We start from the raw sequence: 121,896 nt of genomic DNA, 5'->3' as shown, positions 1-121,896 counted from the left end.
ATGTTATAAAGGTTTAATTATTTACTGAAGTGAAGATTGCAAAATTTTGATTTATAGTTTATACTATTGTTGAAACGACATATATGTCGCCTTGGCATCAAACCCCCAAACGACGTATATGTCGCTTTGGCATTCAACACTAGAACGACATATGTGTCGCTTTGGCATAGAGCGTTAGTAAAATTCATAGGGGGTGAGGCCGGAGGCCGAATCCCCTATGGATTTTATTCACCCTCTATGGTCCGTAGGGGGTCAGTAGTTAACCGTATAACGAATTTATCGCACGCTGGACTTTTTCTGCTGCCTTATGATAAAAATAAACAATGAATCACAACAACATTAATAGATGACTTATGAACCATGAAATTAGGTCAAGGTCAGGCGAATCCTGTATGACGGACATGAAGGCGTTGCAAGGAACCCATTAACCAAATATAATTATCCTACTACTCATAATAAGTAAGAAATTCATTTGATTTAAAAACTGTTATGTCAGTTATTTCAATCAGTGGTTGAACCATGAAAATAAGATCAAGGACAATGAACATACGTAGTACGACAGACGGAAACTTCGAAACATTAGGTTTCTCGCAGCAACAATTAGGTATGATACCTATATTACGCATACTGCGACATTAGTATGCGAGACAATTAAAACAATGCCTGTGAGATAACATGTCTATAACTGCACTTCCAATACCAAGTATCATGACCAATTTACCCTGTTGCCTTTTCTATATGAACTATATTTTTTGTGGGAATAAAATGACGTTTTAAATGCTTTGGCAGTTACTTTTGCTCTTTGTTCTTTCTTTTCTTTTTGATCATTTCCAGAAAAGTTTTTAAAGGTATGGTCTACACTGATGGTCAGAGTAAAAGATCGTTTTATCTGGGTCATGATATAACAGTCCCAGTTGTTATGGCATAAATATTAGAGTAATATTAGAAATCCTATATGAAACAACAATAACAGTTACATCCCTGGTAATCTGAGACTATTATACTAGTCAACAAACTGGAAATGGCATGAATCATCAGACTATTGGTGTCAAACTGTTAAACTGAACATCGACTTCAGTAGATGACTGTAAGTGTTGTACTAATTCAATCATAAAATCGTGTTCTTTCATCATCTGTCTACACTACAATACCATTCAGGATACAAAATCATCACTAATAGGCACTTTTATTTGCCTTGAGTGAACACTTTTTTACAACTTTAATGGACTTTGTTTTACTGTGTCTGACAAATGCTTCCATGAAACTCTATCATATTTATTCATGTCCATGATTAGAATAAAACCTGGGTTACTGTGAAATTGCCTAATCTAGAGGCAATGAGGATACTATATTTTTTTGTAGATTTAATCATGAAAATTTCAAAATTATCATATATATATTATGAATTTTAAAGTCTGGCAATACCATATATATAAAAGATGTGGTTAATTGTCAATGAGACAACTCTCCACCAGAGACCATGACACAAATCTTTTTTGGATACTATCAATGATTTTTTGCACTGAATTCATTGGAAGCTGATTTGTGTAATGATTGTTATCTAAGTCTTAGATACTTGATTTGTTTTAATTGTTATTGGCTTTGAACTAGCTTCCAGTAACTGACAATACTCTAAGATCTTTGTTAGTTATTTTATTTTGTGTGTTGTATCAATCTGATGAGTTATACCCTTTCGACTGAGTTTTATAGTTTGTTCTTATGCAGTGCTGTTACACCACTGTCCCAAGTTAATATGAGGGTTGCCTTCCAACAGACATCTCTATGTGCCTGTACCAAGCCAGGAACCTGCATTTCAGTGGTTCTCGTTTGTTGCTGTATATCATTATTGTTTGGTCATTGCATTTTTTTTTTACATAAATCAGGATGTTAATTCTTGTTTTTGTTTGAGTTGTTTCATAGTTGTCAATTTGGGGTATTTTATAACTTGCTATGTAGTAACTAATATGGGTTTTGCAGATTGTTGAAGACTGTATGGTGGTATATATACAGCTACAGGTTTTGGGGGCAAATATTGTGATATTTTTATTAACAAGAAAAATGGATTATTAATACACAGCATGTTGACAATGTATTATCACATATGTATTACCTGTCCTTTATTTCCAATTGGGTATTTAGTTCGGCGTATGTCTATTAATAACAACCAATAATGTAAGGAATTCCCTACTGGCCACTTTGGAAATCTCGCTCTCAAATTGCTTTGTGAGATGTGGGAAGGAAACCAATCAGAACAAGGTCCTAATTTCAAATTATCCAATAGGCAGAGATGATTAATTAATTATCATTCTTTTGTTTTAATTACTATATTCTTTTGTTTTAATTACTGGATGCCTCATTTAGGCCTTCTAGATAATACAACTGCATGAGGCAGACAAATTGTAATTTGGCATAAATAGCGAATTTAAAATCCTATACTCACCCACCCTATTTTATTTTTTATTGAGATAGCAAGGTTGCTTCATCAACTAATTATAAAAATTTAATTGTTTTAATTTAACTGTATATTTTATGAATGTATAGAGTAGATTATATTACAAGAACTCACAGTTTTGATTTCATATCATAAATGAATGTGTATTCCCTTGAGTGGAATACCACAGATTATTAATTAATTAATTTGTGTATTGTTTTCAAACTGTACTGTTGTTAGACTGTTAGTGTTTTATAAATATGAAATTTAAGCATTAAACTGTAGTTCTTTTCCCAAACTTGTCTTTGTTTTACACTAGTAACCATCTGGAGTCACAGGTTTCATGACTGGATTCCGATCATAGTTAAGACATTGACATGCATCTGATCTGATTCTGGTCTAGATTTAAACAGCATCTATACACATACACAGGGGGAGGGAAATGGGTGGGGTTGTTTCCAAAGTGATGTGGATTAATATAAACAAAGTTCAACCATTTTAATGGGATTTTGTTCTTTTAGAAGTACAATGAATTAATTTCATATACTGCAGAACTCTTACAATTTTCAGAGACAGTGGTTAGGGCAATATGTGCACTTTATTGTGTTTTTTAATAACTGTGAGTGCTCTTCAAATGGTACCCTGAATTATTATGTTTTTGTGTGCTTCAGGCAGATCTAATGAGTCAAGCCTTTTTTAGTTCGTTCTTATTCTATGATGGTACACCACTGTCCAATAAACTGTTGAGGGTTTAAAGCTAACTATATATATATACATGTATATGAGTTTTGATCATTGTTGAAGTCTTGAAGGTTGTGCAGAGTATTATAGTCTGTTCATGTCTATATCCTTTAGTCTAAGGGTGTCATCAGTTGTCTCATTGGCAATCATACTTTACTTTATTTCTCGGTTTAAAATTAGGCCCTCTATAAATCATATAAACTTACAATTTTTTTTTAATCAAAGTCATTTTATTATTATGATTGTTCCAAAACTAACAACTTTGTATATAAATGCATCAATGTAAAAATATATGTACTGTAGACTTTTAATGGTTTTGTTAAGATCTATGCTCGTTTTCCATAAGATGAAGTCACAATAATTTACCATAATTTGTAGTTCAATGGCTTTGATAAAATTTTTAGAACTTGAATAAGTCAGTTTACAGATACTAAGTCACCTTCAATCCTATAACTTGGTGTAAGGATGTATTCTGTGAAGCATGTCAATAGTCATTTAAAAGTAGGCCATACTGACCTAGTTATTACACTTCAATGACTTTTATGAAGATTTATGTCTGTGTTCAAATCTGGAGATAATTGATCTAAATTGATAACACTTTTTTTTTTAGAATAACAGCCTCCCACAAAAATTATCTCCCTTTGACCTGTATTTTCTCCTCCAGTAAGGGGTTCAATTTCACTTTCAAGTTTAGAACTAGATAATAAGTGAACTAATATATATTAAGCATTTTAAGAAAGTTTCTGACAAACATTTGTATCTTGACCCCATAATAAACTGCTTGGTTATTTCACTGGATTTCAATTCCAATAATTTTTTTTGTGAAATTTAACGTCAACATTTATTTACTTGAAATCATTAAAATTAATATTATATCGCAGATACAATTTAAAACATAAACAATGGATAAAAACTCACATAAATGTAAATAACAAATAGACATAATGTAAATTTTGATATTAGATGTACAAATGTAAAAATGTGATAATGAATATACTGGGGAAATAAGTAAAACTTTTGTCTCAAGTAAGCAGTCCTGTTTCAGTCTCATTAACTGTTTATGATATCTAAATGGTAAATGTAGAAAGGTGTAAGTCTAGCAGTTATCTAACTTAATCTAGAGGCTAGCAGTCCTGTTCCAGTCTCATTAACTGTTTATCTAAATGGTAAATGTAAAATGGTGTAAGACTAGAGGTTATCTAACTTTATCTGGAGGCTTAATGTCTCTTGAGAAACATATAGTCTTATTTAGTTTTAATTGGTTGTAAAGAGTTAAGTTACATTTTTTCTCACAAGCAACAAATAAATCTCCTACTGGTTTTCATAATCTATCACTGTATCACAGTAGTCGTTTCAAAGTTTTACTCAAATCATTGCAAAAAGAAAATTTGTTGTTTACTTAAATATAATTTCTAACAGTCATATGAACCAATATAACTTGTCGCTTTTATCTATTAAAGAACTTTATATATTTAAGGTATTTTAAAATTTCTTTCTTTATTTATACCAACTATACTACTTGATAATGATTAGTCTTACTGAGTGATAATGCATCTATACCTAATTTAAATGCTAAATGAAAATATTTAAAAAAACAAACAAGAATGTGTCCATAGTACACAGATGCCCCACTAGCAATATCATTTTCTGCTTTGAAATTGGAGGTCAAAACTCTTGGCATGAAAATTAGAAAGATCATATCACAGGAAACATGCATGTGTACTAAGTTTCAAGTTGATTGGACTTCAACTTCATCAAAAACTACCTTGACCAAAAACTTGAACCTCCTTTCACACTATCATTTTCTATGTTCAGTGGACCATGAAATTGGGGTCAAAACTTCTAATTAGGCATTAAAACTAGAAATATCATAGCATAGGGAACATGTGTGTTTTAAGTTTCAAGTTGATTGGACTTCAACTTCATAAAAAAATTCATTGACCAAAAACTTTAACATGAAGCGGGACAGATGGAAAAATAAATGGACAGATGAACAGACAAACGAAGGGATGAACAGATGCACAAGACTGAATCACATAGTGCACCTAAGTGGGGCATAAAAATGTCGAAAATAATTTTCTTGTCTAACTAGTTTATAATCCTTAGATAGATTAATCATTAGGTATATAAAACATAACACAGATTATATCCTCCTCTACATCATCCCTTGAAACTGAAGTTGTTTGACAATAATTCTTGTACTCTATTACTACAAAGCTATAAACATAAATGAAGTCTAAAAGGGATCACAATGAAATAAAAGCATCACCAAACTATAAAAAATTATGTCACAAATATATCCTTATTTTGGGGTTTTCTTATTAACAATGAGTGTTTGTAATAGCTGGAATCAATTTTACAACATCACAACTTTAAATCCACAGATAATTTTTTTTTTAGTTCCTTCAATTTCTAGCCTAACAGATGCAATAACAACATATCGTTACTCATTCCTTGCTCTTAATTTTGACTAAAATTTTCATAGCTCTAAACAATCGACAACATTTCTTTTTTTCAATCTAAATATTATAGAATGACTATCCTAAAATTTTTTGCAGTTTCTGAGTTCTTCTTTCTTCAAGTTCCTTCTGTCTATCTTCTTCTTCCTTTTGATTTATTTCGATTTCTTTTTGTCTACCTTTTTCTTCTTTTTCCAAATCAAGCTGCAATTCTTTTCTCCACTACAAGCAAATGTATTTGTTATAAAAAAAAATGAATTAGCTTTGCTTGAAATAAAATTAAGCATTCCTAGATAATTGTAAAAGGTTACTGTATACATACAGAACACAATTTTTTATGTTTTTGAAACCTTTTTCCTTATGTGAGAATTAGTTTCTACAGTAAAATCAAGCACAGATAATTATAAATCAACTTTATAAAAATGAAAGTCCACTAAAACAAATATTGGATGGAGAGTTGTCTCATTGGCACTCATACCACATCTTTTTATAAATATATATTGTGCTTAAGACAGTGACCTAAAAAAGTACAAACAATTAAACATCTATACCTGATCTTCCACAATTCTCCTCAAATCAAAGCTAAGTCTAGTATTTACACCAACAGGTGGTTCATATAAAGCTGTGGCTAGCTGTATTTCCTCCCTAAAATATTTAATTAAATATTTATAATCATTCATGCTTAATTATTAAATAAATAAGCTTTTGCAAAGAAATAACTTTTATTATCAAGAATTTTTAGTTTTAATTTGTTATGTTGAGTTGCTGTCTTGGGGCCATTGTCTCACAGGTCTCTCAACATGTACTTGGGGCATTGTCTCACAGGTCTCTCAACATGCACTTTTTCCTATCTCTACATAATGAAATTATAATTAAGTGCAAGAGCATTGAGAAATAATTGACAAATTTTAGATATTTTGAATTATAAAACCAATTTTTGCTTAAATAATATTTCAAAAGATACCGTACATCGGGCTATTTTCGCTGGGGTGTAAAAGTTTGCTTATTATTCGCAGATAGAATAAAATCACGAAAATTAATTCTGCCAATTTAAAAGTGCACATGCAACGTATTGATAAAGTTTTGAATCCACCAAATTAATAGCCGCTAAAATATTTCGTATACCTTTTTCAATGAAAATCCCGAAATTTTATACCCGCGAAAATCACCCACTATACGGTTACTTAAATTCAGGCTTAAAGAAGTTTTCATGGTTAAATGTTTCTTGGATAGTAAGTATTTTCATGATTTCCTGGTTTTAATAGAAACCTAAAAATATTGAGGAAAATTTATGTCCCTTAAAAAATAAATAATGTCATAATTCTATGTGTGTGATGTTATTGGAAAATTTATTTTTGGTATACAGGGTTGAAACAATAATTTGATAATTATTTGACACAGATCTAGAACTTGTTATGAATATTTATTCCCGTAATCTGGCATATCTTAAGACTTAATACTGCGATCAGCTATTTTACTATACAGATAAAGCTAAATGTATAAACGTTTGCTTTATACGTCAATGACCTCAACTAACCTATAAGCCCCGCCTTATACCAGAACTACTGTATTTCATCAACAACGTCACGTCACAACCATGACAACATGTAGTAACAATGGTCAAACTTTTATAAATTTAAACTAATTATGTCTTCAAATTGGTAATTTATATACCTTTTTTAGCTCATCTGGCCCAAAGGGCCAAGTGAGCTTTTCTCATCACTTGGCGTCCAGCGTCCGTCGTCGTTAACTTTAAAAAAATCTTCTCCTCTGAAATTACTAGGCCAAATTTAACGAAACTAGGCCACAATCATCATTGGGGTATCTTGTTTAAAAAATGTGTCAGTTGACTCGGCCAACCAACCAAGATGGCCGCCATGGCTAAAAATAGAACATAGGGGTAAAATGCAGTTTTTGGCTTATAACTCAAAAACCAAAGTATTTAAAGCAAATCTGGCAAGAGATGAAATTGTTTTTCAGGTCAACATCTATATGCCCTGGAATTTTCAGAGGAATCGGATAGCAGTTTTAGGTTGCTGCCCCTGAATTGGTAATTTTAAGGAAATTTTGCCGTTTTTGGTTATTATCTTGAATATTATTATAGATAGAGATAAACTGTAAACAGCAATGATGTACAACAAAGTAAGACCTAAAAATAAGTCAACATGACCAAAATGGTCAATTGACCACCTGAGGAGTTATTGCCCTTTATAGTCAATTTTTAACAATTTTCACTAACATTTTCCACAGAAACTACTGGGCCAAGTTCGTTATAGATAGAGATAATTGGAACCAGCAAGAATGTTTTGTAAAGTAAGATCTACAAACACATCATTATCACCAAAACAAAATTTTGTCATGAATCCATTTGTGTCCTTTGTTTAATATTCACACAGACCAAGGTGAGCGAAACAGGCTCTTTAGAGCCTTTAGTTATTAAATGTTATTTATTAAGTTCATTATCCCTTTCTAATTCCTTAAAATGTCAATGTCTTACTGCCTGGACTACGCTTATAGGAAAAAATTCCAACATGCTACCCCTAGAGGGAAATTCCAAACACTTTTTTTTGTTTAAACAATATTTGTTACATATTTTTATTTTTTTATTTTTTGTTAATGATTTCAGTATAAAGACAATATACGTATAGTGTCTTGAAATATGAAATTTATTTGTATTCTGCACGAAACGGGGAAATGCTCAGTAAAACCTCGCATTTCTCCCGTTTCTAAGCCTCATACAAATAAATTTAATATTTCAAGACACTATATGTATATTGTCTAAATATCAGCTTGATGAAAGCCAAAAGGTCACATCACCCATACAAACATGAAATCAAACTAAGAAAGCAAAAACAAGGGAATATATACTTCAAATTAGTACGATAATAGAAATAGATCACTTTAAAAACATATGAAATTAACTATACATACTTAAGTGTTGTTCTGTTAGGTTTCTTCTGTCTTGGAGATACTTGCTGTACCTTTGGAGGAGGTGAGCTCTTTCTGGCAGAAGGTACGTAAGGATTAACTGCTGGTGGCAGTGGTGGTAGGTAGATGTTAGACAGACCACCAGCTATCATTCCACCAAGTCTACCAGGGTTGCATAATGTTGGCTTGTTTAATAGGCTCTCCAAATCTGTATGTACCTAGAAATTATAATAATGTAGTATGTTACACATCTCTATGTTAAATTTTTAAACATAGATTCCATTGATTTGGTTTAGGAGATAATTGTATTGTATTTTAAGCTCTGACGGCATCAATTGGTGATTTGATAGTCGTCAATTCAGTTAAATGGCCACACATTAGCGATAACTTTGTAACATAAGTCATCTATATACAAAGTATAAAGCATTCAGGTCTTCTAGATTCTAAAATAAGAAGCTTTACAGACGTTAGCTAACACCGCCATATCACTATCTCTATGTCAAGCTTTCTGCGACAAAAGTAGCAGGCTCAACAAAAATCTGACATACGTCGTCTGTGCTTGCCCGTACGTTTTCATACAATCAATTGTAAGTTGATGCCACGAGAATTAGTGACCTTCTCCGATCAAAATGATCATTACAAACAATGTTGCATTAGAATGTTTAATCATCAACATTTGTTTCATCAGACATAACTTCGTTTGAAATTGAGGTTACTGTATAAAATTACATTTATAATATTATGTAAAGCTGTTTTGCAATATCTACACTTTTTTACAAACAAATTTTTTAACTACATAAATTTATTTGAAGTTATTGTTTTTTTATTGATATTTGAAAAGTTAAAGTAAAATCATAGATCAATAAATACATTTGATCTCAATAGTTATTTCTAATTACTTAATAACAACTGTTGGCACTGATGTCAGCTTCACATAAGTTAACTATGCATCTTAATTTGCAAACTTTGCATTTGAAAATAAGATTTAAAATTTACATGCTTCTTAGGTACTTGTATCATTTCAGCTGCACTAATTTAGTAAACATATAAATGTTTTATGTTATCCTTTTACTGACAATGTTCAATGCCAAAAGTCTGTTGCCTTCTTTTAGAGATACTGTAAAGTTATTTCCCATTTACTACTGACCTGTCCAACTTTCAATGCCTCTAAGACTCTGTCATCCTTCTCCATTGAATGTGCCCTAAGTAGACTGTTCCAAGCAGCTGTTCTCATCCCCTCTCTAGCTTTATCACTGGCCAAACTACGGCAAATCTTTACTAAAGATTGTATAGCACCAAACCTTATTCTCCAACTCCAGTCATTAGGACCTAAAACACAAAACCAGAATAAAGAATTATATCAATTCTCAATAAATCTGAACTGAAACCTGGAGCAATGTTGGCATACAAAATATATATGAACCATAAAAAAACAAGAATGTATCCCTAGTACATGGATGCCCCATCCACATTATTATTTTCTATGTTCAGGGGACTGTGAAAATGGAATAAAATCTCTAATTTGGCATTAAAATTAGAAAGATCAAATCATAGTGAACATGTTTACTAAGTTTCAAGTTGATTGGACAATAACTTCATCAAAAACTACCTCGACCAAAACTTTAACCTGAAGCAGGACAGACGAACGGACAAACAGACAGACAAACAAACGAACGGATGGATGCACAGACCAGAAAACATAATGCCCATAAATGGGACTTAATAACAAGTAGATGAACCAAATGAAGAGGTACAATTTGGGTCCGAATCCAACAAATGTTCCCTTTTTCAAGTTGTGTGAATATCCATGTTTTTGAAAGAAGTCAGACTTCAGCTGGGTACATTTATCTGCTCCAGGTAGAGCTACAGTAGCTGCAAACTAGTTTTTAATTTACCATTATTAAAACAGAAAGTTTACAGTTGTCTCCCCTTAAACCAAGTATATCTATTGTCTCCCCTTAAACCAAGTATATCCTTTTTCTCCCATTAAACCAAGTATATCTATTGTCTCCCCTTAAACCAAGTATATCTATTATAATTTGTAAATCATTTAAGATTATTAATCATGTTTCAATTGAAATATTTCAAATACTAATTTTGTCAATCAAATATGTGTGGTGCAAATAAAAAGGAATTGCCTCCATGGCTGTTTGAATAACCCTTTATACTTAAACTGATTTATTAAAGCAAACACAACAATTATATATAAATAATCAATACTGACAATATACCTAAATGCTATTCTTAGTCATCATACACAACTTCAAGCTCTTTACTTGAAGGATGATTATAGCCCAGTTTGGTTGCAATTGCCTGGTAGTTGGTTTTGTTTTGATTTTTGTAAAAGTTAACGGACAACTTAAGATGACTTAAGCCAAGAGATGGAAATAGCTCAGAGTGGCTCATTGAGCCATGTGAGCTAAAAATAAAAGCTTTCAATAAAAAACTTTTCTACCATGCACAATTTTTAAAGAGACAATTTAGAAATTGGTTCAATTAATTTGATCATTTTTGTGTTTAGTAATGTTTTTTGTTTTGAACACTAGCTGTATTCAACATACAAACTAAAGTTTACCTCCATCCCTAACTTCATTGGTGGCATGAAAGAAAGCCAAGTCTAGTAGTCCAGCACTGACTAAAGGTACACTGGAATACCCACGCTTGAATGGTTCTGATACATCTTTATTAATACCCATCAATGCTATCTTTTGTATATTAGCATTACTTCCATAAAGGCAAATCTCTGCTAGAGTGTCAGTAAAAGTAATGGCAACTTCCCAGTGCCAACCATTGATTCCTGGAGTTTCTGATACCTGGCAAATAGAAACAAGTGACATAATTGTGGCAGTCTTTAATGAGACATTGAACATGTTGGTTACTAGGAGCCTATTATCTTAGATGGATAGCTCTTTGATTGGCAATCATATCGCACCTATTTTATTTTGCTATTGTCTCCAAGTAGTCTAATTTTGTATTTTAACACTTTCAAATTCTAACATTGTGTATCAAGTTACTGTATACAAATGAGTTATGTGTAAAGAATGGGTCCATAAAGGCTGAGTTCATCTTTGCTTTAAAATAATAAAGGTCTAGAACATTTCAAATTTTTAAGTGAATGACCCTTCTTAAAAAGTCACTGGTCATGCATTATAAACCATCATTATCAAAAAAAAAAGTTCCCTCTAAGAAAAGACAGGTAATGGACTGTTGATCTATTCTAACTTGAACTCCTTAATAAAGACAAAAGTATATAACCAAGTGTCAATTGTTTCACATCAAATATTTCTTCATGCTAAGTTTTGTACTAGATCTCTTTATTGTTTGCCGTTCCAAAGACTTGTATTAATCATTACCTTAGCCAGTTCAATCTTTTAGCAGAATAAGCATTAAATACTAAACACTTTAAAAAGGATTACATTAAAAATGTGTGTAAACTCACAGGTAAATTAGTGTAAGTAGGAACAGAGCTAGCTTCAGATGCTCTGCCACTTGGTAAATCTGATCCTACTTCAGCCTTCCAAGCAGTACCAGGTAAAGGATCAGAGTGAAAACTAGACCCCCTTTTAGAATCCCGTGTAGATGGATTTGTCCTCAATGAATCTCTAGTATATGTTTTAATTCTGTTTTTGTCAGTCATTTTGTTCTTAGCATTTTCAGCAAATGATACTTCTCTCTCACGACTAGCAGTTGTCCTTTGTGGTTTTTCTTTTTTCAAACTGGACTCAAACTTTTCTAGATTTTCAATACTAAGAGCAGTTTTTTGTTGTTCTGGTGATTTTTCTGGAGAGATGTCCTGTTTTTCTTGATCTGATCTTGTATGTTTAGATTTTCTGGCCGAGTCATGATCTTCCTCGCTACGTTCATAGATATCACTAAGACTTGGCTTAGAACTACCAATACTCCTTGATTCATGAGCTTTTTCAGAGTTGTCACTGGTAACACTGTATACATCTATAAATTGAAAACATTTCTTTAATTTCTTGCTAGACTATAATTTGTGTATCTTTAAAGTTTTCAACAACAAAAATTTAATTTCTAACACTGTAATTTCTTAGGACGAAGTATCATGAACTAGTAAAATAGAAACTAGAGTCACTGAATCACTTAGAAAAGTTATACATTTTACTGTTTTAAGACAGAAGCATAATTTAGATATTTATAATTGTGCTTGCTATTGTATGCTTATAAAAGCACCAGGGGAAAACCAGGATATTCAGATTCAGTTTTCTATATTTTTTATGATCACTGTATTTGTCAATGTGGAAACATTATACATTACATTTATAAATACACATTATTCTGTGTCTTTTCTTTTCTCTTCATTGTAATCATAGATTTAATTGTATTCAAATCATTGTAATCATTTAGTAATCATTTGTACCAAATTTTATTTGGTCCAGTTTACATACACCAATAAATTCCTTTAAAAAGGCGTTTAATCCTTATAATTCTTTCAACTTGGAGATAGGGAATATATTTTTCCACACTCATTACCTTTTTCACACGTAAATTGTATGTTTCTGTCATTGAATAGGCCTGACGCATGAATATATTTGTTGGAAAACCCAAAAATATGTATGCAATGAAATTTGCTATCTGATAAAAAGCAAACACACTTATTACGAATGTTTTTGTGTATTATTTTATTTTACAATTAACATGCAATGAAAATGAATTTTGTTAACGTCGTTATTATTATCGCTGCCATCTTGTTTGCATTGGTTACGAAAAGAAGTTCGGTCATCGTCGTCTATCGGAAAACAACCAACGTCAAGATCAACTACCGGAATTTCCTCTTGACCAATCATATCAACGTATTCCCTAATATGCAAATCATATTAGAATTATTTGTTTATATCTTTACACTTAGCGTTAGCAATGGGTAAAGTGTTAGCTAATATAATGCCTTCCAATGTTAAAATGAGCATAAAGCATGATATAAAAGAATTATTAGAATTCTTATCATAATTCAAACAGTTGTACTTTCAAAATGGACCTATAAGACTGGTACATTCAGAAGGCAGCAACTTTGATTTTAACTAATTTAAAATGAAATAAATAACAAGTCATTGCTATTTCAGGAATATTCATTTCTACTAACTGCTAAGATCCTGCAGACAAATTTCAAAAGAACATAAATTAAACAATACTTGTAAATATTTGATTTAAGGATTTGTTTAATCTTATATCATGTAAATTTGACACACTATTTCCTTTTATTTAAGGAAAGTTTAACTTCATTATACTGAAAATAAAAAGTTCAAACTGGTTCATCCCCACCACAACTGATGCTTTTCTTTGTTTTTAGACCTGGTTTTTTTTTTTGGAATAATGCCGATTGTTTTACACTAGTAATTTTTTTGGGACCTTTATAGCTTGTTGTTCGGTGTGGCAGCCAAGGCTCCGTGTTGAAGACAGTACTTTGACCTATAATGGTTTACTTTTATAAATTGTGACTTGGATGGATAGTTGTCTCATTGGCACTCATACCAAATCTTCTTATACCTTTATATAAATAAGAACGAGTTGAAAATTCAAAGTAGGGATACAAAGATTGATGGAAAAATGGCACTGTGACAACTATATATAAACACCCTGCTCCCTTATTTGGAGTAATAATGTGCATAGTTTGCAAACTAAAGTGCAATGATAACAATAAATATAATATGCATAGATTCAAATTAAGTAGCTCCTATACTTTTATCATATAAAACTTGTGCTTTATGATTCTTGTGCAAAAGGTGTACCGTATTCTTTATATAAAAAATAATGTGCTTCCTGTGTGTTATCTTACCACGACCTGTTTCAACTGAAAACATGACAAGATTTCTATTTATGGCAAATCAGTCTGCAGAAGTAAATCATAAAAACAAAATAAAATAAGCATAGAAAAAAACTCGAAAAGAGGCTCCAAGGATATTGATATGTAGCCAATAACATGTCAAAAAATGTGTAAGGGTTCCACATAACCCAGTGTCTCGCCTACTTTATGAATCTAATAAATGTTTTAAGAACTTTAACTGCAGACTGTATGTAATGTTAACTGGAAGAATAAGTCCATATATAATTAATATACAGAAAAACAGGGAATATATTTTTACTTTTATAAGTGACAAATTTCCTTCTAGATACTAGCTTTTGATTATAAAAGAAGCTTCTGTCCAAGTTTGGTAGAAATCCAGGATACTTTAAGAAAGTCAATAAATTTTTTAAAAAAATAACCACAGAGTGAATGTGAGGTTAACTAGCAGAAAAAGTAAGTCCATTTTTAAGTAAGATACGATAAAAAAAAGGTTTTTTCTTTAAATTTACTTCAAAAACAAGCTTTTGTTAAGATTTTGCAAAAAAACTAAGTCCATTTATAAGTAAAATACGGAAAAACAGGATTTTTGTTTTTAAAGCAATTTACTTTGTGATACTATCTTATGATCATAAACAATCTTCTCTCCAAGTTTGGTAGAAACCACAGAGTGAGTATTTGTGGCAGCTGCTGCCAAAAACAACAACAATGCAAACGACAGAATGTAGGATCGTTATGTCTCGCTTTTTCAACAAAAGGTGAAGGCTAAAATAAAAATGGCAGTAATGAATGAAAAGTGTATAATGGTGATAAGCCTGGGAGAACAAGATTTATTTATAAGTTGTAATTGGCTTTGAGAATAGAGAATCTCACAAAACATTAAAAAAAACAAAAAAACACACATTTTTATACCTGTCCTAAGTCAATAATCTTTGACTTTGATAGTCTTGTATGTTTTTATTTAGTTTGATACATTTATATGTGTGATGAACTATTATACATTACTGATATTGCTAAGGGGACATCTGAAGCCTGCCTCCATGTCAGAGATTTTTTATTGCTGTGTTAAAAACACATTGGTGACCTTTCGTCTGTTTTCTGCTCATTGATCGAGTTGTTGTCTCTTTGACACATTCTACATCTCCATTTTCAATTTTATTTGAACTAGCTTCCAGTGACTATGAATACTCAGATTTTTGTGCTTCATGTCTATTTTTTAAGTTAATTGTTTTTGAGCCTCATATCTTTACTTTGAGAAAGCAAATTGCAACTGATTTTTACAGTTTGTTCTTATGTTGTGCTGTTACACCACTGTCCAATGTTAGTTTTGAGTTAGGATTGAGTGCTGACAAACATGTTTCACCCTGCCAAGTTCTTCATGTGCCAGTCCCAAGTCAAGAGTCTGTAGTTCTGTGGTTGTTATTAGATCATGTGTTTTATATTGTTTTTTCCTAAATTGTTTTGATATAAATTAGACCGTTAGGTTTCTGTTTAAATTATTTCATATTTTTAATGTTGTGACCTTTTATAGTGGACTATCCAGGCTTATTTGAAAAATTTAAATATTTCATTACAGTCAATCAACAATAAAGATTTTTTGAGATGACTTAAAGAGACAATTCCGATATTAGATCATAACCCTTGACCTTTTCTTACCTGAGTCATCTGATCTTGAACTGTCTGGTGGAGATCCTCCTTTCACTTTAGGTCTTGACCCTCGAGCTAGACTATGAAGAATTTTCATGGCTGCTATGTTTGATTTAGCTGCTTCAGCCAATATTTGTAAAGCGATCATGCTGTCAACCCTATAAAGCAATGCATAAAGTGAATATTTTGACATCAAATAAAACTAGAGGCTCTTAAGTGTCGCTCACCTTGGTCTATGTGCTATTAAACAAAAGACACACAAATGGATCAATGACAAAATTGTGTTTTGGTATTGGAGATGTGTTTGTAGATCTTACTTGACTGAACATTCTTGATTCTTACAATTATCTCCATCTTTAATGATCTTGGCCCATTAGTTACAGAGGAAAATATTTTGTTAACATTTACAAAAATGTACAAAATTTATGAAAATTGTTAAAAATTGACTGTAAAGGGCAATAACTCCTTATGGGGTCAACTGACCATTTTGGTCATGTCAACTTACTTGTAGATCTTACTTTGCTGAACATTATTGCTGTTTACAGTTTATCTTTATCTATAATAGTATTCAAGATAATAACCATAAATGGCAAAATTTCCTTAAAAATTACCAATTCAGGGGCGGAACCCAACAATCGGTTGTCCAATTCATCTGCAAATTTCAGGGCAGATAGATCTTGACTTGATAAACAATTTGAACCCATGTCCAGTTGCTTTAAATGCTTTGGTTTCAGAGTTATAAGCCAAAATCTACATTTTACCCCTATGTTATATTTTTAGCCATGGGGGCCATCTTGGATGGTTGGCCAGGTCACCGGACACATTTTTTAAACTAGATACTCCAATGATGATTGTGGCCAAGTTTGGTTAAATTTGGTTTAGTAGTTTCAGAGGAGAAGATCTTTGTAAAAGTTAACAACGACAGACGCCAAGTGATGAGAAAAGCTCACTTGGCCTTTTAGGCCAGGTGAGCTAAAAAGAAAATCCTCATCTTCTTTTACAAGTACTAGGTGAATAACTAAACATCATAACTGATATTTACTCTAACCATGTAACTAATGAAGTAACCTAAGTAACCTAACATTAGGTTATCTAAACCTTTAATATGCATATGCTGACATTGGTCAGTAACTATACTCCAACTCAATGATGTTGACTAGAAATATAACTTAAATTTCATATACTGTGGATTTATTATTATTCCTTGGATACCAATTTTCGTGGGTTTTGCTGATTTTTTCCTAGCATTGAGTAACCCACTTAAGTTAACATGCATATTCTAAAATATGTCTACATACTTCTTACTTAAGAATATATATGTTTAGGTATTTTGAATTATGGGAAAAGTTAAAGAGGGTCTTAGTAGCAGTGTTGGTAGGGTGCCTTGGTCATCCTTTTCTGTATTCTTTATTTTTTTAAATACAAATTTTCACTGTTGCTATATCCTAACATTGTGCATTTACTGAGCACAGCTGTTGTGTGCTGTATTGCCATTAAGCACAGCAGAGGTAGAAAGGTGAACTGGTAAAGTGTGTCAGACCATAGAAACAGAATGAAGCAGGTCACCTTTCAAAACAGACTGCCTATAAAGCTCAACTGTGCCAAGCAATGATCTAAAAACTTGAGTGACAACCTGCTTGACAAGTTTTTCAGCCTAAATAGTAGAAAGATAGAGTTCTATATGGGCTAATGATGTTAGTGTAAACATATTTTATTAATTATATTCAGGTACATACATAGGCATTTACATAATACAAGTCAAATAATTAATAGGATCCAGAAACAAGCTGTTAGCTTATATAAATCCGTTTCCTGTAAGTTTAGTAATTGGCAGATCATATCAATACGAACAAAATAATATACAATTGATCTTCAAAAAAGGTAGGGCGCCCTGAAAACTGGAAAAAGGGCACAGGGCGGCACTTGGGAAAAGGCGGGCGCCGCGCCCTCTTAAAATGGCCTAGCTGGAACACTGTTTCTATGTCGAGCTTTTTGCACCAAAAGTTGCAGGCTCAACAAAAATCACACAAATCTGGTTGAACAATTAAAAATTAAAAAAAGAATGCTTTTTACTTTTGTGTTTTTAAACTTTATCTACAAATAATAGTCATGACAAACATATAAGAATTCCCTTATAATAAAACCATCTACTAAAATAATCATAGATTGAAAAATGTCTGCATGTCACTAACCAGTTTTCATTTGACAATCCCATTCCACATGTAGCCAGAGCTTGCAGGGCTTCAGCCAATCCCCCTCCAAGATGATTGGTACACCTCCATACATCCAAAGCATGCCATAAAGTTGGACTCAGATCATGTACACTACTACTTATTGCCCCACTGTGAGCTGATTGGCTTTGTCTCTCACTATTTTCATGGCGATCATGGGCTGTGCCAGATGTTCCTCTACTGTAAGGCTGAAAATAAAAGATAAGTTTATACTGGGTAAAAAGGTTGCATGTATTTGAGATATTCCTGTATAATACTACTGTGGATTCATTATTACCATCATGGGTATAGATGAACCATGCATGAATTTAACTGTTCAACCAAGTGCAAATTTTCTATCTTCTTTTTTTTTTTTTTTATATTTGATTAAAATGCATATCTATAATAGCCATGACTATCCATATAATATACTGTCTATTTATTATTTAATACTACAATAATGTAAAGCATGTTCCCTAAAGGAATTTTTAAAACAAGGATATAATATGACTGTTTGTTTATTAGTGTCTTTTTTTAATAGACTGCAGACACAAACTTGGAAACAGACTCTGATGGAACTCCAATGGTTTCCCTTAATAAATGAAAATGCCAATGCTGTAAATAAACTAGATGTGTAAAAGCGACACAAATGGCCCAGTCTCAAAAAGTTGAAAAATCTGCGATTTCAATAACACATGTGGACACAAACATGATGGTAGTCTCACATATCAAAAATCAGCTCAAAATCCAGAGGCGTATAGAAAAATGTCCATATAACTGTGATTTTCAACCATTTTCAAAGTTGTAAACTCTTAATTTTGGCAAAAATTAGCAGAGTAGGACGAAACTTAAACTTGATCTGTAACTCATCATGAGTAACTAACATACCAAAAATCAGCCCAATATCTGAAAGCGTTTAGAAAAAAAGTCTGTATATTAAACAGTGGTTTTCAATAACTTATCAAAGTTCATAGCCCGTAATTTTGGCAAAATTTAGCAGAGCAGAACAAAACTTAAATATGATCTGTAACTCATCTTTGTTAACTCACATGCCAGAAATCATCCCAATATCTGAAAGCGTTTAGAAAAAAATTCGTATAACTGTGATTTTCAACAATTTATCAAAATCCTAGCCCATAATTTCGGCAAAAATTAGCTGAGTGGAACAAAACTGAAACTTCATCTGTAACTCATCATGGTTAACTCACATACCAGCCCAATATGATATCTGAAGGCGTTTAGAAAAAAAACTCTGTATAATGGTTTGTTGTGGAATGACGGAATGAGGGAATTTCATAATTCAAAATGATGGAATGACGAACAAGGGTCAAACTATATGACTGTTTCCACAATAAAGAGGATCAATGTGTGACATTAAATAAAAAATTAAAACACACTGCAAATTAATATATTTTTGCATCTCCTGGAGCCTATGATTCTGAATTTTTAAATTATTGGTGAAAAACGATAACATTCTTTACCTGAAAAGCTCTGCAAGCAGTCTTATGTGGGTCAAGTCGATTGTAACATATGTTATGTTGACAAAATAACTACCATTTTATTATCTTATTTCTAATACAGCAGGCATGTTAAGAACAGATATTGCTAGCAACATCCTTAAAGATTCATTATTTTTGACATTGAAGACTACAGAAGCATGATTATCTGCTGTAGAAGAGGTTTTGACATCTGAAATATGCTTTTCAAAAACTCTGAAAATTGTGATTTATCTGGCCAACTGAATTATACATATCAATGACCATTGTTTGTGATTTTATTTCATATATGATAGGATACAGTAATTCTTATGGAAAAAGCCATGTTTATTTATCTTAAAATACTTAAAATCATAAAAACTGTAACCATATGTGATGTTGACATTTCAACATATGTGATGACAACATTTGTGATGATGGACTCAATTAGGACTTCTGAAGCATACATTAGAAAATGAATAAACAGCCATTTAGGCTTCTGTTTAATTCTAGAGCATTTGTTAAACCAAATCAACCCAAATTTTATGTCTGTTATTAAAGAAAAAACAAGGTAATTAAGTCCTTGATCGATATTTCTTTCAGAGGTTACTGACCCTTTGTTCTGATTGATGCAGTTCATTGATGCTTAGTTTTTTAGGAAGTTCCTGTTGGATCAGCTATTTTACATTCATTAACTATCAAAAAATGTGTTGCAATCATGAACACTTGTTTACAGCATCCAATATTGACTGTTAATGCATTGCTGAAAATAATATGACAAAAAAAGAGGTAGAACCAAATCGTATTTTTTAGAAAGACTTGCAGCAAATTGAGTACCGATCAAATGCAGTCTAGGGCTGTTCTCTATTTGTTGTGATACATGAGTTATGCTCATTATAGAAGAATTCACAATAAGTGCAAAATGAAGAACAGCAACCAAAGCGCTGTTCCAATACTATAATGTATATAACAATGTGTAAGGTTTTGTCTCATTTACATTTATTTCCATTTTCCTTTTTGATTGCAATACCAACTCCCTTGTTTCTAAAAATATTCAGATTGTTTAACTGTGGTTTTTTTTGTGCATCTTAAGACCAGCATCTTACTCTGAGACAAATTACCCAGGCATCCAATAAGTGTTTTCAACAAATTCTTCGATATTAAACCAAATCCTATGACCATTTCAACAATTTAGGTCTTTGTAGCAAATATCAAGGCAGTAACAAATTATACTTTTTACACACAGTACATGTGTAATTCCGTTCAAGTGCTCAAGAGCCAATGCTTGCCTGGACGGCCTGAAATTGCATTCATATAAGAAATTAATGGGGGTCAGTAATATCCTTGTCAATGATCACACTGCAACTGAACAGCAATAAAAGTGTTGTTTCGTTACTGAAACTTATTCTTGTGCATGATATGATTAGATATCAAGCTCAAGTCCACCAAATCATACACATAACATCAATTGGCAATATTGTCAACATATTTATTAAGAAAAAATTAACTTGAACTGTCCAGACATCCAGGACCATTGGAAAAATCTTCATCTGCAAATAGAAAATAAGAATGATTCAAATACCAAAGCAGTGTTAATGTTTACGACTTCTGGAAAAGTGATTAAATTATGTTGTAAACTAGTACTGCATCCAGCATATACATTGTAATTACTAAACATGCATAGTGTTTGTTTGTTTGAATATCAAAGCTGAAAAGGAGAAACAAATTTTACTGATCATCTTAAATTAGATCAACCTGAACATCAGGCTAAAATAGATTTAGATAGATATCTACAAAAATACATGTAGTGATAAATGTCAATATCACAATGATCAAATATTATAAAATGTATAATATAAAACAGATATTGAGAGCAATAGAATCAAGTAGCTTAAACTAGGCTATGTAAATTGTAATGAAATTGTAATATACACACCACTAAATGTGTAGTACAGGTTTCTGCCCTCCATGTGTATATCTGGGGCTTCCAGCTTTTTATGGACATCCGAAGAAAGAACAGTATGTTTGGTTTCACCATCAATCCATTTTTTCTTCTTCTTGTACTTGAAATATGTGACCCATGGCCAATTATCCACCTACAAAATAACAAGCAAAAACACATTTAGTTTTCTTTATAAATTTTAACACATTTTTATAAAACCATATTTTTACAACCTTTTGAACTGTTTTGAGTCATGGAGCTCTAAAATTTCTACATATAAATTAATAGTGTATCTCATGGTCAGTTTTTTCATTGAAAAAGTCATTCAAACTTTTGAAACCTCGATATTACATATTTTAACCATTTGACAAAACAAATCAGGCACATGGAACAAATAAACAAAACTATAAAATATAATTTAAAACTGACAATAAAGTGATATCAAACAAGTAAAGCTGATAATTCCTGGTCTTTAAGAAGTTATATTTTCATAATATTTGCACACTGAATTATTGAAAGAAATGAGACTTGTTTCAAGCTTTACTATGTCTACGACTTTCCATAAATAATTGTGAGGTTGTATACATAAGGCATAATGTCAAACAGATAATAACTTGCCTTCTTACTCCTGTACAATTATCTATGAAAATACACATTATAGTAACAAAAACTAATGAAAACTAATCATTTTATACTTACAACTGCAGGATAAAGTTTTTTACCAAGCAGGACAGAAATATATGTTCCTGCTTGATAACTTCTATTAAACAAAGATGATAATTTACGTTAAAATATGTAAAGTCTATAAATGCAAACAATAGTCAAGAACATGTGTCCAGTAAAATCCATTTCTTTGCCAAAAACAACTGAGAATCAAAACTAGATGCCAACTTCTATCTTGACAGTATATAAATAATGCATGGTACTAGTATGGCGTTCATTATCACTAAACTTGTATACATAATTAAAGACCAGTTGGTGACCTTCTGCTACTGTTTTTTCTATGGTCGGGTTGTTGTCTCTTTGACACGTTCCCAATTTCCAATCACAATTTTAAATTTTACTTTTGGTAGTGCATTTGTATTGGTTTATAAATAGTTGAAAGGTGTGATGCCACATTTGGAGCCCAAAATCACTCACCAGAAATCTTTATTGTATCCGTTTTCTTGAAACCAATACTGACAAAACAAAAAACTTTATAAATACAACCTTGCATACCATGTGTTTTCCTTGATTAACCTTCATAGACATGCTTGCAACCAAAACATTGAAAATCAAAAACTAAACAAAGAAATTTAAACTTACTGATCTTCTGTCCCTTTAGTAGCAATATCATCTGTGCTTACAGTTCCTTCCTCTTCAAGCCAATCTAATACATACTGAGGGATGACATCAAATATTGCTTCATCTGATATATTCATGTGGTCCATCTGACCAAACTTTGGCTCAACTATCTGAATTAGGCCCGTCTCATCAACATTTGGTTCCATTATCTGTATTAGGTTCATATCACCAACCTCCGACTCCATCTGACCAACCTCTGGCTCTATCTGACCAACCTCTAACTCCATCTGCCCAACATTTGACTCTATTTGACCAACCTCTAACTCCATCTGCCCAACATCTGACTCCATCTGACCAACCTCTGGCTCCATCTGACCAACCTCCGACTCCATCTCACCAACCTCTGACTCCATCTGACCAACATCTGACTCCATCTGACCAACATCTGACTCCATCTGCCCAACTTCTGGCTTCATCTGACCAACCTCTGACTCCATCTGCCCAACACCTGACTCCATCTGCCCAACTTCTGGCTTCATCTGACCAACCTCTGACTCCATCTGCCCAACATCTGACTCCATCTGCCCAACTTCTGGCTTCATCTGACCAACCTCTGGCTCCATCTGACCAACCTCTGACTCCATCTGACCAACCTCTGACTCCATCTGACCAACATTTGACTCCATCTGCCCAACTTCTGGCTTCATCTGCCCAACATCTGACTCCATCTGCCCAACTTCTTGCTTCATCTGACCAACCTCTGACTCCATCTGACCAACCTCTGACTCCATCTGACCAACATCTGACTCCATCTGCCCAACTTCTGGCTTCATCTGACCAACCTCTGACTCCATCTGCCCAACATTTGACTCCATCTGCCCAACTTCTGGCTTCATCTGACCAACCTCTGACTCCATCTGACCAACCTCTGACTCCATCTGACCAACATCTGACTCCATCTGCCCAACCTCTGGCTCTATCTGACCAACATTTGGCTTCATTTTACCAACCTCTGGCTCCATCTCACCAACCTTCAACTCAATCTGACCAACCTTAGTCTTAGACTCCGTCTCACCAACATTTAAGTCCACAATATCAATTTGGTCGATATCACCCAGGAGGGGCAATAAAGGGACAAAATGGTTTGGTATCCAATGTTGCATAGTTAGATCTTGTCTTGTGGAAGACCACATTATCTTTATCGTGTCTTCATGGTTGATGTTTCGAGGCATTATCAGCCTGTTCAGATCTTTTCTGACAACTGGGCTGCCAAGTTGAGGATACACAGAAATTACTCTGGAATTTAACACAGACGCAATGGCAAATAGTTGCCAAATACCCATAAATGAGTTTATTTTTGTAATGTCTAAGACCTCTTTTCTGAAAACTCTTCTCACTGCAGCTGGTGTCAAAACATCTCCTGGGATATATTCGGATGAATACATTGCAAACTGTTTCGATAGTTGCCTTGTCTTAATATTCAACTCCAACCCGGAGGATAAATAATCATCATTAAGATATAAATCTTCATTGGCAACCAATTCCAAAATTATTCTAACTCTGAATTCTTGATGATCTTCTTCGTTTCCATAAGCCAAAAACAGCTGCTGACCTCGGGAGACAATTCCCGTCTCCCTGTACAACAACTGGCATAAAGTTGCCTTCTGGAATGTCATTGCGAATCATCTGCAATGCATCGGCATCAATAAATACAGGAAGATCAGTTAAGCTTATATTTGGTAAAGGACAGGGTTCCTGAATGGTGCTCATTTCGACTGAATAATGATCAGCAATTACTTTTAATTCCTCAAAGGTCTCAGCTGTTGATAAATCCTGAAGTAAAGCAGCAAAATATTGCTTTCTATTTTCACATGTGTAAGTCCCAAAAACATAATCTTCTGAGTCTAAAACAACTGTGTTCTGTAAATTTGCATGCTCTTCTACAGCAGTATCTTTACATGTTAATTCATTTTTATCTGCTCTTTTTTTGGAAGTTTTATTTTCAAATTTCTTATTTCCTTTATCATTAGGTCTGTTTTTCTCTTCTGAGACTTGTGGTTTCATTTCATCTAAATTCTTGATTGGGTTCTGCCTTTGCCTCCCTGTTCTAAGGTCTACTTGTGTCCAAGTACCTGTGTATTGGTAGTTTTCACAATCTTCTTCACCATTTAAGCAGGACGCACAAAAACAAGACAACTGTCTTGTTAGTATTTGCTTTGGAATATTACCAGACTTCACAGCATGAACTTTTCTAGTACCTTGAACCGTTTTGGCTGACATTTCTATTTTGCGGTCAATGTCTGTTATTAAAATGAATGTCCTTAAGTTGTGTATGCAGCTTTCATCTGTAGAACAATCTTTAGTTAGATTTTCAGTGCAGAACTTATACATTTCTTCAGGACATGTAACAAGTGCCTGCCTAGCCTTTACTGCTCTAGTTACTGCGGATTTTACTACCCCTGTACAGGCATCTGACGGTCCTTTGCCATGTCTACTACCGAAAAAGTTCCTTTCTACTGTACACTCAAACTCACTCCCAAGGTCTGCAATCCCTTCAAATGCATTTTTACTTTTGTACTGGCCAGCGCATCCATCAGAAAATTGGATATGATGGTCAATTGTTAAACCTCTCTTTTGAATTAAATGTTCATTTGCCTTTCTTATAAATGTGCTTACAGCATAAAAGTCGTGCTTTAGGTCTCCAGATAACATTACTATGTCTTCTTTGACTGTTTCACTGCATGTTTTGCATTTGTAGTAACAAATACTTGGGTGAACGGTCACTTGTTCTGCCGACCAATGAGCTGATTGGGCTTCGTCCTGATAGAAACATGTATAATTCTGTCCAAAATCAAGAACCATAACAACCATTTGAGGTTGTAAATTTGATGTTATATGGCTAAATTGTCTGTGCTGCCATGTTGCAACAAAGAGGTGTATTGAGAGTTCTGTCAATTCTTTCTTCAACTCTGCAATCAATTCAGATCCACTTCCAGTTAAACATTTTAGTCCTTTCTTACTTGTTATCTTAGTGCCAACCTTTCTTGTTATAGTATCCCATTTGTACCAGGTCAATGTACATTTTTCATCACATACCTGTTTTACCAATTCATTTAACATGCTTACACCGCAGCCAGAGCAAGCCCTATAGATGCATTCCCTCTTATGGTACAAGGCACCATTAGGTTTGGGACATAATGTCTTATTAACTGCTTCATACTTCTTTTCTGGAAAACTTTTTATCTTATGCTTCAGAGTTTTTATTTTCAAAGAAACATTGGCACAGTATTCACAGATACATTGTTGTAAAGGTGTATTACTGTATGTCTTTACATTTGATGGTTTTAAGGAGCAAAACTTGCTAAATCCAATATGAGTATCTTGGTTCTGCTCCAAAAAATCTCTATGTGTTTGTTTTAAAGTCTTTTCTAATGTATAAACATTTTTTCCTTTGATTACTTTGCTAATATCAGGTAATACTGTTGATGCCTCCGGTCTCATATAAAAATCTTTGACCTTTTCCAAAACTGTTTCCTCAATTGCATCTTTTCTTGTAATCCACACTTCAGTATTCAGTTTTGAAACTTTTTGCAAATAATTATATCGAATTCCGGTTTCTCTGCTCATTTGCCTTAAATTAACATAAGAATCTTTCAGTATGCCTGGTAAACTGTTTCCCTTCTTTCTTCTGATTTTGTTTCATTCTGTGAGCTATTTGTTTAATTGTATCATTCTGTTTGACACCTTCATATAAATTTGCCAAGGCTGCTTTTTTCTTTGGTGATGCTTTTGTTATAAGTTTACTAACGATGCCTGCATACCTTTTTGGATCTTTAGGAATGTATTTTTTGGCTCTTGAAAAGGCTTTGCGTTCTGCCTCTGGTGTAAAGATACGGACTGATTCATTTTCATCAGTGATTGTCGGGGTTAAATCACCATTAAGGACTTTCTTACTCTCCATCTTTCTTTTTCTGTCATATTCTTTAATACGTCTCTTCTTTGTGCATGTAACCTGCTTCTTGAATCTTGCTTCTTTTTTCGCCAATACTCTCTTTGATTTGCTACCTCTCTTCTGGTCTTTATATTAGCTTTTCTACTTAATGGGACGGTTGACCCATATTTTTCTTTCATTCTGTCTCTATATTGTTTTGCTCTGATCCTTGCCTTTTCTCTGTCTACATCTTTTTGTTCCTCATTTCTGTTTTTTCTGTAGTTCTTAGATCTTTTCTTGTTTTCTTCAAGATATCTGTAATTAGTTAACAAAAAATATTTAAACAATGTGTTGATCCTATTGTAATAAATATTTGAATTATAATACATATTGGACTCAACATATATATATATTTACAATACACATTCATAAAAGTGTAAGGGCTGTTATTAGTGCAAATGAGTTATATTAAGGGTATTAAAATCACAAAAAAATAAAATGCTGCAAATATTGTTGATGACTTTGGCACATATATGACATGTTAGAATGTCAAGAATTTAATATAACAGCTAATTTTTAGTTACAACATGTCAACTGTGGATTTGGCAGCAACCATATCCAACATTGTCCAATGAAAATCTTGTTACATAATAATTGCATGAGAATAATATTTATATTCAAAGAAAACTGATTCAGAAGCCAAAGTGACTTAAATGATTATTCTGTACAACTTTTCCCTGTGTTTTATATTGGAAAAACTTACTTCTTAAATCTGTCTTTGTCAAGTTTTAATGAGTCTCTGTATTCTTTTTGTCGTTCTGCATTTGTTTTCTTTTTTTTCTGGACAGATGGTGGTCTCACTCTCAAATTAAATCTACAATAATAGTTAAAAATTATGTTAATATTCAATACATTAATGTTATCTTTATCAATAGATAAAACATAAATTAATAAATAAATTAGTTGTATTTACTGTCTTCTGATTGGTTGAAAGTATTAGTTTTATTTTCAATGTTGTCAATTTTTATGCCGAATACAAATAAATTTCATATTTCAAGACACTATACCTATATCATGTATATTGTTTTTACACTGTAATCGATAAAAAAAAATATATTTATAGAATAACTAATGGAAGAATTCAAATAGAGAAAAATATTCAACGAATGACCAAAACACATTAAATCACGAATACGTGTAGCGCACGAGTTAATTATCAGTGTTGTTCGGTCACGAGTTGAATATTTTTCGATATTTGAATTCTTTAATTAGTTATTCTTTTTATTACATTGACAAATGGCCTTTTTAACGAAATTAATATAAAACATGTAAGGAACTATATCTTTTTTCTACGCATTCACAATTTGTTTTGATCCGCCGTTATCGACGTCTTGACAACGCCTATTGTTGTATGACGCCAGAGAGTGAAATAACCACGTTTATTTCACATGTGAAATTATAGGTTTTTATTTAACTGCGAAATCAATGTAATTCATTGCAACCATTTTAATAAGTAACAAATATTGTTAAAAAAAGAATTTGAAATTTCCCTCTTGGGGTACCATTTTGGGGTAATTCCCTATGACTGCAGTCCAGGCGGTAAGACATAGACATTTTTATATGTATAGCTTTATCTGTATAGTAAAATAGCTGATTGCAGTATAAAATTAGCTACCATGAGACAAAAACAAGTCATTGACATTTACCGTGAATCCCTATGTATACTTGTACAAATTTTCCAAAAACTATCAGAACTTTTTGTAAAACTGATTAAACTTCATATTACTACAAGTTATACTATTAAATCAGAACTTTAAAGAATTGACAATAACTATGTAAAAATGACATGACAAATATTGCATCTGTTTAACACTAATTATTCTCAAAATAATATATATAAAACATATAAAATGTTGTCATGATTTTTTTTGGTTTTAATTCGAATAAGTGTTGATTATTAGCACAGTTGGTTGTTGGCAAGTTTCAACTGACAAATTAAACAATAACATATGTTATTATGACATGTCAAACATTACACTTGTTTGACACTTATTATTTTATATTTAATCAAAATAAAAACAATGAAAATTATGTCATATATTTTAGTTATTAATCAAATAAGTTCTAATGATCAGATAATCAGCACATTAAAGAATTTACATCACGATTCTTATAATAAGTTTCATCTGACAGTAACATGTGTTATTATGACACGTCAAACATTGCATATGTTTGACACTTATTCTTTTAAATAATCAAAATAAAAACAACAAACAATGTTGTCATGATATTTTTGTTATAAATCAAATAATTTCTTATAATCAGCACTTTAGAGAATTTACAACATGGGTCTTATGACAAGTTTCATCTGACAATAACATATGTTATAATGACATGTCAAACATTGCATCTGTATGACAATTATTGTTACTGCATTTAATCAAAATAAAAACATTTAGAATATTGTCATGATTAATTGGTTTACTGTTTCTTGTTTCACAAGCTTGTATTGACATGTTATCCATCTTATCTAGCAATATTCCATCAAATTATTATAACATATGTTATGATGGACAACTTCTGAAGCTAGTCTTTTTTCAGTCAATCATCACACAAGTTTTTCAGAATCCATTGTTCCCAAAAGTTGGTTAAAAGAAGATCAACCAGTGACTGATTATTTTAACAAATATTAAATGTTTAGATAATGTGTAAAAGAGAATATATTTTTCTATCAATTAACTTTATAATCCTGACTTCACTACATATGTGATGTTTGACATGCTGTTTATGTTATTTGAATCAGGTCAAACATATTGTTTGTTACACTATTCAAAAAAACATTACTTGATTTTCAAATGAAGTACATTTTGCATTTGCAATTTTAGCAATAATGACAATGGATGAAACTACAACATTCCAATACAGCATTTCTTTTTAATTTAAGTCCCAAATTATTTAATTTTGAACATACAACATGATTGACTGTTACTCCGTCATACTTTTAGTCGTCAATCGTTACAAAAGTTATAAATTGTCCGTACGAGGTCAGGACCGGGCAGCTGATTCTTGCAAGCAAATGGGTCGTGTTTTTGGAATCGTTTGCCGCCTCATTGTTAAATCATTATATAAATTATAGTACATCACCTTAAACTCATATTCGGGGAATGGTAACATACGTAATTTTATTCATTTTCGTGACGACAAGCATTATTTATTGACGGAAAAACTTACCTGGGTATAATTCTGCCGTTCTCCATACTTAATCTGCGTTGCGTAGTACGTCATCGGTTTTTGTCTTTTGAATGAATATGTCTAAAGACCGAAAACCTTGATCTGTCGTAAATAATGTAAAACACAACGGTTTTCATAACGTTACGTGATGAAGCTCAAAATTGACGGAATTTCTCAGATAACGATTGAAACCCAAGTTTTAATGAAACAAATGACAGAATTTGTATTTATTCCACTGTTTTAACAAATAACAATATCATTCTTTTAAAAAATATATCTTTTGCATTCATTGACACAAAACCTTCAATTACTAGGATCAGGTTCATTTGACCCTTTCTTTGACGGAATAACATAACGTACGTTAGACATTTTTCAAGTCTTCCTGCTACTCAAATAGGCAATAAAATGATGTGAACACATTATTTTATGAAATTTTATTTATAACACAACATCAATATAATCAATTTCAATGGTTAAATCCTTTAAAAAGTTGTTTTTATTCAATTTCACTATATACATGCAATAATGTCACAATTTTGGTGTGTACAATTAATGGCATCCAGAGATATAAATGGCTAGATTTTTTTTAACGAGTTGTCAATGAATCATATATTGTTTTAAATGTCTCTCTATGATGTCTTCTTTCTAAAAAGCACCTATATGAAAACATCAAGTTTCTCAATAAAATATCATAGGTGTTTCAAATGAACATATGTATTGACCCTCTTTACTGTGGAAACAGTCATATGGCACCGACAACTTCGTTGTGGGGGCCATAAAAATCAGAATTATTCAAATTTAACCTGAAATAATTATTAAAACTGCATATGTTACAACTTTTATCATCTATCAATGAGTGATTAAAGCTGAAATTAAATAATAAAATAGATTTACCATACTTGGTCTACTGAGTGGAGTGGTCTATTCCGTAATAAATAATAAAATAGATTTACCATACTTGGTCTACTGAGTGGAGTGATCTACTCCGTAATAAATAATAAAATAGATTTACCATACTTGGTCTACTGAGTGGAGTGGTCTATTCCGTAATAAATAATAAAATAGATTTACCATACTTGGTCTACTGAGTGGAGTGCGTGGCTTTGATACATTATCTCCTTCCTTTATCTCACCAGGTTCTACTTCAGTGTCAGCCATGATTATTTTACCAACAGTTATTATAAATCTTAGTGATAATAAGGCATTTGGGTAGGGGCTGTAGGCTTCTTGACATTCAGATAAACCTGAGAAAAATAAAAATCAAATGATTAATCATTATTATGTAATTATGTATTTATTCAGAAAATTTCTCTGCAACTTTAACTTTCAATATCATAAATAGACAGTATATTGTATGGATAGTCAAGTGCTATTTTTCTTTTTTCTCCTTGAATTAACTTGTAATTTTGATGTGATAGCAGTTGACCTTTTTAAATTATCGTTCCTCATGCAAAAGCCCCAAAATAGACCTAGATTCCCATTTACCGTTTAAAATCATGTTTCAAACTTTTACAATCAATTAAAGGATAGAGAATGTTTAAATTTGAGGAGGATAATGAGTTAGTATAAAAGCGTAAATTTGATCTTCCAAAAACAATAATCAGTAAAATACAGAATACAAATTAGAAAACTTACAGGTCAGGAGGGCCCTTATTTACACATTTGCGTGAGACACAGAAACAAATGATGTAAACTGATGCAAACATATTATACAATTCATTGGGTATACATTTTGGTCAATTTTGCCAATCCAAAACATTTAAGGATGTAATTATGAAAATATGAAGTTTCGATAATAAAAAAATTCAGATCCAGTTTCATTAGTTTCTTCAAATATTAACTCTCTTCTATTTGCAGATGATCTTCTTTTAATATCTGAAACTAAAGAGGGATTACAAAATAGTTTAAACAATTTAAGTGCTTTTTGTGATCATTGAAAACGGAGTGTAAATGTAAATAAAACTAAAACTCTGATTTTAAAGCAAAACTGTTCCAAAACAGCTAACTCATTTGCAACATACAAAGATATTCCAATATCAGACACAAATGAGTATAATTTTTTAGGAATGTTGATTAAAAATAATGAAAATCTTTCGCACAGTACTATAGATCTAACAAAAAAAGCTAAATAAGTTCTCTTTGCGATGAAGTCATATACCAGTCCATTGAATAATATACCAGTTAAAGTTGCAAATAATCTCTTTGATTCATTAGTTAAACCAATAGCTTTATATAACTCAGAAGTTACATTTTTTAGACTCCTATATAACATATTTTAGAGCCAAAAAAAAGAGCAAATAACTCTGGAAAACAATTGGCCCCTTTTATTTCATTGATAAAACACCTATAGAAAAGTTACACCTACAGTTTTGTAAATATACACTAGCTTGGTATAAGAAAAACTTCATCAAATTTAGGTGCAAGAGCTGATATGGGGAGACTTCCTCTAGAACTTAATATTAAATTTCAATCTATATTGTATCTTATTAGATAATATTCTGATGAAATTAATCGTCTCTTAAAAGAATCCTTTATTTTGTCTCAAAACTTAGACTCGGCAGGAATTTATTCTTGGTTCTCATATGTAAAACATATAGTAGAAGAAACTGGTATGGATTTGGACACTTTGAAAGCATATTCCTCACAAAAGATAACTAAAAATATAAGAGAACAAATTAAATTAAAATTGAAGCATTTTTAGGAAAAACTAGTAAATGATAAACTATCAGATATAAAGGATAACAGCAAACTCACTACTTATAAACATGTAAAAATAAATAATACAGAAGAAAAATATTTAACTTGCTCAAAACTTGAATTCAGAAAACTGATAATTTTTTTTAGATTAAGTGACCATAATTTATTAATAGAAAAGGGAAGATACCTTAAAATACCAAGAGAAGAAAGATTAGGCAAAAACTGTAAACAAATTGAAGATGAAATTCATTTCTTTTTATAATGTAATAGAAACCATAATAATAGAAAAGTTTATTTTGATCTTTTGATAAATGAGAATATCCACTTTATAAATTTAAATGACATAGATAAAATAACATATATACTCAATCCAATTTCACACATTCAGGTAAATAAGCTAGGATCCTTTTTAAAACAGTCTATTGAACTGAGGATAGGGGACTCTTCAAATATTTACTTTTATTGTGTATATTAATGATCTTGTTGTTATTTTTTATTTTCATTTTGTTATGTTGTGTCACATACTATAAATATGTAGTTTTATGGCAATAAAGATTTGAATTGAATTGATAATATCTTAGAACTACAAATTCTTTTATCTTTTTAGAAATAATTTAGAAAATAGAGGTGGATGGATATTTTTTGACACAGGATAACTTTAGAATAAATATCTTCATTATCATTCCTATAAATCAATTTTATTGAAATCCAAGCATTAAGAGACCATTTTAAAAATTAAATAACAAAAACTGATTGGGCAATTTTCCCCAAAGAATAATTTGCACATCCACATTTTATGTACCACTGTTCTGAATTTCATTGGAGTCACACTTATACTAAGAAATACAAGAGTGCACACGCTGAAATGTCTCGCCTTCTTTACTTATCATTGATATTATGTTGATAGTCCTAAACATAAAGCTTTATTACAACTTTCACATAAACTTAACATTAACAAAGAAAACAAAACATTGACCAATGAACCATGCAAAATGAGGTCAAGGTCAGATGAACCATTCCAGGCAGACATGTACTGCTAACAATTCTTCCATACAACACAGAGATGACCTATTGCTTATAGTTTGAAAAACAGATCAAAACACAAAAACTTAACACTGAGCAATAAACTGAAAATGAGATCAAGGTCAAATAAAACCTGCACAACTTATGTTTCCATACACCAAATATAGTTGACCTATTGAATATAGTATTAGAAAAAAAGACCAAACTCAAAAACTTAACTTTGACCACTGAACCATGAAAATGAGGTCAAGGTCAGATGACACCTGCCAGTTAGACATGTACACCTTACAATCATTTCATACACCAAATATAGTAGATATATTGCAAACAGTATAAGAAAAACAGACCAAAACACAAAAACTTAACTTTGACCACTGAAATATGAAAATGAGGTCAAGATCAGATGACATGTGCCAGTTGGACTTGTACACCTTACAGTCCTTCCATACACCGAATATACTAGAACAACTATTGCTTATAGTATCTGAGATATCGACTTGACCACCAAAACTTAACCTTGTTCAATGATCCATGAAATGAGGTCGTGGTCAAGTGAAAACTGTCTGACAGGCATGAGGATTTTGCAAGGTACGTACATACATAATATAGTTATCCTATTACTTATAATAAGAGAGAATTCAACACTTCAAATAATCTTAACTTTTTTTTCAAGTAGTCACTGAACCATGAAAATGAGGTCGAGGACATTAGACATGTGACTGACGGAAACTTCGTAACATGAGGCAATCTGGTCTCCCAGCTTCTAAAAAATAAAGCTTTTTTAAAAGAGGTCAGCTAACGCACCAGCTGCCATAGCCGCAACACTATCCCTATGTCGAGCTTTCTGCGACAAAAGTCGCAGGCTCAACAAAAATCACATTGAAATGTAAAAAAATAATTTATAGTAAAAAGACTTACCATCTAAGTATGTAAAGAGTCTGTTTTTAAACTCGTTTTGTCCTTGGAGTTGTCCTGCCATGTGATGGTAAAACAATCGGGTGAAAGCCAGCTGTCCCATCTGTAATTAAATGATTCAAATAAAGTTATTGTCAAATACTTAAATGCATGGGGTTCCAATTTTCATGGTTTACAGTGTACATGGATGGCTTTATCCATGCATTTAAGTATCTAACGAAATATAACACCTGTTGTACAGTTCCAGACATAGAAACATCCCTATGTAGGTTTGACTACATGCATATATATATTGTAACGAAATGGGGGTCCCTTGAAATGGAACTTGTTAAATGTTAAATGGATTACCTAAGTATAAATACGGTGGAGAAAACGGATAAAACTTCAGTACGACTTTACCCTGGGCAAGTAACACAAGTGAGAAACGTTATCTTTTTACATTGAATTCAATTTACCATTTGCCGATTACCAAGCTTTAGTTCGTAAACTTTCGAGTATTTATATTTCCGCTATCCATTTTCTTTACGATATTCTAATAAAGTAAGGTATTTATTTATTAGACTAGAATACTGTTAAGTTATATACTATTTGTATGCATTGTAGATATTTAGCGCATCTTAAAGATAATACAAGTTGATTTTTATTTAACGAGTCTGTTATTCTTACAAAAACCTTAACAGAACCAAACTAAGATCTACCAGAATACCACTAAGTACCACAAAACCTATACAGAACCAACCTAGACTTATTAAGAAGGGATATAATTACGATACTGTTGTCAAGTCATTAAAGATTGCATATTTTGGCGTTAATATTGAGTCACTGGTAAGGTCTTTGCATCGGAACTAAACACATTTATTCTAAAAACAGTTGTTGGCATGACACGGGTTATATTCTTCTCATATATGTTATGAAGGTATGATACTAAACCCCTAACGGGAAGGATTGTGCCTGATGTTCATATGATGAAATCATAATCTTTCAGTCAGTTTAATTGAAGTCTGGAGCTGGCATGTCAGTTAACTGCTAGTAGTCTGTTGTTATTTATGTATTATTGTCATTTTGTTTATTTTCTTTGGTTACATCTTCTGACATCAGACTCGGATTATTCTTGAACTGAATTTTAATGTGCGTATTGTTATGCGTTTACTTTACTACATTGGTTAGAGGTATAGGGGGAGGGTTGAGATCTCACAAACATGTTTAACCCCGCCGCATTTTTGCGCCTGTCCCAAGTCAGGAGCCTCTGGCCTTTGTTAGTCTTGTATTCTTTTAATTTTAGTTTCTTGTGTACAATTTGGAAATTAGTATGGCGTTCATTATCACTGGACTAGTATATATTTGTTTAGGGGCCAGCTGAAGGACGCCTCCGGGTGCGGGAATTTCTCGCTACATTGAAGACCTGTTGGTGACCCTCTGCTGTTGTTTTTTATTTGGTCGGGTTGTTGTCTCTTTGACATATTCCCCATTTCCATTCTCAATTTTATTAGATCTACCGGAATACCGCAAAGTACCACGATACCAGAGTACCACGCTACCAAAGAAGGGTCGCCAGTTATAACTTCAGTTCATATATACTTATCCATGATATAAAACACATTCTTATAGCAAAACACTAAGGATTACACAATTTTAGTTTAACATCAAAGCCTGACCGCTCGGTTTTCGTTACAATATATATATATATATATATACGATCATATAAGCAAAAGCAGAAAAGTATGAGCTAAATATACATTTTTTTTTGTACAACTTCATACAAGATTTAATCCATTAAATCTTTAAACAAAAGTGCACAAGCTGAAATGTCTAACCTTCTTTACAAATCATTAATATTATGTTACATTGTATTATGACGGAAACTTCATAACATGAGGCATCTATATACAAAGTATGAAGCATCCATGTCTTCCACCTTCTAAAATATAAAGCTTTTAAGAAGTTAGCTAACACCACTGCCTCAGCCGCCTGATCACTATCCCTATGTCAAGCTTTCTGCGACAAAAGTCGCAGGCTCGCCAAAAAACTCAAATGTAGGACTGTTAACCTTTTAATTCTCATGAGAAATGAGTTTTGAACGATGAAGTAAGATTTCTGGTGATGATATGCAATTAAGTTGTTTTTCCATAATTCTCATAGGAAAAAAAATAATTTCTTCTTGAGCTTGCTTTTCATGTAAATAATTAATTTTACAATTCAAAGTACATTTGTGGCATTTTCTTAACTGTAACTGTTTCAGTCACATGACATTTTTCATGGCCCAATTAACACTTGTGATAATTGTTAATCTGTTGATCATTTGATCTCAAGTCAAAAAGTGTCAACTTTTGATTACATATGGATAAAACAACCTCAATATTTACTCTGCATTTTCCTTCAATTGAAAAATATTATGAATTTTGTTAGTAATAAAAAATGAACAAGAGGGTGAAAATGAACACCTTATATTTATCAATGTCCAAAAAATCATTATAAAACAACATTTGATTAATATCACTTATATTTGTTTCTGATGTCTTCAAATTCATCATTCAATTTTTTCTTCAGAAAACTAAACTCCACGAATTTAACTTTTAACTTCTACTGAAGCCACGAAAATTAATACCCATGAATAAAAATATGTTTCCTTCAAATGTTATATAACAAGAGAAAGGAGTAAAGTTTGAATTGTCTTTTTTAAATAAGATGACTGTTATGTCTATAAGGATACCTCCATATATGAAATTGTGTCCACTTAACCCTAGATAAAACACTAAACTTAAGTCAGCTTTAAAAGTAGGAATGTATACAGAATCTGTCAAAAAATCTATTTCTGCATTGCACAATAAAGGTAATTTTATCCCATGATGGAACTTAGAGATCCTATCATATTCTACTTTGTTTACACAGCTAACAATTCTTTGAAACAATTTTCAAAGCAGGAAACAAGGCTTGATTTATGTCATTAATCAACATGATCAATGGAGGAAAAACAACTCAGTAAGCAAAGTCTAGATTGCTAGGACATTAAACTTTGAGCCCCTCACATTTTTTGGAAAATTGGGTAAAGAATTAATTTAAGGTTAATATATATCTAGTAAATAATTATTGACTACATTTTTTTACATTTATAGTTAGTCATAAATCCATGAAGTTTGGGACTTGAAAGTAAATGGAATCTAGGTTTAACAAGTCCAGGGATTTGTCCTTCACTAAAAGGTTGTAGTTTCTGATATTTAATGACACACAGATTTATTATTTTTATTTTGTATTTCATCAGCTGTACTGATTCATTTCTTTAGAATTCATAAATATACATATGAATAAATTATAGATTTTTTACTTTGATTTCGTGAATAATTTGACATCAGATTCTTTTCTTAAAGTATTCAAACAACTAAGGGGTAAAATGCCATGACATGTTACCTTTAAAAGTTTAATTTCTCCAGTCCTAAGATATGGTTGATGAACAGCATCTGTCCTGAGCCAGTATAACATTGTCTCTGCCAGGAAAAACAAAGCTGGGATGTGGAATCTCTCTAGAGGTGACTGGTCAAGTGTGGTTATCAATACATCTAGACATTCTACAATTCAAATATAATATTATGATAAGTGATTTATACTGATGTGGAATCTCTCTAGAGGTGACTGGTCAAGTGTGGTTATCAATACATCTAGACATTCTACAATTCAAATATAATATTATGATAAGTGATTTATACTGATGTGGAATCTCTCTAGAGGTGACTGGTCAAGTGTGGTTATCAATACATCTAGACATTCTACAATTCAAATATAATATTATGATAAGTGATTTATACTGATGTGGAATCTCTCTAGAGGTGACTGGTCAAGTGTGGTTATCAACATCTAGACATTCTACAATTCAAATATAATATTATGATAAGTGATTTATACTGATGTGGAATCTCTCTAGAGGTGACTGGTCAAGTGTGGTTATCAATACATCTAGACATTCTACAATTCAAATATAATATTATGATAAGTGATTTATACTGATGTGGAATCTCTCTAGAGGTGACTGGTCAAGTGTGGTTATCAATACATCTAGACATTCTACAATTCAAATATAATATTATGATAAGTGATTTATACTGATGTGGAATCTCTCTAGAGGTGACTGGTCAAGTGTGGTTATCAATACATCTAGACATTCTACAATTCAAATATAATATTATGATAAGTGATTTATACTGATGTGGAATCTCTCTAGAGGTGACTGGTCAAGTGTGGTTATCAACATCTAGACATTCTACAATTCAAATATAATATTATGATAAGTGATTTATACTGATGTGGAATCTCTCTAGAGGTGACTGGTCAAGTGTGGTTATCAATACATCTAGACATTCTACAATTCAAATATAATATTATGATAAGTGATTAATACTGATGTGGAATCTCTCTAGAGGTGACTGGTCAAGTGTGGTTATCAATACATCTAGACATTCTACAATTCAAATATAATATTATGATAAGTGATTTATACTGATGTGGAATCTCTCTAGAGGTGACTGGTCAAGTGTGGTTATCAACATCTAGACATTCTACAATTCAAATATAATATTATGATAAGTGATTTATACTGATGTGGAATCTCTCTAGAGGTGACTGGTCAAGTGTGGTTATCAATACATCTAGACATTCTACAATTCAAATATAATATTATGATAAGTGATTTATACTGATGTGGAATCTCTCTAGAGGTGACTGGTCAAGTGTGGTTATCAATACATCTAGACATTCTACAATTCAAATATAATATTATGATAAGTGATTTATACTGATGTGGAATCTCTCTAGAGGTGACTGGTCAAGTGTGGTTATCAATACATCTAGACATTCTACAATTCAAATATAATATTATGATAAGTGATTTATACTGATGTGGAATCTCTCTAGAGGTGACTGGTCAAGTGTGGTTTTCAATACATCTAGACATTCTACAATTCAAATATAATATTATGATAAGTGATTTATACTGATGTGGAATCTCTCTAGAGGTGACTGGTCAAGTGTGGTTATCAACATCTAGACATTCTACAATTCAAATATAATATTATGATAAGTGATTTATACTGATGTGGAATCTCTCTAGAGGTGACTGGTCAAGTGTGGTTATCAATACATCTAGACATTCTACAATTCAAATATAATATTATGATAAGTGATTTATACTGATGTGGAATCTCTCTAGAGGTGACTGGTCAAGTGTGGTTATCAACATCTAGACATTCTACAATTCAAATATAATATTATGATAAGTGATTTATACTGATGTGGAATCTCTCTAGAGGTGACTGGTCAAGTGTGGTTATCAATACATCTAGACATTCTACAATTCAAATATAATATTATGATAAGTGATTTATACTGATGTGGAATCTCTCTAGAGGTGACTGGTCAAGTGTGGTTATCAACATCTAGACATTCTACAATTCAAATATAATATTATGATAAGTGATTTATACTGATGTGGAATCTCTCTAGAGGTGACTGGTCAAGTGTGGTTATCAATACATCTAGACATTCTACAATTCAAATATAATATTATGATAAGTGATTTATACTGATGTGGAATCTCTCTAGAGGTGACTGGTCAAGTGTGGTTATCAATACATCTAGACATTCTACAATTCAAATATAATATTATGATAAGTGATTTATACTGATGTGGAATCTCTCTAGAGGTGACTGGTCAAGTGTGGTTATCAATACATCTAGACATTCTACAATTCAAATATAATATTATGATAAGTGATTTATACTGATGTGGAATCTCTCTAGAGGTGACTGGTCAAGTGTGGTTATCAACATCTAGACATTCTACAATTCAAATATAATATTATGATAAGTGATTTATACTGATGTGGAATCTCTCTAGAGGTGACTGGTCAAGTGTGGTTATCAATACATCTAGACATTCTACAATTCAAATATAATATTATGATAAGTGATTTATACTGATGTGGAATCTCTCTAGAGGTGACTGGTCAAGTGTGGTTATCAATACATCTAGACATTCTACAATTCAAATATAATATTATGATAAGTGATTTATACTGATGTGGAATCTCTCTAGAGGTGACTGGTCAAGTGTGGTTATCAATACATCTAGACATTCTACAATTCAAATATAATATTATGATAAGTGATTTATACTGATGTGGAATCTCTCTAGAGGTGACCGGTCAAGTGTGGTTATCAACATCTAGACATTCTACAATTCAAATATAATATTATGATAAGTGATTTATACTGATGTGGAATCTCTCTAGAGGTGACTGGTCAAGTGTGGTTATCAATACATCTAGACATTCTACAATTCAAATATAATATTATGATAAGTGATTTATACTGATGTGGAATCTCTCTAGAGGTGACTGGTCAAGTGTGGTTATCAACATCTAGACATTCTACAATTCAAGTATAATATTATGATAAGTGATTTATACTGATGTGGAATCTCTCTAGAGGTGACTGGTCAAGTGTGGTTATCAATACATCTAGACATTCTACAATTCAAATATAATATTATGATAAGTGATTTATACTGATGTGGAATCTCTCTAGAGGTGACTGGTCAAGTGTGGTTATCAATACATCTAGACATTCTACAATTCAAATATATTATTATGATAAGTGATTTATACTGATGTGGAATCTCTCTAGAGGTGACTGGTCAAGTGTGGTTATCAATACATCTAGACATTCTACAATTCAAATATAATATTATGATAAGTGATTTATACTGATGTGGAATCTCTCTAGAGGTGACTGGTCAAGTGTGGTTATCAATACATCTAGACATTCTAAAATTCAAATATAATATTATGATAAGTGATTTATACTGATGTGGAATCTCTCTAGAGGTGACTGGTCAAGTGTGGTTATCAACATCTAGACATTCTACGATTCAAATATAATATTATGATAAGTGATTTATACTGATGTGGAATCTCTCTAGAGGTGACTGGTCAAGTGTGGTTATCAATACATCTAGACATTCTACAATTCAAATATAATATTATGATAAGTGATTTATACTGATGTGGAATCTCTCTAGAGGTGACTGGTCAAGTGTGGTTATCAATACATCTAGACATTCTACAATTCAAATATAATATTATGATAAGTGATTTATACTGATGTGGAATCTCTTTAGAGGTGACTGGTCAAGTGTGGTTATCAATACATCTAGACATTCTACAATTCAAATATAATATTATGATAAGTGATTTATACTGATGTGGAATCTCTCTAGAGGTGACCGGTCAAGTGTGGTTATCAACATCTAGACATTCTACAATTCAAATATAATATTATGATAAGTGATTTATACTGATGTGGAATCTCTCTAGAGGTGACTGGTCTAGTGTGGTTATCAATACATCTAGACATTCTACAATTTAAATATAATATTATGATAAGTGATTTATACTGATGTGGAATCTCTCTAGAGGTGACTGGTCAAGTGTGGTTATCAATACATCTAGACATTCTACAATTCAAATATAATATTATGATAAGTGATTTATACTGATGTGGAATCTCTCTAGAGGTGACTGGTCAAGTGTGGTTATCAACATCTAGACATTCTACAATTCAAATATAATATTATGATAAGTGATTTATACTGATGTGGAATCTCTCTAGAGGTGACTGGTCAAGTGTGGTTATCAATACATCTAGACATTCTACAATTCAAATATAATATTATGATAAGTGATTTATACTGATGTGGAATCTCTCTAGAGGTGACTGGTCAAGTGTGGTTATCAATACATCTAGACATTCTACAATTCAAATATAATATTATGATAAGTGATTTATACTGATGTGGAATCTCTCTAGAGGTGACTGGTCAAGTGTGGTTATCAACATCTAGACATTCTACAATTCAAATATAATATTATGATAAGTGATTTATACTGATGTGGAATCTCTCTAGAGGTGACCGGTCAAGTGTGGTTATCAATACATCTAGACATTCTACAATTCAAATATAATATTATGATAAGTGATTTATACTGATGTGGAATCTCTCTAGAGGTGACTGGTCAAGTGTGGTTATCAACATCTAGACATTCTACAATTCAAATATAATATTATGATAAGTGATTTATACTGATGTGGAATCTCTCTAGAGGTGACTGGTCAAGTGTGGTTATCAACATCTAGACATTCTACAATTCAAATATAATATTATGATAAGTGATTTATACTGATGTGGAATCTCTCTAGAGGTGACTGGTCTAGTGTGGTTATCAATACATCTAGACATTCTACAATTTAAATATAATATTATGATAAGTGATTTATACTGACACAGAATTTCAGGATAAGCCTTTAACCAGTATACATGTAATAAATAGAGAATAATACATGGCAAAATCGGTATCATATGTCGTATCATCCCGAGACATCAATAACAGCCCAAGGGCCTTTAGGCCCGAGGGATGATATTGGTCGAGGGTGATACGGCATGTGATACGGATTTTGCCATGTATCATATGCTTTATCATATATTTCAACAGAAGAGTATTATATTATATGAACTGTTTTCTGATCCATAGCACTGGGTTACCTTCAGTTCTACTTTTGTCTTGTTTCAAAGGCCTTAAAAGTCCTGCTCAATTACTTATCCGAGGCACATGGGTTATCTTACAATTTGCGTGCTGTTGTTTTAAAAATATTTTGTTTATTATTGTATTTATTTGTGTGTTTTGTATTTTATTTGGTTGCATTTAGTGTGCCAAAAAATATGAAAACTTGACGTTCGTGACGTCACATACAATATGAAAACTTGACGTTCGTGACATCACATACCAAACAATTACGTCATTGAAAAATTGACATATTTTGAGGAAAATTTTTCTTAAGCAAAAAAAAAAAAAAGTAGGGGTGTGATAAAGGGTATGCGATAAAGGGTGCGCATCAAAGTTGCTCGATATTGATTAAACAGCAGGCTATTTATCAAATAAGCAAAACTACTGTATTTACTACTAAACATATGACAAATTACAATACTGGATAAATAATTTCAGGATAAGCCTTTAACCAGTATAATAAATCACAATACTGGATAAATAATTTCAGGATAACCCTTTAACCAGTATAATAAATCACAATACTGGATAAATAATTTCAGGATAAGCCTTTAACCAGTATAAAAATAAATCGCAATACCGGATAAGCCTTTAACCACTTACCAGTATAATAAATCACAATACTGGATAAGCCGTTAACCATTATAATAAATCACAATACTGGATAAGCCTTTAACCATTATAATAAATTACTGGATAAATAGTAATAAATACCACTAACCTGAGGGCATTCAAAATTTAACCACAATTCTAACAGGTACAATATCATCTGATTCAGAGGATTTGTTTATAATTGATAAACAAAAAGAATAATTAAGATGAATATTTTCAACATGTTCTTGTAATAAATAAACTCTTCTGTATAACCAAGATTAAAAATTTGTTATACAGAAGCGCATTAAGTTTGTCTAATATATTTTTTCACTGAAGTAAATATGTATCTTTTCATCTATAAAACTCTCTCTTCAATCTTTAAAATACTGTAGAAACATTAATTTTCATAGGGATTTAATTTCGTGGTTTCCAGCATATGGAATTGACAATATATGAAGGTTAAATTTTTGCGGGGGTTTTAATTTTGTGAAATAAACAAAATTAAATCCTCCACAAAAGTTTCTGCTTTTACAGTAGTCTTTTTCTCATAAATATCATTTTACCTTCTTTTCATATCAACTTTAACTGATTTTTAAGAGTTATTATTTACGAAAAAAAGGTGTAAATAATACTCATATAAGATGTACATCTTTATTGGTTTTATTAAATGGTCTTTTACGTCCTTTTTGTTAGTCCTTGCTGGTTTCTATACAATATATCATTCCTTACAAAACCAAGAATATATATCTTGTAAATGTTTGACCTTGTTTGGTAATGATGGTACATCTGTATTTAATTTATATGCATCTGAGTTCTCTTGATTAAAGTGATGTTAGGAGTGACATATTGTATGGACACCAGCAAGACTTCTTAATAAGATTTTAGAAAATGTCTCTGTGCAAGTTAATGCAAAATAATATGTAATGTCAAATGTTTTAAACCTTCAATACAATAGATGTGTGGTATGACCTTGTGAACTTACCTTCCTGTATTTTGCCCTTACACTGAGCCAACTGAGCTAGCTCAGTCCAGGCCATTGGTAAATTTACATATTGTCCTAATCCATTAAGCCGCAAACCGGATCTTCTCTGAAATTGAATAAGAGTTATGCAAAATATTTTTATTTTTTTTATAACAGTCATTGGTAAATCATTGACTAAGTACTTGTAAACAAAAGGGGAAATATAATAAGTGTCACTTAATGTTGCCTTATAATGTTTAATAAAGGCTATATTGAGAAAAGCATTATAATGGGCCATGTCCGACATGTGCCAAGCAACATGAAAATGACTAAACTTAGAATTTACAATTTTTACACTTCATTTGAGGTCTCATTATAAAATACTTGCATACAAATTTGTTCATCTTTGGTAAAGTGAAGTTAAGCAATTGAGGTTATATCCAATTTGTACACCCTGCTATCACCACTGTCAGATGAAACCTTTTACCTGTACCTTCTCTGAAAGATCAGTGCAGACAAACAATTGCAACATAAACAAAAAAGGAATGTTAATACAAGCACTGACACCGACAGGTCAAAATGAATAAACATGTATTGTATTCTTCTTTGATAAAACAAATGCACTGTCCCAGGTTAGAGGAGGGTTGGGATCCTGCTAACATGTTTAACCCATCCACATTATTTATGTATGTGAATTTCTGCGTCATTTTGGTTTCTTGTGGACAGTTGTCTCATTTGCAATCATACCACATCTTCTTTTTTATATATAATTTTTGTCTGAGATGAAGAAATGCAAAATAAAGATTATAAAAAAAAATCACAAAGTAGTTTTCAGTTTTCATCCAATTAGGATGGTACATGTACTTTTTTCTTGCTTTCCTTTTTTTTATTTATTTTTTTTATAATTCTTTATTTTGTATTTCTTCATCTCTAGCTTTGACAAATTGGGATAATCTATCACTGAACATCTAATGGAACATAACTGATAGAGATTTGCAAGTCGCCTTGAATATTCTTAAGTTAACACGGGGAAAAAACATGTTTTATGTAATTTATGTATTACTGAAAAATTATTACACCAGGGTTTTTCGATATCACAAACTAATCAAAACATTTCCTAAATTTATCATCGGTATAGGAAAATCATTTGTAAATATAACTCAACATGCAGACATCTTATATGTTCAGGTATATCACATCCAATTGTTTATGGTAATATTCTTTACAAAGCACAAATATGTCAGTATTCACTTCATAGGCTAACAAAACCTTTAAATAGACTTATTAAGAAGAGATATAGTTACGATACTGTTGTCAGGTCATTCAAGATTGCATATTTTGGCTTTAATATTGATTCACTTATAGGGTTTTGCATGTTTGCATGACACGGGTTATATGTTCTTCTCATATATTTCATAATGGTATAATACTAAACCCTTAACAGGAGGGATTGTGCCTGGTATTCATATGATGAAGACATAATCTTTCAATCAGTTTAATTGAGTTCTGGAGCTGGCATGTCAGTAACTGTTAGTAGTCTGTTGTTATTTATGTGTTATTGTCATTTTGTTTATTTTCTTTTGTTAGTCTTGTATGATTTTTGGTTTTAGTTTCTTGTGTATAATTCAGAGTTTAGTATGACCTCTATTACCACTGAATATATCTATTTGTTCAGGGGCCAGCTGAAGGATGACTTCCGGATGTGGGACTTTCTCACCCATTGGTGTCCTTTGGCTGTTGTCTGCTCTATGGTCCGGTTGTTGTCTCTTTGACACATTCCCCATTTCCATTCTCAATTGTATCGTAACTTCTCATTTGAAGGTTAAACTGGCTAAAACGTTTCTTCTGAGCATTCAAATAGCAGTGGGTAAATTTAGATGTATAAATAAAAGGTTTTTGTCTGCCAGTAATGAGTCTAAAGAATGAGACAACTATCCCCCAATCACCAAAGGACATCGATGTAAACAAGTGCTCATCAGACTTTAATCATTGCAACAAAGTTTCATTAGATTTTAATCATTTGAATAAAGTTTCATCAGACTTTAATCATTGCAACAAAGTTTCATTAGATTTTAATCATTTGAATAAAGTTTCATCAGACTTTAATCATTTGAATAAAGTTTCATCAGACTTTAATCATTTGAACAAAGTTTTATCAGATTTTACTCATTGGAACATAGTTTCATTAGACTTGAATCATTTGAACAAAGTTTCATCAGACTTTAATCATTGGAACAAAGGCAGTGGCGGATCCAGCCATTTTAAAAAGGGGGGTTCCCAACACAGAGTAAAAGGGGGGTTCCAACTATATGCTCCCATTCAAATGCATTGATCGGCCAAAAAAAAAGGGGTTCCAAACCCCCGGAACCCCCCCCCCCCCCCCCTGGATCCACCACTGAAAGTTTTATTAGATTTTAATCATTTGAACAAAGTTTCATTAGATTTTAATCATTGGATCAAAGTTTCATTAGATTTTAATCATTTGAACAGAGTTTCTTAGATTTTAATTATTTGAACAAAGTTTCATCAGACTTTAATCATTTGAGTATAGTTTCATCAGACTTTAATCATTGGAACAAAGTTTAATCAGACTTTAATCATTGGAACAAAGTTTAATCAGACTTTAATCTTTGGAACAAAGTTTCATTAGATTTTAATCATTTGAACAAAGTTTCATTAAATTTTAATAACTTGAACAAAGTTTTATCAGACTTAAATTATCTGAACAAAGTTTCATGATCAGACTTTAATCATTTGAGTATAGTTTCATCAGACTTTAATCATTGGAACAAAGTTTAATCAGACTTTAATCATTGGAACAAAGTTTTATCAGACTTTAATCATTGGAACAAAGTTTCATTAGATTTTAATCATTTGAACAAAGTTTCATTAAATTTTAATAACTTGAACAAAGTTTTATCAGACTTAAATTATCTGAACAAATTTCATCAGATTTTAATCCTTTGAACAAAGTTTTAGACATTTCTGTAAGCTTCAACAGTATTACCTTAGATCTTTCCAACATTTTGTGAGCTGTAGCCTCGTATTTCTCTCTCTCATCCAATGTTTTAGCATTGTTGTACTGATATACAAATTCCTCTGTAACTTCTAATGGATTACGACTGAAAATGATATCGTTTTATTTTTTAACTCATACATGTACCATTATTCAGAGAAAATAAACTTCACGTGAACTGTGCAGTGAAAGAAAAAAGCAGGATAAAGATTTGAGATGAAGTTTGATTCTACAACAACCATTTTCCATTTTGCAATACTAATGATTTTCTGGTTAAAGTTGACTTTTCAACATATTCATTACTAGCAGCATACGATGGCCCATTTTTTTTTAGTTTTGTTTGTCACATAATGTTAATGCATACTTTATTTCACAGGTCATGTATTATGACAATAAACATTTCATTGTAAAGTTTGTAAACACATTATTTTGAGGTTACAATTTCTGCTGCAATAAACATGACAAGGATAATAACAAAAAGCTTTAAAGAGCCTGTGTCTCTCACCTGGATCCATGTTCATCATTAATAATGACTACTTTACAATATTGCATACTAGAAATCAACAAGAGGCTGTCAGAGCGACATCAAACAGGATTTATTAATATTTATTTTTAAATATCACAAGAACCATAACTGATGCACAGTTAAAGTGAAAATCATCAATATCAAACTTGACCTCCATTTTGTCATCAGTAACAACATATTAAAATTTGAAAGGCTTGATTAAATAGTTCATGAGTAAATGCAACAACATGACTGGTAACACATATTTCAATCTTTCAAGAACCATAACTCCAGAATAGAAAAATGAAAATTGCCATTATTGTACTTGACCTCAATTTTGTCATCAGTAACAACATATTTGAAGTTTAAATGCTTTGGCTGAACGGTTTATGAGTAAATACACGGACACAACTGGAAACACCATTTTTCAATCTTTCAAGAACCATAACTCCTGAATGGTAAAAGTCAAAATCATCAATATTAAACTTGACCTCCATTTTGTCATCAGTAACAACATAATAAAATTTTAAAAGCTTTGATTGAACAGGTCATAAGTTAATGCATGGACAGGACTGGAAGCGTCATTTTTCAATCTTTCTAGGACCAGATAACTCCAGAACCGTAAAAGTCAAAATCATAAATATTGAACTTGACCTCCATTTTGTTGTCAGTAACAGCATATTAAAATTTGAAAAGCTTTGGTTGAACGGTTCATGCGTAAATGCACAGACAACATTTGGCTGCCCCTGTCCGACTGGCCGCCCGGCCATACATCCCCAAATCAATAACCGACACTTTTGTCACAAAAATCTGGTTAATAAAGCTTATATCTTAAATCCCTTTTTTCAGTTGATTGTTTTTGGCTGATGGTGACAAATTAGGTCACGTCACCATCTAAAAATGGATATTTTAAAACAATAGGAAATGATAAATCATCTCTTTTATCATACATTTTGTGTAAATTTGGGTATTAAGTTTCCTGTTAAAGATATAGATATAAAAGATCCAAGAAAGGGCAGTGTTCGTTGTTAGTATTAAATTTATTTAAAGTCAGTTCAATTGGATAAATCTCTTTAGTGTGCTTACTGAAGTCGTCAATATTGAGAGCCAATGTATATATAGTCATGATCATCCAAATGTATCTGAAAGTGATATTAAATTTTTGTATTCGCTATTGTTTGGATTGGTCTTGCTGATTTTGGTCATAAATTATATCTCATAACAATACAGAAACAGGTTTGCAATAGGCGGTACACAGTTAGTTGGAATTCTGATAACTTGATGATATACAATGATTTACGAAATCTCCACATATAGCACACACAAATATTATGGAGTAAAAATTCAAACGCAGTTATAGTATCAAAGCAGGCCCAATTGACATAGTTCTTTTGTTTGTAAATTACAATTTGTTGTAACTAAAAAATTACCTCAAAGAGTTTGTCCATAGATAGCGCATTCTGACATTATAAATGCGCATTCTGACATTATAAATGCGCATTCTGACATTATAAATGCGCATTCTGACATTATAAATGCACATCTAATTAAGTGTGAGAATATGAAGACTGTAGAATGAAATTGTTAATAAAACTACTTAAGCAGTAAGATCACAGGGTTACTTATTATGCACAAATTGTAAAACTTAAAAAAAAAGACAACATATAATAGAATTAATTGCATCAAGATATGATTTAACATGAAATATGGTATCTGAAAGAATAAGTTGGTTTACAGTACTTTCTAACAATAAATATTCTACCTTGTTTGTAAAACTTTTTGACTTTCTACACTCTGCAGGTAAGACTGTTTGAGTAAACGTTCCTGTAACTCTAATCTTTGACTATGTGATATAATACCAAACTTGTGAACAATTGGAATCTTTGTAATCGGCATGGTTTTGATTTACAGTTTCTGGAAAAAATAAGATAACAAACATATTTTTAAATCAATATTCATTTGGTTTTAATCAAATCAAATCAAATATTTTATTGTCGTATAAACTTTACATGCAGTTTGTGACGAACATATATTAACATAATGAACACAATAAACATATACAAATGTATACGTTCATATCAAACATACACAATAAAAACAGATTCAAAATTTATAAATACAAACAAGCTCAGGGATCTCCATGGATGAAAATTGAACGATGGAGGAACTTTCACCATCATAAACCGTATCTACGCTGTACAGCGTAGCGCGATCAACAATGTTTCATCCCTCCATGACTTTATCTAGCAAATCAATGCTATGCAACATGCATCTTTCATGTCGGAATAGAAACCGGAAATGCTGATGTATCAATTTAATTGTAAACTACGAAATGAATTCGGAATTACGATACGATATTTATTTACAGGAAATATTAAAAGTTTTTACTTTTTAACTTTTAAAGTAATTCTATATTATCGTTACAATACAGCAATACTCGAGTTATTTTCGATGAAATAATAATTACTGTTTTACGTTTCATGTTGATATTTCTTTTTACTTAAAAGTTTAGTTCTTCATGTTTTTGGGTGCTTTTACAGTACCAGTTTAACATGTTTAAAGCTATGACCATTTCTTTCAAAAAACTCTGAGACAATACTTTGGATTTAACAATCTAAAGGTTTAAGTGCTTGGTAAAAATTGCAGGATAAAAAAAATATATATGTATAAAATACAAAATGAATTTGTACTTGCTAGGAAACTGCAGAAAAGGCTCAATGAACCTGCCCTGGCTTTTCATCCTGAATTTAAAGTTCATACAAATTGATTTCATATTTTTCTAATACAATGTTTGTTTCATGTCTGTCCTATTTGTTTTTTTACATAAATTGTCTATGTTCATGATGGTAGCAATACACAGTTAGGAGTATATTATTGCATTTTGGTCCCGGTGAATTTTTCAAATAGGAACATTATTGTGTAATAAAATTCATTTTTAGACAGCTGAGTGCTAATTTAGCCTTCAAAGATGGTTTATAAGAGCATCAAGATTATTTTTTATATGATTTAAGGGCTATTTTATTTTTGACAATCTGTATTTTCATAGCAAGACTGGCCATCGGTCCAGAAATTAATGTAATGTTTACAAACACTTTTTTCTACACGAAGTTTTTGACGCAATTTTACAAAAAAAACGAGACGAAAGACCAAGGATTTGTATTTTCATTGGATTTGCTGAATGATATATGTACACAGTTTCAGAATTTTAAGGTATTACTTCTAGCAATTGAAATTCTACTTTTAGCCAAATTTTGGGGAAATATGTGACATCTTTTCCCCCCTTTTTGTAATATTTTATAACACATAAATGCAGATTAGGCCAAATAAAAAAGTATGTGTGGTTCCAGTTACATCTGAAAAAAAGTTAGGGTAGGTAGGTAGGGATTTTTTTTTATTTGATGGTTTTTTTTACATTGAGTCTATGGGAGCAACATTCTGACTTTAACAGTGCTTAATGAAAAATGACAATAAAACCTTTAGGGTAGGCTATTTTTCAGCCGAAAAAGTAGGGACGGTACGTAGGGTTACTGGAACCACACATATATTTTTATTTGGCCTTATTGCCATGGATACACTCAAAAGAAATTATATTTTACCATTTATTATTAATACTTGAGCTTTTTAAGAGATGTTTTTGCGGTAATATTCTACATATCAAGCCACATCATTTGAAATTAATTTATTCAGTAAAATTATCAGCATGATTGATCATTCATCAATATTGCTTTATCAGGTCAGGAATAACCACCAATTGGTGGATTATACCTCAGGCCACAATTAAAAATATTTTGGTTTGCCCAAACCCTACCCAAATGTTGAGACAGTGGGTAGGTAGGTAGGCATTTTCTTTTTTTTTCTTCAAAAAAACAAAATTGAAGTATCGGGTGTTTATTAGTCTTCATGCCTTTCTGATTAAAAAAAAACTTCTTCAAATCAGGACAATAAAAGAATTTGAGTAGGCAGCTTTTTTCTGAGTAGGTAGGGTTTGGGCAAACAAACCTATTCTTTTTTATGGCCTCAATTGATGTATAATCCACCAAATTGGCACCAATTGATGTATAATGCAAGTTTTTTGTAATTAAATGCTAGTGTGAGATAGGAGCATGATTTTGCAACTTGCAACCTATTTCATGACCCTTATCGAGTCCTACGAAAGTTTCAGTTTTGTCTAAGCCTGCTGCATCTCTTGAGAATGCATGTGTACAACAATTCTTTTGTTGAAACATTTGTGCTATTGACCATGATTGACTTTTGATAATGAAAGTTAAAGGGAAATTCCGCGATGTTTTACTTATCATCTAATTATGTTCATTTTAACATAAAAAACACATTTGCAAAGTTTTAAATTTATATTCCTTCTAATAACGGAGAAAATCAAGTATTTGTAACTTTTTTGGTTGAATTCTCGAGTGGGTCGTGACGTACAATGTATTAGCCCGATTTATTGAATTCTGGGAAAAAATAAAATCTGTTTAACTCTTATAGCTTATCGACAATATACGTAATTAAAAGCGCACAGCTGACGAATGGTCAAAGTTATGAACCACAATATAAGAATGAACGAAAATGAATATGCATATACCGTTTTGTATTGATTGAATTAAACTCCTATAAAATTATCTCTAGTAAATGTTTTTGAATAAATTTAATTAATTATTGTTGAGATTTTTTTCATAAAATATTTATTGAACATTTTTACTGATATTGAACTGAAAATATTTCAGTTCTATTTACCGTTATTGTTTTGATAATCATTTCAATGCAACTAATGTGTGAGCAGAGTGTGTATATTATTTTGTAAAGGTCACTGTATATTTCTCGGCTTGAGGTCAATTCGTTTACCTTGTAGCTATTTAGCCGCAGGTGTGAGTTCAAGCGTACACAGGTATAAATGTTGTTATTTGGAAAGGATAAACAGAAAGGATTAGAAAGAGTTTGCTGTCACGATGTTAATACACTAAGATTTAATACACGATGAGAATAAAGATACAATAATTAAATTGTGTAAATTAATTGAAAATAAAATTCAGATTCGTAATTCCGAAAGTGTATAAAAATAAAAGGAAACAATTTTTGATTACTTTCTTAGCGGCAATTGGCGTAAAGATTCAAATATGAAGCAAAAAATAGTAGTTTTAATCTTTTATAAAAACTAAATGCAATATTACCCAATTTGATATACCATTGTACATCTGTTTGATATCATTGACTTTACCTGAATTTCTTAACTTGTATTCAAATCTGGCTGTGTTTAAATGCTAATAAAACTATTGCAATTTTAAAGTTTTTAATTGACAAAAAAATACAACATACAACATGCATGATTTTTTTTTAGTTTCTTTTTAACATTTTATTCTTACATAATTAAATTCATTTGACAATCATTTACACGAACTTTTTGTGAAAAGAATATCAATTATCTAAGCTAAGGCATTATTTCTTTTGAGGATTTTTGAGGATTTTTTTTAAAATTCTATGATAATATTTGTGCAATGTTGAACATGATAGCCGTCATTAATCCAAATAAGTAATACAGTAGTTGTAATAAAAGTTATATTTTAGTCATGCATAACTTATATTGACGAATTTATAATAGTTCGTCCATACATCGTTGTTCTTGAAACAATCATTATTAGTATACATGTAAGTTTCCTGACGTATAAGAGCCATCGAGGATGAGCTCCAGAGAAATCAGACTAGTGGCGTTTCGTTCGTTTGTTTGTTGGGAAAGGAGAGGAAATGCAACCGTTTGTACAGATAAAAGACAGAATTACCATACAAGCATTTATAGTCAACACAATCAGAAAGAGTTCCCATCGTTAGACGGGGAATATGAAGGCTTCCAAGAATGAACAAGTGACATGTCTAACTCTGAACAGTTAGAAAACAGACTATCGACATCGACCGCTTGTTCTTAATATTTGAAACTGTATGCATATATATACGTATATGTTTATGATATATATAGTGATGAGTTCTTGCGTCTGACAAAAACTAAATTCCTTCATGGTTATATCTTGCCATACGTTTATATTGGTTTGTAAGGTGATTACTCACAATAGTTATTTGAAAATCCTGTTTGTGAGCTGTAGATTCATTTCAATACAGAAATTTCGTCTATATATTTCACAAGTGTATAACACGGAGAAGCTCTGAAGGTCCATTACTCCCATTTTGTTTGGGTGTGAACCATTGATGTTTACAGCAATATCACAGAATAAGATGATGATGGTAGAAAGAACTATGGGCGTCATGTGGCAAATATTACATGCATAACGGACAATAAGTTGTCAATCTGTATGAAAAGATTTCCAATACAACCATATTATTGAGAAGGAATGTTTACATGCTATACTCTCGTACTAGTATTACAGGGTTCTTGTGGCGTTCACCTTAGACACACATCTTTTTAACGATGTTTAAAAAAAAGACAGAACCAATTTAATGTCATATTTCCCTATTTTTTAAATATAACTAAAAGTCTTTTATCTGACAAGAATACCCCTATTTAGCGAACAAGTAATTTATTCTTTTTACTGTTATTGAATACCAAGAAAGAAAATAAATCCCGAAATTAATTTGAAACTTTGATACTCAAAAGTTTCCAAGCAAAATATTCACATTCCCTGGGGATAATTAGTGTTCGTCCAGTGGCATATATAACAATTGTGATGACAAATTACTTCCTTTGTTCGAGAACAATCTTATTGAAATATAAATCTGTGATTTTACTAGGTCCACAGCTTCAATGAACCAAAGCAAAAGTTATACATCGACCTGTATTTAAATCAAATTGGTTCTCTTCTTCTTCTGGTATACAATAGTCTATCGACATTCGATGATTACATACTGTTGGCATACGTGGACTAGTCTATTTACAAAACTTTTACCCCTATTTATTCAAAATATATGTATTTTTCTTATGTTCAATGTATACATGTATATATTTTAAATTGCGCTATAGTTCCGTAACTTTCTATCCAGTCGTATAAACGAATCATCGGCAAGTGCGTACATTTTTTTAAATCAATATTTCTGGTCTGTTCCAATCTGTCCTTCACTTTTGACAATGACTATATATTACATTTTCCCAAATTCACCCTTGGAAAAAATATTTAAATAGATTTTAATTTCATCAAATCTTATTTTTTGGGTATTATTTATATGTTTATGAATTATATTCTTTACACCAGAAATGTTATTTATAAACAAGCGTATGAGTTTAGTAATGACAAGTAAGACAGAGTTGTATATTATTCATCTGATAGTTCAAAATGGAAAGTTATAAGTTATAAGTTATCAGCCGTGTACACTGATCAATACCTGCAGAAGTGAAACGATGCATGAACTTGCAAGCCCGACAGGAAATCGCTTGAATACCTGGACGTGTCACCTTACACCCCTCACAATACCTTTGGAAGTAATACCTTTAGCCATGCTGGTGATCAGATGAGGGAAGATCAAAATATATTTGTTTATTACTTTAAAGAATTATGAACAAATTAGATTTTCGAAAACAATTTTCACGGAACACTTATTTATGATTTCAACTTTGACTTTTCACCTAATTCCAATATCAACAGTTTAAAAACAACAGACCATGGTAATTTAAAAAAAAGTAAGAATATTTTTCGTATCAAGTTAGTTAGTCGGATAAAACAACCGTACAATTGACAAGATATCGACACGCAATTACGACTACATCGGTTACTGTAGTTTTATTTCTTTGTGGTTTATAGACATATCGTTTTTATTAATCGGGAAAGAAGACAAAATGGCGGATCGCAGAGAATTGATACTCTAAATTTAAAATCGATGGTGATCGCTTATCTAGCGGAATAAAACTTTAATATCTATGAATTTGAGCATTTTTATACAGAATGAACATAATATCAATTTTTGATTTTTTTGCGAAGTTTCCCTTTAAGTATTTATCAAAGAGCCCCATTCACCTTTTGAGTTGTACTCATGATCACATGACTGCAGACAGTAATGATGTCCTTTGACAGGTGATTACAGGTAAATTTGCCAATCAAGAATTGACAAGATAACAAAAGAAGAAACTTCAAATAAATGCAATATGTTATGTTACAATACTAAACTAGTAATGTTTGACAAGTTTTCATACCATAATATGGTTTTAAGAAAACAATGCTCCATTTTGGTGGAATAATTTGTTTTGAAAAACAAAGAATTATACACCAATTGTTCTATACCATTATATGTCAATTGGTGGATTATACGTCAATTGAGGTATAATCCACCAATTGGTGGTTATTCCTGACCTGTTTATATGCAAGGAACCATTGATTTTGACTTCGCCCAAGTGTAAGGACCTAAGAGCTACGGTTCCGCAGCTAAGATCAGGTCGGCTTCTCATGCTTGTCGACCGTCATCGTTTCAAAAGATTGCCGTTTTTGATAATGTACATCGTTTATTAATAAATCTTCTGTGTTAACTAGATGTTAGGAGTAACTGAAACTCATAAGACCTACAAATAAACGTGATTTTGTATAAAAACTGATCCAGCTTCATACGTTTCCCTCCATGATGTTTGTTTCCATAGAACTACTTCCGGTTTTAATCCTGTACAAGGAAAACTCCAAAGAGATAAAAAAAAAAATCCCTTTGGGAGTCTTCTAGAGTTTTCTTCGAAAAATGTCAATTAGGAGCAAGGTAATGCAGACAAGTCAATGTCAAAAGTTTTGTTTAAAGTAGAATTCACAAATAACCTAAGGTCTCCAAATAGAATTAATACACTACATTTAAGACAAAACAAAGCACATAATAAACTATAGACAATATGTAAGCTTACTTTCCACTGTGCTTTTATTTTAATAAGTTTTATTCCGGGTCTGGCAAGGCTATTTTAATTTCGTCCTAGAAAAAATTAACATTGTAGGAAGGCATCCCAGAAAGTCCCAGAAAAATAAAAAATAGCCTTGCCAATGACGTCATAATTATTTGGACTAGGTAAAACCGTTTTCCCATTAACATCAGAGCAATGACGTATAATTAACATATAACAGGATAGCTATTATTTGAACTTGGAATTATTTTTAATTATGGAATTCGCATAATTTCTTGTGTTTAATTTTTTTTATAAATTCCATGTTTATTTTGTATTATGATCTTTTAAGCGGTTAATAACACTTTCCATGCAATGCATTTTGGTTAGATAGTGTTGTGCGCGGCACAGTACATTCTATTGAAAATATACTATTTTCTTTGTGATAGAAAGTGTTGTACGCAGCACAGAACATTTCAGTACAGAACAATCATGGAATTTATGAAAAATTTCAATAACAAGAAATCAAGCAAATTCCATAGTTAAAAATAATTCCAAGTTCAAATAATAGACTGTTAATTATACATCCTTGATCAGAGCTTTTGCTTAATTTCTTCAAACATTTTGAACAATTGTATATTGGTACATGTTTACCTTTCATTTTTGTTGAGCCTTTGACTTTAGTCGAAAAAGCGAGACATAGTGATAGTGATCCTACATTCTGTTGTTGTCATAGTCATCTGCAATGGCGTCCATAAATATTATAATAATAATAATAAATTCTTTATTTAAAGAGGGTAACTCAATTAGAACTAGTCTAATTTTCATTGAGGCCCTCAAAAAAAAATACATGCATACAGTTAACATTCATACATTAAAATACAATATATATTACAATATATATTACTAGTATACACAATTCAATTATTGAAATATACAAATGGTAATAAATGGCAATATTTGATCAAGTTTTGTTAAAGGAATAAAAATTATTTGATTTGCATATATAATTTTCAAGAAAATTATTATAACAATGTTTCTTGAACATGTTGAATAATTCCACATCACAACATTTTTTTATTTAGAGTGGTAAATTATTTCATACTTTGGTTGCAGAATAGTGAGAAGATTTTTTTTAAAAATTTGTATTTGGTGTTGGAACAAAAAGATCATGATTAAAGACAGATCGAAAGTTGTGGTGTTGCACATCATCAATATTTGGAATTTGCTAAGTAATCAAGTGTTAGTCCATTTACAATTTTATACATTATAATTGATTGTTGGTATTTTATTCTTTTGGTAAAAGATAGCCATTTTAAAGATGAAAACATGAAATTAGATGGAATAGAAATATCGCATTCCAGTATAATTATTGCTACTCTTTTTTGAAGTTTTATCAGTTTATGATTGAATCATTCTATCTGAATCTTTTTGTAATAAATTTCCCTAAACTGAACTACAATAGTCTTTATATGGTAGAATATATATGCATTATAAAATAGTTGCCTTGTGTGTATTGGCAAATATACTTTAATTTTATATAAAAGTGATATTTTAGATGAGATAATCTTACGTATATCCTCTGGGTGCAGGAATTTCTCGTTGCATTGAAGACCTGTTGGTAACTTTCTGCTGTTGTCTGCTCTATGGTCAATGATGGTTGGGTTGTTGTCTCTTTGGCACATTCCCCCTTTCCATTCTCAATTTTATTTTATTTTTTTGATATACGATCAACATGATCTTCCCAGCTTAAATTTTCATCAATGTCAATTCCAAGTAATTTGAAAGAATGGACATTCTCAATACATGTTTTGTTGACAGAAATACCTAATTCTGATTAGTTGTGTAAGTTTTTGTTTTGAACCCAATTTCATACACTTTCATACACTTAGTTTTTTTTGCATTGATTTTCATACTGTTAATGTTACACCATGATTGTATAGCATTTAAATCATTTTGCAATATGTTGTTTATTTTTTCAGTGTTTTTATCATGAAAATGCAATGTTATATATTATTCACTCTCAGTGTGGTTAAAGTTTTTGAAATTTTAATAACTTTCTTAAACTATCCTGGATTTGTACCAAACTTGGACAGAAGAAAATCCACTGATGCTGATTGCATCCCAACTGATGGAAATGATATTTCTGATATTCTGAATTTACCGAAAATCTTAAAAAATGACACCTATAAATTCGAAATCTATAATATACTGATAGCAAGATAAAACAAAAAATTATTATAGGCAACTGAAAAATGAAATGAATAGAAGGAAAATTTCCCAACTATATATAGATTTCTCATATTACGCATCAGGCTTCAATTATTACGAACAAAACGAAAAGTTCATCTAATATTTTTTTTCTAAAACAATATATCTTTGTTCTTTATTTTTTAAAGACACCTTGTTTACCAAGCTTACTTGTATCAGGTTTTAACCATCACTAATCACTCCTAATTATTAAAGATCAAACGACCAAATCAACATTATAATTGGTATTCAAAATAATCATCAGTCATGTCTGACATGTTTCATAAAAACGGTGCATGCCTATGAAAAATGAAATAACTTCTTAAATATTAAATTGATTTTATCAAAACCAAAATTATAAGATGAAGACTTAAATTAACTATCGAATGCATACCGTCACCACTCACTAAAACATATATTTCATGTCCTGAGTGGACTTTGAATGTCCTGAGTGCACTAGTGGCTGCATGTTTTTAAGGGATTTGCCTGAGTTGCCAATCTCTTGTATTACATACATGTATATGTATCTGTCATCATCAATCATGATTATTCGCTAGATCCTGTACGTCTAAACACCGCTCAGGGCCTATATTGTTGATAGTGAAAGTGACAAAGACGTAAACGAGAGACCCACCAACAAAAACAATTGACAATATTTCATACATAGATGGATCTTGTGTCCTCAAAGCAACAAAAAGTCTATAAAAAACACAACATTGAAGTGGGATCGGAGGTCATACATCAACCTGTTAAAATAGAACAATAGATTAGAATCAAAGCTCTTTTTTTTTTCTTTTTCTTTTTTTTTTTTAAGTTTTCCTAAAACTTGGAAATATGCTAATAAATATTTATAGTATAACTAATCGCCGTATTTAAATATATAAAAAATAAGACAACGCGTGACCGAACGACGCATGGTTTAAACGAGTGCGCAGCACGAGTTTAATCCATAGCGGCGTTCGATCACAAGTTTCCGGGGGTGCGCACCCCCCCTTTATTTTTGCCGATCAATGCATTTGTATCGGGACATATGTTTTGCACCCCCCCTTTGCCCTGTTTGCCCTGGGTTAGCACCCCCCCTTTCGAAAATTCCTGCATCCGCCCCTGTTATTCTTTTTATTACATTGGCAAATGTCTTTTTTTTATGAAATTAATGTAGAAAATGTAAGGAACTATATCTTTTTCCTACGCATTGACAATTTGTTTTGATCCGACGTTATCGACGTCTTGACAACGCCTTTTGTTGTATGACGTCAGAGAGTGAAATAACCACGTTTATTTCACATGTGAAATTATCGGTTTTTATTTAACTGGGAAATCAATGTAATTCATTGCAACCAATGTAATAAATAATTTTATGGGGCAATAATACTTCCAAATGTTGTTTCATGAAAATAAGACTTTTGTAAAATTTGATGCAATAATGTGGTTTTTTTTCGAAGTTATCAACAAATGTGACGATTTTTTTCTTTAATAATTGATACCCAAAGCCAGTTGTGCTGGTACTATAAAATTTATAGTTACAATTTGTAGAAGGGTTTGTGATACACTGAAAGTTTAAATGATTAATACAAGTCTTTGGAATGGCAAACAATAAAGAGATCTAGTACAAAACTTAGCATGAAGAAATATTTGATGTGAAACAATTCATACTTGGTTATATAATTATCTTTATTTAGGAGTTCAAGTTAGTATAGATCAACAGTCCATTACCTGTCTTTTCTTAGAGTGAACTTTTGGATTTTGATAATGATGGTTTATGCATGACCAGTGACTTTTTTAAGGAGGGTCATTCACTTCAAAATTTGAATGGTCCTATATATCCAAATTCCCATATATACAAAACAAGAATTGATTAATAAGTCATTTCTGAAATCATGTCTTTCACTGGAAAAGATTATCAATTTTGCACTCCTTAGTGACTTCATTTACCAGATAGAACATGCAGAATGGCATCAGGGGCTGCAATTTTAAAAGTTTCTAGCACTTTCATAATCATCAATTTGTAGGGTAGTATAGAAATAAGTACATAATCTTGATTCACATACGACGGAGGGTGGGTGACCATCTTTAAGATTTTAATTTCCCAAACATTTTGCGCAGTATAAAATCAAACTTTTTCAATTTTTGCTCAACATGTGTTAGAAGTGACAATGCCCACATTTAGGTCAAGTCACATGACAGATTCATCTTAAAACTGTATCCTGGAACTGCCGTATTAAATCACTATACAAAGACTTGATCTAGCCATCTAACCTGTCATACTGTTAATACGATATTTACTTCTACCATGTCTACTTAAGAAATAATATATCTATCACTAACATATAACTAACATCCAAGTTTTCCCCTTTGATTGGGGAGTTTACCATGCCATGTTTTGAATTTTTATCTGAATATTTATGCTGATGTTATTCAAACAAACTTCATGAACTTATTGCATACAGACATGACAGATGACAGATTTTAGTTTAAACAATATTACATTGTACCCCCATACACATTTTGTTGGGGTTGAGAAATGTACAAATACAAATACAAATAGGCTTAGACATGGTATATTAATTACATAATTGATCATACATAATAAGTATTGTAAATAATCATGATAATGTATTATTATAAACAATGACTATGAATTAAAGACATTGACAATTCTATAGAGTTTGTTCAGCTTTACGCAGGTTCAGACTGTCTCAAATCAAAGAGGAAGTCAATTTTAGGATTGTGTATGAATTATAATTTAATAAAAAGATTATATTATTTTCATTTTTTTCAAATTTTGTAGGATCATCGATTATATTTGAAATTTTTTGGTAAAATATGGCCCTTTTAGTTAAGTATTCTTAATGTAAAAGAAAATGTTTTATCATTTTCAATTAGACCAGAATTACATACAGAGCAGTATCTCTCATTTCTGGGAATATTTAGATGTCTCCCTCTTTCAATCATCAGTATATATAAGGGCATTAGTCTTATACAGATCTTACATATTGCAGCTCTGTCTCTTCTGTTTTTTAAGATATCAACATAGGATGGTCTTTGGCCCATTATGTAGACACTCTTGAAAAGTCAAATTTTTTATCCAAGTATATTTGCATTTTGAACTTGCAAACATTGGTCATTAGTTCTTTGTTTAATAGAATTTAAATTACCTTTAACATAATTAAAGTTATTAATGATAGATATAGATTCCACAACTGCAACAAGTGTATTTTCTCCACTCGAGACAGTTAAATTTTAATATTTAAAGCATAAGGCTTGCTGAGCTTTTTAAATAATTAAAATTTAACTGTTGAGAGTGAAGAAATATCGTTATACACGAGTTACAGTGGTGGAATCTGTTTCTCTTCTAATTTTCATAGTTTCTTTTCAAAGATTTGAGGAAAGTTGTGTACTTTTGATGTGACGTCATCAAGCATGGTCGGCTTTTTTCATGAAGTCACAAAAAGAAAATTCAGAAGAAAACAAGAAAATTTGACGTCACAATTATATTTCAACCAGTCATTTGCTGAGAACAAATTTTCACTAGAGATTAGTGAGATTAGAAATATTTTTCTCACACCAGTCAGGAAATGTGAAAATATCATGAAAATTAGAGAAAAGACATTCCAAGTCCATTTAAAAGACTCTTACCGTTATCTTTATGACCCAAGGGTTTGAATCTACAGATCATGCAGATTTAGTGAATATAATCATATGCCAAAGAATTTTCCGCAGAAACTATATGGTTTAGGTAGTTGAATATTGAATATAATATTTTATTTTTCAAGGGAAACCTATTAAGTTTCGGCTTGACAATCCATCATAAGATGCCTTAAAATGAACCCCTAATATATCTTTGATAAATTTAACATGAAGTTTTTCAAATGGATTAGAGTCTATAAAATGTGAGTCCCCCCCTCCCCCAATTTCACTACCATATGTAAAATGTATAAAGATATGTTAAAGAACAAATTTGATCAGCAAGGAATTAGTTTTTATGAATATATTGTAGGTGCTAAATTAAAATTTGCACAAAAAGGGAACTGAATAATTTTTTTTTTTTTATACTGTGATTTTATAGGATTTAAACAAAGATTTTTTGAATTTTTAGCCGTAAGTAAGTTTGGTCATGTCTGTAGCATATATCATGTATATAATATGATCATGTTGATTCAAGTTATTTAAACTTACTAATTTGAAAATCTTATATTGCTACAGGTTTTTTGGCTAGTCCCATATTTAATAATACATGGGCGGTACATTGGTAGTAACAGCAAGTTTAACTGTGCAAGTATTTAAAGATATCAACATGTTTTAGTCAAAACTTAAAGATTCAAAGATTTAATAAATTTTAAATAAAAAATCAAGACTATCATTTTGAAAGATAGATGACTGGCCCCACTGCCACTCTACCCTCACCTACTCGCACTTTCAACATTCTTGCGTCCCTATTTGACTTTATTTTCACCACTGAAAATAGATATTAACTTTAATCTTGGCAGACACAGACCAATCAATTTGCCCTACTGATAATTTTGGTATTTTGGTCCTCAATGCTCTTCAACTTCGTACACTATTTGGCCTTTTTAACTTTTTTGGATTCGAGCGTCACTGATGAGTCTTTTGTAGATGAAACGCGCGTCTGGCGTATATACTAAATTTAGTCCTGGTATCTATGATGAGATTATTTAGGAGTTCCAATGCAGCAAGACCACTGATTATGCATGAGAAATCTTGAACAAGTCTTGGAAATTATCTTTAATTGTTTATTTTATTTTAGGTTCTTTCATCTTTCAAGAAATTACACAAGACAAGGTTAGAGGTGTTTAGAGAAGATGATAGAGCATTAGCAGGTGAAGTAACTTATTTAAATGCCCCACCTGAAATGACTTAAAAAAATTCATGCAAATAAAGTTTTTAGCACTTTTTTTTCATGCTTGAACATATTGTTTTGAATATGTGTTATGCTATTAAACCACGGATCCAAATGATCCACCAACACAAATGCATGTTGTGTATCATTGATAAAATATAGAAATTAAAATTGTTTATCTTCAAACCTGCTCGTCTTCCATAAAACGTTCAAGTGATTTTGCTACCTAAAATGTAGTTTCTCGAGGCTAATATTTCATGCTCATTCAGGAACTTTTGTTTGAAATTAACATGTGACTTTTATTTGAATGGAAGGGTATAGAATGGAATCTGCCAACAGTATGATGTTAAGTTCATATCTACTATTAATTTACAGTTGCAAGAGATAAAATTAACTTAGAATTTAGGAAGAACAAAGATGAAAAAGACACAGAAAAAATAAGTGAGGTTAGTTTCTGTTAAGTTTTTTTTTCACCATTTATATACCAGTTATAAAATATATTACTACTTTAAATATATATATTTGTTTTTGCCTCATGGTTTCAAAAATATGTGTATTAAATCTTGTTCTTAAAGCTTTATGACAAACTTATTCCTTGGTATTTGTTTTTTACAAATAAAGTTGATATTAATTAGTATGTTGTTATATGATTTTATATATAGATAGTGTATTAGTTTTCTCGTTTGAATTGTTTCACAATTTTCATGTCTGGCCTTTTATTTTTTAATTGGTAAAGGCTGTACTGTAGTGACCTTAACTCTGGTGGAGACAGTGTATTAGTTTTCTCGTTTGAATTGTTTCACAATTTTCATGTCTGGCCTTTTATTTTTTAATTGGTAAAGGCTGTACTGTAGTGACCTTAACTCTGGTGGATAGTTGTCTCATTTACAATCATACCACATCTCCTTATTTTTATACGACCGCCAAAATTAAAAAAAAATTGGTCATATATTGGTATCACGTCATCGTAGTCAGCATGATCCGAAGACAGATGGTTTTCCGGATGATAACTTAAGTATAAGTGAATAGAAATCAATAAAATTTTAACACAATGTTTATAACCACAAAAAGAAAGTTGGGGGTTATGGTCCCAAAGATTTAGGAATTAGGGGTAAAAAAAGGGGCCCAAATAAGCATTTTTGTAGTTTCCAGTCAATAACTTGTGTTTAAGTGTATAAATCTTTCTGAAATTATACCACAAGTTTCCATACTACAAAGGGATGGTTATTGCTCAAATCATTTAGCAATTAGTGGCAAATAAGGGGTGAAAACAACATTTTTTTCTGGTTAAAGGACAATGTTGACAATTTTAAAGCAGTGTAAGGGAGGTAATCAAATTCATTTAAAGAATACTGTTCAGTCTAGTAGTAGATTTTTGTGGAAATTTAATCTATGTGGTTCATCTGTCTTTATGCTACTTGTGTTTAATTTCCCTTTTGGTATGTTAACCCACTTTCTTGCAGAAATAGTAAGAAAATTTGACACCTTATTCTAATTAATATTTTAGTTAATACAAATAGCAGAAGATTCTGAAGACATCCTGAGGAGGAATGTAGTACAAGGAATTGTTCGTGAAGAAGACAAAGCTTTAAGTAAATAGTATTAAATTAGATTATACACGTTTTGTGACGTGGAACTCATGATCCTTCTTTATGTTACAAATACACCCATTCACAAGAATTGTATCTGAAATCAGTTAAAATAATGTTTGCTTAACCATATTATTCCTAAGTGAACAGTTAAAATAATGTTTACTTATCATATTATTCCTAAGTGAACAGTTAAAATAATGTTTACTTATCATATTATTCCTAAGTGAACAGTTAAGATAATGTTTACTTAACCATATAATTCCTAAGAAAACAGTTAAAATAATGTTTACTTAACCATATTATTCCTAAGTGAACAGAAAGCACCTGAGATCACCCCTAGTTTTTGGTGGGGTTCGTGTTGTTTATTCTTTAGTTTTCTATGTTGTGTCATGTGTACTATTGTTTTTCTGTTTGTCTTTTTCATTTTTAGCCATGGCGTTGTCAGTTTGTTTTAGATTTATGAGTTTGACTGTTCCTTTGGTATCTTTCGTCCCTCTTTTAAAATGTTCAAAAATATGCCATATTTTTCAGACCTCTTTAATGAGGTTATTTGTTGCCAATTTAAATCTGTCTATACTGAAATATATGGATAAATTTATTTATAAATGATTGGATTTTAAATGAAATGCTAATAATTATATAAGCTATAAAATCTATTCTTTCATAAATAAATCATTTAATTTTTTAAATACAGGCAATATACCAAATATTGAAAACAAAATTACAAGTTACACATTTTGGTTTTAAAAAAAGGTAATCAATATCTTATTAAAAGTAATGGCAATATTGATTAATGATATATTTTTAAGGAGGTCAATACTTATTATATGGACCTGTTTAAATTATATTAACAAAGGACGAAGTCAGAGTTTCAATATAATCTAACTGGTCCATATAAACATATTGACTTAGTAAAAGGCCTTAATTTATATATTACATATGTGAATATTTTATTATGTATTCATGTTCTTTCTGTGTTATTTTTATAATGTATTTTTCAATACATATGTACTTTAATCCATATACCAAGTTCAAAGACTGATTACTCCTTCATAAATCCGGTTAAAATTTCAAGTATGAGTTTCAATTTCACAGGTGAACCATGAATTGTCTTTTCATGTTTTTTATGATGAATAGAATAATATATTTTATGAGGTCTCAATTATTTAAAAAAAAATCTAAAACAAGAAAAGAAAATATATTTGACTGTAAAACTTATGATTTACAAAGGTTTTTCTCATAGATGGCACCATGTATGGGATGTTATCAGGATTGAGGTTTTGCACAAGTTTCAATACCCAGTTTAGCATTATATCTGGTTTATGCCAATATAATTTGTGAAGTTTGGATCAGATGTCAAAGCTTGTTCTTTCCTGGTATTTATCATCTTGTCAAACATCTCAATGATACATCGTTGTCTTTCCTGGTATTTATCATCTTGTCAAACATCTCAATGATACATCGTTGTCTTTCCTGGTATTTATCATCTTGTCAAACATTTCAATGATACATCGTTGTCTTTCCTGGTATTTATCATCTTGTCAAACATCTCAATGATACATCGTTGTCTTTCCTGGTATTTATCATCTTGTCAAACATCTCAATGATACATCGTTGTCTTTCCTGGTATTTATCATCTTGTCAAACATCTCAATGATACATTGTTGTCTTTCCTGGTATTTATCATCTTGTCAAACATTTCAATGATACATCGTTGTCTTTCCTGGTATTTATCATCTTGTCAAACATTTCAATGATACATTGTTGTCCCTGGTATCTATCATCTTGTCAAACATCTCAATGATTCATTGTTGTCTTTCCTGGTATTTATCATCTTGTCAAACATTTCAATGATACATCGTTGTCTTTCCTGGTATTTATCATCTTGTCAAACATTTCAATGATACATTGTTGTCCCTGGTATCTATCATCTTGTCAAACATCTCAATGATACATTGTTGTCTTTCCTGGTATTTATCATCTTGTCAAACATCTCAATGATACATCGTTGTCTTTCCTGGTATTTATCATCTTGTCAAACATTTCAATGATACATCGTTGTCTTTCCTGGTATTTATCATCTTGTCAAACATTTCAATGATACATTGTTGTCCCTGGTATCTATCATCTTGTCAAACATCTCAATGATTCATTGTTGTCCAAAAGTATTTATACTTTTCCTTTCTCAAGCTGGTGACTTGCTTTCATCAGCATGATATAGACAAATAGAAAGGAAATTCTTCTTCAATTTGAATAACAAATCTGTTTTTATTTGTTTCCTCATATGCATTGTAATCATTGATCATTTAAATCAGTTTTGGTTTGTTTTATTGACACCTATTTCATCATTTAATTATTTAACCTCCCAATATAGTATCCAAACCTTAGTAACCATTGAAAAAGTGATACTTTTATGCTTTCATTTGACATAATTTCAGAGATGACCACACTTCTTTGGCTATTATTTTTTTTGCCCACGCTGTATTGGACAAGGCATTAAATTTTACTCTGGTCTGTATGTATGTCTGTAGTCTGTACGCACATTGGGCAACATCTTATCCCATGGACACATTCCCCATTTATTTTATTTTGAAACTATAGCCTCTTTGTATTGCCCAATATTTAACATTTGGTACTAATGTAAACACGGGTTCAAATCATAACACTTTAAAAACAACAAAACTGACTTTGTAAGGATAGTGTATTAAGCTTTGAAACAGGGCAGACTCTTTTATTTCAAATGATTAGATGAGTCTCCAACTTTGAATTACTGAATGAACTGCTCTGGTTGACCTTTGGTATTTTTTGGTGGTAAACATTTCATAGAACATAGTGAAATAAAGATATTTACTTTGTGAAGTCACATTTTCCTTGAGAAAAGCACCAGTTAGAAGATCATAAAATTGAAAAAGGAAATGGGGAATGTGTCAAAGCGACAACAACCTAACCATAGAGCAGACAACAGTCGAAGGCCACCAATGGGTCTTCAATGTAGCAAGAAACTCCCGCACCATGAGGCGTCCTTCAGCTGGCCCCTTAAAAATTATGTATACTAGTTCAGTGATGATGGACATCATACTAAACTCCAAATTATACACAAGAAACTAAAATTAAAATCATACAAGACTAACAAAGGCCAGAGGCTCCTGACTTGCGACAGGCTCAAAATTGCGGCGGGGTTAGTTTAAAACATGTTTATGAGATCTCAACCCTCCCCCTATACCTCTAGCAAATGTAGGAAAGTAAACACATAACAATACACACATTAAAATTCAGTTCAAGAGAAGTCCGAGTCCAATGTCAGAAGATGTAACAAAAGAAAATAAACAAAATGACAATAATACATAAATAACAACAGACTACTAGCAGTTAACTGACATGCCAGCTCCAGACCTCAATTAAACTGATTGAAAGATGATGTCTTCATTATATGAATATCTGCATGTCTGCATGTTCAGTTATATTTAAGAATTATTTCCTTATACAGATGATAAAATTTAGTAAATGTTTTGACTAGTTTGTGATAACGAAAACCCTGGTGTAATAATTTTTCAATAATACATAAATTTCTCTCGCTAAAATCTTATACTTTGTTACATACACGAGCGAATCGTACAAGTTGAGATATATAATCATGGGAACGTGACAAGGGAATGTCACCATCTAAAAATGGATAATTAACGAAACATCACCATCTAAAAATGGATAATTAACGATAAGCAATGAAAAATCATCTCTTTTCTCATAATTTTTTGTATTAAGCTTCCTGTTAATAATATAGTTATCAAGATCGAGGAAAGGGCAGTGGTCATTGTTAGTATAAGCTTTATTTAAAGTAAGTTCAAAAGGATAAATTTCTATTATACATACGGAAATCATGATTATTGAGAGCCAATATATCATCCAATTATCTAAAAGTATTGTTAAATTTTTGTATCAAATGTTGTTTCGATGGGTGTTTGCTAATTTTAGTCATAAATTGTAACTCATAACAATACACAAAAAAAGCAATAAGTGGTACACAGTTAGTATGAGTAATGTGATTCCACAAAAATCATGTCTACCTATGTTAGACTTTGTATTTTTACACTTGGATTACATTTCAGTCTGTCTTATTCAAAGCTGTAGCAGACATGATATAACTATCTTTTATTTCAGGACTGCGGATAAGAAAAGATGTCCTAAGAAGTGATCCCATGTATAGTCTAGATGTCAAATATGAAGTGCCACAAAAGAAACCAAATTCATCTGATAATCCATCATGACAGAAGAACAGGCTTTTAATTGTATTTATATGTTTTTGTGTATTCTCCATTAAATTTATATCATGTGTATTTGGACATTTTATTGATACAAAGATCAGGTGAACTAAATTTCTATCTGTAAACTTGAAAACTCTGAGCTTAGTGCACTTATTCATACCCCTGCTCACCTGTTTAAAATATAGTTAGCAAAGTCTGTGTTTTTCTGTGTAAATTTCCAAAGTTGTTCCAATAAAAAACTAGATTGCTAGGCTGTACTGTAATTTCAGCCATTTCTGTAAAATGAGGCATAAAATTGTGTGTACAGTATAGAGTTGTTGTCATCAGCAACATACAGGTATATTACAAACCTTTTTATTTGTTGTTTTTATTTTTGTCATATCATGGTACATGTAGGGCCAATAAGGTCCTAATTTGGCCCAAAAAATTACTGCAAATTTTAAAGTTATCATACATATTCTTAAATTACTGAAAACTTGACTAAGCTACAAGGTATTCAGAAAAACAAAACAAATTTGACATTGAACAAGTTACCATGGCAACAAATCATGTCTTAAAATTTCAAGACTTTCCTTGTTTTTCATCAGTTTTAAGTATATTTTAGATTGAAAAAGTATGTGAGCACCAAGAAACAATTTTATATTTGGTGAGATTATGTGAATAGTTATAATAAAGCTTCTGTTAAATTATTTTGTTGTTTCTTGGCTGCGCATGATGTTTCCACAACAGATATAAAGATAGAAAACTGCATAAATTCTGTATTTTTCATCGTTTTTTTGTGAAAACAGTACATATTAATATGACGTAATTGTGACGTCATCAGATAAAAATCTTTATGTTTTTCATTTATATTTCTTGACCCTATGCATTTCTAAACATTATGTGCCAATTTGAAATAGTTAGCAAACATTTTATTTTCTTTGGCCAAATTCAGGCCTTAATGCCCCTACTTCTTTCTGCAAATTAAGGATTTATAGACATTATACTTGATTTCTATTTGAAAGGAAATGTTAGAATGTACAACAATTTATAGACAAATTTGGAAAGTATCTAAATATTGATTCTGTAATCAAGTTACTTGTTTCTAGAATTATATTAATGTAAAAAAAATGTGACCCCTGTAAAAATGGTTTAAACAAAATGATGGTTCTTTGAGATCAACTATAATACATTATGGCAAACAATCTTACCTTATATGAGAACTTTCAGCCAGAAGAGATGCATTCACAGGGTGTCATTGTGTTACAATGGTCCAAACAAGAGTGCTCACACTGAAATTTCTAGCCTTCTTTACTAACCATTGATATTATGTTGATATTCCTAAATCTAAAAAAGCTTTTCTACAACTATCACATAAACTTAACATAATCCAAGAAAATGAGGTCAAAGGTGGGATTAACCAAACTGGAAATACATAGATATAGGAAGATGTGGTATGAGTGCCAATGCGACAACTCTCCATCCAAGTAAAAATTTATAAAAGTAAAACATTACAGGTGAAGGTACGGCCTTCAACACAGAGCCTTGGTTCACACCAAACAGCAAGCTATAAAGGGCCCCAAAATTACTAGTGTAAAACCATTCAAACGGGAAAACCAATCATCTTATCTATATAAAATAGAGAAACAAGAAACACTTATGAACCACATAAACAGACGACAACCACTGAACATCAGATTCCTGACTTAGATACCATGAAAATCGGGTCAAGGTCAGATGAACCCTGCCAGACAGACATGTTTACTTTACAATCATGTATGTTTTAAATATAATAGACGACCTTTTCAATATAGTATCTAAGAAACAAACTTAACCAGAAAAACATAATATTGACCAATTAACCATGAAAATGGGGTCATGGTTAGATGATAATTGCCAGACAGCCATATACAACTTACAATCATTACCAAATATAGTTAACTTATTGCTAAATTTATTAGACAAATAGATCAAAAAACAAAATCTTCACATTGAGCAATGAACTGTAAAAATGAGGTCAAGGTCAAAACATGCCAGACTGATAAGTACATCATAAAATATATTCATACACCAAATACAGTTCATTTATTTCATACAGTATAAGAAAAAACTGTTATCACAGAGATATGTCTCGTCTTTAAGTAAATGTTGAATTAAAATAGCAATACTTTATCATGTAAGTTATGCAAATGTTCAAAGTCAATGATCCATGACTGAAGGTACATGGCTGAACAATCTCTATGGAAATGAGATGTGCCTATGTTGATACAACTACATACCAAATAGCATTGACTTATCATAAGTCATTCCCTTAAAACAAACCTAAACCAGATGCTCCGCAGGGCGCAGCTTTATACGACCGCAGAGTTTGAACCCTGAACATTGGGGCAAGTATGGACACAACATTCAAGCTCGATACAGCTCTGAATTTGGATTGTGATTAAATAGTTGAAACAACACAGGTTTCTGACACTTGATGAATGTGGTCTAAGAACTTTTTAAAAACTTAAAAACTTTAAATTTTAAATTGAACATTATCTATTATGGTCCAATATCCAAAATCTAAATACATGGTTAGATTCAGCATATCAAAGAACCCCAAGAATTCAATTTTTGATGAAATCAAATAAAGTTCAATTTTGGACCCTTTAGACATCAATATGGACCAATCTGATAATCAGGCCTAAACATCAAAAATCTAAATACATGGTTAGATTAAGCATATATCAAAGAACCCCATATATACAACTTTTGTTGAAATCAAGCCAAGTTTAATTTTGGACTGCAATTTGGACCAACTTGAAAACTGGGCCTATAATCAAAAATCTAAATACAGGTTTAGATTCAGTATATCAAAGAACCCCAAGGATTCAATTTTTGTCGATATCAAATAAAGTTTACTTTGGGACCACGATTTGGACCAACTTGAAAACTTAAGTTTAATTTTAGACCCTTTGGACCTTAATGTAGACCAATTTGAAAATGGGACCAAAAATTAAGAATCTACATACACAGTTAGATTTGGCATATCAAAGAACCCCAATTATTCAATTTTTGATGACTTCAAACAAAGTTTAATTTTGGACCCTTTGGGCCCCTTATTCCTAAACTGTTGGGACCAAAACTCCCAAAATTAATCCCAACCTTCCTTTTGTGTTCATAAACCTTGTGTTTAAATTTCATTGATTTCTATTTACTTATACTAAAGTTATTGTGCGAAAACCAAGAATAATGCTTTAATCCCAACCTTCCTTTTCTGTTCATAAACCTTGTGTTTAAATTTCATTGATTTCTATTTACTTATACTAAAGTTATTGTGCGAAAACCAAGAATAATGCTTATTTGGGCCCTTTTTTGCCCCTTATTCCTAACTGTTGGGACCAAAACTCCCAAAATCAATCCCAACCTTCCTTTAGTGGTCATAAACCTTGTGTCAAAATTTCATAGATTTCTATTCACTTAAACTAAAGTTATAGTGCGAAAACCAAGAAAATGTTTATTTGGGCCCTTTTTGGCCCCTAATTCCCAAACTGTTAGGACCAAAACTTCCAATATCAATCCCAACCTTCCTTTTATGGTCATTAACCGTGTGTTTAAATTTCATAGATTTCTTTTCACTTATACTAAAGTTATAGTGCGAAAACCAAAAGTCTTTGGACGACGACGCCAACGGGATACCAATATACGACCAAAAAAAATTTAATTTTTGCAGTCGTATAAAAACAAACATTAACTTGTAATCTATGTAAAAAGTTTCAGTCAATGAACCATGATGAGGGGTCCTGGTGCTTTATAATCTCCATGGAAAAACAAGACTTGCAAATGCCAATAAATTTTCATACCAAATATTATTGACTTAATATTAGCAGTTCATCTTAAACTGATGTAATCACAAATTAATACATATAAACTAAGCAAATATTTCTAAGTCTATAGACCATGACTGAGGGGACTGGGCTAAATAATATCCATTGAAATAAGATATGCTAATGCTAGTACAACTGAATACCAATTAACATTAGAACATGACTAAGAGGGTAGAGTCATGGAAATGAGATATGCCAATGCTAATACAGCTGCATACCAAATATAATTGACCTACTACTAGTGGTACCCCATAAACTGACCTAATCACAAACTAATACAGTGTTGACGCCACTGACACCAGAAACAGCATACCTATGTCTCACTTTTTGACAGACCAAAACACAACCAGATTCTCTGCAGGGTGCAGCTTTATACGACTGCAAATGTTGAACACTGAACAGTTGGGGCAAGTATGGACACAACATTCAAGCTTGATACAGCTCTGAATTTGGATTGTGATTAAATAGTTGACACAGCATAGGTTTCTGACACAGAATGAATGTGGTCTAATGAACTTAATTTTTTTTTGCTTTTGTGCAATACACCATGCCTTTTGAATATTAATCCCTCAAAAAAAAACATTTGAAGGAATTTTCTTTTTAATTTCTGAAATCTGAAATGAGAAAAATTGTACCCCAGTGCAAACTGTTATTTACCTACTCATTTAAATAAATCATAAAATATTGAAATATAAAATGACATACAGTCATGGTTAAAATTAATATTGATTAAAAGTAACATCTAAAAATAAAATTAAAGCTAATCATCTCAAGACAATCATCATTTCTTAATACATAATTTTCAAGCAGTGTGAACATATATATATATATGTTACAGGCATTTTCTAAATTTAGGCATTTTGTAAAATGCCTGCAAGATTCAGTCTTATACATAATGACTAATATTTCTAGGCATTTTACAAAATGCCTGAAATTAATTTATAGAATGAAATGTAAAAAAAACAACAATTGAATGCATTGAACACCAGAGCAGTTCAAATTATGAAAATTACTGATATAAAAAGAAGAATTTTGGAGATTAAATTTTACTGAATTATTCCAAATTAACACAAGCACAGATTTCAACAATTATTTCTAATTTCTCAAAATGTTTCGATGACAGAACTGATCACAATATTTGTCTTGATTTTTTGCAAATACAGATTGACGCAAAAATCTTCGACCACCTTTTGAGAAACCTTGATTATCAAATAAAAAAAGAATATGTGGTATGATTGCCAATGAGACAACTCTCCACAAGAGACCAAAATGACATAGAAATTAACAACTGTAGGTCACTGTACGGCCTTCAACAATGAAAAAAGGCCCTTACCACATAGTCAGCTTTAAAAGGCCCTGAAATGACAATGTAAAACAATTCAAACCTGAAAACTCACGGCCTTATTTATGTATCAAAGTACATTATGATGATTAGTTTCACTTGTATCTTTTGGCTAATAGCTTTCAACGGACTGAACTCAGTGAATCAAATCTGCCCATAATGGGGGATGCATCTATAACTGGAGTTTACTTGAGGCAATGAATATGAAGATACTCATATATTGGCATCACAACCATAAACCGCTTTGTATCGCAAAACCCATGTTATAGATTGGCAAGTAGAAGTCGTTATTCATGTCCTTTATCCAGAAAAATCTACTGCAGAAAATAACCATATGAATTAAAACCAAATCATTCTCATCTTAAAAATGCATAAATTATTTGCTACTAAAATGCAAACAATCAGTCATTTATAAGCAAACTTTTTTTTTTCTGTAACATGTTTCACTTCATTGTTTTGACACTGGACTTTTTGAAAAATCGTTTTGTAAGCTCGTTCTATTGAAAGAACAATTTGTCCTCCTGTCATTTTAAACAAATGATCATATCATAAATTAACTTACCTGAAATACAGAGTGAGTACATATACTTAACATACATGTAGTTTCACTAAAAAGAACACATCATATGACTACAAACCTTACCAGTTGGTTTTTGGAAATTAAGTTAATCTACCGAACCATTAGTTATTTTCTTTGCCAGATATTCTTTTTTTCTTCACTTTTGTCATATACATCTCAATGATATATTTCTTCTACAAATTGCCTGAAACTTTTTAAAAATTTCAGTCATTTTACAAAATGACTAGGTATTTTTAGTCACTTTGTATAATGCCTATCAAGGTTAGGCATTTTATAAATTGCCTAAAAATTCAGTCATATTACAAAATGCCTAAATTTAGAAAATGCCTGTAACATATATATATATAACAGTATTCTTTAAACGGAATTTATGTCGGATTACCTCCCTTACACTGCTTTAAGATTGTCTAAATTGTCCTTTAACCAGAGAAACCCTTGTTTTCCACTTTTTGCCCCTAATTGCTAAATTATGTGAGCCATAACCCCCTGTTACCATTCCTTTGTAGTATGGAAACTTGTGGTCTAATTTCAGAGATATTTATCCACTTAAACATAAGTTATTGACTGGAAACAAAAATGCTTATTTGGGCCCCTTTTTGGGCCCTTAATTCCTAAACCTTTTGGACCATAACTCCCCATAATCATTCCAAGCCTTCCCTTTGTGATATGGAACCTTGTGGTACAATGGCAGAGAGATCCATACAGTTACACACAAGTTTTTGTCCTAAAACTAGAAAAATGATTGTTTTGGCCCTTAAATCCTAGACTGTTTGCCCCATAACTCTTAAAATAAATCCAAACCTTCTGCTTATGGTATTAAACATTGTGGTACAATTACAGAGCAATTGAAATACTTATAGGTTGCATTTCTGTAAATATTGACAATGAAATTTCCCATAGGAACTCCTTTTACTGCTAAAACTGTACCACTTTTACTGTGAAGTTTTGAAAAAAATCTTATCCTAGAATTGAAAGTTCATATGCACAATTTTTTTCAAAGGTCAAAATATAGGGCTGTGCGGCATATTTTCAACGTTTATATGCCCAGAACTTCACAGAGTTTAAACTAACACTAATTTTCTTAACTACCCCTACCGAGAATGAAAGGTTACCACAGATTTCAATGTAAACCATTTGCACATGTTTATTTACTGGTAACATTCCCAAGTTATGTCTCTGTGAGATGGAACACAGAGAGCATAACTGGGAAACAGTATGTTAACAAACTTAATTTTCTAGGAATATTCAAGATCTCCCCAAAAGAGGTGTGTTTTGAGAAACAGCTGTATTTACAAAGTGCAACCTATACACAACTTATAGACTGAAAACTACAAAAATGCTTATTTAGGCCCCTTTTTTGGGCCCCTAATTCCGAAACCTTTTGGACCATTACCCCAATAATCATTCCAAGCCTTCCCTTTGTTATATGGAACCTTGTGGTATAATGGCAGAGAGATCCATCCAGTTACACACAAGTTATTGTCCTAAAACTAGAAAAATGCGTTTTTGGTCCCTTAATTTGTAGACGGTTTGCCCCATAACCCTTAAAATAAATCCAAACCTTCTACTAATGGTATTAAACGTTGTGGTACAATTTCAGAGCAATTGAAATACCTATACACAACTTATTATCTTGAAACTAGATAAATGCTTGTTTCATATGATGAAGACATAATCTTTCAATCAGTTTAATTGAGGTCTGGAGCTGGCATGTCAGTTAACTGCTAGTAGTCTGTTGTTATTTATGTATTATTGTCATTTTATTTATTTTCTTTTGTTACATCTTTTGACATCAGACTCGGTCTTCTCTTGAACTGAATTTTAATGTGCGTATTGTTATTCTTTTACTTTTCTACATTGGCTAGAGGTATAGGGGGAGGGTTGAGATCTCATAAACATGTTTAACCCCGCCGCAATTTTGCGCCTGTCCCAAGTCAGGAGCCTCTGGCCTTTGTTAGTCTTGTATGATTTTAAATTTTAGTTTCTTGTGTATAATTCGGAGTTTAGTATGACGTCCATTATCACTGTACTATTATGCATATTTTAGGGGCCAGCTGAAGGACACCTACGGGTGCGGGAATTCTCGCTACATTGAAGACCCATTGGTTGCCTTCGGCTGTTGTTTGCTCTATGGTCGGGTGGTTGTCGCTTTGACATATTCACCATTTCCTTTCTCAATTTTATTTTGACCCCTTTTGGACCCTATTTCCTGAACCTTTGGAACCATAACCCCCAAAATCAATCCAAAGCTTCCTTTTGTGGTTATAAACATTGTGTTAAAATTTTATTGATTTCTATTCACCTATACTAAAGTAAGTATCCGGTAACCATCCGTCCTTGGACAACGCTGACAACGACACGTGATACCAATATATGACCAAAATTTTTTTAATTTTTGCGGTTGTATAAAAACTGCCATAACCACTGAACCATGAAAATGAGATCAAGGTCAGATGACACCTGCCAGTTGGACATGTTCACCTTACAATCATTCCATACACTAAACATAGTAGACCTATTGCATACAGTATTAGAAAAATAGACCAAAACACAAAAACTGAACTCTAATGGATCCATGAAATGAGGTCAAGTGAAAACTATCTGACTTGCATGAGGATCTTGCAAGGTACGCACATACCAAATATAGTTATTCTATTACCCATAAAAAGAGAAAATTAAGAATATTAAAAATCAAAATCTTCCTTTACCAAAAACCTGAAGCAAGACAGACAGACTAACGGATGCACAGCATTTCTGTAAATATAGACTGGAATGCAATTCCTTTAAGGAAGAAACTGTACCACTTTTACTATGAAGTTTTGTTAAAATTTACACCCTAGAATGAAAAGTTCATCTGCACTATTATTTTATTCAAAGGTCAAAACAAAGGGCTGTGAAGCATATTTTCAACATGTGTATGCCCCAAATTTCTAAGAGTTTAAACTTATACTTAAATTCTCGCTTCAATTTTAGTCTTCCTCAGAAGTTATGTCCCTAGGTGGTGAAACAGAGAGATTATATTTGGGAACCAGTACGTAAACAAAACAAATAATCTATCAATATTGTATCTCCCCAACAGAGGTGTGGTTTGTGAAACAGCTGTATTTACAAAGTGCAACCTGTAGGATCATTCAAGTCTCTAGAGCAACAATAGAATACAGGTGTGAACAAGTATCAGAGAGAACCCTACAGTTATTTCACATTTATTGTGTTAAAAACAACATGGTTTACAAATGTTAAAACTTAAATATAAAAATACATTTTATGAATAATTCTCATAAAATTATGTCTTGAAACCTGACCCTTTCTAGATTCAAACAATAGTTCCTCAAACGATAAAAAATTGCTAGTCAGTATATCCATGTTTTCAATGTTTATATTATCATTCTTCACGCAACCATTTCTGATGATGATCTATATTGCTGCTGCTTTATTTATGTCTTTTACATTTTAATGTATGCACTAATATTTCTTTTTCTTAATTATATCTGGTCGCCAATTGATTGGATGGGATTCTTCAGTCTGAAAAATAAGAAATAAGATTTTATCCTTACAATTATATGGAAACAAGGATGAACTGGGTATTATGTTTTCAGCTTTGATAAAAAGAAACTTAAATGTACAATTGTTTGGAAAACAAAAGGTATTGTCGATGAATATTTGCTGTACTTTCATAATCAGAATTGTTAAAAAAACTGAACATGTTTTCAACTAAAATTGAACTCACTGAGATGTGTTTACTGCTTATAACTGATCATAACTGCTATTATTCAATGATACATGTCGTTTGTTGACATTGATTCAGGTCTGTCATATTGGTTTTTAGTACATTGTTTTGTTATAAATTAGGCAGATTGCTTTAACATTTGAATTGTTTCACATTTTTTTTATCAGGGCCTTTTATAGCAAACTATACTATGGGTTTGTAACTCTTGACACTTTGTACAAATAACTTACTGCTGAGTCATCTTCCTTGTATATTTTAACAGTTTTGTCAGCTTCAGCTGTGATAAGACGACTTCCGCTATGGTCATACTGTAAAGCAAAGATTCCAGCTTCTGAATCAATAGATCCTGGCTGTGCTAATGATTGCATTCTCTGGAAATTATAGCCTGTCTTCCAATCCCAAAAGTGCATGGAGCCATTGTCAGCTTTTAAAATACAGAATTTTACAAATAAAACACATGCTTTGCTTTTTCAAAATTTAAAGCTATATATTCATTGCAAAGATTTCTATTCCTTGATAAAATTTGACATGAAACATAGTATTCTCTCTGGAGCTGGCATGTCAGTTAACTGCTAGTAGTCTGTTGTTATTTATGTATTATTGTTATTTTCTTTGGTTACATCTTCTGACATCAGACTCGGACTTCTCTTGAACTGAATTTTAATGTGCGTATTGTTATGCGTTTACTTTTCTACATTGGCTAGAGGTATAGGGGGAGGGTTGAGATCTCACAAACATGTTTAACCCCGCCGCATTTTTGCGCCTGTCCCAAGTCAGGAGCCTCTGGCCTTTGTTAGTCTTGTATTATTTTAATTTTAGTTTCTTGTGTACAATTTGGAAATTAGTATGGCGTTCATTATCACTGAACTAGTATATATTTGTTTAGGGGCCAGTTGAAGGACGCTTCCGGGTGCGGGAATTTCTGGCTACATTGAAGACCTGTTGGTGACCTTCTGCTGTTGTTTTTTTTTCTATGGTCGGGTTGTTGTCTCTTTGGCACATTCCCCATTTCCATTCTCAATTTTATCTCATTGAATTTTTATTTTAAATGAAAATTTATTATTCCATTGTATTTATGCATCGAAGAACTGCAGCTTTTTTAAACATACATAAAAAAATAATAATCTTGGAATAGTCTGAAATGCTCATCTGGCAAAAATATGTCATTCCAGTTTAAACAATATTTATTCAGATATAAAATTATCACAAAATGACACAATACAACTGAAAAAAATATTTTGGATTTAGAAACAAGCAAAGCTTTTACAAATCTGTCTCCTTGATATTTAAGATTTTAATGAAGTATCTTATGTTTTGAGATGTTGAGCTAGTAGTGTTCTCCCCAGGATCTTTTAGCATCATGGTAATGTGATGCTATAATCTTATATGTGATACTATCTGAAGTAGTTTTCTTATAGATTATATTATGGATGTGATGCTATAATTTTTAGAAACAAGAAAGTATTTCAATTTCATCTGTTGACCAGGATGCTAAATGAAATATCTGGGGAGAACACTGGCTACATCTGGATATTAAAAAAAATTAAATATGTGACATTCATAGTTCCAGAGATACAATCAGGGAAAATTTTGTGATATCAGTCTATTAATGTATGGAATGTAATATGCAACATTAAATTTACTTTCTCTAAAATCCATCCGCAAGATACTTTATATCAATGAATTCATTACTATAAACATGTCTTCTTAAATGTTATGAAAACATAGAGGGTCTGACACTGAAATTCGTTTTTGTTTGTTTGTAGTTTTGATGTGAAGTGAATAAAATGCTTCTCTGAGTGCAGCCTGATACGACCACAGAGGTGAAACCCTGAACAGTTGTGGCAAATTTGGACACAATATTCAAGCTTGATTCTGTCTGAATTTGGATTGTGATCAAATTTTTGACATAGTATAGGTTTTTGACACAAAATAAATGTCAAGATCTTACAAATATATTGCACAAAACTGTGCAATTAAAGATTCTTCTTGAACATTTTAACAAAATTTGAAATTAAAAACATTTTGAAAAAAAAATTTGAACCCCTTAAAAAAAATTGGAACCCCCAAACTTTTTGACACCTCCCCCCCCCCCCATCAACTTGGTGCAATTACTCCATCACTCAACAAGAATGTGTCCTCAGTACACGAATGCCCCACTCGCACTATCATTTCCTATGTTCAGTGGACCGTAAATTGGGGTAAAATCTCTAATTTGGCATTAAAATTAGAAAGATCATATCATAGGGAACATGTGTACCAAGTTTGAAGTCGATTGGACTTCAACTTCATCAAAAACTACCTTGACCAAAAACTTTAACCTGAAGCGGGACAGACGGACGAACGAACGAACGAACGGACGGACAAACAGACGCACAGACCAGAAAACATAATGCCCCTCTAGTATCGTAGGTTGGGCATAAAAACCAGCTTTTCTTTGTAGTATGGAAAATTGTAATACAATTTCAGAGAGATCCATACACTTACACACAAGTTTTTGTCCAGAAACCACAAAAATGCTAGCTTTTGGCCCATAATACCTAAACTTTTGGCACCATAACCCTCAAAATGGATCTAAACCTTCTACTTTTGGTATTAAACATTGTGGTACGATTTCAGAGCAATTGAAATACTTATACACAATTTTATATACTTAAAGTAGAAAAATGCTTGTTTTGGACCCCTTTTGGGCCCCAATTCCAAAACAGTTGAGACCATCATTCCCAAAATCAATCCCAACCTGCCTTTTGTGGTATTGAACCTTTTAATTAAATTTTATAGAGATCCATTCATTTAAACTAAAGTTATTGTCCGGACACCAAATGTATTTTTCGGACGACGCAGATGACGACATTATACCATTATACGATCTAAAAAAAAATTATTGCGGTAGCATAAAAAGATTTTTGGGTTGATAGTTGTCTCATTGGCAATCAAACCACAACTCCTTATCATTATATCAAAAGGACAAAATACTTCAAAATCCAGATGTCAGAACATTCATCTAGAACCAATAAAAAAATATAAGCTGTTGACACAGAGATGCATAGGTTCCAAGAAAGGACAATATGGTGGACAGTAATATTGCTAATTAAAGGACAATATGGTGGACAGTAATTTTGCTAATTAAAGGACAGTAATATTGCTAATTAAAGGACAATATGGTGGACAGTAATATTGCTAATTAAAGGACAGTAATATTGCTAATTAAAGGACAATATGGTGGACAGTAATATTACTAATTAAAGGACAGTAATATTGCTAATTAAAGGACAATATGGTGGACAGTAATATTACTAATTAAAGGACAGTAATATTGCTAATTAAAGGACAATATGGTGGACAGTAATATTGCTAATTAAAGGACAGTAATATTGCTAATTAAAGGACAATATGGTGGACAGTAATATTGCTAATAAAGGACAATATGGTGGACAGTAATATTACTAATTAAAGGACAGTAATATTGCTAATTAAAGGACAATATGGTGGACAGTAATATTGCTAATTAAAGGACAGTAATATTGCTAATTAAAGGACAATATGGTGGACAGTAATATTGCTAATTAAAGGACAGTAATATTGCTAATTAAAGGACAATATGGTGGACAGTAATATTGCTAATTAAAGGACAGATATATTGCTAATTAAAGGACAATATGGTGGACAGTAATATTGCTAATTAAAGGACAATATGGTGGACAGTAATATTACTAATTAAAGGACAGTAATATTGCTAATAAAGGACAATATGGTGGACAGTAATATTACTAATTAAAGGACAATATGGTGGACAGTAATATTGCTAATTAAAGGACAGTAATATTGCTAATTAAAGGACAATATGGTGGACAGTAATATTACTAATTAAAGGACAGTAATATTGCTAATAAAGGACAATATGGTGGACAGATATATTGCTAATTAAAGGACAATATGGTGGACAGTAATATTGCTAATAAAGGACAATATGGTGGACAGTAATATTACTAATTAAAGGACAGTAATATTGCTAATAAAGGACAATATGGTGGACAGTAATATTACTAATTAAAGGACAATATGGTGGACAGTAATATTGCTAATTAAAGGACAGTAATATTGCTAATTAAAGGACAATATGGTGGACAGTAATATTGCTAATTAAAGGACAGTAATATTGCTAATTAAAGGACAATATGGTGGACAGTAATATTACTAATTAAAGGACAGTAATATTGCTAATAAAGGACAATATGGTGGACAGTAATATTACTAATTAAAGGACAATATGGTGGACAGTAATATTACTAATTAAAGGACAGTAATATTGCTAATAAAGGACAATATGGTGGACAGTAATATTACTAATTAAAGGACAGTAATATTGCTAATAAAGGACAATATGGTGGACAGTAATATTACTAATTAAAGGACAATATGGTGGACAGTAATATTGCTAATTAAAGGACAATATGGTGGACAGTAATATTACTAATTAAAGGACAATATGGTGGACAGTAATATTGCTTATTTATTAAAAGTTGCTGGACTATCACCTAGGAGGCACTGCCTTGAAATTGTTGACACTGTATAGAAAATATCCTATTGATAGTAAGGCAACATTATAGAAAATATCATTGATCTATCACAAGTAGTTCCTATCAAACTAACTTAAGCAAGAAACTTAACAAATGTTGACTCAGGAAAAGCAACACTTATGTCTACCTTATAGTTATAATAGTAGCAATAAACAAGTGAACATACCTCCAGACACTAGAACTCCATCAGAATTGACTGTTAAAGCATTAATTATTGCATTGTGTCCTGGGAGATTCTGAATAAAGTTCCCATCAGGAAACTTCCACTCTTTAATGTTATCTGCAGAGGCTGAAGCAAATGTGTAACTGGAAAAAATAACAACGTAAACAACAAGGGGATATTTTACTGTTAAAGAGAACATTTTTTACTTATCCACTTATTATGTTCATAATACCATAAAAAACATATTCACCAAGTTTTATCTGGATATGAAAACTAATAAAGAAGAAAATCGGGAATTATTAATTTTATTTATTCGAACTTCCTGACTTCTGTGACGTAGTTAAAGTCTTTTGCATGCCGGGAGTGGATTAATCTCATTTTCAGTCTTGTTCGTTAATCATCTAATAACGCGATTTAAAGCACATTGACGACTTTTGGTGTAGCTATTAACCAACTAATAATTCAAAAAGAAAAGTGATCACCCATGTATTTTTTTAAATTAAAATGTATGGTTTATATTTAAAGGATAATTATAGTAATAAAAGTAAACCATAAAATAGAATGTTTTTATGATATTTTTCCGACGGATATGTCATACAAACATTTTAATGTGCGTATTGTTATGCGTTTACTTTTCTACATTGGTTAGAGGTATAGGGGGAGGGTTGAGATCTCACAAACATGTTTAACCCCGCCGCATTTTTGCGCCTGTCCCAAGTCAGGAGCCTCTGGCCTTTGTTAGTCTTGTATTATTTTAATTTTAGTTTCTTGTGTACATTTGGAAATTAGTATGGCGTTCATTATCACTGGACTATTATATATTTGTTTAGGGGCCAGCTGAAGGACGCCTCCGGGTGTGGGAATTTCTCGCTACATTGAAGACCTGTTGGTGACCTTCTGCTGTTGTTTTTTATTTGGTCGGGTTGTTGTCTCTTTGACACATTCCCCATTTCCATTTTCAATTTTATATATAACTGATGGTGTCATAAAAATGCATGTTTTTATTCTCACCTATTACTTCACTCTTACTATGGGTGCAATCAACAGTTTTTTTCTATGACGTCATATTTTGAGGGACCATGCATAAGTGACCCTTAGTAGTGGACTGATTAATAAAGATACTTGTATAAAACTAGATATCACTGCAATCCGAATGTTCTCTAGTTTATAATGAAATAAAAATAAAGTGTACTTTTAATAGTATAAAAAAGTTTTATCCAGAGAAAATGGGAAAAACATTGCCATGATTGCCTAATCTAAGCTTAAAAAACCTGAAATCAGGTCATGTGCACACCCATGAAGACATGATACATGAACATTTTTCATAATCAAAACTGTATGAATTTCATAGATTTTTACCGGGTCTTTCAAAAAATTCATCCTTCAGGGTACATTCGCCTGCTCTGAAAAAAGCTCTAGTGGCTGCAAATAAGTTTTCAATTTTCACTGCCAAATAAACAGGATGTTTACAGTGTTGTCTCCCCTTAAAACATGTACATTAAATCTAATTTTTTAAATTATTTTAATCATTCAACCTGTTTTAATTGAAGTTAATTAACATATTTTTACAACCAAATACAAAAAACATGATTCTTTTTCACCAATTATGTTGATAAAAAGGGACTTCCCTCCATGTCTATTTTTAGTCGGGGAATAACCCCTAGTTTATTACACAAAACTGTTTAAAGCACCCTATACAAATCTTTGCTTCAGTCTAGTACTGTGTAAATACAATGCATGTGTATTTTACTGACAACACCTGGTAAAGGCGTGGTTAAATTTACGGTAATTAAAAGATCAGCATTATGTAATCTTAATCTTTTGATCTTCACTAGAGTGTTGTTTGGCCTCAAGGCTTCATCGTTGCAGGTATGAAAATTTGAAAAAAAAGATAAAACTGAAGTGTGTTTGAGACAGAATTTTTATTTAAAAATTATTTGGGGAGGAATATGGTGGCAACCTTAATCGCCGTAATATATTTTAAAAATATTTTGCGTTTGCTTAGTTTTTAAATAAATAGGTTAGTATTTTGTTGTAACATTGAAATTCTGAATTACTTTCAATAAAATAATTTTATTAAAAAAATGGCCACGAAAACAAGCGTATAAATCAAACAGTACTATTCTAAATTATCATCGGTAACCTTGAATATTTAAATGTGCAGAGAAAATTATCAGTTACCTTAATATATTTATTTTTCCGTCCAAAGCAATCTACATTTACCTAATCAGGAATGCCCTTATTAAAATATTCTAAATCTCACATGTTAATACTTAAGCTTATTGACCAACAATGCTTAAAAAAATTAACAGAATCAATCTAACGTCAACTTTCCTTTTTTGAATGGAGACAGACCGCCAGAATCAATTTTCAATGTGCTTTATAGCTTATATACCTTTGTAAGACTTATCATTCGTTTATACATCCCCTCTAAACCAGAGACCTAAATAAATAAAGCAGACAAGCAGTATATTCTTTAAATTTCTGTGATTTACTACATAATTACCAAGAAAGATAAAAATCCCCAAGTTAATTTGATACTCAATATTTTTCCTGGAAAATCACATCCTCAGTCGGTTGGACAAAAAGATAAGAATTTGGTATACAGAACATGCAGAAGTGTGAATGTCATAAAAGCTCATTGTTATATCAGATACCTTATAAATGTGAACATGTATACATGTAAGACCTCATGGGACGTCACCTAACCACATTCAGGTATTTTGCAACTGCTACACCCCTTTTTATCAGAGCGTACATGCATGTATTAAAATGACTCTCTGTTAATTGGATTCAGAATGACAATTGTAAGTAAAATCCTACAGTTCATGGTGGGACCTTTTCTACCAGATATACAACTTTTTGTATTTATATTTTCACTTATATTACTCTCATATAATATTTAATTTGCATAAGCACAATATTCCGGGACACACTAATTAAATAAATTAAACAACCCTCTACCTAATCAGACGTTAATACAACTACTATCAGTCTATCCGGAGTGAATATAAAAAAGAAGATGTGGTATGATTGTCAATGACACAACTGTCCACAAGAGACCAAAATGACATAGACATTAACAACTATAGGTCACCATACGGCCTTCAACAATGAGCAAAGCCCATACCGCATAGTCAGCTATAAAAGGCCCTGATATGACAATGAAAAACAATTCAAACAAGAAAACTAATGGCCTTATTTATATAAAAAAAAATGAACGGAAAACAAATATGTAACACATAAACAAACGACAACCACTGCTATTTAAAGTTTCTTTATTTCTTCAAATCGGCTTTTGGGGGATCATTAGTGGACGTCCAGTGGCATATATATTACATGCCTGTCTGAACAGGAAAATTAACATAAGGTATTATTATGTTTCTTCAAATAGAACCATGTTCACATTGTCATACATTATACCCAACAATTGTGATGATGACGAGTTTCTTTAACTGTTCAAAATAATCTTATTGAAATATAACTTCGATGAACCAAGGACAAACCAAAGCAAGTTAGATATCGACCTGTATTTAAATCAGATTGGTTCTGGATGTTTCTCTCATATATTCAGTATATGTGTATATATTCTAAATTGTGACTATGATATCTATAGTTCTGTAACCTTCCCATCTAGGCGTATAAACCAATGATCGACAAGTGTGTACATTTTGTTAAATCAATGTATGTTTCATAATAATTGAAAACGAGTATATTCTTACATTTTTCCCCAATTTACCCTTGGAAGATATGTAAATAGATTTTTATTTCATCAAATCTTTTTTTTTTTTGGGGGGGGGGGGGGGAATTATTTAGATTTTCATAAATATCATTCTTTACACACGAAATATTATTTATAAACAATCGTATGAGTTTAGTAATGACTAGTATATCACTATTGGACACACAAGACAAAGTTGTATATTACACCGGATAGTTTCATTATGGAAAGTTACACCTTATCATCCATGTACACTGATTAATACCCTCAGAAGTGAAGTGATGCATGAACTTGTGTAATTGTGTAATAAGACTTTAAAAACCTGACAGGAAAGCGCTTGAATACCTGGACCTGTTACCTCACAATACCTCTGGGAACAACTCCTTTAGCCATGCTGATCAGATAAGGGGAGGTCCAAATTTATTTAAATTAGTTTATTCCAAAGAAAACAAGTATGAACAAACTAGATTTTCGAAATCAATTTTACACGGAATTTTTATCTATGACTTCGAACTTTGACTTTTTAACTAATTTCCATTTTTTGTTTCAAAATTTTTAAAAAAAAACCCAGTTTCAAACAGACCATAGAAAATGCATAGTACTAGTTTATTTAAAAAAAAATATAATTACATTTTCCATTTCAAGTTAATTAGGAAAGGTTGCACAACCATGTCTATAATAATCTTTTTGTGACCCAGGAAACTGTTTATGCTTCCAATGTCGGATAAAACAACTGTACACTTGACAAGATATAGACACTCAATTACAGCTACATTAGGTTACTGCTTGTTTTGGTCCTTTGTGGTTTATAGCTATATTGTGGTTACTATTCAGGGAGGATGTCAAAATGGCCACATGCTGAGAATTGATACTCTAAATTTTAAATCAATGGTGATCTCTTATCTTGCTGAATAAAACTTGAATATTTATGAATTTGTGCTTTTTTATACATAATGAACAGAATATCAACTTTTCATTTTATTGCGAAGTTACCCTTTTAATAATAATGGAATAACAAACTGTACTCCAAGAATACTGAATCATTTATCTGGTAAAAGTATGCTATACATTTATAAATATTCATGCTAAAATGTTAAAAATGGAATTTTCTGGCCTTTGTTAGTCTTGTATGTTTTTTAATTTTAGTTCATTTATATGCTTTAGAGTTTAGTATGACAATAATTTTCACTGAACTAGTGCACATTTTTATTTATGGACCAGCTGAGGCCCACCTCTTGGTGTGGAATTTTCTAGATTTGTTGAAGATTCATTTGTGGCCTTTGGCTATGATCTTCTCTTTAATCAGGTTTTTGTCTCAAGTGACATATTCCCCATTTCCATTCTCAATTTTCTTTATTTACAAAACTTCCTTAACACAATATTTACTGTTGTTGTCTGTCTTTAGAGGGGTTTAGTTAAGACATGATCGTTTTTTCAGGTATAATGTATAACTTACTGTTTTGGATGAAGTGTGAGAGCTCGAACACTCTTTTTATGATTAGTGAGAGTGACACGTGATTTGCCGGCTGCTAAATCCCACAATCTTATTGTAGAGTCATGGCTTCCTGTTATCACCTGTAAATAAGTAAACTTTTCTTATGTCAATCACTACAACAAAAGTCTCTTAAGATTTTGCTCATAAACCATTTGAAGTTATTCATCCACTATTTGCTAAATATCTATTATTGTGTTCATTTAAGTGAAAATACAATATACAGACATGTTCAATTTTTAGAAAATACTATAAAAATGTGCCATACAAAAATCCAGACAAAAATTCACACAATTTCAGCCATTATTTTATTACTTAAAAGTAAGGCATTTTTTTAACCTGTTAAATTTATACCAGAAATCACAACAGAAACAAACAGGGGTCTAAAAACATGAACTACATTAAATATCCCTGAACAGTTAAAAACAGTTACCCTGATTCATGGTATACAACAGTTTTAGACCAAGTTTTAGTGAAAATGATAAAATATGATTTTCAAATATTTTCACAGTGAACTATGCGCTACAATGCCAACATGCCTGCCATATCTCAATGTTTAATGTGTGTTTTTTGTAATAGTGTCTTCCAATAATCATTCACCCAAGAATCACTAGTTTTTGAGAGATGATTTGTTTTAAAACTTACTTAACTAGCAATGGCTTTCTCCAAATGGAACCAAAAGTGAAAATTTTATATAGGACAATCCATTTTAATAGTGTGTTTAGTAAGAATTGTGAGTAAAAGATAATAAAATGCTCTGCAGGGTGCAGCTTGATACCACCAAAGGTCAAACCCTGAACAGTTGGGGCAAGTATGGACACAACATTCAAGCCTGATGCAGCTTGGAATTTGGATTGTGATTAAATATTTGACACAGCATAGGTTTCTCACACAGAATGAATGTGGTCTAAGAACTTAATCATTTTAAATTTACCTATTATGGTTAAATATCTAAAATCTAAATACATGATTAGATTCAGCATACCAAAGAGCCCCTCATATTCAATTTTTGTTGAAATCAAACAAAGTTTAATTTTGGACACTTTGGACCTTAATGTGGACCAATTTAAAAATGGGGCCCGAAATCCAAAAACTTAATACATGGTTAGATTCAGCATATTAAAGAACCCCAAGAATTCAAGAATAAAACCCCATTGAAATTGGTCATAAAATAAGCAATTTATACCAAGTATTATAAAAGTATTGTTTTTGGCCCCTTATTTCTAAACAGTTAGGGCCACAACCCCCAATATCAATCCCAACCTTCCTATTTTAGTATGGAACCTTTTGGTACAATTTCAGAAAGATCCATATACTTTACACATAAGTTATTGTCTGGAAACTAGAAAAATACTTTTTTGGACCCCCTTTTTAGGCCTTTAATTCCTAAAATGTTAAGCCCGTAACCCCCAAAATCAATCCCAACCTTCCTTTTGTGTTTTCAAACCCTGTTTAAAAATTTTATAGAGATCCATTCACTTTAACTAAAGTCATTGTCCTAAAACTAAGTGTCTTTGAACGAAGTGGATGAAGATGTGATACCATCATGAATATACGACCAAAAATGTTTTTTGTAGTTGTATACAAACAAAAATTTAAGGATTTTCCAGTTAAGAATATGATGAATTTAATGTGATGACTTAAGTTAACATGGCTTTTCAAACAAGGCAACTGACAATATATAGCATGTTTTTGGCTAATAGGAATAATTTGGTGACAATAACATAAACTGAAAATATATTTAGCATGTGTTTTTCTTTGAGAAGAAAAAATGAAAATTATGTCTTTTCTACAAAAATTTAAATATGATTTCACCTGAATATATGTCTGAGTTACCATTAAAATGAAAAATGTTAAAACCAACCTGAGGTTCAGCAGCCTGACATCTGATATCAGCAACAGTATTATTATGTCCTGTTAATGTGTGTATGCATGCTTTTGTTCTCATATCCCAAACTCGGGCTGTACCATCCCGACCACATGTCACTAACACATCTATTGTAGGGTGAAGGTCGATGGCATACACTGCACTCAAGTGGCCATGGTAATGTTTGATAGTCTGTTAAACAAGATAACTAGTACATTATTTTTTCTAAGATAAAAAAGATGTTGACGACCTTCCAGATGAAGAGTTAAACCTACATTAATTAAGCCACAAAGGTCTGGACTTCTAAAACAAAACAACATTAGTTAAAGCAAATTCTAGCTTTTGAAGATCCAGGGGAAAATCTACGAGTGAAAGTATATGGAAGATGACATAAATATATAGGTGTAAATAAATTTACATGTGCAGGTGTATATATTCATAAGATAAATAGCAAGATAAGTAAACAAGTTAACAGTTTAATCAATTTCATCCTTCCATTGGGACTCTTTAGGATAACTGAATTAGCATCATTATGGGCGATGTCTTTAAGGAGGCTTGTGACATTCAGGCATTGTTTGTATTCTTGGGTTTTTGGATCGTTGTTATGAAGTATATTTCCGTCTCCTTTCGATAGGCTTCCTCCAGTCTTCCTAAATTGCTCACAATTTAAATTTTTTGCATAAATCTTTCATCAATGATTAATTTTTGCTTTTCAATATACATTAGTGGCTTAAAAATTCTGTTTAAATGTATTATAAATCTGTCATATTTTTTTCAAAAGACAAAAAAATGCAGTTGACTCATATGTTCCATTTTATCCATAGTGCCTATGTTTGTTGATGAACAAGGAAATAAAATACAAAATTTATACAACATACTAGATACAAGTTTGGCTGAAATTGATTCAGCAGTTTCAAAGCAGAAGATGCTTTAAAGTAAGCAAACTGGATGAACAAATTGTAAAAAATTGTCTTTAAAGGGCCTAATTAAGTGGTCAGTTGACAATTTTGGTCATGTAAAACTTATTTGTAGATCTTACATTGCTGAACATTTTTGCTGTTTATAGTTTATCTTTATCAGTAGTAATATTCAAGATAAAAACATAAAACTGCTAAATTTCCTTAAAATTATCAATTTAGTAGCAGTAATGGGTTATTAGATTCATCTGAAAATTTCAGGGCTGATAGACCCTAAAAATCATTCAACTTAAGTTTGGTAGGAATTGGTTTAGTAGTTTCAGAGGAGAAGATGTTTGAAATAGTTTACACCAGGCGTAACGAGGACGGCGACTGCTACGTCCAGTCTGTGTTTTTATTAAATGTTTTTCTGCTTTGTATCAGTCTGACTAGTTAAGCCCTTTTCAACTGATTTTTCATAGCTGAATAATGGATTGGTTCATAGTTGAAGGTGTTAATTTCTATGACATTTAGTCGTCTCATTCGCAATCATAACACATTGTCTTATATCTATAGAAATAGAACAAAGTATTGTATAAAAGTGTATGTGAGGTATAATTATATCAACCTTATTATATTCCAGATCCCAGCATTTCACTTGTTTATCTTCTCCACAAGAAAACAAATATGGCTGTCGTGGACTAACTACAACACCTCTAACAGCACTGATATGACCAGTTAGGGAAAGTTTTAAAGTTCCTGAGGCCAAATCCCATATCTGCAAATAATTAAGATAGTACAAATAAAGAGTTGACAAAGAGATATGTCTCATCATTATGAAACTTTGATAGTATAATGCATATGTTGAAAGTTAAATGATAATACTTTAATATGTAAACTATATTGGGAACTTGGGATAAACAAGTACCTGGTCATGTCTACTCTGTGTTTATTTGTTAGAGGAATTTCTATACGTATCCATTTGATGAGAAAAGCCTTTTCAACTGTTTTTTAAAGTTTGGTCTTATGTTGTTCTATTACACCGCTATGGAAACAAAATTTGCTAAAGCTAATACAATGTATAACTGGTTTATTTCCATTATGCAACTTTGTTAAATTTGCATTTTAAAATATTGTGAAGAATTAATCTTTGTTCCAATATAAGAAATACTTGACATGAGTAAAAATTTATCCTGTCCAGTACTACAGACCAAATTTAACATAACATTTCATTGCATATAAGATAATAACTATCACTGGATGTTAACTAATTAGTTTCCATTCATTTCTTTCCTGTAAATAAGCGTATACAGTGTAGTAACCATGTAACCTCAAGTTTTCAATTTATTTTATAGAAAAAACAAATAAAACTAGAGGCTCTAAAGAGCCTGTGTCGCTCACCTTGGTCTATGAGAATATTAAACAAAGGACAAAGATGGATTCATGACAAAATTGTGTTTTGGTGTTGGTGATGTGTTTGTAGATCTTACTTTACTGAAAATTCTTGCTGTTACAATTATCTCTATCTAAAATGAACTTGGCCCAGTAGTTACAGTACAAAATTATGAAAAGTGTTAAAAATTAACTATAAAGGGCAAAAACTCCTTAAGGGGTCAATTGACCCTTTTAGATAGATCTTCACCTAATTATATAATGAACAATTTAATCCTGTCAGATTTGGTTTCACAGATATGAGCCAAAAACTGCATTTTACCCTATGTTCTATTTTTAGCCATAGCGCTCATCTTGGTTTGCGGGCGAGGTCATTGGACACAATTTTAAAACTAGATAACCTAATGATGATTGTGGACAAGTTTAGTTAGATTTGTTCAAGTAGTTTCAGAGAAGAACATTTTTGTAAAAGATTACAAAAATTTATGAAAAATTGTTAAAAATTTATTATAAAGGGCAATATCTCCTTAAGGGGTCAACTGACCATTTTGTTCATGTTGACTTATTTGTAGATCTTATACTTTGCTGAACATTATTGCTGTTTACAGTTTATCTCTATCTATAATAATATTCTTGAAAATAACCAAAAATGGCTAGTAATATTTTTAGTGATTTACCAATTCCTGCTCCCTACCAACGGGTTGTTTATCTAAAAATTTAAGGGCAGATAGATCCTGACCTGATAAACAAATTTATCCAATGTCAGATTTGTTCTTAATGCTTTGGTTTCAGAGATATAAGCCAAAATCTACATTTTACCCCAATGTTCTATGTTTAGCCATGGCGGCCATCTCGGTTGCTTGGCTGGGTCACTGGACACATTTTTAAAACTATATACCCCAATGATGATTGTGGCCAAGTCTGGTTAAATTTGGCCCAGTAGTTTCAGAAGAGAAAATTTTTGTAATAGTTATCGATGTAGACAACAGATGCCAAGTGATGAGAAAAGCTCACTAGGCCCGAAGGGTCAGGTGAGCTTATAAGGATGGTGCTTTGAAACACGCAAGATATATGTGTATGACTCAGAAGTTTTTTACTGCAATGAAATGTGGAATTATCAGGTAATTTAAAAGATCACCTTCATGAATGAATATTAACGAATGTCATAAAATGAGGAAAGGAAACCATCTCAAGCAAGTCATTGTAGGTTTGATCAGATTATCTTAATCTTAAAAAGGCCAATTCCATATGGTTAAGCATTATGATTAAGAAGAATTTGCAAAAGTGAAGATGACTGTTAAAAAGACAGACAAGAACTAAATTTACAACTGCGAAAAAGAGGCTACAATGGGAAATTTACTTTAAACCAGCTAAAAAGAGCAGCCAACTTTAAGTTATTACAGAGAAAAACCAAAATTAAAAAGACAACAGAACGTGTTGTAACCTATTCCGATTTATTACCATATATTGTGAAAAAAAAGAATTGATATTGTTATAATTACATAACTGTAACTATATGAAAGAAGTATTCCAGAACCACCTCTTGTAGCTTATCATAGGGATAGAAACTAAGCAGACATAATTGTGCATAGGAAATAAAATCAAATCACTAAAAATATTACTAGCAACAGCAGCAACTGTGCCAACAAAACATGTAAAGAAATATGTAACAGTGTGTGCATTATTGAAAGAATTGAAGAAAAAAACCATACTAGGAGAGAAGACATTCAACTTCTTCAACAAATACATGTATATGAAAAATCTGCCAATTGTAGAAGATATTAGAAAGAAAATTTAGGCGCAGCGGATGAAAAAACAGAATACAATTAGGCCATTTGGGATCAACATTAAAGAAGAATTACTTAAATTCCCCAAATCTTATATACTTTAACTTGCATTCATAAATATATATTATGATGCCATGTTATTGTTAATGATTGTGATAGAAAAAATGTCTTCCACGTAGTTATTAATGAAACAAGAATGTGTCCCCAGTACACCCATGCCCCATCCGCACTGTCATTTTCTATATTTTTAGGGGACCGTAAAAATGGGTGAAAATCCTTACTTTGGCATTAAAATTAGAAGGATCATTTCATAGGGAACATAGTGTACTAAGTTTCAAGTTGATTGAACTTCAACTTCATCAAAAACTACCTCGACCAAAAACTTTAACCTGAAGCGGAACAGATGGACAAACAGACGAATGAACGAACAACAGATGGACGAACGAACAGCCGGACATACCAGAAAACATAATGCCCATAAATAGGGCATAAAAAAATTAAAAGAAACTGAAGAAGGCCAATGGCCGAAATGTCTTTAATAATGGTTTATTACTACAATAATGTAATCCATGTTCCTTATTGAAATTTTTGAAACAAGTGTTTAATATTGTATATCTGAATTGTAAATATCAAAATATCCAATATTAAAAAAAGTGAAAATTCATAACATGGAATTGAGAAATAGACACATGTGTAGAATCTCGATATAAACACATTTATTCTAAAACCAGTTGTTGGCATGATACGGGTTATGTTCTTCTTATATATTTTATGATGATATAATACTAAATCCTAACGGAAGGGATTGTACTTGATATTAATATGATGAAAACATAATCTTTCAATCAGTTCAATTGAGGTCTGGAGCTGGAATGTCAGTAACAGCTAGTAGTCCTTTTTTAATTTGTGTATCATTGTCATTTTGTTTAGTTTCTTTTGTTACCTATTCTGACATCGTACTTGACTTCTTATGAAATATATTTAACAATAGTACGGAAGCACATGTATTTGTTTTGGTAAAACATGTGTTTGTTTACATCAACACCTGTGTTTAGAATACCTGTAATGTTTACAATGTATTCCATTGGATGATATTTGTCGCATTGTGACTTTAAAACAGGTATTCTAGGTATCGTATGATTTTGGCTCGTGTTTCTCGTGCTTGTTGTATGATATAAATCAAATGTAATTTATAATGTTACTATTCAAAGTTCTGCCTTACACTGGTTAGCATACGCCGTACCTACTGCCTTGCTTGTATTATCCTCCCCCCCCCTGTTTTCATGTTGAGAGTAGTGATTTATTTATAATGACTTATTTAACTTGTATTTCTTGTTTTGTAGATTGGTGTATATTTGTATTTATTATGGATGGCTGACTGTGATCGAGCCAGTATGACTATTTTTTAGTGTCTCAGTAATCCATGGTGTAGTGGTTAGTGCATCGGACTACTATCACAAAGGTTCCTGGTTCCATTCCCGTTCGGGATTAAAAATTCAGGAACTCAATTTTCAGCTCTCCCTTGACACCATTTGCGAGTATGGTCTTGAGGAAACAATGATAGTCCGTCGGAAGGGGACGATAAATGGCTGACCGTTCCCCATTTCCATTCTCAATTTTATTATACAGTATATAGAATCTGGATATAAACACAGTATATAGAATTTGTATATTAGATAAATTAATATTTCTCTCCCAAATAAATAAGCAGAGAAGAGACATGAAGACAATATATACTGAATTAATCTTTAAAGTCATATGAAACCTCTACATAAGACTCATCAGTGACGCTCATATCAAAATATGGAATCCAACAATTAAAAAAATTTGGACAAATTTAAGAATTTTCTTCAGAAAAAGGTATATGTAAATAAGTTTTATAATAAATCTAGCCATTTAGTTATAAAAAAACATATGCAACCTTTTTTTTTAATTTGAAGTTTCATATGACTTTAACCCTTTCACCGATTGCTGCCCAGACAGAAGCTACTCTGAGACGATGGCTTCCCTGGCTACTATTACTCAAGTGGGAGATCGTCATAATAAATGTCAATAAAAACTTGTTTGTAGTTATTGTGTATTTATTTCATTCACTAACACCATGTTCACAGTTTTGTTCATGTTTTGATAATTTTTTCTTCATAAAATGTTCAAATTTTCAAATTTTCAGCATTTTTTAGATGAAATTCTCAAAATTCCGCTCTTTGACCCCAAATCGTAATTTTTTAACCCAAAACGGCAAAATTTTGAAAAATTTTATGAGGCTGTACAAATTCCTCACACTGAACGATGTCCATTCCAAGTGTTTTGTACATAAAACGACATTTTATGTCAAAAAAGTATACTAGTTTGGCTTCAATTCTTCCATATTCTTTCAAAAAAATGTTCCCTCATTTCAAATTCTCGTAAATTCCGTAAATTTCCTCTGATTTTGTCACGATTTTCAACAAACGGAAGCGCCATGTTTACACTTTCATCCGGGTATTCATCAAAGAAAGATAACTCATGTTTGCACTGTTTTAAGCAGGAAATATAAAAGAGGTATTCCGATCCCGGTAAACCGGGACTCATCGGCGAAAGGGTTAAGGACAAAAATTCATCTCACAGGGTATGACAGATAGAATGATATTTGTTATCATAATTGCTTTTAAACAACTCATCTGTCAGGTTTTCTGTTTTCTCACCTTAATCATTCTATCATTAGCTCCTGTTGCAAACCACTGGTTACCAGGTTCTACTGCTACACATCTTACCCAACCTAAATGTCCACTTATAACCTAAAATATGCAAAGTCTTCCTTTGAACAACCAATTCAAATATTATAATATAATGCTACTTTTACCTGAAGGATTTTGTTCAAGCGTGAAAGAATATGCTGTATTTGTACTGAACAGAATTGAAAGGTGTGCAGACTTACAAAACTTCATTTCTGAAAAGTTGGGAATGAAAATATCTAGTACATGTTGTTGTTTATTCAAAAGTAAAATGAATTTACAAAAAAATTGTCTCCTAGCCTAAATTCAACATTTTAAAAGATCAGACACACAGGAAAAAGTTGATAACAAAACCTCATCTGATATTTACTATTCAATAAATATGTCTATGTCAGTTACTGCTGCACTATGTATATTTAATATATCTGCATTATGTTTCTGTCAATTATTTTACACCTCACATATATGAGTGAGTGTATAAGCCAAGATAAAAAAGAACACTGAAATTCTTTTGCATTAATAGCAAAGACAGATATTTCATGAATAGCATTTAGTTGTTGACATTTTGTGTGATTGTTCTATGTATTGTGAGTCTTACTCTGTATAATTTCCATGGAGGATGCCACACAGGTTTAGCCATGGTCTGTGCTTTCTTTGGAACCAATGCTTGCTGTTGACCTATTGTCACTAGAGCCTAATAAAGGTGGACAAATATAAAAGTTTTATTAGTTTACAAGAAGACTCAATGATGAACGTTTAAAGCACACATAAGCTGAAATGAAAAACCAATCGCATTTTTCAGGTCTTTTAGTACTACAGGGTAAGAAACATCAATGTTTTCATAGTAATTGTTTTCCCATACAAATCTATTTTACTATATGCTTCTATTAAATAGAATCTATTTACTGCATTTTTACACCTCACATCAGCTTTTGCTGCTAATGGAGTTAATTTGTACAAAGATAAATAAAATAAATTGCTTCAAAAAGTGCAGCTGGATACAACCGCAGAGGTCTAACCCTGTACCGCTCAGACAAAAATGGACACAATATTTGCGCTTGATACAGGTCTGAATTTGGATTGTAATGAAATGTTTGACGCATAATAAGTTTCTGACACAGAATAATTGTAGTCAAATAACATACAATTGATTATATGATTTGAATTTATACCCATTGTTTTGCTCTTGTGCAATACACTATGCGAATTATTTGTTTCCAATTGGCCTAGTAGTTTCAGAGGACAATATTTTGGTAAAAATTGATGACAGATTGTGATGAGATCCTCACTTGACCCTTCAGCTGGTCAGTTGAGATAATAAATTGTCGACATGTTGTTATACAAAATGAATATTACCAAGAAACTGACCTTTGATTGATCTGAACCTCTAATATCTTGTACACTTGATCCTAATTGTGCCTCTATTTGTCTGAAATAAATGTAACATAACTGTGACATAAGATGCAACTGAATTTGATAATATGCAAACAAGTTTAAACCCATCAAGTTATGTGCCTATCAAGTCTGTACTTCAGTGGTTATTGTTGTTTGCAGTTGGTCATTATTGTTTTTTGTATTATTTTCAGTATAAATCATGCCATTTTTTTTCTTGTTTGCATTGTTTTCCATTTTGTCATATCAAGTGCTTTTATAGCTGACTTTTGGGTATAAAATTTGCTAATTGTTGAATGATGACCCTCTGTTTACCTATATTTGCTTACATCCACATCATATGGGGCATAGTGGGTATTTGTTGAAATGGCATCCAGACTCAATCTTAGTTTTTAGATATTTTTTACTGTGTGGGGAGAATGCTAAAATCAAATGTATTCAATTATATTAAAACTTCAAAAAAGAGAAGCAAGGAGATGCATATCCTTTACCTTAATCTATCCTATTTTTGAAAAACTAAGGTGGTCGACAATTGAAGAAAAATAGAAGGAAGCATCACTACATCTAATTCAAAGGTTTAGAATAATATCAGATACTAATCCTTACAAGTTGATAGTTCCAAAGCCCAAAACATCATTTTTTTTATTCTGGACTCTGGAAAAGAGCTAATGGTCCCGGAACACATTTAAAGCCTTTTGATTTCTGTTGTTTACAAATATCTCTACTGACAGTGTATTAGTTGCAAAGTGTTTTCATACCCTTCCAAAGGAGTAGGTCCGGTAAGGGTCGATTTTGGCCTCAAATTTCAGGTTCATCTAACAAACGATTTTGGACACTTTTTAAATACTTTTAACGTGTCTATTTCAATTGATTCAATTAGTTTATGTGAAAGATTTTAACTGATTTAGTCATTAAAAAATGCACCGATTGAAGCTTAAATATGAAAAATCTATAAAATATGCCAAAAATGTCACTTTTAAGATGGTTGTTGTCAAAAACGAAAGTGGCCGCATCCGTGTTCATCCTCTACCTTTATATATGTTATGTATTATTATCAAATACAACTTGCATTTCAATATTATGAATGAACACGAATGCGGCCACTTTCATTTAAGACGGAAACCGTCAAAATTTAACTAAAATGCTCAAATTGTGAAGTTTTCAGTAATTTAGCATGACTTAATGATGCTAATGCCTGATATATGTGCATTGTATTGTCAACCAAGTGCTTCGCAGGGCACAGCTTAATACGACCGCAGAAGACGAACCCTGAACATTTAGGGCAAGTATGGACACATCATTCAAGCTTGATACAGCTCTGAATTTGGATTGTGATTAAAAAGTTGACACAACATAGGTTTCTGACACAGAATGAATGTGGTCTAAGAACTTAAACTTAAAACTTTTAAATTGGACATTTACCTATTATGTTCCAATATCCAAAATCAAAATACATGGTTAGATTCAGCATAAATCAAAAAACCCCAAGAATTCCATTTTTGAAGAAATCTAATAAAGTTCAATTTTGAACCCTTTACACCTTAATGTAATAGACCAATTTGAAAACGGGACCAAATATTAAGATTCTAAATACACCGTTAGATTCAGCATATTAAGGAACCCCAATAATATAATTTTTGATGAAATCAAACAAAGTTTTATTTTGGACCCTTTTGGCCCCTAATTCCTAAACTGTTGGGACCAAAACTCCCAAAATCAATCCCAACCTTCCTTTTATGGTCATAAACCTTGTGTTTAAATGTCATAGATTTCTATTCACTTATAATAAAGTTATTGTGCTAAAACCAAGACCAGATGCTCCGCAGGGCGCAGCTTTATACGACCGCAGAGGTTGAACCCTGAACGGTTGGGGCAAGTATGGACACAACTTTCAAGCTGGATTCAGCTCTTAATTTGGACTGTGATTAAATAGTTGACACAGCATAGGTTTCTGACACAGAATGAATGTGGTCTAATGAACTTAAAATGTTTGTTTTGCCTTTGAGCAATTTACAATGCTGTTGAATATTAATCCTCTCAAAAAATTGAAGAAATAGCAATAACTACTCATTCAAATACATCATAAAATATTAAAATGTAAAACAAGTGCCTGTTATCACTGAATGGTAAAGATTGTTTTAATTTATCAGTTGGTAGTAAAAGTGAATATACATTGTATACTGTATAAAACAATGATTTAAGTTGATTCAACTACTATTCTGGACAAACAAAGATAACTCAAATCAACTGAAAATTTCTTGCTACTGCACAATATTGTGCAATTAGATATTTCTTGCTATTGCACAATACTGTGCAATTGAAAATATTTGCTATTGCACAATACGTTATAAAAACAGCCCATATTTATGTAGCAGAAGCATTCCACTTTCCAGTAAATAGCTAAAAGATTACATTTTCACAATTTTGTAAAGCTGCTATATTTTGGGGCCAAAAAGGGGTCTTACTGAACCTACTCCTTTTTTTCATCATGTTTTATGCCTCAAATACCAAGTATGGGATGAAATTGTACTGTAAAAAAAACTGGTAAAAAGTAGTGATTTGTTCCAGCTCAAAAGGGTAAAAATTAGTATGCCTGAAACTGTCAAAAGAAATCAATACTCAATAACATAGTTCATATTACGAGTTGAATCAGATGTAGTTTTCTATAATTTTGATATAATTTGTCTCAAAAGTTAAAGATTAAACATATTTTTGTAGAGTTCAAAAATGGAAAGGTCAAAATCAATCAAAGTATAACTTTTGGTCACAGTTAAACTGACATATTTTGTTCATACTTAAAGATAACAATTCAATAATGATAAAAGCTTTAATAGTGAAAATCAACTTGACCATTCCTCCATGGATTTTTTTTCTTCACATGCTTGATTCGCATAGGGTTTTTTTTCAATAAAAAAAAATCATCAGGTTTAAAGTATTAATGCATTGTGAAAAGGATTCAAGTCAGATATTCTCATGAATATCCTTTTCATATTGGATACAATTTTTTTAAAGTCAAATGCAGACATTTTGTAGTCAAAGCATTTCAACTGAGGTACTACACAGGCGTCAAAAGGCGTCATTATGGAGTTAAGGGGGTGGCGTCAAAAAGCGTCATTATGGAGGAAAGGGTTAATAGTGAAAATGAACTTGACCTTCATTTAGTCACAGGAAACACAAACATAAATTTCGATGAATTTTGTCAAAGTATTTTCAAATTTTTGCACAGACATGCTCTAAGATCACTTTTGACTACTTAAAGGTCTACCATTCAACAACAATAAATGCTGAAATCATGAAAATCAAAATTGATCTTCATTTACAGGAAGCAACATATCTTAATTTGAAAAGATTTTAGTCAAAGAGTTTTCAAATCAATGAACAGACTCTGGTTAGCAGTCGCCTGTCAAACCATTGTACATCACCAAGTTAATAAATACTATTTTCATTTGGAAATCCTGTTAAAATTGAAGCAGTCATATGACACCAAGTGAAAAATATCAAAATATTAAAATCATTGCTGAAGAAATGACGTAAATTTGTAAATTACATGACTCTTCAACTAAGTGACATGCATTGAAATAAATATTGCACTTACCTATTTTGTTCATACAATGCCATTTCTACACTTGCATTATAACTTGGATCTGTTTGCATTGCTGTTCCATCTGTTAACTGAACACCTTTATTCAAATAATTATATAGGATATAACATGGAAATAGCTTTTAAGGTGGTATGGGTGTCTTTCGCCATCTTGGATTGTAATAACAGAGAATCTAAGGTCCAGATTTCCAATCAAGTTAGCAAAATTTGATGCAGGAATGCAAATAACTAATATGAATTTGCATTCAAAAGCACAAATTTATAAGATTTTACCTTAAAAATATTGTGTAGATTATTTTTGCTTGATTTTCAAATGTTTGCAAAATTGATATTTTAAGGGGAGGTAACTCTGAGAGGATTCTACATGAAATTTTGCAATTTGGTATTTTAGCTGGAAAAAAACACACCCTATCTTTTCTTTTAATATTCTGAAAGCATTTTCCAATAGCTATCATATCGTATTTTATTTTACAATTCTATCATTCAGTTTATAGCTTCTATTCACATAATGATGTTTTTTTCCTGTATAATCTATAAAAAAATGTCATTTTGTCACAACCAGTAGCTTGAGAAAATATACTACGCTTTAGCAAAGTATGAATAAATTCTATCATTTTTAATTTAGACACACATACCACCTTAAATATCATTTATTTCTTCACAGAATAATTCAAAGAAGTTAAACTAGAGGCTCCAAAGACAATGAAAGACCTTGTGTCGCTCACCTTGGTCTAAGTGCATATTAAACAAAGGACACAAATGGATTCATGACAAAATTGTGTTCTGCTTACAATTATCTTTCTATGAATCGAATATAATGAACTTGGCCCAGTGGTAACTGTGGAAAATATTGTGTAAAAATTTACAAAATTTTACAATATTTATGAAAATTGTTAAAAATTGTAGATTTCTTGCTATTGTGCAATACTGTGCAATTGAAAATTTCTTGCTATTGCACAATACTTAATACATTTGTATAATAATTTTGGACCCCGATTTGGACCAACTTGAAAACTGGGCCCATAATCAAAAATCTAAGTATATGTTTAGATTCAGCATATCAAAGAACCCCAAGAATTCATTTTTTGTTAAAATCAAGCTAAGTTTAATTTTGGACCCTTTGGACCTTAATGTAGACCAATTTGAAAACAGGACCGAAAATTAAGAATCTGAATACACGGTTAGATTTGGCATATCAAAGAACCCCAATAATTTATTTTTTGATTAAATCAAACAAAGTTTAATTTTGGCCCCTTTTGGCCCCTAATTCATTGGGACCAAAACTTCCAACATCAATCCAAACCTTCATTTTGTGGTCATAAACCTTGTGTTAAAATTTCATAGATTTCTAATAACTTATACTAAAGTTATTGTGCAAAAACCAAGAAAAATGCTTATTTGGGACCTGTTTTTGGCCCCTAATTCCTAAACTGTTAGGACTAAAACTCCCAAAATCAATCCCAACCTTGCTTTTGTGGTTATTTAAGTTATTGTGCGAAAACCAAATGTCTTCGGACGACGACGCCAACGTGATACCAATATACGACTAAAAAATTTTCAATTTTTGCGGTCGTATAAAACTGCATTGCATGTACTATTTTTAGCCAAGTCGGCCATCTTGGTTCATAGGCGAGGTCATCCCACACATTTTTAAAACTAAATACCCTAATGATGATTGTGGAAAAGTTTGGTTAAATTTGTCTTTGTAGTTTCAGAGAAGAACATTTTTGTAAAAGATTACAAAAATTTATGAAAAATTTACTATAAAGGGCAATAACTCCTTAAGGGGTCGACTGATAGTATTGGTCAAGTTGACTTATTTGTAGATCTTACTTTGCTTAACATTATTGCTGTTTACAGTTTATCTCTATCTGTAATATCGTCCTGAATATGCATGAAATATTTGCCACTGGACGTTAAGCAACCAACAATCAATCAATCTATCTGTAATAATATTCAAGATAATAACCAAAACGGCAAATTTTCCTTGAAATTACCAAGTTAGGGGCAGCAACTCAACAACGAGTTGTCCCAATCATCTGAAAATTTCAGGGCAGATAGATCTTTTCCTAAAAAAACAATTTAATCCGATGTCAGATTTGCTCTAAATGCTTTGGTTTCAGAGATATAAGCCAAAATCTACATTTTACCTCTATGTTCTATTTTTAGCCTTGGCGGCTATCTTGGTTGGTTGAGTCACCACATACATTTTTAACTAGATACTTAAATGATGATTGTGGCCAAGTTTGGTTAAATTTTTTCAGAGAAGATTTTTGTAAAAGTAATCAACAGACGACGGACACCAAGTGATGAGAAAAGCTCACTTGGCGCCTTGGGTCAGGTGAGCTAAAAATGATGTCATTGTCATTTACTTTTATATATAAATCAAGTTTATTTCTGAATAATGAACTGTGGAAATAATAATTAATTTCTTTATTTACAAGTATATAGGATAGGGATTAGAAAACAAGTGACAAACTTACCAGGTCCACCTGGGTATGGGTGGGTACCTTGTATCAAAGTATCTTGGTTCTCTGTAAAAAGAGATAGAAGATAATAAAGGGGCAATCAAAAATATAATTATACAGGGTGTAAATAGATACAAGAAGATGTGGTGTGAGTCCAAATGAGACAACAGTGAACTCTCCATCCAAGTCACAATTTGTAAAATTATAAACCAGAATACAAAATGTAGGTCAAAGTACAGCCTTCAACACAGAGCCTTGGCTCACACCAAACAGCAAGCTATAAAGGTACCAATGGTCTAATCTACTGTGAAAGTACTTTAATTTGTGGGTATCAATTTCGTGGTTTGAGCAAAAGTTACATATTTGTGGGTTTTTAAATTGTGGATTTTAGTTTTCTGAAAGAAAAGAAAAATCAAGTGAAGAATTTTAAAGTCTTTAAAAACGAAAACATTCAACAAATTTGTAATAAAATAACTGCTTTCATCTGTGATTACAAATTGTCCTGATTGAAGGAAATTGCTAAGTAAACATTTAAATTGTTGCACACATATAATATGAAGTGATGACACTAATTAACCTGTGATCGAGTGATCAACAGATTAAAGACCATCAAAGGTGTTAATTGGGTCATAAACAAAACAGTTAATTAAACATATGCTATAAATGTACCTGGAATTGTAAAATTAATTCCGATTAAAAGCAAGCCCGGCATAAAATTATTACTTTCTGTATGAGAAGTATAAGAATAAAAAATGAACACTTTATCATAGCATTTCATCACTGGAAATCTGACTTTCATCAATCAAAGTTAGTTTTATACATTTAAAGATTGAAAGTCGTAGTTTAAAGATTAAATATATATATAATAGAGTTATTCTACCTGCAGTTGTATTTCATAGTGCATTTGGCAATATTCGATTAATTCTCTAGATTTTATGGCATGCCTTATCCATGTAGTCCAACCATGTCTTGATTTGGACAACAGTTATTATATTTCCATGGACACTTAAATTCATGGATAAAGTCATCCACGAAAACCCCGAATATTTGTTCCCCACAAATAAAAGTACTTTCACAGTACGTAGGCATGAACATAGTTCTTTAATTCTGTTTTTAAATTTGTTACCAGTAAATTAAAATCAAACCAAATATTATTTTTATACACATATTGTAACCAGATGCTCCACAGGGCGCAGCTTTATACGACCGCAGAGTTCGAACCCTGAACAGTTGGAGCAAAGTATGGACACAACATTCAAGCTTGATACAGCTCTGAATTTGAATTGTGATTAAATAGTTGACACAACATAGGTTTCTGACACAGAATGAATGTGGTCTAAGAACTCAAACTTAAAAACTTAAAAAAATTTAATTGGACATTTACCTTTTATGGTCCAATATCCAAAATCTAAACACATGGTTAGATTCAGCATATCAAAGAACCCCAAGAATTTATTTTTTATGAAATCAAATAAAGTTCAACGTGGACCCTTAGACCTCAATGTGGACCAATTTGATAACCGGGCCCAAATATCAATAATCTAAAAACATTATTTAGATTCAGCATATATCAAAGAACCCCATATATTCAATTTTTGTTGATATCAAACAAAGTTTAACTTTGGACCACGATTTGGACCAACTTGAAAACTGGCCCAATAAGCAAAAATCTTAAAACATGTTTAGATTCAGCATATCGAAAGAACCCCAAGGATTCAATTTTTGTTTAAATCAAACATAGTTTAATTTTGGACCCGGATTTGGACCAACTTGAAAACTGGGCCCATAATCAAAAATCTAAGTACATTTTTAGATTTAGCATATCAAAGAACCCCAAGAATTCAATTTTTGTTGAAATCAAACAAAGTTTAATTTTGGACCAACTTGAAAACTGGGCCCATAATCAAACATCTAAGTACATATTTGTATTCAGCATATCAAAGAACCCAAAGAATTCAATTTTTGTTAAAATCAAACTAAGTTTTATTTTGGACCCTTTGGACCTTAATGTAGACCAATTTGAAAACGGGAACAAAAATTAAGAATCTACATACACAGTTAGAATAGGCATATCAAAGAACCCCAATTATTCAATTTTTTATAAAATCAAACAAGTTTAATTTTGGTCCCTTTGGGCCCCTAATTCCTAAACTGTTTGAACCGAGATTCTTAAATCAATCCCAACCTTCCTTTTATGGTCATAAACCTTGTCTTCAAATTTCATAGATTTCTATTTACTTATACTAAAGTTATGGTGCGAAAACCAACAACGACGACGACGACGCCAACATCATACCAATATACGACTACAAAATTTTTTTGCGGTCGTATAAAAAGGATAGAAGATAATAATATAAGGGGACAAGAAAACATTATAACTTGACCAAATAACACTTAAATTTGTAATATTAGCACACATTGGTGACTTTTAAACATTGATAATAAAATAAATGTATATATCATCAATGTATTTTATAACTTAAAAATAACTTACAGAAAGCAGATAAGTCCATTAATAACTTTAAATTTAGTGTGTACATCCAACATGGTGACCACTGAAATCACAATGGCCACCATGCTGGATGTACACACTAAATTTAAAATGATCTTTATGAACTTATCTGCCTCTGTAAATCAATTTTAAGTTATAAAATACATCAATAATATATAATTATTTAATAATCAATGTTTAAAAGTCACCAATATGTGCTAATATCAAAATTTCAAGTGTTATTCGGTCATTACAAGTGTTATTAGGATAATAACAGTGTTATTCAGTCATTCATGTTACCCGCTTGGGCCGACATGTGAATATATTTTTTTAAGATTTGTACAATGAATATCGAGAAAAACTGTTAGATGCATGTCTTTTCAATAATTGTCTTACCTTAAAGCAGCATAGAATTAAACATTGTTTCTCTCTGTTAAAGTGGATACATGCTATTTGTTTTGATAAAATTTCGAAGTTACAGAAAACAAAATGGCGACCAAATAGTTTTCAAACGTAGTTGATGTTCGACACTTATTTCGTCCATGCAAATAGTTCAATATGATTTTAACTGTTTATATTGCAATTAAATATGACATGTTATTGTAACTTGTTTGGTTATCAAGGATACAGCTAGATTGTGGAGATACTTACTAAGTCATTGACATGATCAAAGAAAACAAACATGGCGACGTGGCCTAATCACAATGTTTTTACAATATTAGTATTATTTGTACGATTGTTTATGAAATCATTTCATAATAATATTTCATATTAACTAAAGAAAACCTTGAATGGATAGTAACAAAGATGAAATATCTATATATATATTTTTTTTAATCATCACACGGGTAACCAGTACATTTTACATAATCATAATTAAACCAGTCACATGCAGAGTTATTGAACATAATTATGACTGGAATAGTTGCATATGGATTTTTTTCATTGACATGATTAAAAGATACTGGTATATTATAAAGCTTACGTTGCCATTGATTAGTTTCATATGGTTTGATAACACTTTGTTGCTGTTGTTTCCTTTGGCCCTCTTTTGGTAAATCTTTAACCATTTTGTATTCATCAATGGTCTTTACTCTTCTTTTCAGTATTTCACTATAAAATAGACAAAAGTTGACATGAATAATAACTACAGCAAAAGTTCAAGGCTTCAAGGCTAATTGTCTTTCAATTTTAGAACCTTGTAATCTTTAGCTGGTAGAACTCCTTGGTCTGTTATAAACATGTGAACCATGATGACTTACAATGTACCCCTTCAGCTTTTCATCTTTTGCTGGTGGAACTCCTTGATCTGTTAAAAACATGTGAAACATGATGACCTACCCCTTGTCATCTTTAGCTGGTGGTCATGAATTACTTGATCTGTTATAAACATGTGAAACAGAATGACTTACCCCTTGTCATCTTTAGCTGGTGGTCATGAATTACTTGATCTGTTATAAACATGTGAAACATGATGACTTACCCCTTGTCATCTTTAGCTGGTGGTCATGAATTACTTGATCTGTTATAAACATGTGAAACAGAATGACTTACCCCTTGTCATCTTTTGCTGGTGGAACTCCTTAATCTGTTAAAAACATGTGAAACATGATGACTTACCCCTTGTCATCTTTAGCTGGTGGTCATGAATTACTTGATCTGTTATAAACATGTGAAACAGAATGACTTACCCCTTGTCATCTTTTGCTGGTGGAATTCCTTGATCGGTTATGAACATATGAAACATGATGACCTACCCCTTACCATCTTTTGCTGGTAGAATTACTTGATCTGTTATAAACATGTGAAACATAATGACTTACCCCTTGTCATCTTTTGCTGGTGGAATTCCTTGATCGGTTATGAACATGTCATGGGTTCTTTTCAATGATCTAAACACAAGTGTATGGACTGAGTGTTTCTGAACTTCCTAAAAGTACAAAATTAAATATTCTCTTAATAAAAAGATGTTTTAAATACAGTAGAATATAGTTAAGAAAGGGGACACAAGAATAAAATAATATTGTCATTTTAACAATTATACATGTTTGACCTATAATCATGATGATGCTTTACTTTTGAAAATTGTTACTTCTTCTTCTTATGGTATCCAGTTATCCATCAGATTTTTGATGATTACTAACTGCTGCGCATGCGTAGGATAATAATAAATAAATATTTACAAAAGAATAGTGCCAAAAATAAACAAACACTAACATGACATGTGGTTAAAACTATTTACATAACTACTAGGTTTACTGTTCTATATTGTAGAGAACAGTAGGTGTCGACTGTTCTCTAAACATATTTAAGGTTGGAGAAAGTAATACCTTTTGAGGTAGTACATTCCATTGTGTAATAGAAAACGTGAAAAATGAATATTTGTAACAGTCTTTAAATGTAAGTAGGTGTCTGTAAGTTTGTGGATGAAATTGCCGGGTTTTATTGTCTGTTGGTATGAGTAAATCTGATGGTACAGCGGCAATATGGTGAACAATTTTATAGGACATTATAAGTCTAGTTTTAAGTCTGCGTTATTGTAAGGTAGGCCAATTTAAAGTATTGAGCATGTCTGTAACGCTACTGGTGTTGTGATAACGATTGCAGGCATACCTAGCTGTCCGACGTTGAACCATCTGATTCAGCAGTATGAGGGTTCCAAACCGAACAAGTATATTCTAGTTTTGGTCGGACAAGTGCTAGGTATGCCTGAGACTTAATGTTTGTGATTGATGTTTTTTTATTTCTTTTTAGAAATTAAAGCCTAGACTCAATGAGACTTTTATTTGCATTGCCAATGATGTTGTTTGTATGCTGGGTCCATTTTAAGTCAGATTGCAGTGTTATACCAAGTTATTTAGCGGAGGAGACCGATTCTAGGGTATGACTGTGAAGGATGTAGTCGTGTTTAATTGTATTTTTGTTGTTTGAGGCAGTGAGGACTGAACATTTGGATGGAGAGTTGTCTCATTGGCACTCATACCACATCTTCCTATATTTAATACATTGTTTGTACATGTACATAGAATTGAGAATTGAAATGGGAAATGTGTCAAAGAGACACAACTGACCAAAAAGCAGATAACAGCTGAAGGCCACCAATGACTGAAAGAGACTTCAATGCAAAGAGAAAATCCCACCCTTTTCATATAATTTAGATTTCAACAAGAATGTGTCCAAAGTACACGGATGCCCCACTCGCACTATCCTTTTCCATGTTCCATGGACAGTGAAATTGGGTAATAATCTAATTTGGTATTAAAATTAGAAAGATTATACTATAGGGAACATATGTACTAAAAGAGGGCAAAAGATACCAAAGGGACAGTCAAACTCATAAATCTAAAACAAACTGACAACGCCATGGCTAAAAATGAAAAAGACAAACAAACAACAGCACACACGACACAACATAGAAAACTAAAGAATAAACAACACGAACCCCACCAAAAAACTAGGGGTGATCTCAGGTGTTCCGGAAGGGTAAGCAGATCCTGCTCCACATGTGGCACCCGTCGTGTTGCTTATGTGATAACAAATCCGGTAAATAGTCTTATTGGGTAGGTCACATTCATGAAAGGGAAGGGGATTGTAGTTACCATGTAAGGAACATATCCGATATCATTTGTGAAACGGTTATTCCATAACAGTCAACCAACTCGTGATGGCGTCCGTAAAATTTACGAAGGGACGATTTCAACTTCACCATTTGGAACTCTTGGTTTAATACAAATGTAGCTTCCTTGTGAGCAGCAACCCTCTATCAAGAAAATCATGATAGGAAATGCAAGCACGGGAATATCGTATCAACTGGGAGATATATACCCTGTATGCAGGTGCTGCTGGAATGTTGCTACTTAGAAATGAAAAGTTTCAAGTTGATTGGACTTCAATTTTATCAAAAACTACCTTGACCAAAAACTTTAACCTGAAACTCCCACTTTAATTTTCTATGCTTAGTGGACCGTGAAATTGGGGTCAAAAGTCTAATTTGGCTTCAAAATTAAAAAGATTTTATCATAAGCAACAAGTTGATTAAGTTTCAAGTTGATTGGACTTCAGCTTCACCAAAAACTACCTTGACCAAAAACTTTAACATGTTTAACCTGAAACTCCCACTTTCATTTTCTATGTTCAGTGGACCGTGAAATTGGGGTCAAAAGTCTAATTTGGCTTTAAAATTAGAAAGATCATATCATAAGCAACAAGTCTACTAAGTTTCAAGTTGATTGGACTTCAGCTTCATCCAAAACTACCTTGACCAAAAACTTTAACCTGAACGGACGGACGCACAGACGATCAGAGCCACAGACCAGAAAACATAATGCCCCTCTACTATCGTAGGTGGGGCATAAAAATGTATACCTTTTCATATATTGCTTAGGTAAAAATGTTACATACCTGCCAACTGTCACTATTTGCGGGGGATTTCCCCTATGGAAATTTTGAAAGAGCAATTTTGTCCACAAATTTAGACCAAACATTAAATTTTAATGACTATGGGCTTGTAAAAGTATGAAGAAACCAAAAAACAACATTTAAATGTATTTGAAGGCCCCCTTGAAGGATTTGTAGGACTATAAGACCCATCTGTTGTAACATAAAATATTGTCCACCATGAAATATTGTCTGTCGGACAAAATTTAATAGTGTCCTTGTCCATGAAATTTTGTGACCTCCTTCTAGACAATATTTCACTATGAAATACTGGCTTTGAAAATATTTTTTTATCGAATTATTACACAATTAGAAATAGTACACAAGCATGCAGCATGCATATTTTTAGATTTATAACTGAAATTGTTTTGTATAGTAAGGAATTTATATTATTACTAATAGTGAGTTACAAATTTGCATTGATATATTACAAATGGTTAATTAAAGATTAAAGAATTGTCTAATGTATGTTTCATTTTATTACATTATACTGTACAAATATAAGTAATGTACTGACAATTGCTTATTTTGTAAATATATACACAGATTGTGTTGCAGAATTTTTTTTCCCTATATACCTTCTCTATCATGAAGATATGTTGATTAACCTCCCCTTCATGGGACAAAATTCTATGACAATCTGTCTATAAAATATTGTCTCAATACTCACAAAATATAACTTCCCTTTAACAGGACACAATTTCATAGTATTTCTCTGTGAAATATTGTCTCAATTCACACAAAATATAACCTCCCTTTAACAAGACAAAATTCCATAGTATTCATCTGTGAAATATTGACTACGGAAGCAGGACAAATCGCCCCACTGGCAAAACGCCCCACACCAAATCGCCCCACTTTTTCACCAAGTCGCCCCACTTTAAAAAAAAATCGCCCCAAACAGGTTTACCAACTCGCCCCACTTTTTAAAAAATCGCCTCACTTGTGAAAATGGTTAAATCCCGTTAATTCCCCCCCCCCCCCCCCTGTGAACTTGCCCCACTTATTGAAAAAAGGTCAAATCTACTTCAATGTATAATTTTCAGGTCTACCAACTAGGATCAATTAGCCCCACTTAAATGGAAACTTATCTACACAGAACACCAAAAAAAAAATGAAATTTATTTACCCATTATTTTTTAAATTAAATGATGTTTCACATTCTTATAATATAATTGCAAAAATGTGTTTGTATCATTATTGGAGAATAACTTTATACTTGTAAGCTTAGTTATTTGTATAACACTTAAAAGGAAACCTTTTTATCCTTTTTCATAAGTGGGGCGAGTTGGTTAACAAGAGTGGGGCGATTTTTTTAGAAAGTGGGGCAAGTTTGTGAAAAAGTGGGGCGATTTGTCATGGATTCTTTTCTACATACAGACAAAATTTCACTATGAAAATTTGTCATTCTCAGGACATTTTTCCATAGACGAGGACAATATTTCATAATACATAGTTATGAAATATTGTCTTGTGGTACAACATTTCATAGGACAATATTTTGATTTACACTTGCACATAAAACCGGTATCGGGATCGTTCGCCCTAATTACATGTTCGCCCGAGGTTCGTTCGCACTGAGTTTGTTCGCCCTTGGTTCGTTCGCCCTGGGTTCATTCGCCCTGGGTTCGTTCGCCCTATATTCATTCATGATATGTATATGTTAAATTTATTAACGAAATATATATATAATAAAAACTATAACACAAATTCCCATACGTTTCGGCCATTACGGCCTTCTTCATTGGAATAAATTACAACATTCTATATATATATATATTGAAATTTATGTATATCTATTACAATGTAAAAGAAAATAACAGAATATTTGCCAAATTTATATTAATTAAATACTTTTAATTACTGTTGATTGCATTTTGATTGCTGATAAGGTATCATTTGAAATCTTTGATATCACTGATTGTTATTTGAATTGTCTTTGACATGTTTGATGGATTAATAATGAAAATAACATTTTTCTCAAATAAAATAGTCAGCTTGGATGGGTAAAAACACTGATGACAAGTGATCAATGTACAGCAGTGTGACTGTGTTTTTGGTATTTGTTTCACTAATAGTAATTCAAATAAGTGCTTTTAAATATTCGTTTAGGAAATAAAGGTGTGCGAAGTACAGTTCGGAATTGATCTTGTTATAACTGTTATTGAATATTTCCTAGTATAAACGTAATCATGGTAATAACATACAGATACAAACTTACTTCTCAAGGCAATACCTTGAAGTCACAATATCTTGTAGTCCAGAAATATACAGAAACTTATAACCTAGTCCCAGTAGCAGCTAGCTATAAACAACATGATCATCGTAAATATTCGGCCAAATTGTAGACTGACCTCAACACATTCAATTATATACACACAACGCAACACTATACTATAAAAAAAATCAGGGCGAACGGACTCAGGGCGAACAGGTATTAGGGCGAACAGACACTAGGGCGAACCAGAATCAGGGCAGACGGACCCGGATTCCATAAAACCCCCATGGGCATTTTGAAAAGTTGGCAGTTATGATGTTACCTTTCCCATATCAGCATATTGTTTGGGTTTTGTTTTTAGTGTGTAATGTAACAGTGGAATATCAAAGTGCTAAAAGAGAGGATTTTTAAGAACTGGATTTTTTTTTGTACCATTTTTAAAAATGCCATTGTTACCACAATAAGAATTGTCTGAATTACAGACAACACGGTATCTAGATCCTCAAGGTGTGTTCTTTGATTTGTGCTATTAAAATACCAGGTCTAAAGACATTTTTTTTTCTTATTGCCAAAAATTATACTTTTTCAGATATTGTCTCATATGTATTGTTGGCCGTGTATAATTTGTTTATTTAAAAAAAAACCACAATACTGGTACGATACTGGAATACAAAATTTTAATACCAGTATTGCGATCACCAACTACAGGAGATCCTGGTGACGAACACTTATGGTCATTTACTGTATATAATATTTTCTATTTATATTACCTCTACCATGCTGATTTTTCTTAGATAGGTACACTAGAAAATAACCAAAAAAAAACGTTGTTTGCACGGCTTCTGTATAAGGGAGATAACTGTTGATTAATAAATAGTTGCCGGCAGCTGCAAGTCTAGTGGGGTTCATATCGATTAGAACCATGAAAGAATAACATAATATGTTTCCTGAAAAATAAACATACATAACAACGCACCCTAAATTATAAACAAACTGAATGATAAAACAAACTTAACAGCGCACCAATCCGCTTAGAAAATGAATTCCTCACTATAAGAAATCATCAAATTAAAAAAAAAACATTTTACGAAATAGCTTACATAACATTATGTAAGCATTAACAGAGGGACGAAAGATACCAGACTCATACATCGATAATAAACTGACAACGCCATGGCTAAAAATGAAAATGTCAAAACAGATAAACAATAGTACACATGACACAATATAGAAAAATAAAGAATAAGCAACACGAACCCCACCAAAAAAAGGTGTTGCTAAACCGCGCCTCGGAAACGGAAACGGAAAGAAATACGTATATAGACGGAATTTAAAGGGTGAAATGGAAAGAACTACGAAAATCTATAATGACTGTAGTAACGAAATCACACACCAGTTATGTTGCCGGACAATATGGAGCTATAGATATTAAAGAAAATAGCAAACAGTTTTGGAATTACATACTGTGACTCTATCCAGGGGGGCTGGGAGGGGCGGCGGCCCCCTTTCGTGGGAAAATTTTGGTTGATTATATAGGGAATCACTGAAGCGTGATTGGAGAAGCCCCCCTTAGGTCAGTCAGTGGGCTCCAAAGTTCTGGATCCGCCATTGAGAGCCATAAAGAGCACGTGTCATTCATATATAGGTCTATATATATGCTTCTTAAACAATGGGAACTCTCCAACATTATAGACTTGAATAGTGCATAAGAAAAATCTCTCTAACTTGTTTAGTTTTTACCAAAATACAAGGAAGGGAGGATAAAAAAAAATCGTCATTTACAAGGCCGCCGTAACTACCCTTGAGGCAAGTGAGGCAATGCCTCACTTAAATTTCGACACCAATTAATTTTTTTATACATATATATAAATATAATAGTCATTTTTTGTTCTGTCTCAACCTTCATTTCTATAACTTGTCATCATTCCTTTTAAACTATTCTTCTTGGATATAACTTAACATCTAATATTCTTAACGGGTGATGTTTCTCGATTACATTAACCTAGTAACGATAATCATCATGGATCTTTAGTTAAAAACAGGCTCTTGCAGAAAAAGGAAAAGCGACAAGTGAAGGTAAAGAAGGAATAATTCTAGTAAACTAGTTTTTTGTGAACAGTCTGAGTATTGCATATAACTTCATTAAAACAATCCAAAAACGATAAGTAGACTGACAAATCAAGTACTGGTCTTCGGAAGGGGGCAGTCCTGTCTGCGTATTTATTTCTCCGTTTCACCAACTTTTGACAAATCAAGTACTGGGCATCGCAAGGGGGCAGTCCTGTCTGCGTATTCATTTTACGAACTTTAATCTTTCTCTTTACAGATAAAATAAATATAAATAATATGAAATGGAATAGTTTTTATCCATGTTTCTTTAACCTTAAAAATTGAAAGAATATCCCATATTCCAATTTGATATTATTGAGGAATGGTAAAACCATTAAGATCCTTGAACACAGGATTTTGTCTTTAATTATTCGGGACTACGGAATATCGTTTCTTTATATTCGGGGTTTCGGAATCGGACACCCCCAACCCCTAAATTTATAGATTCTGGAACTAAAATACCACCAACTATTTCCAGAAATAATTTGAAATTACGGAACTACATGTAAATGTCAAAAACTTCATTCCAATTCCCCTGTACCCATATCATAATTTTTTATATACTCTATAGATAGAATCATATACATTTATCTTATATCATTCTATCCCTAGTTTTTCTACTCTTTGTCAGCATAAAAGCGAGTTTAATATTTTGTAACTGCGACTGTATGATATGGTTCTTACAGGAAAGCTGAATTCCCTTTTGCAAACAAAACTGTTACTACCGATGCTGCTACCGAATTGCTGATGAAGAAGGAATTGGAAGAAGACATTGATCATTGTGTTGATGATAATGTGCTACCTTTAGAAACACAGATTGCCCTGAAACGACTGAAAACTTGGAAAAGAGCATGCATGAGTGGCGAGAGATTGTGCGGTCTTGCCATGCTCCATGTTCATCGCGATAAGGATATCAGCAGACCAAATTATGATTCTGAAACGATTTGACTGAACCGGCCATAGAAAAATTTGGCAAACTCTACTGAATCGATGTTTGTTCTATGTTCTGGCAGCAGACTCACATCAGTGATATTTTGGATGATTATCTTACATACAAATTTAAATAAAGTTGTTAAAAATTTGGTGTTGGTAAAAGTCTTCAAATATGAATAATTTATATAAAAAGTGTCCAAATTCAAAACATTATCAAACTCTCTAAAAATGCCTAGAATGCAGAATTTTGCACCATTCATTTCACACCCTCCAAAAAAAAATTTCGCTTCGCTTCGCTCGGCTCAATTCTTTTGCCTCACTGAAATAAGATGCCTAGTTACGGCCTTGATTTAAGGGCAATTGTTACTTTAAACAGTCCACTTACCACAACGGACATTTTGACATGTTTGTAGATTTTGTCTTGCTGATCATTTTTGCCGGTTAGCTTTCGCTTATAGTTTTCAAGTCAATTAGCAAAATAACTCATGAAAGATTCGGAAAGTGATTAAGAGCGAAAACTTGAATAGCGAGTCGACTAACGATTTCGCCGGAAAATTCATCTTATCTTGCTGGTAATTTTTGCTATTAAAAGTTTCTACCTATTTATTATATATTTCAATACAGTAGCAATAGGCAAACATCGTAATTGGTAAAAATCGTCATATAAGGGCGATATATAAGTTAACATTATGATTAGGTATAGCTCAACATTCTAAACATGTTTTTCACATCAGGTTTTCGCTATTCATATCGGTTTTCAATAGACAGCACTTGCATTTTATACCTATGTTTTAAGATAGCCATGTCGGCTATCTTGGCTGGCAGACAGGATTATGCAGCGCAATTTTAAACTCGATACACCAATGATAATTGTTGCCAAGTTTCACCAAAACTGTCAGACGTCTTCATAAAAGAGATGTGTTCGGTAGCATTTGGCCCAGTAGTTTCAGAGAAGATTTTTGAAAAAGTTATCAAAGACGAAAACGAATGGCGGACGCTATGTGACAATAAAAGCTCACTTGGCATGTTCAGGTCAGATAAAAAATTACCCTCAAAGTAAACTACCACCACTGAAGACCGAAGCAGGTCTACCAGCAGCAAACATTGCATGAACAAATCACTATAAATATTACAGCTAAGAAGACATTAATTAAATATGTACCACTAAATAAACCGTTATATTCAAAAGGGAAAGACATTTAGTCTTAGATGCATTATTTTTGTGTATTAGTTGTTAGTGGCTTTAAACTAGCTAGCAGCTACAGCGAGTTTTCAGATCTAAACTTAATGTCTTTTTTGTTGTTGGGATATACAAGTACCCTGTCACGTCCACTCTGTGTAGTATTTGTATTTGTATCCATCTGATGAGTTAAGCCTTTTTCAACTGATTTTTATAGTTCGTTCTTATATTGTACTGTTACACCACTGTCCCAGGTTTGGGGAGGGGTAGTATCCCGCTAACATGTTTACCCCCGCCACATTCTGTATGTATGTGCATGTTGTTAACTTTTCTGTCATTTGGTTTCTTGTGAAGAGTTGTCAGGCTCATTGGCAATCATACAACATCTTCTTTTTTGTATAATAACTTAAGCAGGGGCGAGAAAACAATTAGAATATGGACTCAATACATCAAAAGTATGAGGACCAGAAGAAAAAGCCATAATATGTCTAAAACATGTAAAATTAATTAGCAACTATCATATCAAATTAATTAGCAACTATCATATCAAATTAATTAGCAACTATCATATCAAATTAATTAGCAACTATCATATCATTATTCACGCATGATCTTATCAAATATTTAAAAAACAAAGTCTCATCATCTCCTGCTAATTACTTCAATACTTTATGCTTTAAAATCTTTTATTTTAAATGTATAATTCCTCTGTTTCTATCTCTTGTGAACATATGTTACACTATATAAAGCATGCCTATGTAGATAAAATAACTAAACAGAAACGATTTTGATTCTCGCTGTTTCTGTTTTCCGTTTTCGTTCTGTATTCTGTTTCCATCGTTTAGCAACACCCACCAAAAACTACGGGTGATCTCAGGTGCTCTGGACGGATAAGCAGATCCTGCTTCACATGTGGCACCCGTCATGTTGCTTATGTGATAACAAATCCGGTAAATAGTCTAATTCGGTAGGTCACATTCATGAAATGGAAGGGGATTGTAGTTACGACGTAAGGAACGTATGCGATATCATTTGTGAAACGGTTATTCCATAACGGTCAACCAACTCGTGATGGCGTCCGTAAAATTTACGAAGGGATGATTTCAACTTCACCATTTGGAACTCTTGTTTAATAGCTTCCTTGTGAGCAGCAACCCTCTGTCAAGAAAATCATGATAGGAAATGAAAGAACGGGAATATCTTATCAATTGGGAGATATATATCCCGTATGTAGGTGCTGCTGGAATGTTGCTACTTAGAAATGTAAAGTTTACAATTGGAGAGCTGAAATCATCCATTTTGTCGTAAAGTTTTGTTTTCAACCGACCCTTATTGTCAATTTCTAGATGTAAGTCAAGATATTAGGCCGACTTAACTGTATCTTTAGTATCCTTTATCTCTAGTTCGATTGAATACTAGCAGATGCGTTCAATACAATGTTGAATTATTTAGTGAAAGAACATCATCTTTATAGCGGAAAGTAGTGTTAAAGGATATTGCTAACTTTTCATCTTTCTTCCTAAGACTTGAAGTTCCTGTATGAAGTTAGCCTCAAAATAATAAAGAAACAAGTCGGTAAGAAGAGGGGCACAAATTGTTCCCATTGGAATGATGTAAAGCATGTACACCAAACCCCTCATGGGGGTGTCCAAGTAAACAAGTTATTACAAAGTTTTTGAAAATATAATCACATAGTCATTAAAAAAAGATTAACAAGATAATCAAATAAAAAAAAAAACAGTCTTAGATTATCAAATAATCATCATGAAATACTTGGTATTCAAATAATCACTAGTAATTTAATTAAGGAATAACTGTAATATTTTTTCTGTCTATGAAGAAATAACATAACAAATGTGTTCTATACTGATTAGCGGGTTGTTTTAAAGTATGCACCACATTTTTTTTAATGTTATTTCGAATAGACAGATTTTTCTTATTATTTAATTCTAAATCTATTTTAAACCGGAGTAAACCATGAAAAAAACGTCGATGACGTCACGGTCACATGGCCAAATATTATGTCAATGGGCTGATAAACAAAACAACGTTAGCCAATCAAAAGACGCGTTACATCCAAAATTAAATTATTTAATTATAAAAACGAGTAAGTAATCGTAAAATAAAAAAAAATATGAGGAGGATCTAAACCTAGCTTCACATGAAGGGAAATCAAATGGAAAAAGGCCTTTTTTACCAGACAAGTGCAATGTACTGAAACTAGAGCAAAAGTATAACGGTTGCATTGATTTATAATAATTCATCAATTGTAAATAAAAAATATCAGGTGAGCGACACAGTTTCCCTGAAGCCTTTTTTTTCATATTTCAACTCATTTAATTAGTTTTACTTTTACTCTATCCTTTTCTTCCACAAAAGGATAGAGATGATTTTTTTAATACTATTGTTAAATCGCATTGAAAATACTTTGAACACGCAAATAAATAAAACTAAGTTAATAAAAGGTTCAAATATGAAAAAATATTTTCAAATAAAATATATAACAAATAAAAAAATTTGGGAACCTTTTATGCAGAAAAATGTTGGGTTTTTTTTCGGTTTTCGGCGATAGGAAGGTTAAAAATATATGTAGATAGGACTCATAAAAAAATTATGAATTTAAAACTATTAATAAATCTTCTGAATAGAGTAATACATGAACAACACATATTTGTGATACAGAATTTACTCAAAATTGTCTAAAATCTGCTCCGGGTCTAGACAGAAACAAACTTCTCTATTACTTTGACAATATTCACACTAGCTGAAATCCCGATGAACATACAGTAATGCTAGTAACTGTCGTTCATTG

At 31.9% G+C, this 121,896-nt stretch overlaps 5 protein-coding genes across 10 annotated transcripts; 1 reads left to right on the top strand and 4 right to left on the bottom strand.

The window, feature by feature from the left end:
• Window positions 1-3,461: 3,461 nt before the first annotated feature.
• LOC143042529 (transmembrane protein 232-like) lies at window positions 3,462-56,994 on the bottom strand. Of its 4 annotated transcripts, none has more exons than XM_076214899.1 (16): window positions 56,895-56,994; window positions 50,162-50,313; window positions 47,886-48,000; window positions 44,900-45,005; window positions 38,120-38,277; window positions 34,718-34,817; window positions 31,151-31,323; window positions 18,199-18,425; window positions 16,016-16,164; window positions 14,354-14,368; window positions 11,999-12,510; window positions 11,135-11,372; window positions 9,707-9,888; window positions 8,563-8,777; window positions 6,183-6,276; window positions 3,462-5,853 (listed from the first exon to the last, which is right to left on the bottom strand). In XM_076214899.1, the coding sequence occupies exons 2-16, from the start codon at window positions 50,293-50,295 to the stop codon at window positions 5,710-5,712; spliced, it is 2,562 nt and encodes an 853-aa protein (XP_076071014.1). In that variant the 5' UTR covers window positions 50,296-50,313; window positions 56,895-56,994; the 3' UTR covers window positions 3,462-5,709. The 4 variants fall into 4 exon arrangements, with proteins under 4 accessions (XP_076071014.1, XP_076071015.1, XP_076071016.1 ...); XM_076214900.1 differs by having other exon boundaries at window positions 56,891-56,975; XM_076214901.1 differs by lacking the exon at window positions 56,895-56,994 and adding an exon at window positions 56,685-56,869.
• LOC143042531 (uncharacterized) lies at window positions 20,779-24,459 on the bottom strand. The gene is made up of 3 exons (XM_076214905.1): window positions 22,939-24,459; window positions 21,628-21,787; window positions 20,779-21,241 (listed from the first exon to the last, which is right to left on the bottom strand). The coding sequence occupies exons 1-3, from the start codon at window positions 24,360-24,362 to the stop codon at window positions 21,128-21,130; spliced, it is 1,698 nt and encodes a 565-aa protein (XP_076071020.1). The 5' UTR covers window positions 24,363-24,459; the 3' UTR covers window positions 20,779-21,127.
• Window positions 24,472-27,718, bottom strand: LOC143042530 (uncharacterized). Its single transcript, XM_076214904.1, has 2 exons — window positions 27,612-27,718; window positions 24,472-27,163 (listed from the first exon to the last, which is right to left on the bottom strand). Exon 2 carries the CDS (start codon window positions 26,542-26,544, stop codon window positions 24,472-24,474), a length of 2,073 nt encoding a protein of 690 aa, XP_076071019.1. The 5' UTR covers window positions 26,545-27,163; window positions 27,612-27,718.
• A 6-nt stretch (window positions 56,995-57,000) lies between the features above and the next one.
• LOC143042532 (complex III assembly factor LYRM7-like) lies at window positions 57,001-70,221 on the top strand. Its single transcript, XM_076214906.1, has 5 exons — window positions 57,001-57,075; window positions 64,203-64,275; window positions 64,671-64,741; window positions 65,803-65,887; window positions 70,046-70,221. The coding sequence occupies exons 1-5, from the start codon at window positions 57,058-57,060 to the stop codon at window positions 70,150-70,152; spliced, it is 354 nt and encodes a 117-aa protein (XP_076071021.1). The 5' UTR covers window positions 57,001-57,057; the 3' UTR covers window positions 70,153-70,221.
• Window positions 70,222-79,107: 8,886 nt separating this feature from the next.
• LOC143042527 (pleiotropic regulator 1-like) lies at window positions 79,108-115,780 on the bottom strand. 3 transcript variants are annotated; one of them, XM_076214896.1, is made up of 14 exons: window positions 115,633-115,780; window positions 110,031-110,137; window positions 109,193-109,320; window positions 105,732-105,782; window positions 103,243-103,327; window positions 99,624-99,684; window positions 98,854-98,949; window positions 98,226-98,318; window positions 92,991-93,140; window positions 91,464-91,658; window positions 89,564-89,682; window positions 84,390-84,529; window positions 79,874-80,067; window positions 79,108-79,438 (listed from the first exon to the last, which is right to left on the bottom strand). In XM_076214896.1, the coding sequence occupies exons 1-14, from the start codon at window positions 115,639-115,641 to the stop codon at window positions 79,379-79,381; spliced, it is 1,488 nt and encodes a 495-aa protein (XP_076071011.1). In that variant the 5' UTR covers window positions 115,642-115,780; the 3' UTR covers window positions 79,108-79,378. The 3 variants fall into 3 exon arrangements, with proteins under 3 accessions (XP_076071011.1, XP_076071012.1, XP_076071013.1); XM_076214897.1 differs by lacking the exons at window positions 110,031-110,137; window positions 115,633-115,780 and adding an exon at window positions 109,899-109,964; XM_076214898.1 differs by lacking the exons at window positions 110,031-110,137; window positions 115,633-115,780 and adding an exon at window positions 109,549-109,599.
• Window positions 115,781-121,896: the final 6,116 nt, after the last annotated feature.

The sequence above is a fragment of the Mytilus galloprovincialis genome, chromosome 8 (assembly GCF_965363235.1).
Source record: "Mytilus galloprovincialis chromosome 8, xbMytGall1.hap1.1, whole genome shotgun sequence".
Classification (NCBI taxonomy): domain Eukaryota; kingdom Metazoa; phylum Mollusca; class Bivalvia; order Mytilida; family Mytilidae; genus Mytilus; species Mytilus galloprovincialis.
This window is presented reverse-complemented; position numbering and strand designations above follow the sequence as displayed.

Coding starts and splice junctions, on each gene's coding strand:
- LOC143042532 (XM_076214906.1), top strand. Junction 64,742..65,802: donor ACACAGAAAAAATAAGTGAG/GTTAGTTTCTGT, acceptor TTAATATTTTAG/TTAATACAAATAGCAGAAGA. Junction 65,888..70,045: donor TGAAGAAGACAAAGCTTTAA/GTAAATAGTATT, acceptor CTTTTATTTCAG/GACTGCGGATAAGAAAAGAT.
- LOC143042530 (XM_076214904.1), bottom strand. CDS start 26,544: ATGAGCAGAGAAACCGGAATTCGATATAATTATTTGCAAAAAGTTTCA.
- LOC143042529 (XM_076214899.1), bottom strand. CDS start 50,295: ATGCCGATTACAAAGATTCCAATTGTTCACAAGTTTGGTATTATATCA. Junction 18,426..31,150: donor CACTCAGTAGACCAAGTATG/GTAAATCTATTT, acceptor TTTTATTTTCAG/CCTTACAGTAGAGGAACATC. Junction 16,165..18,198: donor GGATTGTCAAATGAAAACTG/GTTAGTGACATG, acceptor ATTGCTTTATAG/GGTTGACAGCATGATCGCTT.
- LOC143042531 (XM_076214905.1), bottom strand. CDS start 24,362: ATGTATTCATCCGAATATATCCCAGGAGATGTTTTGACACCAGCTGCA. Junction 21,788..22,938: donor ACTAAAGGGACAGAAGATCA/GTAAGTTTAAAT, acceptor GTTATTTTGTAG/GTGGATAATTGGCCATGGGT. Junction 21,242..21,627: donor CCTGTACTACACATTTAGTG/GTGTGTATATTA, acceptor TTCTATTTGCAG/ATGAAGATTTTTCCAATGGT.
- LOC143042527 (XM_076214896.1), bottom strand. Junction 103,328..105,731: donor CCCATACCCAGGTGGACCTG/GTAAGTTTGTCA, acceptor ATTTGAATAAAG/GTGTTCAGTTAACAGATGGA. Junction 91,659..92,990: donor GGGATCTGGAATATAATAAG/GTTGATATAATT, acceptor CTTGTTTAACAG/ACTATCAAACATTACCATGG.